The sequence below is a fragment of the Pelmatolapia mariae genome, linkage group LG23, assembly GCF_036321145.2.
Source record: "Pelmatolapia mariae isolate MD_Pm_ZW linkage group LG23, Pm_UMD_F_2, whole genome shotgun sequence".
Classification (NCBI taxonomy): domain Eukaryota; kingdom Metazoa; phylum Chordata; class Actinopteri; order Cichliformes; family Cichlidae; genus Pelmatolapia; species Pelmatolapia mariae.
The window spans coordinates 30,639,767-30,761,662 of record NC_086246.1 but is presented as its reverse complement, the minus strand read 5'-3'; the positions used below and the strand labels follow the sequence as shown (position 1 = coordinate 30,761,662).

The 121,896-nt window shown below is 39.7% G+C and overlaps 2 protein-coding genes and 1 pseudogene across 4 annotated transcripts; 2 read left to right on the top strand and 1 right to left on the bottom strand.

Annotated features, from left to right (window-relative positions):
- The first annotated feature begins 501 nt into the window (after window positions 1-501).
- LOC134620319 (NLR family CARD domain-containing protein 3-like) lies at window positions 502-10,975 on the top strand. 3 transcript variants are annotated; one of them, XM_063466431.2, is made up of 13 exons: window positions 502-877; window positions 1,973-2,110; window positions 2,195-2,293; window positions 2,993-3,094; window positions 3,468-3,584; window positions 4,627-4,705; window positions 4,849-5,062; window positions 5,200-7,009; window positions 7,092-7,265; window positions 7,625-7,798; window positions 8,350-8,505; window positions 9,903-9,952; window positions 10,128-10,975. In XM_063466431.2, the coding sequence occupies exons 2-13, from the start codon at window positions 2,022-2,024 to the stop codon at window positions 10,661-10,663; spliced, it is 3,600 nt and encodes a 1,199-aa protein (XP_063322501.1). In that variant the 5' UTR covers window positions 502-877; window positions 1,973-2,021; the 3' UTR covers window positions 10,664-10,975. The 3 variants fall into 3 exon arrangements, with proteins under 3 accessions (XP_063322501.1, XP_063322503.1, XP_063322502.1); XM_063466433.1 differs by lacking the exon at window positions 7,092-7,265 and having other exon boundaries at window positions 503-877; XM_063466432.1 differs by lacking the exon at window positions 502-877 and having other exon boundaries at window positions 1,843-2,110.
- Window positions 10,976-14,127: 3,152 nt separating this feature from the next.
- On the top strand, window positions 14,128-76,933 carry LOC134620343 (NLR family CARD domain-containing protein 3-like). The gene is made up of 11 exons (XM_063466472.1): window positions 14,128-14,207; window positions 14,746-14,877; window positions 14,962-15,060; window positions 15,215-15,319; window positions 17,167-17,245; window positions 22,106-22,334; window positions 22,473-24,240; window positions 24,334-24,507; window positions 25,062-25,217; window positions 27,751-27,803; window positions 76,880-76,933. Coding segments are annotated over exons 2-11 (2,754 nt in total). The 5' UTR covers window positions 14,128-14,207; window positions 14,746-14,788; the 3' UTR covers window positions 76,882-76,933.
- LOC134620369 (E3 ubiquitin-protein ligase TRIM11-like) lies at window positions 48,491-50,134 on the bottom strand (annotated as a pseudogene).
- Window positions 76,934-121,896: the final 44,963 nt, after the last annotated feature.

Genomic DNA, 121,896 nt, shown 5'->3' with positions numbered 1-121,896 from the left:
GGTCAAGTGGTAAAAGGCCAAAGCCGAGTCTACAGTGGGTCAAAACTAAGTCTTGGAGGTAATTTAGAAAACACAGAGGACACTATGTCAGCAAAGCAAATGCTAAGACAAAGACGGAGCAGTATATGCACAGACTGAGGGCTGACTGGGAATTGGAAACAGGAGAAGAAAATAGAAATCTGAAAATACATTAAACCTAAAAAGCCCAAAGTGACCTGAAATAACGTGGACGGAAACTTAAGAATAAAATACTGTGAAAAATCATGAGAGCGAACACGAACACATAAGAGTCTTTCATGTTTATCATTTGAAGCCATCTTTTCAAAAACTCCTCGGTCACTAAAATCCAGTTTGTTCAGTTTGTTTCCCGTTACTCCCAGTCGGCTCATTTCCTCGTCCGCCAGAGCAACATTTCCCTGAACTTTCGTAACTTCCTGAGATGCTTTGTAAATTGTAGATATAAACAAACTTTCATTTAATGTTGAATTCAAAATACTAGAAACAACAATATCAAGATCAGTGATTGGCCTGAGGGTTTCAACTTTGCCCTCAATGTTTCCTGTAGAGGTGAAATGCTCAACATTTGATGTGTAAATGTTACTAGTTGTCAGGAATGAGGAGGTTTATTTGTTCTCAGCTTTGTTTAGGGTGTTCCAGTCAGAGCATGAAGTTATTGCAAGTTAATTATTGAAGCCATATTACAATGTATCAGCTGATTTTCGACCTATGAGCTACAGCTTAAGACTTGTTTGAAGTGTTTAATGAGTCTGTAGAGGGATAACAGAGATGATTCGGGGATTTTCTTTTTTTCTTGACACAGACGTCGTGAAGACACCAGAGAGCTGAATAACGAAGAAGCTAATGGGAGAAACGCAGAGTGAGTAGAACTTTGATTTATTTGAGCCTCCCAGGTTTTTCTCTCCATCACAAAGCAGCTGCTTTTATCTTTGTTTGTTAGCTTATGTGGTGAACATTTGAAGACTCTAATCTCTGAGGTCTTGAATTGGCTAAAGACTCCAAACCCCCAACAACGAAGTCTCCAGCATTCGGCTCAGAGCCTTTCAAACAGAATGAGCAGGTAGAGATTTGTTCATCAGATCCTTTTAAACACAGAAAGCCTGACTGTGATGTTATGTTTACTAAGACTCAGGTGTTCTTGATGTGCACCCTGAACGGTTTCATAATCAAACTATAAAACTGAAGTGCTGTTGCTAAGCTCTAGTTTGACTCTGAGGCTGTTTTATTGTTGTTTTATGAAGGAACAAAGTGCATTACTGGAATGGGTGAGTTCTTCCTGCTGGGTTCCTGTAAGTACCATTGTTGGGATGGATTTATGGAGGATCTGTGGAATTCACAGCAGTTCAATTGTAGTTAATCCCTCACACCTGTGTAACTACAGTTAATATTTAAATTTTGAGTTCAGTGTTATCGCTTCAGAAATTCAAATACATTTCTTCCTTTATCAATTATATTTAACCTTCTATTTCCAGATGTATTAAAATAGAAGGCATCAGCAGTAAACACTGAAATCGCAGCATGACTTTTCCTCAAACTCTTCAAAACACAGAGTCACACTGCTTAAGTTCAATATTTGTATCCAAATCTGCACCAAGACAGAGTCGACACAATAGATTTTTTCAGTTAATGCTAATAATATTTCAAATGTCGTGTGTGACAAGTGGAGAAGCACAGAGAGATTGTGAGTACCAAAATAACCTAAAATAGAGTTAAGCACTTATCCTCTAACTAACCACCATCAGTGTGTTTTAATAGTAGTAATGATGCCAACAGAAACTTGTCACTGATGTTTTCTGTTCAGCAATAAGCCAGTGGCAGGTTTAAGCTTATTAGTTCTTCTAAAAGTAAGTCTAGCAGTTTGGCAGCCATCCTGAAATACATCAGCTGATGGCAGCTTCTTCTGCGTCACACTGCCGTCTGACTGCCACATGAATGATTTGTGTTTCCTCTGCAGGTGAAGGTAGAAAGTGTGTGTGAGCTGATGTGGATGTGAATTCAGCAGCATGGATCAGTGTGAGGACAGAGAGGAGGGAGTCCCTCCCTCTAAAACCACTCTGTGTGGGGAACATGAGAGCCAGACCAAAGCTCAGAGGTGAGATGACCATCTCTAACTGTCCATGACTCTTCTCCATGTCACAGCTCAGCACTCATATCACTGCTCCATCATTATTCACAGGAACCGACCTGGACCTGAACCCAGCTGTGTGTCCTTAAAGAGTGACGGGTCAAAAAATCGCCTCATTTATTTTAAAGGACAAAAATCATCTGCAGAGAGGTGAGCTGTTAGTAATATGAACTTTTTGATAGTTATCATTTTGGTGCCTGTTGAAAGTAGGAACACGGGTAGTCCTGTAAAGGCCAAATTAAAGTGTTTATGTCTGGGTGAGACCATTCTCATTCCCGATGCATAACATACTGATGATTTGTCATGTCCTGAGGTGTCACATAGGAACCGGAAATGTAACCTTCTGCGCCCCTATGATGCGTGCCGGGTTGTGGATAGAATCCAATAGAATGACTCTCCCGGTGGTAACACACGTTCCAGCCGTGTATTCCAGCCCTAACCCTAAACTTAATCCTAACCCTAACCATAACCTTATCCCTACTCTTAACCACAATCCTAATTGTATTAGATAGTGTTTTCCAAAGCAATTCATAATGAGAAAGTAAAATAAATGTACATGTGTAGATTCAGTCCAAACAGTTCTCGTGCTTCCTCCTGTTTCTGAACGGGTAACATAGAGATGTGTTGGGTGGCCAAAAGCATAACATACCGATGATTTGTCACATTAAACATATTATGCTTTGGGATGAGAACGTTTGTCTGGGTGGTGCTCTGTTCTTACAGTGACTGTTTGGAGTTTCTTTATGCTGATTTACAGTCTGAAAAACAAGGTTGTATTTGGGATGATGGAGAGGTCTTCATCTGTTTTTGTTGCTGGAAATGAAAAAAAAAATCTGCTCTGTCTAACAGGACCTATGGGAGACCTGAACCAAGCAGTGTATCTTTAAAGAGTGATGGGTCAAAAAATCGCCTCATTTATTTCAAAGGACAAAAATCATCTCCTGCAGAGAGGTGAGCTATTAGTAACAATGACGCTGTTAGCTGTCAGTTTGGCATCTGATTTAAATGAATTGCTTTTTGTTGTTTCATGGCCCTAAACGGCATTTAAAAATATAAGGAACTGAGCAAGGAATACCTTTATTCTATAACATATATACAAGATGTACATTTAACCTTCTGCAGCTTATTGTGGGACCATCAATAGTCCTGCATAGTGTAAATGACTGTTTAACTTTGGGTGGTAAATCACAAACACTAGTCTGGAGTTTCCTTCTGCTGGTGCATGGCCTGCAAACCAGGTTCTCTTATGGATGACAAAAGTATTCTAAGTCTTCATCAAATTCTTTTGCTGGAAATGAAAAACCAATTTTCTTCTGTCTAACAGGATCTATCGGAAACCTGCAGAACTTAGATCTGACACAAGCAGGGTATCTTTAAAAAGTGACGAGTCTAAAGATCGCCTTATTTATTTTAAAGGACAAAAATCATCTCCTGCAGAAAGGTGAGCTGTTACTAACACTGATGCTATGTTAGCCATCAGTTTGGTGTCTGACTTAAATTAACTGGAATACTAAGGTATTAAGGAATTCCTTTATTATATAATATATACACAGATGTATATTTAAACGTCTGCAGCTTATTGTAGGACCATCCATAGTCCTGCATAGTGTAAATGGCTGAGGGTCACATCATGAAGACCACGAAATACTTAATTACCATTTAAATCCAAATCATATTTACCTCATTGATTGCAACTTAAACTAAAGTTGATTCACATTCTTTGAAATCTAGATTTACAGAAAACAACGGCAGATTATTGTGCAACAGTTCTTTATGTTGAAGAATGTACGTACCCATTCAGACACAATGAACTCAAGGACTCATTTTACCTGGAAATACCAAGATTACATCATCACCAGTGTTCACAATCTGACAGTGAAAACGGGACAATAGTAGAAAGTGACAGAGAAGGATCTTAACACTATCAAAGGAGATTTTGAAAGAATGTCAAACAGTTACTGAATCCTCTGAATGTGTGAATATTTTTGAAATTATTAGAATATAAGAAATAAGAAATATCAAATGAAAGGAGGATCTGTTGTGAAAATATAATATTGTTGTCATTGTTCCTGATAGACAATAAATTGATGCAGTCTATTAAGTGTATGGAAAATCCATTGATACTGATGCTGGTTGGTTTTAGAAAGAAAACATTCTGAATAAAAAAAAAAACCCACAACAAAAAAGTGACTGCATTAAATTTGCACACATATGCTAAAGTTATTTGACAAACATAATAGAAGGTGTCAGGTTGAATTTACACAATGACTTTTCATGGAATTAACACATAACTGTTTATCAGATGTAAAATGTTGAAAAAATGCTAAGCTGAGCAGCTGAGTATCAATGAGATCGGCAAGAGTGGCAAACTTTTACAACTACATGGAGTCATATATAATCTAAACACCTTAGTTTTTTTTTTCAGATGTCACTTACGTTGTCTTTCCCCTGTGCATGAACTAATATTCATGAGTCCTCCACAGACTGGACCAGGACAATTCAGAGGTTTCTAGTGGTCATTTTGTCCAGCAGGATCAAAAACAGCTGGACTCCATATTTATGGTGCGTACATACAGTATATAACAACCACTCTTACATCTATTATGTTCATTCATCTCCATGTTGCTCTTTGTAGACCAGTGGATGGACATGATGTCAGCATTATTTTGTCATTGACATAATATTCATATAATATTTTGTTCCAGCTGTTAGAGGACAACATCATCACGTTTGTGAAGAATGAACTGAAGAAGATGCATGAGATTTTGAGTCCAGATTATTTAGAGATGGAAGAAGATGATATGTCGAAGGATGACAATAAAAATCAGAGGAGTAAAAGCAGAGAGGCATTTGTGACAATTGTGTTACACTTTTTGAAGAGAATAAAGCAGGAAGAGCTGGCTGACCATCTGCAGAGCAGTAAGGGGATTTCTCAAGACGTTTAAGCTGCAGCATGAATTTAAAATTTAAAAATGTCTCAAGACTTACTGAATTGAAATTTTGGGATATTTTCTGCAAACCAAATTAATGTAATGTATTTATTTTTGTGTTTTCAGAAATGTTTGCTCCACTTTGTCAATGTAAACTTAAATCTACTTTGAACAAAAAGTTCCAGTCTGTGTTTGAGGGGATCGCTAAAGCAGGAAACTCAACACTTCTGAATCAGATCTACACAGAGCTCTACATCACAGAGGGAGGGACTGCAGAGGTCAATGATGAACATGAAGTCAGACAGATTGAAACAACATCCAGGAAAGCAGACAAACCAAACACAACAATCAGACTAGACAACATCTTCAAAACTTCACCTGGAATAGATGAACCAATCAGAACAGTGCTGACAAAGGGAGTGGCTGGCATTGGGAAAACAGTCCTAACACAGAAGTTCACTCTTGACTGGGCTGAAGAAAAATCCAACCAGGACATCCAGTTCATATTTCCATTTACTTTCAAGGAGTTGAATGTGCTGAAAGAGGAAAAGTTCAGCTTGGTGGAACTTGTTCATCACTTCTTTACTGAAACCAAAGAATCAGGAATCTGCAGCTTTGAAGACTTCCAGGTTTTGTTCATCTTTGATGGTCTGGATGAATGTCGACTTCCTCTGGACTTCCACAAAACTAAAATACTAACTGACTCCAGAAAATCCACCTCAGTGGATGTGCTGCTGACAAACCTCATCAAGGGGAACCTGCTTCCCTCTGCTCACATCTGGATAACCACGCGACCTGCAGCAGCCAATCAGATCCCTCCTGAGTGTGTTGACATGGTGACAGAGGTCAGAGGGTTCACTGACCCACAGAAGGAGGAGTACTTCAGGAAGAGATTCAGAGACAAGAAGCAGGCTTCTAGGATCATCTCTCACATCAAAACATCACGAAGCCTCCACATCATGTGCCACATCCCAATCTTCTGCTGGATCAATGCTACGGTTCTGGAGGATGTTCTGAAAACAAAAGAACATAGAGACATGCCCCTAACCTTGACTGAGTTGTACATCCACTTCCTGGTGGTTCAGGCCAAAGTGAAGAAGGTCAAGTATGATGGAGGAGCTGAGACAGATCAACACTGGAGTCCAGAGAGCAGGAAGATGGTTGAGTGTCTAGGAAAACTAGCTTTTGAACAGCTGCAGAAAGGAAACCTGATCTTCTATGAATCAGACCTGACAGAGTGTGGCATCGATGTCAGAGCAGCATCAGTGTACTCAGGAGTGTTCACAGAGATCTTTAAAGAGGAGAGAGGACTGTACCAGGACAAGGTGTTCTGCTTTGTCCATCTGAGCATTCAGGAGTTTCTGGCTGCTCTTTATGTCCACCTGACGTTCTTCAACTTCTGTGTCAATCTGCTAGAAGGAGAAACCTCTGCATGGTCTAAAGCATTTCATAAACTCAAACTCCAAAACTGTGGTGGACAATTTCTTCACAAGAGTGCTGTGGACAAGGCCTTAGAGAGTCCAAATGGACACCTGGATTTGTTCCTCCGTTTCCTCCTGGGTCTTTCATTGCAGTCCAATCAAACCCTTCTACGAGGTCTACTGACACAGACAGGAATGAGCTCAGAGACCAATCAACAGACAGTCCAGTACATCAAGAAAAAGATCAATGAGAATCTGTCTGTAGAGAAAAGCATCAACCTGTTCCACTGCCTGAATGAACTACATGATCGTGCTCTAGTTGGGGAGCTCCAACAGTCTCTGAGTATGGGAAGTCTTTCCACAGAGAAACTGTCTCCTGCTCAGTGGTCAGCTCTGGTCTTCATCTTATTGACATCAGAAAAAGATCTGGATGTTCTTGATCTGAAGAAATATTCTGCTTCAGAGGACGCTCTTCTGAGGCTGCTGCCTGTGCTCAAAGCATCTAAGAAAGCTCTGTATGTTACCATAAAGTTTTTAAGATCTATTCACAAGGAAGATAAAGACTGAATTTGCTGTTTTCTGTGTATTTTCTCTTAGGCTGAATAACTGTAACTTGACAGAGAGAAGCTGTGAAGCTCTTTCTCTGTCTCTTAAAGTAGAAGGCTGTGAGCTGAGAACTCTGGACCTGAGCAATAACAATCTGCAGGATTCAGGCGTAAATCTGTTGATAGCTGGAATGGAGAGTATGCACTGTAAATTAGAGAAACTCAGGTCAGATACATTGTTTGTGGTTTAATGTGAGAGCTGTTTGTTAATTCGAACCTTCACTGAATGTAGACAATAACATGCACTCCTGAATTTCTTAAAGCATTTAAAGTTTTCCAGTTTCATATTGAGATTTACACATTTATTTAGTAGTTTGTGGAAAACTTTGGAATTGTCTAAATTAGCAATTTATTTATTGATTTATTTTTTTACAATTTGTTTATCTTCAATAAGTATCAAGAATCTTTTTTTTTAGGCTTTAGCAGGTGCAGGGATTATATGTTATATATATCACGTGTGATTAAAAGTTTAAATTAGACATTTTAAAAATGCTTTTTTTTTCTTCTAAATTACTGTCTCTTCAGACTGAGCACTTGTAACCTTTCAGAGAAAAGCTGTGGAACTATGTCGTCAGTTCTCAGTCTCCAGTTCTCTAGTCTGAGAGAGATGGACCTGAGCAACAACAACCTGAGGGATACTGGAGTAAAGGCTTTGTCGGCTGGACTAAGAAGTCCACACTGTAAATTGGAAACACTCAGGTCAGAAATCATCAATTGTTTAGTTGATGAACATTTTGAAATCTGGATTGCATAAGTAACCCAAGCAGGGGTTAGTTACTTATGGAAGTTTGAGGGGTTTTCTTTAACATTTCCATTTTTTTTCTTCTTTAATTCTTGCCCACTGATAAAATGAAGATTTCTCCTTTGTTTGATTTTTGAACTTTGAGTTTTAAATCTGGACTAAATGTTTCTGATCAAAAAGTGAAAAACATACAAAAGTACAGTTTAGTGGAATGTAATGGTCAACACAGATATCCTGATTCAGGCTCAGTCATCAAGCTAAGTAAATCCCAAAAGGTTGATTCTGTTCATCTGGATGTAATGATGAACAGAATCAACCTTTCAGGATTTCAACACAGACTAGAAATTAAATTGGTTCGTATTATAACCAGAATGAATTATAATTTCAAAATCAATCTAACTTTTAATTTATAGTTATTATTTCATTAAAATTGTAATTTGTCCTGTACTTTTTTTGTGCTAATTAGCTGCTGTTCTCTAATAGCATCTGTAATGATTATTATGTGCAGGCTGTCGGGCTGTCTGATAACAGAAGAAGGTTGTACTTTTCTGGCCTCAGATCTGAGGTCTAATTCCTCCTGTCTCAGAGAGCTGGACCTGAGCTACAATCATCCAGGGGAGACAGGCATGAATCTGTTGAAGCAGCTGAGACTTGGCACTCTCAGGTACAGAGAATGTCTCATAGCATCACACACATTTGAACACCGACGACTTATCAGAAGAAAGAGTATGTGACGCAGGAGCTTTTATTTATTGTAATCAAAAAGTAAAGTTATGTGTTTAGTTTGTGGAGAGCAGATTGCTGTGTTAAGACAAGATTTTTGATTTTCAACATAATCACAAAAACACAGTAAGTCATTCTCTGATGGGGGAATTTAACACAGTGTTTAGTAGGTTCTGCCATGATAATATGCCCTGAGCTGGTATGTGTTCTGAGCCCTGCATGATGAGAGCAATTCCAAAATAGTTTAGAATGAAATGCACATGATTTCATTTCCCTTAACTTGCATTGTAGGGAAATGCTCCAATGATGTTCAGATTGAACTAATTGATATGCAGTCTGATTCAATACTGTCAGTCTGATTCAACTAGTATCACTGCTGGGATGGTATTTTTCCCTCAAAGAGGAGAACCTTCCACATATAGGTAGACCTGCTCAGAAGATGTTGGTTCTCTATGGATCTACATTTATATGTCAACAAACAAACACAGGAATGAAATTTAACAAATCCAAGTACAGATTCTCTGTCAGTGATGATCACCTGTCTGCTGTCCTTCACATTTCCACCTCAGATATTGGACCTGACTTTAATGGACAAACAAACTAGACTTCTCTCACTGAAAAAGAAAAAAGAACCAAAAAACTGAAGAAAATAACTAAAGTAATTAGTTTAATTGCTTAGTAATTAGTAAAATTAAACCACATTGAAATTGTGTAAAAACATGCATGTTTCATTCTCACTGATTTGGGAGTATTGATGAAATAGCTTTTAGTATGCTGTGACTTAAGGTGACTGTAGCTCAGGAGGTAGCACAGGCCAACTACTGATAAGAAGAGTAGGTGATTTGATCCCTGGCTGCTCCTGTCTGCATGCTTTCAATCTTTTTGTTGGACTACACTGTTTTTTTTTTTGTTTTTTTTTTACATGTAGCTGTAAGGTTTGGCTCTCTGCGCACCTGTGGAGGCATACAAGTGCACCGGTGAACCCCTTTTAACCTTAGCTTCATTGTCTTTTTAATTAGGAAGTCTCCTGTGAAAAGAAATGTTTTTTAAACTACATAACTGCGTGATGTTTAAGCTAATGAATGATCATTTTGACAAATAGAGATTACAATGATGATCCACATAATTTTAATTATGAATTCTGCTATAATAAAACAGACTAACTAGATCATGACAACCACTGGACAAGACTTCAGAAGCATTTTCTTCAAGTGTATTTGTGAAAATGTTGGACTGTTCCTTTATCAGTGTCTAAGAGCATGTGTATGAGAGCGATGTAATGTCCATGTGTGCATGCTGAAAGAGACTGTGCTGGTCTAATCCCCCTCCTCCTTTCAGGGTGGAGCCTGCTGGAGTCCGATGGCTGAAACCAGGAAGTCTGAGGAAGTGTAAGTGTGTTTTTAATGTGATTCATGAAAACAAAGCAGCACACATTCAACCATCTTCAAACTGTCACATCACTCACTCACACCTCTGATGTCAGGAGTCATCATCAAAGTGTCAATCAATGAACAGATGATGGATCAATAATTGCAGCTGGATTGTGTTTGTTCTCTCCATCAGATTCCTGTCAACTCACAATCGACACAAACACAGTACACAGAAAACTCAAACTGTCTGACAACAGGAAGGTGAGACAAGCAAAGGAAGTTCATTCATATCCTGATCATCCAGACAGATTTGAACGGCCTCAGCTGCTGTGTAAAGATGGTCTGACTGGCTGTTGTTACTGGGAGGTCGAGTGGAACGGAAAAGTTGAGATATCAGTGAGTTACAGAGGAATCACAAGGAGACGAGACAATGACTGTTTGTTTGGATGGAGTGATCAGTCCTGGAGTCTGAGCTGCTGTGATGATGGCCGCTACTCCGCCTGGCACAATAAGAAATCAACATCTATCTCTGCCGCCTCCTCCTCCTCCTCTGTCTCTAACAAAGTAGCAGTGTATGTGGACTGTCCTGCTGGCACTCTGTCCTTCTACAGAGTCTCCTCTGACACTTTGATCCACCTCCACACCTTCAACACCACATTCACTGAACCTCTTTATCCTGGGTTTGGAATCTGGTCCTCTGGTTCCTCAGTGACTCTGTGTGTAGTTTAGCATAATAGTGTCCTAACAGATAGTTTAGTCTGTACATGTCGGTCTCTTTCATTTTGAAACATGTTTTCAGATTTATGGATTCAGCTGATGTTTTAAACTGTTCTAAATGATTTTTTGTAAACTTCTTTCCTGGCTTTGTAAGTTTGTTGAGCAGCCAGGGTTCATCTTGATATTTATTTTTACTTTTGTTAGTGTAGTAGATTTTAACGTGTCTGTGGTCAAATTTGGAGAATTAAATGGTCCTTTAGAACCTAGATATACAGTTAGTCAGTTACCAATACTGAACATTGTTTTACTCTGTTGTGGTAAAGACTCAAATAAAACAGTGACAAAAAGACTGTAAATCATTCATTTACCTGTCCAGATGACCTCTTGTGTTATAATATAAGAAGATGTGCTCTATTTATCCATACCATGTATCTGGTCACATGGTCCAGCTTTACAGAATATTATATCTAAGTTGTGCTCTTCTTTTGGCTCCCTGGCCCTCAAATTTCTCTGTCATCATAACTGGGAGAGGCTCAAATGCGAGGATGAGGTTCAAGTGAAGCATGCAAGGAGGTACATTACCAAAAGAAAAAACAACCAGAGTGTTGATGTTCAACAGAAGTGAACGTAAGTAAAGGTGCAATAATAATGCATTAAGTGAGCAGCGCCCTCCAGTGGCAACAGAGAAGAACTGATCATCAGCACTGGTGAGCTCATGCCATTGTAAAGGATCCTCTGTCAGTCCATCTTGCCACAATTCACAAGGCTCTCTACTACTGCTAAAGTATTGGTCAAATTTTATTGAAACTTGCCCACCCTGATGACCTGATGTGTGTACATTACATACATACATGTGTGTATATGTCATTTTGTTTAATTATTGATATTGAAACAGGTCTGATCAGGTCGGGTTAGGATAGTTGCACTGCATGTGGCAATTAAAAACAACACACAGTAGCAGTGGCTCATGGTCAAAGTAGTCAATCATTTTACCTGAACCCTTGAATCTCTCCCTTGCTTATTATGTCCCCCCATCTATTTTCTTACTGCGGTAATTTCACCTTCCTCCATCTCTTCCTCACTCTGTTGTTGGGACTGCTGTCCCTCCTACAGCGTCCTGTGACTGTAAAGCCTGGTGATTAGTCGCTAGTCACTTTTGATGGTGCAGCAGCAGCATCACAGCAGCCCTCGCAGCTAACATGTCTGTTAATCTGACAAATTTTGCTGCACTTTATTTTTTTTTCTCTCCTCCACATTCCACATTAAATGCTGTACTATAAGGTGCATGAGCACACAGAAAATGTAGGGGAGGTCCCAGTTGCTTTAAGAGATTTGACTGGCTAATCCAATGTCACTAATGGAAAGTCTGGAATTTTAAAATATGTTTACAGGTTGATTTTTCAAAATGAGATTGTTGAGAAATTACTGTCAGAGTCACAGCTGTGAAAACATTTAATTCAACCTAGGTCAAAATAAATACAGTATCACAAAGTAAAACTGCTGAGAAAGTGCTCTTTTAAGTGAAAAACAGGTATGAATGATTATTTCTCTGTGTGTTACCCTGTGGTAATGTGTTTGGGTGTACACCCAGGATCATATTATGACTTTGACATATTATGACTTTAATTGATATCACTGTTTGTGTCATGGTGTGTGTATGGTTATCAGCAGTCATCTGTACAATTATCAGAGGTTGATTTAAAAACACTTCATGTCATCTACGTTCATTAAACTGACTCCATGCAGTTCATCTTCTCACCGGCAGAGGGACATAACTCAACATCTCACCAGAGTTAAAAGAGACATTGGTGACATTAGTGCTGTACATACTGATCTGATTAATATGGAACTTCATGTTTCTTTTATTATATCAATTTTTAAAACAAGCTATTTTTTTTTAAATAAAAAGGAACACGTGAGGCTGAATGTCATTAATATTTATACACTGGGTGTACAGTAATTGGATGTATAGTAAAACAGTCATATAGCACCGCCCACAATGTAGTTTTCATTATTTGGGAACAAATCAAAGCAAATACCTAAATGTAACCTCACTGTGAAATTTTACTCCTACTGAGACCTTCCCTTCTGGGCAGCTTCCAAAAAGGACTCAGTAAGTAAGAGCATGTGGATAGACTGGAAGAAAGGTTGGGGGGAAACTATCATGTGACTCGTCCATTTAGACTCAAACTGATGTGAGTAGTTTATATGCAGGGCAGGTTTGGCGCAACAGTGCTGCGTGACTTCATTGTACCGATGCAAGTCAGACTACATGTGGGAAAAAAATGAATTGTTTGTTCAGTGCTTAATCAAACTGCATGACACTGACAGTCACTTGAGCACAGGGAAGTGTGACACAAACAGACTGACACTCTGGGTTATTTCAGTAAGTCTACAAACATACATCAGTGTGACTGTGAAACCACAAAGCATCACATCTGAGGTTTAGGGAAAAAGCTCCCACTTTTCTATTAAACAAAGAGAAAGCATGGATCCGTTATTGATACCATATCTGACCTGCTGAAGGTTTTCTTTGCCTCACTCTCATTTTGTTCTCTGACTCCTCTGTCATGTGAGCCTGAAGCAGCTGTCTGTTACTCATTTCCTCATTCATATAGCTGTTGTCAAAGCTCATATCAGAACACATTAATCTACAGTTGATTAAAAACATTGAAATCCCACTTAGAGATTAGCTTGCTCCCTGCAGACTCTTTAAAGTGAGTGCTATTATCTTCCATCTATCATCAGTGTAAAGACAGTGATCTGTGGACACAGTGGATTCAAAACTTTATTTAAAACTGTGACTCTTGTTCAGTGATACTTTAACATGCAGACTAGAGGAGGATCCAGGGATTGAACACCAACCACAGCAGCCTCATGTTCCATGATCGTCTTTGACTCATGTGTCTGCTGACATGTTTAAAAATGTTGTTCAGATGTGTTGAATTGGCCGAAAACAATGAACTGAATCTTAAACTCAAAATGACACATTGTCAGCGAATGTATCTGCACACATTTCCTTCTTAAAATTTGATTAAGGAAACAGCTCAAATTAAACTACAGTGTTTTCTTTAATATGCAGTGACACCAGTGTGAATTCAGTGTCAGATTACAATATAAACAGATCATTTTGGAGGTTAAGTTGATTAACAGGAAAGTTGTGTTTTTTTTTTAGTTTTATCTATTTATTTTTAAACAATAAAACTCTGATCAGACATTTCCAGATAATCAAAAACAGATCAGTTCAGTTTTTGGACAAGTCCTGTGTCAGCTCCTTTCTGGGTGTTTCTTTCCTTTTTACAGTTTCACTTCATTTTCCTGAACTTGGGATCACATTACTGCCTCAGTCTGAAGCTCTGTAACACAGTAAGGAATCTTTAATTTTTTTCCCTTCAGAAACAGCAAAAATTTGCTTCATAGTTCAAACTAACAGAGAAAAATCTGGAATTGGGAAGATGTGAATAAAGGAAGCTGACCAACAATCCATCTGACATCTTGTGTTAAGTGTGAACAGAAAGTCAGAATATGAACTCATACTATGGTCAAGATATTAGAGGTATTAACTAATTTATTTTGAAACAATTACTAAAATGTTATATTCTGTAACTTTCTCCTGTATGTTTCTAGTGCTGTCTTGAAGTATGTTTTTCAGTACTTCCTCATTTCACAGTTACTTCACCTACTTACAAACTCAGTTAATGCGTTCAATATTTATGTTTGAATGCTTAAATGTTCTTAAACGTCAAGTTCTTCCCCACTTTTAACTCTGCTGATCCTCTTTGAATTATGGATCAGCTGAAATGTTTGAAAATGTTCAGACCTGTTGAACTGACTGAATGTAAATGGGCTGAAGCTTCCAGTCAGAGTGAATCAGTTTGAATGAATGCATCGTTTGTGCTTCATGGCTCCATCTAGTGGACTGATAGTAGAAGTAGAGCAGCTGATGGCAGCTTCCTCTGCCTCACACTGCTGTCTGACTGCATTCAGCTGACACTGAGATGAAGCAGAAAAGAAGCAGCTGATATTTGGACACATATGATGGAAAGGAGAATTTCAGTTGATGTGCACATGCATGATTTGTGTTTCCTCTGCAGGTGAAGGTAGAAAGTGTGTGTGAGCTGACGTGAATTCAGCAGCATGGATCAGTGTGAGGACAGAGAGGAGAGAGTCCCTCCCTCTAAAACCACTCTGTGTGGGGAACATGAGAGCCAGACCAAAGCTCAGAGGTGAGATGACCATCTCTAACTGTCCATGACTCTTCTCCATGTCACAGCTCAGCACTCACATCACTGCTCCATCATTATTCACAGGAACCAACCTGGACCTGAACCCAGCTGTGTGTCCTTAAAGAGTGATGGATCAAAAGCGAATATTTTAGATTTTCAAAAAGCAGCATCAAATAATGCAGAGTAAGTGCTTCTCATTGTTTAGATTGGACTGAAAAATATCCCAGGGGACAAATTGTAATTCAGTTAAATTAAACTATAATTAATCAATTGAAGAAAATGTTAACTTTTTTTTTTTAACTTTTATTTTCTCTTTTTCTGTCGGGCTCCATTGCAGACCAGATTTTTTTGGAGCTGAACCCAGCTGTGTGTCCTTAAAAAGTGACTCGTCAATGTATGTCCCTGTAGGTTTTAAGGAAGGACACCATTCTGTTGCAGAAAGGTAATCTGTATCTAAATGTTGGAACTGACTTTATTTATTTAAACAGTTTGACTGAATAGTCTCTGACATGTTTAATGTCAGGTCAGATCTGTTTCACACACATTTCTATATTCATGTTTAAAGTGGTGTGTGATGGAGTTTGTTTCAAAAACACAGCAGTTAAAGTGTAAGGAACCAATGCTGTAGCAGAAGATGGTGGTGTTCAAACTACAATATTCAATTTAATATTTCAAAGTTCAACAATACTATGTACAATATAAACAAGTCATAATGAGGAGTTATAAAGTCTGATGGACACATATAGGAATGATTTCCTGTAGCATTCACTGGTGGAATGAGCCTTTTCCTGAATGTGCTCCTATGGCTTTCCAACATGAAATGGAAAGGATGTGAAAGACTGTCAATTACTCCCATTTGTGTCATCCTTTGTGAAATGCCTGCCAGAGAGTCAAGCTCCACACCCACGTTAGTGACCTTGTGGATCAGTTTATTGTCTTTTGCCATCCACTAACCCCCGTCTACAGCCCCAGCACACAGCAGAATAGAGACTGGCACTGGCCACAACAGACTCATAAGAAATCCTGAGCATCACCTAGCAAATGTTAAAGGACCTCAGTAATCTCAGAAAATAGAGAGAGCTTTGGCCCTTCTTGAAGAGTGTTTCTGTGTTTTTTTTTGTTTTTTTAATGAAGTTCAGTTTATTGTCAGTCTGAACATGGCACTTGCCATCTTCCAATGACTGCACACAGACCCCATAGAAATAGTTCTCATTGGTTCTTCTGTTCCTCCTCATGTCCACACCCAGTTATTTAGTCTTTGCATTGAGTTGCAGATGGTTCTGCTCAGATCACATAAGTAAGTTGCCCAGCTTCAAAAACAGTTTTAATGCTGAAGTCTTTCAAACAAAATACAAAAACAACACAGGGCTGGCAACAGGAATGCAAAAACTCTGAGTCACAAGGAAACCAGAAACCAAAGGAACACACAGCATGATGGGGGGCAAACGAGGGTTTAAAGGGTTTTAGGGGTTTAAAGGTTTAAATACATAAGAGAAGATGAGACCATATTGGAGACACCTGGGAAGAAACATACAACTGAACTAAATCTGAAAGAAGACAGATTGCCAAAATAAAACAGGAAGTAACAGTATACAGAACACAGAAATGCAGACTTTACACAGGGAATGAAAAGTAAACTAAAACAAACAATACAAATAAACTAGGATAATAAATTGAACCCAGATAATTTTAACCACTTTAAAGATCGCCTGAGGAAATAAAAACAACAAGGAACCATTTCAAAAATGTACAAAACTTAAAAATACCACAAACTCACCAAGATAAATTCAGATTTATCTTGGGTGACTGGAAAATGTTTGACAGTAATAGCTAAAACAAATGTAGAAGGGAATTAGATCACGAGGAGACAAAGTTGTATGTTGAAAATATACATTAGACAGAAATATGCCTCTTCAAGACATTTATAACATGTTTAGAACATATTTAGAAGAAATGGTACAATACTTGACTACAAACATAGACATTTTCTGAGAACTGGAAGGTGACCTGTGAAACCAGTTATACATACAGATAGAGAAGGACTTTTATCTTACCTGAAACTAATGGAAAGCTGTCGGGACAAAACCAAACTAAGCTAACATTTTCAAACAGCTGCAGGCTGAGCTGCTGATTATCAATGGGATTATCAGGACTAGTAAAAATTTACGGCTAAAGGGAATCATCTGATTCACTGCTCACATTCAGACCTCACTTCATGAGCGTTTAGCTTGTGGTTGACTCTGTATGAACAGACCTGATGTAAACTAATTCTTCATGATTCCTCCACAGAGTGGACCAGGAAAGCTCAGAGGTTGCCAGAGATCAGTCTGACCGGCAGAATCACGCACATCTGGACTCCATATTTAGGGTCTGTACAGGGTGTGAGGGTTACTCAGACCATGGCTCAGATTGGTGGGTGGATGGGATGTGGGGATGTGCCTGTGAAGGTTCTCAGTCATCCAGGTCATCTTAGTCTAAGGAGCTTGGAAAGAAAAGTGTCTGGACTTCTTTAAGCTGCTTGAAGATGTTTCACTTCTCATCCGAGAAGCTTTTTCAGCTCTAGGGTCAAATGGTGGAGATTCCCAGATCTAAGCCCTCAAAAGAGTGAACTCTTTCCAGTGTTCACATTTTGGACAGAGAAGACAGATGGTTTGAAAGCGGAGTGGAAGAAGTCATCTTTGTCCACTGTGAACAACCATCTTCGAACAGAGGCGGTCGCATATGACACCAACTGTCTGCCATCTATAATTCAGTTTTGAGATCTCTTCCCATACGCCTTAACGCCCACTCACATCCTGGGCCATCTGACCTCAAGAATCACTTGGTAGGGTGGGGCTGGTTTCACAATGAGCTCACCCAAAAATTTGGCTGATCGTGACTACACCCATTTTCACACCTTGACTCATGTGATTAGGTAGAGGATAATTAGGGGGTCCATTGTCCCTCTTGAGGGGATTCTCCCACAGGGCTTAAATCTGGGATTCTTCACCATTTGACCCTAGAACTGAAGGAGCTTCTTGGATGAGAGGTGAAACGTCTTCAAGCAACTTAAAGAAGTCCAGAGACTTTTTGTCTTTGGTGGCCAGATTGGAGGGCACTATGATAAAATCCATTGAAGACTTTTGGCATTGGTTTTAAAAACACAGCAGACTTTATATGCCTTGTTCTTATACACACAAGGTGTCTCTGTTCACTTTAGCAAAATCCAGCACCAGTGTTGGGAAGGTTACTTTTAAAATGTATTCCACTACAGATTACAGAATACATGTCCCAAAATGTATTTTGTAACGTATTCCGTTACATTACTCAATGAGAGTAACGTATTCTGAATACTTTGGATTACTTAATATAGTATCATGCTTTTTACAACTACATGAATGTACTATTGCTGTGTGATTTATTACTTTTACTGAAGGTTATTCGCCATATCAATTCCAACTAGACTATATAATAGCTTACTTACAACTGTGCTCGTTAGGCCCTCTTTTTGGCTGCAGTCGTTATTATTGTATTTATATGCTTCCATCTCCTGTTTCTGGTCGGTGACAACTCGTACTTTTTGACTCTCCTTTTTCTCCCTCCCTCGCGCTCACAGACACGTAAGCGGTATGGCAGTCCATTCTCCCTGTAGCACGGACTACACTGCCCATGAGGCTACATTCTTTAGGGCTATGCCTGTAACACTCACAAAATAAAGAAGGTATAGCCTAACATAAGAAACAGGAAAAGACCGTTGTGTAATCCATTTATTTTGACAAAGTAACTATATTCTGAATACCACCTTTTTAAACGGTAACTGTAACGGAATACAGTTACTCATATTTTGCATTTTAAATACAGTGGCTTGCAAAAGTATTCGGTCCCCTTGAACTTTCCCACATTTTGTCACATTACAGCCACAAACATGAATCAGTTTTATTGGAATTCCACGTGAAAGACCAATACAAAGTGGTGTAAACGTGAGAAGTGGAACAAAAATCATACATGATTCCAAACATTTTTTACAAATAAATAACTGCAAAGTGGGGTGTGCGTAATTATTCAGTCCCCTTTGGTCTGAGTGCAGTCAGTTGCCCATAGACATTGCCTGATGAGCGCTAATGACTAAATAGAGTGCACCTGTGTGTAATCTAATGTCAGTACAGCTGCTCTGTGACGGCCTCAGAGGTTGTCTAAGAGAATATTGGGAGCAACAACACCATGAAGTCCAAAGAACACACCAGACAGGTCAGGGATAAAGTTAGTGAGAAATTTAAAGCAGGCTTAGGCTACAAAAAGATTTCCCAAGCCTTGAACATCCTACGGACCACTGTTCAAGCGATCATTCAGAAATGGAAGGAGTATGGCACAACTGTAAACCTACCAAGACAAGGCCGTCCACCCAAACTCACAGGCCGAACAAGGAGAGCGCTGATCAGAAATGCAGCCAAGAGGCCCATGGTGACTCTGGACGAGCTGCAGAGATCTACAGCTCAGGTGGGGGAATCTGTCCATAGGACAACTATTAGTCGTGCACTGCACAAAGTTGGCCTTTATGGAAGAGTGGCAAGAAGAAAACCATTGTTAACAGAAAACCATAAGAAGTCCCGTTTGCAGTTTGCCACAAGCCATGTGGGGGACACAGCAAACATGTGGAAGAAGGTGCTCTGGTCAGATGAGACCAAAATGGAACTTTTTGGCCAAAATGCAAAACGCTATGTGTGGCGTAAAACTAACACTGTACATCACTCTGAACACACCATCCCCACTGTCAAATATGGTGGTGGCAGCATCATGGTCTGGGGGTGCTTCTCCTCAGCAGGGACAGGGAAGCTGGTCAGAGTTGATGGCAAGATGGATGGAGCCAAATACAGGGCAATCTTGGAAGAAAACCTCTTGGAGTCTGCAAAAGACTTGAGACTGGGGCGGAGGTTTACCTTCTAGCAGGACAATGACCCTAAACATAAAGCCAGGGCAACAATGGAATGGTTTAAAACAAAACATATCCATGTGTTAGAATGGCCCAGTCAAAGTCCAGATCTAAATCCAATCGAGAATCTGTGGCAAGATCTGAAAACTACTGTTCACAAACGCTGTCCATCTAATCTGACTGAGCTGGAGCTGTTTTGCAAAGAAGAATGGGCAAGGATTTCAGTCTCTAGATGTGCAAAGCTGGTAGAGACATACCCTAAAAGACTGGCAGCTGTAATTGCAGCAAAAGGTGGTTCTACAAAGTATTGACTCAGGGGGCTGAATAATTATGCACACCCCACTTTTCAGTTATTTATTTGTAAAAAATGTTTGGAATCATGTATGATTTTCGTTCCACTTCTCACGTGTACACCACTTTGTATTGGTCTTTCACGTGGAATTCCAATAAAATTGATTCATGTTTGTGGCTGTAATGTGACAAAATGTGGGAAAGTTCAAGGGGGCCGAATACTTTTGCAAGCCACTGTACGTGACGCTGGTACATGTATTCCGTTACTCCCCAATACTGTCCAGCACTGGCATTAGTACAGGAAAGTTATTCCACCTCAGTTCACAAAACAAATTTAATGAATTTATTTAGAGCCCAGCATGTCTGAGTTAGAGAAACGTGAAATTCAGCAGTTACTCAGAATATTCTGAGATGTAGTTGTGTTGCTTTAATTGCTTGTCTTCACGTCTGGTTATGGATTTGTCCACAACCATACTTAAGATTGTAGGACACTGTGGCAATGAAGGACCTGACGACAGCAGCATTGCAGCTTTAAACATCTTTCATTGTCTAGTTTTCCAGTGCAGCTTTCCAGCTGCTCTGCTTCTGTAGCACACACAACCCCCTCCTCAGGTCCCGAGAACATCTTAAACAGGGGAGACATGATTATATGATGGGGTTTGGTGTGTGAGACAGCCTCCACTGACACTATACCCTGAACCCACCACTCTACCTTTCCCCTGCAGCTAGCCACAAACCAGAAGTGTCGGGTGGTGTAGCAGTGACCAGCGACGGGGAAACTGCCCGTTGGTGCTGGGAATACCAAGTGGCAAGAGTCTCTAGGAAGGCCACAGAATCCTCTTTGCCTGGGCCATCCATGCCAAACAGTTCAAACTTGAAGGTCGCTCTTAAATCCTTAATAATGCGAACCAGCTCCCTGACATCCAGGAAGTTCTGAGGAAAAACAGTGGAAGACAGGAAGGCATCCAAGAAGACGACTTGAATGGGTTTCTTTGGAGTGTCCGAGGCGTGGATGACTGCCTGGCAGTAATCCCATAGCTGTGTGAGCAATTTTCTCCTCTGTGAAAGAGCCTGAGTCTGCTGGGTCCAGACTCAGGTTGGTTTGTATTGTCACGGCTGCCGGGTGGTGTTTGTGGAAAAGGATCCAAAATGCAGTCTAAGGCTGTGATGCAAGTGACTGTTTTTTTACAGAGTGACATAAACAGAAAATGATGAGCAAAAACTTTCAAAAACCTAGACTGGGGAAAACTAATGACAAACCCAAAATACATGACACATTTGGGTTTGTCGCAGACCACCAACTAACACAGACAAACCCACACCGAGCACAGACCGACACCCACTATATATACACACACAAGGTAATTAGGAAATGACACACAGGACGGAAGCATAGCTGATCCTAATTCATATGACGCATATAAACGCAAGCTGAACACAGTGATATCACATATGGATCTACAAAATAAAACAGGAAGTTCCCAGGCAGTTTAACAGAATACAAAATCAGAATGAAACTAGAACATGAGAAAATAATAATAATCATAATCATAATCACAAAACGCTGGGTCCTTGACCCAGGACCATGACAATTAGTATTTCACTGGTGTGACTTCTGAAAGTCACAGCATTTTTCAACAGCAAAGGAAAGGAAATGGAAACATTTGAGGGTATTTTAATTTGTTGATTTTTAAAAATATTACTTAAGAGATTTCCTACTACTAGGATGTAAAGTCAAATTATGAGAAAGAGTAGTGATCATGAAGGGAAATTCTGATTGCATTTTATATGTTGTACAGTTCATATTATATTATAGTTTTAGTTAGCAACCTGTTGTCTTAGAATGGAGTAGTATATAATGAAACCAACACCCCATCATTTAGGCATTATTTTTAGTTTGAGAGACACCAAAATATGATATTTGTATTGGAAACATTCTGGCTGAAGTCCAGTGTATCCAACATGAATCTGATGTTTCACTTCATGATTTCACACTGATTGAATCATTCATATTGTATTCTATTCCAGCTGCTGGAGGAAAACATTGTTAATTTTGTAAAGAATGAGCTGAAGAAGATTCTGAACATTCTGGGTCCAGATTACCCAGAATGCTTAGAGAGTCATGGGGAGGATGAAGAGTTGTTGGAGGCTGAGAATGAAAAGCAGATGAACAGCAGCAGAGAAGCATTTGTGACGCTCACTCTGCACTTCCTGAGGATGATGAAGCAAGCGGAGCTGGCTGATCATCTGGAGAGCAGTAAGAGGGTTACTCTAAATATTTAAAATGGTAGTAGAATAACATTACATTTGCGATCTGATATTATATATCTACTTCTGAAAGCAGAACTTGCTGATGTTTTTATTTTAAGGCTATATCCTCTCTGTGTTCTTTAAGAAATTCCCAGCATATGCCGGAATAAACTTAAATGTGCTTTAAAGAAGAAGGTCCAGTGTGTGTTTGAGGGGATCGCTAAAGCAGGAAACCCAACACTTCTGAATCAGATCTACACAGAGCTCTACATCACAGAGGGAGGGACTGCAGAGGTCAATGAACATGAGGTCAGACAGATTGAAACAGCATTCAGGAAACCAGACAGACCAGAAACAACAATCAGACAAGAAGACATCTTTAATGCCTCACCTGGAAGAGATGAACCAATAAGAACAGTGCTGACAAAAGGAGTGGCTGGCATTGGGAAAACAGTCTTAACACAGAAGTTCACTCTGGACTGGGCTGAAGGCAAAGCCAATCAGGACATCCAGTTCATATTTCCATTCACTTTCAGAGAGCTGAATGTACTGAAAGAGAAAAAGTTCAGCTTGGTGGAACTTGTTCATCACTTCTTTATTGAAACCAAACAAGCAGGAATCTGCAGCTTTGAAGAGTTTAAAGTTGTGTTCATCTTTGATGGTCTGGATGAGTGTCGACTTCCTCTGGACTTCCGCAAAACTAGAATCCTAACTGATCCTAGAAAGTCCACCTCAGTGGATGTGCTGTTGATTAACCTCATCAAGGGGAAACTGCTTCCTTCTTCTCGCCTCTGGATAACCACACGACCTGCAGCAGCCAGTCAGATCCCTGCTGAGTGTATTGACATGGTGACAGAGGTCAGAGGGTTCACTGACCCACAGAAGGAGGAGTACTTCAGGAAGAGATTCAGTGATAAGAAACTAGCTAGCAAAATAATCTCCCACATCGAGACATCACGAAGCCTCCACATCATGTGCCACATCCCAATCTTCTGCTGGATCACTACTACAGTTCTGGAGGATGTTCTAAAAACCACAGAGGGAGGAGAGCTGCCCAAGACCCTGACTGAGATGTACATCCACTTCCTGGTGGTTCAGGCCAAAGTGAAGAAGGTCAAGTATGACGAAGGAGTTGAGACAGATCCACACTGGAATCCAGAGAGCAGGCAGATGATTGAGTCTCTGGGAAAACTAGCTATTGATCAGCTGCAGAAAGGAAACCTGATCTTCTATGAATCAGATCTGACAGAGTGTGGCATCGATATCACAGCAGCCTCAGTGTACTCAGGAGTGTTCACACAGATCTTTAAAGAGGAGAGAGGACTGTACCAGGACAAGGTGTTCTGCTTTGTCCATCTGAGTGTTCAGGAGTTTCTGGCTGCTCTTCATGTCCATCTGACCTTCATCAATTCTGGAGTCAATCTGCTGGAAGAACAACAAAAAAACACCCAGACAGAGAATCACTTCTATCAGTGCGCTGTGACCAAGGCCTTGCAAAGCACAAAAGGACACCTGGATTTATTTCTGTGTTTCCTCCTGGGTCTTTCAGTGCAGACAAATCAGAATCTCCTACAAGGTTTCCTGAAACAGATAAGAATTAGTCCCCAGACAAATCAGGAAACAATTAATTACATCAAGAAGAAGCTCAGTGAGAGTCTGTCTGCAGAGCAAACGATTAACCTGTTCCACTGTTTACATGAACTGAATGATCGTTCTCTAGTGGAGGAGATCCAAAGGTCCCTGAATTCAGGAAGTCTCTCTACAAATGAATTGTCTCCTGCTCAATGGTCAGCTCTGGTTTTTATCCTACTGTCATCTGATGACCTGGAAGTGTTTGACCTGAAGAAATACTCTGCTTCAGAGGATGCTCTTTTGAGGCTGCTGCCCGTCGTCAAAGCTTCTGAAAAAGCTCTGTAAGTTTTAAACTCTTTTGCTTTAAATACACTGCTATATATTCACTAGCAAAGAAAAAAAAATATCCCAAGATTCTTTTGATGTCTCACCAGACTTAGTGGCTGCAACCTCTCAGAGAGAAGCTGTAAAGCTCTTTGCTCAGTACTCAGCTCCCAGTCCTCTAGTCTGATAGATCTGGACCTGAGTAACAATGACTTGAAGGATTCAGGAATGGAAGTGCTGTGCCGAGGACTGGAATCGCCACACTGTGAACTGGAAACACTCCGGTCAGGGTTCTAAAATGTTTTAATTATGGTGATTTAAAATCTGGTTTGCATTGAGTCAGGCTATGAGGGAATGTGTCTACTGGAATTTATCAAAGTATCTATTATTATTACTTCTGTAAAGTAGAACCTTCTGTGTTTTTATTATTATTATTATTATTATTATTATTATTATTATTAATAATAATAATAATAATTTATTTTCATTTTTTAAATTTTATTTTCACTACTTTGCTTTGGCTTAAAATGTTTCAAAGATTAGATGTTTTGTGGGCAAATTTGCTCCAAATTTTTATAAATCCTTGGATTGAATAATGATTTAAATAATCTTGTAAATTAACTTAGTGTCTTCATGTGGTCAACATTCTATTCTTTGCATAAATGTATTTATGACCCAATGCCTGTAAACTAATAACACTCCCACTAGCCTTAGTTCTACTTTATGTAGGTTTTGCTCACTGTAGACTTTAGTTTTTAAGTGCTAAATCCTACTTCATTACAAAATAATGTTAGTCAACTGCACCACACTTCTTTATGAGTATGTCATGTTTCTGCAGCCTGTCAGGATGTATGATCACAGAAGAAGGTTGCTCTTTGCTGACAAAAGCTCTGAGCTCCCCTTCCTCACGTCTTAAAGAGCTGAACCTGAGCTACAATCATCCTGGAGATGCAGGAGTGACTCTGCTTGAGAAATTGAGTCAGGAAACTCTCAGGTATGGAGAGACTTGTTTGTAGCCAAAGATTATGTCTAATAGAGGAGAATTTTTTTTCTTTGCTAAATCTCTCTCTCTCTATATCTATCTATCTATCTATCTATCTATCTATCTATCTATCTATCTATCTATCTATCTATCTATCTATCTATCTATCTATCTATCTATCTATCTATCTATCTATCTATCTATCTATCTATCTATCTATGTTTCCTTTAATTATACTTTAAGTGTTTAAGTAATTGGTTAGTCTGTATTGTTGTTCACAATCCGTATTGCTCTCTTTCCTTTGTTTTGCTTAACTCCTGTTTCTCCGTTTGGTCTTTCCTTTCTTTCTCCACAGTCAGTCTTGTTCCATGTCTGTTTCTCCCAGTGTCATACCTTTGTGTCTTAGTGTTTGTGTTCATAGTTACAGTTTTTCTCAGTCGCTTTGGTGCGTTTCTCAGATCAGAATTGAAATTCTCATAACTATTAGTTCAACCTCCACAACACTCAGTCATTTGTGCACATCATAGTAGCAATTTCTCCCCTCTCTGAGCAAACTGCAAATGATCTTGGACATGAATCAGTTGAGTAAGTACAAATATCTAAAGAATGGTCACTATCTCCTTGCTTTCATCATGAATGTCACAATTATTTATACTTGTACCGGCTGAATAGTCATTGTCCATACAACTAATAGTCTTCATTTCATTGCTTGTGTCAGTGCACTCAAAATTGTTGAACATCTTGTCAAACAATTTGTACACCCATTTTGAAAACCCTATTTTCAAGGAGTTTCCATGAAAATCTCCATAAATTACTTTTCTCAGGTGAACCTTATCTCACACTAATGAAAATTGGTGTGTGTTACTGTTACTTACAACCAATGAAAAGCCTCTGCTATCCAGTCACACGTGAATCGCGTTACAGTATCCCCTACCCTACAAGTATATATATAATGTAAACCAACAGACAGGATTGGCATGAGGTGCATACTGAATCTACAAAACTGGACGCTCTTTATAGGGATCTAATCCCACAAAATGAAAGGGATGATCCTGGTGACAATCGGACAATGTATGTAGTGGTTTGGGATAATGTTAGCTTCCATCACTCTGCTGTAGTCAGGCAGTGGTTTGCAGCACACGACAGGATGCTTATGGAGTTTCTTCCTCCTCACACTCCATTCCTAAATCCAATTGAGGAGTTTTTCTCTTCCTGGAGGTGGAAGGTATATGACAGGCATCCACATACCCAAATGACCCTGCTAGCAGCTATGGATGCAGCTTGTGATGACATCACAGCAGAGTCCTGCAGAGGGTAGATTCGACACTCCAGAAGATACTTTCCCCGATGCATCGATAGAGCTGACATTCGCTGTGATGTTGATGCAAATATGTGGGCAGACAGACGGGAGCGTCTAATATCAATGGTTGATATGCAGCAGTGTCTGTTTTTCATTTTTCTTTTTGTTTCATAACTACTGCAGTAAGGTTTACTGTCTAAGTGAGTTTATGTTTGCTGTAAAATGTTTGATTTACTGTATTTCCCCAGTTGCACAATGCTGTGCACAGTTTCAATCGAATATTATCAAGAGTGCATATGAAGTGTCTTGATTTTCCTTTACAATTTATGGTTTTCAACATGCCATGCATGCTGTCCAGACTTGACATGTCATTGGGAAGCACCTCCAAAGAAATCCGTCACAATGAGAACATGTTTAAACCATTTGATTTTGTGACCAAAGGTGCTGGTGTAATGACTTGTAATTGTGACAGCCCTGACACTTGGATTGATATAAGTACTTGCTTTTGATGAATATATTATCTGTTTTGATGAAGGGACTCACTTTTGCAAGTTATCCACCATGTTTTGCAGTTTGCACTAATTGTTTTGAGAAAAGCCTTAGTAGTGGTGCAGAGATCAATTCTGTTGTGAGAAATGCACCAAAGCAACTGAGAAAAACTGTATCATACTTCCTGTTTTATTTTGACTGTTTATTTTTGTTTCACCTGTTCTGTTGTTCCAGCTGTGTTCTCCCCTGTTTTCCATCTGCTATCCTCTGTGTACTTATGTCCTCTGTCTTCCTCTGCTTGGTGTCACGTTGGCCCCATTGCTCTGTATTTCCATGTCCTTCTTGTTTCCCTCTTTTGATTTTATCTCCTAAACTCAGAAAAAGAGCACTATTGAACACTAACTTTATTTTGGCTGATATCAGAAAGCCAAAGTTCATTACACGCAGTGAGAAAAAAGCAAATGTGGAAAATATTATAGGCGGGAGTTTTCTTCTAACATGTGATACTAATAAATGGCACATGTGGATTATTCCTGCTGACTGAAGCACCTCCCTAAAAGTAATGAGTCGGGGAACTAAAGGGTCATACAAATTTATCTTTACATGAAATGCTCTTCAATACACATATGGATTAAAGTGTATATCTGAAAATCTTGGCTCTTCCTTTATCAGTGTCTAACAGCATGAGAGCGATGTAATGTTCATGTGTGCATGCTGAAAGAGACTGTGCTGGTCTGACCCCCCTCCTCCTTTCAGGGTCATTCTGGAGCCTGCTGGAGAACAATGGTTGAGACCAGGTCTGAGGAAGTGTAAGTGTGTTTTTAATGTGATTCATGAAAACAAAGCAGCACACATTCAACCATCTTCAAACTGTCACATCACTCATTCACATCTGTCACCATCAAAGTGTCAATCAATGAACAGATGATGGATCAGTAACTGCAGCTGGATTGTGTTTGTTCTCGCCATCAGATTCCTGTCAACTCACAATCGACAAAAACACAGTAAACAGAAAACTCAAACTGTCTGACAACAACAGGGGGGTGACACGTGTGGAGGAGGATCAGTCATATCCTGATCATCCACACAGATTTGATGGTGATTGTCAGCTTCTATGTAAAGATGGTCTTACCAGTTGCTGTTATTGGGAGGTTGAGTGGAAAGGAGAGGTTTATATATCGGTGAGTTACAGAAGAATTTCAAAAAACGGAGACAGCAATGCCTTTGTCTTTGGAAGGAATGATCAGTCCTGGTGTCTGTTCTGCTCTGATGTTAAGGGTTACTCTGTCTTACACAGCAACACAGAAACATATCTGCAATCCTCCTCCTCTGTCTCTAACAGAGTAGCAGTGTATATGGATCATCCTGCTGGCACTCTGTCCTTCTACAGAGTTATCTCTGACACTCTGATTCACCTCCACACCTTCAACACCACATTCACTGAACCTCTTTATCCTGGGTTTACAGTCTGGTTTCCTGGTTCCTCAGTGTGTCTGCGCCAAGTTGAGTGTACAGAGTGTCCTCCTGTTAGAGAAACACTCTGACTGTTAAACAGATAGTTCAGTCTGTACATGTCTGTCTCTTTCAGTCAGAAACACAGTTTCAGATAATCAGTCAGTTGTAAATATTCTAAATGATTCCTTGTAAACATCTTCCTCTTCAGCCCTTTAAAGGTGGAAGCTACAATTATTTTAGGATCCACATGTTTTTTTTTCTGTTTTTTTACACTCAAAGCTTCACATTGAATTTTGGTATGTTGTTATTGGTAGGTTTACGACACCAACTGTCTGCCATCTATAATCCAGTTTTGAGCCCGCTCAAATCCTGGGCCATCTGACCTCAGGAAATGTGTTTTGAGTTATGTTCAAAAAAGATCTGGAATTAAAACAGGACTACAATAGTTAATTCATAGTAAATTCAGGACTACTTTAGGCCACCAATTCCCACCAATTTACTCAGAACCAGAATCTTTTTTTCAAATTGTAAAACATCAAATCAGACTAAATGTTTATTTTTTTGATTGAAAAATATAAAAAAAACGTATTTGTTAAATTTAAGAGTAAAGAGAGAAATTGTATGTATTTCGTAATTGCAAATGGCACCAAATTGTATTCAAAATTGAGCCACACTTACAGAGGTCCACAATTCTTTACCTGGTGTTTTGGTTCATATCTCTTGATTTTCCCATGACAAAGAAACAGGCTCCGTGTTTTGGGAGTGCCTTATATGGATCCACAGGTGTGCCACCAATTTAATCACATGGCTTCTACTAACCTATCAGAAGCTTCTTAAACTCTTATTAACTCTTATTAATTAACAATAAACTTAGTGTATATGTACTCCTAAAGTTGATGAAAGTGATAAAAAATAGACAGCCCTCTCTTTTTATTCTGACATTGAACTAATTCAAAAGATGCTTCAATATTTATTTATCTAAAACAAAATAAGTTTACTCTAAATTGATGTTTAACAGTTTTTCCCTAAAGTGTATGTAAATATCTGGTTTCAACTGTGAGCATACTGCTGTGTATTGAAATTCCTCTTGTTTTGCATAGAAATATAGAAATATTGAACAACATACAAAGCATAATATATAAAATAACATCTACCTGAGTTTTTTCTTTGAAAAAAGCCCCTTATGTCCATTGTTGTGTTCATCAGTACATAACTGAAACCGATTTAGAGTGCTTTATTTAGCTGGGGAGGGTAACAACTGAAAATATGAAATAAACACACATGTCAGCTAAGACCAGTGTTGGGTGTAATGCGTTACTAAGTAACGCGTTACTGTAATTAAATTACTTTTCCACTGAAAAAGTAGAGTAACTAATTACTGTTCATTTTTAGGTATTTTAATTACAGTTACTTACAATGTACTTGCGTTACATTGTAAAATAATTAAACTCGCTGAATATCATTATTTAATTTCAATAATTTATCTTCTAAACGTAGAAGTAAACTCTGCCGCTTTAACATCGCTGTAGTGCAGCTGCACGTCATTTCGCGCCAGTTTGCTGCATAGTCGTATTCTAAAGCGGAAGATGTCGGACTCGCCTGAAGCGAGTGGTTGTTTTATGAAATGGATATATTCCTGTCTCTTCACTTTTCTGAAACAAGCAGACAAGAATATTACAGCAATATGTAAGCTATGTGCTGGGGAGAAAAAACTATCGGCTGCTGTTAATAGCACGAGTAATCTACTGAAGCGCCTGACACGAGAGCATAGACGAACACTTCTGAGTGATCCTTGTTCATCATCCATGGATAACACCGCGGCAACTCCTGCTAAGCAGGCAAAACTTGATTTTACTTCAGCAGCACAGAAAGCGTCTGAAGGTGAGCTTAAAAAATGATTGCAGGCTACATTGTGGAAGACATGCTACCACTGCGTACTGTAGAGTCTCCAAATTATTTATTATTTAAAGAGTTTAATTTCTATTGTTTGCCCACTCAAGGTTTATAGTGATTTTAAGAAGTATTTCGTTAAATTACTTATTTAGTAATTAAGTTACTTTTCTGACACAGTAATTAGATAAGTATTTTAAATACAATATTGACTAAGTAATTAGTAATTAGTAATTAATTACTTTTTTAAAGTAACTTACCCAACACTGGCTAAGACTCTCTAAAAAAACAGCATTGTTGTTGTTCGGCTTTTCATTTCGCCATTTGTTGATTCACTCGAAGAGCAAGTAGCTTAATATGGGTCAAGTAACCAGTTTGATATCAATCTTTTGTGATACACCGTCATATTTACATTGTAAAAGTACGAATGATTTGCTTTGGTACTTGGTCAAACTTAAGCTCTCCTCTGTCTGCCTGGCTGCACTTCTCCTACAGCAAACTCGCAGGCAGCAGCTTCTCCCCCCTCCCTCACATGCGTAAGTGCTGTGCTCAGTCACCTAGTGCCTGAGCTCGGATCATACCAAAATTAGGGGGAATTTACGACTGTGCGCTATGTGCTTCGAATATTGTGTGTAGGTTTTGTTTTATACAGTTGTCAGTCAGGCATCTAACTATGAAACAAATTACACTCCAAAAGACCCCGGGCTTCTGAAAAAACAACCCTGGCTTAAGCCCAGTAAGTCATCCTCCCGCTCCGCTGATGGCTTCATTAAATATACTTCTTTATTTTCTGTGATATATAATTGATTTGATGGGTAATTGTGATGTTAAATATTTAGATACTGTTAACTTTGGAGTTATGTTGGGAAAATATCATATACCTGTAAGTGGAAGGAATGAACTCCTTGCGTTTATGTAACATTTGGTCTTTATTTATTTCAAGCCACTGAAAACTGTGGAAACAGTAAATAAAAGTCTGAACGACATTCATGTTTTAAATCTTTGCTTTGCATTTCTGTCATTGTTAAAGAAGCTATACTCTTCTGTTCCCATCTCATTTCAAAGCATTACTTGTGTTCATAAGATAAACTACATGATGTCAGTGTAGCCAGATGGGCTACTCTCCATCCCTGGCTCACTCACTCTCTTTCGCTCTCTTTCTCCCTCTCTCCCTCTCCCTCTTCCTCTCTCTCTCACTGCTAGTCAGGTTGTGTTGAGTGGAAACACACCTATAGTTTAATTGCATTCTTGGCGTTCTCGACAAAATACACACTTAAAGTAGAAATTTTAATTGAAATTAAATGTTAATAGTACACTTATCATGAACAACCAAAACCAGTGGCAAGTGAACTCCATTGCAGAATCCAAACACAAACCACAGAGAATGGAAATATTTATTTTCACACTTAGAGGATTTATGTTGAAGCAGGGAAACACAGGGGATTTGAGTAATTGCACAGAAAAAGGAGAGGAGCAGTCTAAGAGGGGAGAGATCACAAAATAATTGACCTGTGACCTAGGATGTCCTGTTGCAATGTGCACTCATGGACATCCTTAATTTTGAACACAGTGTTCATTATGGACAAATTTTGATTTGCACAGAAGTCCAGTAATAGAATCAAATGTCTCAGTAGTTAGCAGATGGAACCCACCTGAGCACAATGACAATCAGAACTCATTCTACAAGCTGAAGATGCAGGGAAGAAACACCTGCCTGCCACCTCCTACCGACAAAACTCAAACATTAGAATAAACTAGCTCACTGGCCATTATGGTGTCTTAATTTAATATTTTTACTCTCTCTTGGCTGACTAAACCATGTAAGTCCTACAATGGCCACGATAGCAAAGATGTACTAGCGATGTAGCAAGGACAGGCACTTGAATTAGGAGGCCTACAAAAAACAGAATTCATTTGACAGCAATCTGTAATCTATTGACATCTCATGGTGAGAGTTCACAGACTGTACAATAAAATAATTCGATCAGCAACAAAAGCTCCTTTAAAGCCCAAATGGGCAAAAGATGGCCTGATGCCCAGAAATGGCTCAGGGACTATTTCAATCCAACTAAATACAATTCCAAATAACACGGAAAATTATATCATAGCACCTGTTAGAGCTTCCACATTTGCTATATTCACAGTTCAGTAACGTGGAACCTGTTTGAGTAGCAAAAGCTTCACTGAATAAAGCTGCTACTTAAATTCTGGGCTTTAGTAAAATGTTAACACTTTTAAAGTATTTGTATTTTACTTCAGAATCAGCAATACCCACTTCAGCTACAGTAGCAGTTAAGTTACAGAAAGCTTGATCTGGATTAAATATGAATCACATGTATTTCCAGAAATCTTTCCCTGACTGCACACAATAAGGCAGTCAAAAGGCTGTTTTGTGTCAGTGCTGAAATTGCAGCTCTATTGTCCACTAGAGACAGGCTCCATAAGTGAGTCAGTCCTTTGGGATTACTTAACTAAAATGTGCAGAATTACAGCAGAAGAAAACATGTTTATAACTTGATACAAAAACAGTCTTGGTCTTTAACACTAACTTCTCCCTCCGTAATAGCTGTAAGGTGGGTGAATCTTTTTGCAACTCACCTGCTTGGATTTTATTAAAGCTTAAAGTTGGGGCTGTGGTCACTTCAATTAACAGGTGTGCTGACAGTACTCAGGATCATGAACTAAATATTTTTAGGGATTTTGACTGTTGAAGATGTAACATTAGTCTGTTGGAATGCATAGCAAGCATTTTGTCCACCATTGTCTGCCAGTTTCTAAGTCACACACACGAAGGTAAACTCCTCTGAATCTTGAGATGTAGCTGTGCTCTCCGGTTGCTCTGGAACCATGGAACTTTCTGCATCTATCTGAATCTGATCAACATTTCTACGCCAGACTAAGTTGGCTCCAACATTTATGATGTATGTCAGCGGTCTGGTCCATGACAGAATCATGCCAGACTGCCGTTTCTGACTTGGGTCTCTGTAGTCTCTGGCAAGTGTTAAATATCAACACTTCACCGAGTTCTTTTGATTCCTCATAGGCATCTGATGGAAGACAACACACTGCTCAGTAGACCATTTCACACTTTTATTACTTCCAGAAGGGAGATGCGTCCTGCATGACACGCTGCAGCGAATCTCGAATTGGCGGTGTCCACTTAACAGTTTTGTTACAGGGTGTCCCACTCTAGTCTAAACAACAGTGCTACACAAGCATTCAGTAGTCACGTTGCATAGTGTACTCATAGGTTATTGTCTATTAGCTGCAAAACATCTTTACTCAGCTCCAGGGAGGCTGCGACCTTGCCCTACTCCATTCTAGTACATTTCCACTGGCAGATGGTTCCCTGTTATTAATTTCTGCATACAAGCGTGGGTGAGAGTCTCCTGCAAACTTACTTGTAAGACAATGACACGCTGTAAGAGCCTTTATTGTTCAGGGCCGTGTCTTCTTTAGTGTTCTGAACTATACGGTTATATGACATTTGTTAATATAAAGCAAACCATTGAGGCACTTCAAATAATTTCATTTTCACATTTCACACAAGAAATTTTTGTCCAACATTGAAGAATCTGGTTTTGTTTCTTGTTGTTTCCACCATGGAAGACTGTTTACCTTGGATATCCTTGCGAATGTCTGGTTTCAGCAAATCTAGACGCGATCTCAGATTCCGTCCCATGAAGAGCATTGCAGGTGTGTGTCCAGTTGTTGCATCGGTGGTGTTCCCGTAAGCCAGTAAGAAATTGTCGATTTTCTGTTGTAGCGGCTTACCCTTTGTCCGACTGGCTTTCATTGACTGCTTGAAGGACTGGATGAACCATTCAGCGTGTCCATTTGTTGCAGGATGATGGAGGGCTGAAGTGATATATCGTACTCCGTTACTCCTAAGGAAACGCTGGAACTCCTCTCCAGTTAACTGACAACCATTTTCACTTACGATCTGTTGTGGCAGACCTGTGCATGCAAACACTGACCGAAGTCTATTGATCGTGCTGGCAGCCGTTGCTTGCTTTACGGGGATGATTTCTGGCCACTATGAGTGAGCATCAACCACAACCAGGAACATTTGGTCCATAAATGGGCCAGCATAGTCTGTATCAGGAGTCAGCAACCTTTAACACCCAAAGAGCCATTTGGAACCGGTTTCCACACAAAAGAAAAAGTAGAACAAACAATCAAATATACTTCTTAACATATTCATGCACATACAAGTATTTTTATATACATTTATTTCACTATAAACCTGTAAAATAGTGATCTTTATCTTACCTCCTAATGGAGATGTCTCTCATGTAGCACAGCTTGCAGAAACTCATCATTTCATTGGACAGAGATGGGCCTGATAGCATTATTTGAAAAAAAACCTTTTTTTTTTTTTTTGAAGGGCCAGTGTGAGACATGAAAATGTGGTTTGTTGCCTCAGGGCAACGCTATGCAGTAGAGGGTTAAATGAATTTAAAAGCTGAACTTAAATGATCCATTTAGCAAACAAAAACTGTTGTGAGCCGCTACCCTCATATCGCCTTTGGGCTTTTGGAGCGTAGCAGAGCCTTGACCTGAATTTTAAAAAATAATTGGAAAAAAAGCACTATGCTACTAAAAAATGAATATGCATAAATATTTATTTTACCTGGTTAATGTGTGTACCGGGGCGTGGTCTGCAGTACCGCTGCAGAGGAGGCAGACGCACCTGAGGCATTCGCAATCACGCCTTGCCACCTTTAAGTCTGTGCTATCTATGCTGTTGTGTTGGTATGTGTCAGGCCGTGAGCTGAAAAGCTACAGCCGGCTGCATGCGTTCAGCAACCGTGTGTGAAAAGTGGTCAATAAAGACCACGGTCTGCCGTGGTATGTTTACAATGGAACTTCTGTTCCTGAACCTCTGCACACAGCGTCTGCAAATCGGGGCTGTGCGAACTCATTTTCATCTTTACGCTGGACTGTAAGCTATCGTCTGTGAGGTGAGCGGTGTTTGTTTTTAACATAGTTCATGGTGGAGAATAGCTGCTGACATAATGTGGATCCGAAGATCCATACTTGGCCTACTTGGTGAAAAAAATTTAATATAATTTATTTTTATATTTCAAGATCACTCCATTCCATTACAGATTACAGAATACATGCCCCAAAATGTATTCTGTAACGTATTCCGTTACGTTACTCAATGAGAGTAACGTATTCTGAATACTTTGGATTACTTAATGTAACCCTGGTTAACATAGCTGCCAATAAATAAAAGCCTGTTAGTAAAAACAGTCATAAGAAATATATTACAGGTGATAAATAGTCAATAAATAGATCATAATGGTTAGAAAATTCATTAAAAACATCAGCAATGATATAATTCATGGTATAGGATTTCATTTGTGTTTACAAACATGTTAAAAGGGTAAAAACTTGCTAATTCATGGTGTTTTTTTTTAATTCAGGTAAAATCGCTAAAATATGTGTTCAGACTCTTATTGTGAAAGGGCACGCTGCAGCGTGACTCCTGTGATCAGCCACACCCAATCGGGTTGTTCCTTCTTCTTGATGGTGGAGAGGGAGAAATGCAGACAGTCCTTGCGGAGCTGCTGCCTAAACGAGTGAAAAAATATTAAAAAAACAAGCCAGAAGTCTACTTTTAAAGCCATTTTTGTACTCTGGAGAATATATTTTCGTTTTTCCGACCTGTCCTTGCCTTGGTGACATTGTGAACATAACCGAACGGGACTTGGTGAGTTCAGAAATTGTATTTTATTTCATGCAAGAAATGTTTTGTTGTATTATATTGCTCATTTCATGCAAATGGAGAGCCAAGGTAGCAGATTTATGTTGTTTTATGTTAAAAACAGTGGATTGGTGCTTAACTGACACACAGGCTGCAGTTCAAAGGCCTTTGACGGTGTTTCAGCGCGCCATATTACCCGTGCGTTATTTTCAAATGTTTATGCACTTTATTTTGTTGTTATGGTAGGCCATTAAGGTTTGGATCGGGAAATGCCGAGCTAGAATCGGAGTTTGATCCGCTGAGCGAGAAACAAGATGGCGAGCCACCCACGGACCCATTGAACTGTACCGAGCAGGAAAAGGGAAAACGCCCCCTGCTGGACGTTGAGCTCTTTCGCTAAAAGACTGGTAGGATTAATCCATACACCTCTTCAAAAGGACAGTGGACTTTCAAAGCACTGGATAACCATTGAGAGCAATTCCAGGTATAGCGGCAACCTTCGGTCCTTCTTTGCCGCTTCTGCAGGACGTAAAGTTCCTGACTCGTGCTCTTGTTAAATCGCTTGGATGCCTTCCGGTAGCAAAAACGAGGCGAAGAAAAAGGGGTCAAAACATTTATTCTCCATACAAACCGAAAAGTACAAAACAAATGCCTCTGGTGGGAGCTCCGTTTACATTCCCTTTATGTTACAACAAAAAATAACATTAAAACGGCGACGGTCAGAAAACTGTTGCTCCACGTCCTGCTTACTTGCCTAACCTGACTTCCCCCCCCACATGCGGGCAAAATACACACCCCCTTTACGACATCTATCAACACTTTACAACAACACAAAAGATTAACAAGCAGGATTAATTTATGGAGCACAGTATACTACATTATAACATAAAATAATGAAGATTATAACTAGAAACTCAAAGATCATGACAAATACTTAAATATGGCATGATGTAACTAAGTAAAATATTGGCCTGAACTGTCTAAGCTCCAACATCCTGGCCCCTAATTGTTCTTGTAAGCCACAAAACAATTACTCTTATACATATATATTGTTCAGAACACCAAACTTTCCAGATAATGAACAGGCAAATATACAAAGTACTTGAACTGCCCATATGGCACATTAATGTCCTTATTCCAACAGAAACTTCGCTCTGCCTTGTTACAGCAGGAACTCTTCTTAAGCTGGAACATATCTTTATGGATGCGTGTATGTGTGTGCGTGTTGGGGAGATTAGGGAATGGAGTCAGAGGTTCAAGCACATGACTCACCGTAGGAGACCAGCCTTTACCGCTGTCTCTTGAGTAATATGTAGAAGGGGCGCTACATATCACACTCTAGCAGCACACAAAGCTTCGTCACAGGTCGTAGGAGAACGTTTTTGCTGGTTTTCACCTTGGCCTGACGAACCCGACCTTTGGCATCCTCAAACGTCTGAATCACTCGACCCATTACCCATGAATTTCTTGGAGCGGAATCATCCACGATGAGGACAATATCACCTTGACTGATATTCCTTTGTGGCTGGGCCCACTTTTGTCTCCTTTGCAAGTCTGGCAGATACTCCTTAATCCACCGTCTGCAAAACAAATCCGCCAAGTACTGGACTTGACGCCATCTACGCCTCGAGTACAAGTCGCTCCTGCTGAATACTCCAGGAGGTAGCGGAGTTCTGGCTTTCATCAAAAGCAAATGGTTTGGCGCCAAGGCCTCCAGGTCATTCGGATCGGTAGAGACTCTTGAGATAGGGCGGCTATTGATAATCGCCTCTACCTCACACAGCAGCGTGTGCAGACCCTCCTCATCAAGGATCTGCTGCTCCACAACAGAGCTGAGCACTTTGCGTATTGACCGTATCTGCCGTTCCCAAACTCCTCCAAAATGCGAGGCAGCTGGGGGGTTGAATATCCATGTGATGCCTTTAACTAACAAGGCTTCTTGAATCTTTGCATTATCCAAAGCACGCACTGCTTCCCGCAGCTCCCTCTCTGCACTTACAAAGTTTGTTCCATTGTCAAAACGCATCAACTGAACCTGTCCCCTCCTAGCAATGAACCTCCGCAATGCATGAATACAAGAGTCCGTGTCCAATGAATTTGCCAGTTCAATATGCACAGCCCTCACTGTCAAGCAGGTAAAAACTACGCCATACCTTTTGATCATGGACCTACCCCTTTTGACTTCAAAGGGACCGAAATAGTCCACACCGACACTCGTGAACGGTGGCTCATTGGGCGTGAGCCTTTCAGTAGGAAGATCTGCCATGATCTGACTTGCCGCTTTCCCATGATGCCGTCTGCAGACAACACACTGGGACAAAATCTTCCGGACAGCAGCATGGGATCTTAGTATCCAGTACTTCTGCCGTACCTTTGATAGGACATGATTCCTGCCACAATGTCCAAGATCCTCGTGTGTAGATCTGAGAATGAGAGTGGCTATATGCTGATCCTTAGCCAAGATTGCAGGGTGTTTTAACTCCTCTTGCATGCCAGATCTGCTCAATCTGCCGCCCACTCTCAGAATGCCATCTTGTACAACTGGCGACAACTGACAAAGAGGGCTATCCTTTGACACTGTCTTTCCTTGTTGCAGCTTGGCAATCTCTTCGCCAAACCGCTGCCCTTGACTGAAGCGCACGACCTCCACTTCCGCCTCAGCCATGTCACTCACAGAAAGTGGCAAGATGGGAAGGTTAGCTTTGAAGTGTGTCATTTGCTTCTCCTGCTCCAACCTTCGACTTCCTACCTCCAACCTTCCATCATAGAGATTAGCTTTTAAATCCTTCCTCTTTTGAGCGAGAAGCTTCAGCACACCTTTTAATCTCAGGACCCATGCAACGGCTCTTTTAACCTCTCTTAACGCCAGCTTGAGTAATGATGAATGAGCTGAGAGGTGGCATCTGCAACTTCTTCAACCATAAGAGCATATACTGATGCTTCTTTGACTTCTGGGTCATTACAGATTGGCTGGCATACACGGTCTGGCATTTCTGGCCACTCCATTTCTGGTTTCGTAATGAAATCTGGACCCGTGATCCATGTCTTTACCTTGAGAGAGGCACCAACACTGAGCCCTCTGGAAGCAAAGTCTGCAGGATTGGCCGAGGTGTTCACATATCTCCACTGAGAGACAGCTGATCTATCCTTAATGGCAGCAACTCGATTGGCAACAAACGTACGAAACCTCGCTGTTTCATTCTTGAGGTACTTAATCACCGACGTGCTGTCCGTCCAAAAGACAGACTCCTCCAGCTCCAACTCCAGTTCGGCTCTTACCATCCTGTCCATCTTTGCTGCCACCAGTGCAGCAGTAAGCTCGAGTCGTGGTATGGTAACTGGCTTCAATGGTGTAACCCTGGCTTTACCAATAATGAAAGCACTATGTGGCTGGTTCAGATTGTTTTTTGAAACCAGGTATGTGGCTATGCCATACCCCCTTTCACTTGCGTCGGCAAAGTGGTGAAGTCGAGCTGAAGTGATCTTGCCAAGGTTGACTGGTCTCACACATCTGTCTACCTCAAACCTAGCTAAGTGGTGCAAACTGCCGACCCACTGTTGCCACTGCAGAGACAGGGCTTCTGGCATGATATCATCCCATGCATGCTTTGTTCTGCTTAGCTCTTGCAGGATGTGCTTCACTGGCAAGATCAGAGGGGATAAAATCCCAAGTGGATCATATATAGTGCTTACCATCGAAAGCAGTCCTCTCCTTGTGAGCGGTTTGCTCTCAACCAGAACTCTGAATTTCAGCGTGTCAGACTCCACGCACCACTGAACCCCTAAAGCTCTTTCAATAGGGAGGCAGTCCTTTTCAAGATCGAGCTCCTTGACTTCTTTGGCCCTGTCATCCTCAGGTATAGACGCAAGCACTGCTCTGCTGTTGGAAATCCACTTAGTGAGCTTGAAACCTCCTGCAGCGCACAAAGCCCTGAGGTCCCAAATCAGTGAGACTGCCTGCTCTTCAGTGCCAACAGATTTCAGGCAATCATCCACATAAAAGTTCCTTAGAACAGTGTTCGTTGCAATATGGTTGAACCTCGCCTGATTGTCCTCAGCACACCTTTGCAGCGCGTAGCATGCACAGCTTGGTGAAGAAGTTGCACCGAACAAGTGAACTAACATTCTGTATTCCTTGAGGCCTTTACCAAGATCTCCCTGTGGCCACCACAAGAATCTCAACAGATCAGCATCTTCAGCGGGAACCCTAACTTGATGAAACATGCCTTCAATGTCAGACATGAAGGCAACTGGCTCCTGCCTGAACCTGATCAAAACACCTATAAGGGAATTGGTTAAGTCTGGCCCCTGCAACAGCTGTGAGTTCAGTGACATGCCTTGATACGTGGATGCACAGTCAAATACCACTCTCAACTTGTGCTTGGTTGGGTGGTAGACCCCATGATGTGGGAGATAACATATTCTGCTACCACTTTTACAAGTTTCTGCCACGGGAACTTCTTCGGCATAGCCCCTTTCCAGTGTCTCTGTCATGAACTTTGTGTACTCTTGATGAAACTCACTGTCTCTTAACAGCCTCCGTTTCAGGCCGTCTGCTCTTTGTACCGCCACAACACGGTTGTTTGGAAATGCAGCCCCCTTGTTCTTTAAAGGAAGGCCAATGGTGTAGTGACCGTGAACCTGCTTCACTGACAGTGACACAGACTCCATAAATTGTCTGTCTCTGGCTGACATTTCCATTTTCTCTGACAACTCATGCTCAGGGAAGTCATATTTCATTTGCTGCTGCGAGAGCTCCTCTAGCTTTGTCACCGATATCCTGTTCACCATCACCGGTGGCCACTCAACAGCTCCTTGAGCAATACCCTCTTCTCTTAGCAGAGGTCCATTAATCGTCCAGCCTAGTGCAGTTTTTACAGCATATGGGCCGTTGCCCTCACTGTTGATAACCTTCCAGGGCTCAAGCGCCTTTGGTACATTCGTCCCTATTAACATACCAATTTTTCCATCAATCTGCTTGAGCTGAACCTCCTTCAAATAAGGCCATCTGTCCACATCGCTCTGTTGTGGAATGTTCTCCTTTGTTACAGGAATCTCTGCCTGTGTGAAAACCTGGGGAATTTTCAAAAAGTTGTCCTCATCCAAACCACTGACCTCGAGACCCTTAACGACATGAGTACTGATTGTTGCTTCCTTTCCCATGGTGCGGAGCAGAATGTTGGACTTTTTTCCTGTGACCAGTAAATCCCTCATCAGCTCATCTGTACAAAAGGTTCCAGTGCTTCCTGGGTCTAAGAACGCGTATGATTCAACTGTTGTGTTGCTCCTTGAACATCTGACCTTCACAGGCACAATTGAAAGCGCACAGACTGCTTCGCCAGCCCCGGTACAACCGCATGTTTCACTGCCTGCTGCTGGAGAAAAACTTGCTGCTGATCCTCTGATACTTTTACCGTCACTATCAGGAGAAGAGTACTGCTCCTTATGCAGAATGGTGGGATGTTTCCGAGAACAAGTCTCACACGTGTGTCTTTGCTGGCAGCCTTTGCTCAGATGCCCCTGTGACAGGCAACCAAAACACAAGCTCTTTGATTTGAGGAAATCAAGCCTTTCTCTGTGCGGCTTTTGCTTGAGGAGTCTGCAGGTACTGAGGTTATGTCCTCCCTTATGACAGAAAAGACACTGTCTTCCACCTGTAGAGCCTACATTTTCCCTTTCCCTTTTTGTCTGCTCCGCACTGTTTGACACAGGTGCCGTATTAGTAGCAAAGATGCTTTCCCTCTCCTTGAATTTCAGAGCATTCTCTTTGCATACCTTTGCTTTGCCCTTGTCTCTTGACAAAGAGGTGTCCTGAATGTTACCAAACAATGGGTGAGAAGCGATCTTTGCCTGCTTCTCTACAAAACTGACCAGATCAGCGAATCTAGCTCTCATTGCTGTATGTTCTTGAACGTCACAGGCGAAACCCCTCCACCTTTCCCTTAATTTAAAAGGAAGCTTGGAGATGACTGTTCTCATATTAGTAGGGCTATCCATCTCCTCAATGTACTCCATGCTGTCTACTGTGTTACAGCAACTAGTGAGGAACATAGCAAACTCCGTCAGTGCATCACCATCCTCTGGCTTGATTACAGGCCATTTTAGAGCTCTTTCAATGTAGGCTGAGGCAATAGTATATTCATCCCCAAAATGCTTGCGCAGAAGCCTCTTGGCTTCAGCGTAGCCCCTGTCAGGATGCATGTGCGAACAGCTATGAACAAGAACCTTGGGTCTCCCTTGGGTGAACTGCTCCAGGAAGCGCAACCTATCTCTATTGCTGTCTGTCCTTTCCTCAATCCCATGCTCGAATGCTTTCATAAAAAACCCAAACTCCAGTGGATCCCCACTGAATACTGGAACATCCAAAGGAGGGAGAGTGGATGCTTTTTGTTGTTTTACTAGGAGCTCTGTAATTTCGTTTTGTCGCTTCATGACATTCAACAAGTCTTTAACATCAGCCATCCTGCCGTGACTAGTAATAGACTGGCTATTATCCTTCTTATTCAATGGATGATGAAGCCTGCTACTCCTTTCTGAGCCCTGCATTACCTCTGACTCACATTCTCGACCGACATCTCCATGTTCTGGCTGAACCAAACCAAAACTGGCCCCAATATTTTGGCGCGGTGCTCTTTGGCGGCCAGCCATTTCATTGACCAAGTCAGCAGAAGTGTTATGGGCTGGCTCCTTCACAGTCAGCACCTTTTAACCATCTCTCGACTTTCTCCACAAAACTTCTCAAAAAGCTAGCCTTTGGCTCATACCACTGTGTCTGATCATGAAGAAGTTCTGACTCAGTCAAGTGATTTTTAACTGCATCGGTGTTTTCACAAAACTCAATATACATTTTTGAGAAGTCAGTGGCTAATTTAATAGACACTTCCTCAAAATTGCCGTCATCTTCCATAAGCTCCTCAATCTCTCTTATCTTTCTAGTAAGATAACCCAACTTGGTTTTCCTTGTCACTTTAAGATGCTGAAGCTTTTCCTCTTGTGCTTTAAAGGTTGGCTTGGAAACTCTCTTTTCCTGCTGCTCCATATTAATTGCGCTGCCTCAAACCTTTCAATGCAATTAATCCTTTACACAGGCCATGTACGACTTAACCATATAGGAATTTTCACAAACCGTAAAGCAGGCGCAGCCTCTTACTTTTCAGACGCGGGGTTTTCTTACTGCCGACAGGATCTGGGAAACACAGGAAGACTGAAGCGTCATCCTCTTTCACGTCCTCCAAGGTAAAGCACTTTTTCCCGTTTTCCCTTGCCGCGCCGCGGGGCGATTAAGTCCGTGCGCTGGTGACGTGTGCGTAATCCTCTCAATTTCGGAGCAGTTTTCTGACTAATATAGCGGCAACCTTCGGTCCTTCTTTGCCGCTTCTGCAGGACGTAAAGTTCCTGACTCGTGCTCTTGTTAAATCGCTTGGATGCCTTCCGGTAGCAAAAACGAGGCGAAGAAAAAGGGGTCAAAACATTTATTCTCCATACAAACCGAAAAGTACAAAACAAATGCCTCTGGTGGGAGCTCCGTTTACATTCCCTTTATGTTACAACAAAAAATAACATTAAAACGGCGACGGTCAGAAAACTGTTGCTCCACGTCCTGCTTACTTGCCTAACCTGACTTCCCCCCCCCCCATATGCGGGCAAAATACACACCCCCTTTACGACATCTATCAACACTTTACAACAACACAAAAGATTAACAAAGCAGGATTAATTTATGGAGCACAGTATACTACATTATAACATAAAATAATGAAGATTATAACTAGAAACTCAAAGATCATGACAAATACTTAAATATGGCATGATGTAACTAAGTAAAATATTGGCCTGAACTGTCTAAGCTCCAACACCAGGATTAATAGTTAAAGGACACAGAGACAACTTTCTTTTGTTTGTTTGTTTAAGGGATTCATTCAGCCTTTTGCTGAATTGTTTTCAGTTTTTACATGTTTTTTGTAATTTATTTTGGTCAACCTTACATTTTAATGCTGTAATGGTGTTAATGGAAATGTAAATAACTTTGTTGGGTTAAAACAAAATAAGAACTGGTTGAAATTTAAAGGTGAACCTAGACCAAGATTAAATTAAATCTTGGGCTTAAAGGAACTAAACTTGATTTAAAATAACACAGTGTTAACTCAAATAGATCAAAGGATAAACTTGAACTTAGAACTTGAAATAAATAGGACAATAACCTAGGTTGAAAATAACATCCTTCTAAAGCCAAATAAAAGGTTTTGAGATAAATAGGATAAACTAACAGAACATACTGAACAAAAAGGGGAAAGAAAATATCTTGTTTTCCTTAAATGTGTGATGTTGAATGTTTTATGTAATGTGTGTTAACTGTCTATTCTCTGTCTTCACAAAATAACAAGCCGGCAATTTAAACTTATTTTCTGGTCTGTGGTCTTTATTACACGCTACACTCATTACTGCTCTAGTAGTCGAACCTAACTGGTCCTAGTATACTGTAACGACTCCAGAAGTGTTACATTAACATATTATCATGCTTTTTACAACTACGTGAATGTACTATTGCTGTGTGATTTATTACTGTTACTGAAGGTCCGCGGCTCCGAACCGTAGTAAAGGGACCTCAGACCAATACGGGTTCCGTGTCGGGCTCGTAGCCGACAAATAGCTTTACTTTGTTGTCTGGGTCAACTTTGCTTGCGAGAGACAAAGAGAGGCGTTGAAAGGCTGCTCCAACAGAATTTATTGTTTCAGAGGAAAACACGAACAGAGTGTACAATCGAGTCTTAATAGCTTACTTACAACTGGGCTCGTCAGGCACTCTTCTTGGCTGCAGTGGTTATTATTATATTTACATGCTTCCAGCTCCCGTTTCTGCTTGATGACAGCTCGTACTTTTCCACACGCCTTTTTCTCCCTCCTCGCACTCACAGACACATAACGAGTATGGCAGTCCATTCTCCCTGCAGCTCGGACTACACTGCCCATGATGCTACATTCTTTAGAGCTATACCTGTAGCATTCTGCCTATTAGCTTAGCACAACAACAACAACAAAAAGGCGCTCTCTCACCCAGGAAACATGCAGAGAGAGAGAGAGTGTCACCTTGTAACCATGGCAACCGTAACGCTGCCGCCTGGAACAACAGAACATAGCTGTCAAACAAACCCAAACAGTCCTGACCCGCGACAATATGAAACAGGAAAGTACCGCCGTGTAATCCATTTATTTCAACAAAGTAACTGTATTCTAAATACCACCTTTTTAAACGGTAACTGTAACGGAATACAGTTGCTCATATTTTGTATTTTAAATACGTAACGGCGGTACATGTATTCCGTTACTCCGCAACACTGTCTATGCGGAGAACTGGGTTCACTGAAACCTTAAAATCACCACAGTTCCACACACTATCACTTGCTTTCTGGCTTACTGATACTATTGGTGTAGCTCAATCTGACCATTCCACCTTGGTGAGTATTCTTTGCTCTTCCAAGCGTTGGAGCTCTGCTTCGACTTTGGGTCGTAAAGCACAAGGTACAGGACGTACCTTGTGAAATCTTGGTTTTGCATTTTAATCCAGTATGATCTGTGCTTTAATATTTTTCAGGGTGCCGATTCCATCTTTTAACACCTGTTCATGGTTATTAAGTATCTGATTCAGTCTTTTATCCACAGAATCTGCACTCAGGCCTCGTGCCAGTCTCATTGACTTTATTTCTTTCCAGTTGAGGTGGATCTGTTTCAACCAGTCATGCACAAATAATGGCACACCTCCATTTTTCAGAACATAAAGTTCCAGGTTGCATTTATTTTTCTCATATTTTACTTTCACTTTAGTTTTTCCAGAGGAGCTATTCTTTCACTGTGTGTTTTCAGTTTCACAGAGGTGTGTTTTAGTTTCAGATTGGGGAATTTGTCTCTGTAATCTTCATATGAGATCAGTGAGAGGGCAGACCCAGTGTCCAGTTCCATCTGTAACTCAACCGCTTGTATTTTTGGTGTGAGCCATATTGCATCATTATCTTTCTCTTGTATTGTGTACAGCTCTAGGCATGCCAAATCCTCCTGAGAATCATTTGAGTCTGTCTCATTTACTTCATGCAGCCTTCTGTCACTTTTCCACATTTTGTTTTTCTTTTTATCACACTGCCTTGATTTGCACATTTTCTGTATATGCCCCTTTTTGTTACATTGCAGGCATTCTTTATCTTTAAACCAGCAATTAGCAGCGTCATGTGACTTTTTGCCGCATCTGAAGCACTTCTGTAATTTATCATTGCGCTGCGGGTACATTTTATTTACAGAACATGGCTCCTTGCATTTTCTCTGGAGCTCTCCTGCATCTTTTGCCGCTGTCTCCATAGATATAGCATATCTCTAATCCATGGTGAAACCTAAGTTTATTATCTGTGAGGAGTCGTTTCTGTGTGCTTTCATTGTGCATGCCGCAAATGAAGCAGTCTCTCAGCGCATCTGACAGCCCCTCCCCGAACTGACAGCACTCCAACAGCCACCGGAGTTCCGCGATGTACTCCGATGTGGCTCAGTCTTTAGTTGATTTCGTTTATGAAATCGGAACTGTTCAGCTATAACCAGTGGCTTCGATTGGAAATGTTTTTGGAGCACTTCTGTGATCTCCTTGAAACTTTTGTCAGCTGGTTTGCTGGTGTGATGAGGCTGCGCAACTCTCTGTAATACAGCAACTTTCCTCTCATTCTCTCATCCTCTACTTTGTTAGCCGGACAATATGGTTCAACTCTCTCTACATATGTTGTCCAATCCTCTCTGCTGTTATCGAAAATGTACATTTGTCCAACAACACCTGACATTTTCTCGGTGCCTTTAAGCGTCCCTCACGTAAAAGAATTGATGTTACTCACGTCCTCTCTGCAGCTCACTAGCTAGGCAGGTGAGTTAGCATCCACATGGAGGGTTAGTTGTTTTTTTTCGTATCCTTTTTCGTATCTTTTGGCCACTTTCACAAGGATTTCCCCCTCTTTGTCACCCAGTGCACATCCGGGATCCGTTTTAACCTCGTCGCCAGTCTGTTATGTTCTCTCTTATAACTTAACTGGCAAGGTAACAACACGTTTTTTGTGGAAAGGAACTTACTGTATTTAACATGTTGTGGAAGGGGCACACACCACACTTGGTGTTCTTTCGCGTATAACAGAAAGTAGTACCACTAAACAATATATTGCTTTTACTAAATACATAACAAAGCTGTATCTTGGTTCAAAACTGACTGCTTCCAAGCTTTAAATCCTGCCACAAGCAGCACTTATGTGTGATAAAATAGTCTTTCGTTGTGTTTTATGCATTCCAGAATATATAAAAAACCATGTTCAGTTCCTTCTAAGGCTCTCTTCTTATTCAGCTGGATTTTGTGCTCTTGTGTTTCTCTTAATTGTGTGAAACTCAGAGTCTTTTTAAATGATAAATCCTTCTTGAAGCTACATATTAGTGTTATACTTGAAATTAGTGATGATATGATAAATGATGATAAATGTTTTGTCTAAATGAAAGTAGTGTAATAAAAGCAGATACTGCACAGAGTGTAGTGATATAATTTATGAGAGTTTAAAATTAATGTGGACATATTGTTTTCATTTGCAGTTCCATATTTTTATTCTTGAATTTTCCTAAATTGACTTTGCATGATTCACATTTCAAAATAATCCTTCTTGACCTCAGACTGAGCTTCGGTGCTGCTCTTCAGTTTATAACTAATTGTTCTAACTCCTCCCTTTGACATAGTCTGTTTTCTATGCTCTTTGTTTGGCCCTCATAAACACAAAATGTTGGAAGTATTTGAATTTTCTACTAAGTTTTATTGTGATTCTTCCTGATTTTTTTTCTTGTACATTGCTTTCTGACTATTCTTGTGTAAATAAACTTTAATTTCGCGGTTTCATAAAGAAAGGTGAGTAGTTGAAAGTTTTCTTTCAACTTTTCTTTAAATTGTGGCAAAAAGAAAAATATACAAATGGAGCAGATGCAGGCAAAAGTCAAATTGAACAGCTTTGTTCAATGAAACCATCACAGGAGATGATAAAAGTTCATATTTTTAATCATTTCATGTTAAAACAACAAAACAGTTTATCAATCCTAGTTTTTGATATTTACCAGGTGAATAAAAATAATGAAATATTAACATTTGTGCAGTTTATGCTTTAATGTCTGTGCCTTTAAAAACTGAGAAAAGTAAAGGAGAGTTTGTATTTTCTCAGACTCTTCTCACTTCCTCAAAGAAATCTTTTTCTTCAACTTGAAAACAGTTTAATAAATATCAACTGAAAGGTGAGCTCACTAGTTTGTTCTGAAGCTTCTGACCGTATCTCATGGTTTTTATCAACAGGTGCAGTTTGTTCAGTTCTGTTTTTAGGACTTCTTCTCTGTGTTGTTAAAATGTTGAGAATAATGTAATTAATATAGTTTCTGGATCGAAAAAGTTCAGACTGACTGATTGACAGGACAGATGATCAGAGGTGCAGAGTTTTTACCATTATCAATGACACCGGGACAGAAGAATGGGTAGAGTTTGTCAGTGAAGGAGCAGCCAGTAAAGGAGTAGATAAGAGCTGCATCATCTACATCATGAAAGGAGACCAGACCCTCTTCATAATCCACAAACACTCCCACCTTCTCTGGACAAAACTGAGGAGAGAGACGGACCTGGGAGTCCTCAAAAGCTACACATACATTTCCATTTACTACTGCTACAGTCCAGTAACCATCCTCAGGACTGTGTGTGATTTCTTCCTTTCTGTTGACTGACTCTCTGACCATTCCTAAAATCCAGTCTCTCTTTTCTTTAACCCGAACCTCAAAGTAAAATCTGCCTGAAGAGAGACTCTGCTTTCCTAAAACACAAACACCTTTAGAAAATCTCTCTGGGTTGTCTGGAAGATTCTTCTTCTCATCATCATGGTGTACTTGTCTTTCATCATCAGACAGGATGAGTTTCGGATGTGCTGTATCAGGATCAAGAGTCACATCCACTGCATACTGCTGGACCCTCTTCAGCTCAGCCTTAAACAGCTTCTTCATCTCTTTACTGAGTGTCTCCTTCAGCCGACATACAGCTCTCACCACAGTCCCCTCATATGATGGTGGATGGATACTGACCTCTGTCCAGTCCTTGGTGGTTGGAGCAGCTTTCAGGGATAAGAGTCTTTGGAGAAGGCGGAGGTGATCTTTAGAGTGTGAGAGCTGCTCCACCTCAGAGCTTCTCTTCATCAGCTCCGAGATTTCCTGTTCCAGATCTTTGATGAAATCTTCAGCCTGTTTCTCTGTTGTTTCCTGTTTGTCTTCAATCTCCTTTATGAGCTCGTTCAGACTTTTCCTGAGAGACTTCGTTAGAGCAGTGAAAACTTGAACACCTTCTGCTTTCTCTCTGTCTGCAGCATCTTTACTCATCTTCACCGACTGTTTGATCTCCTGAATCTTCAGTTGTCTCTTCGTGATCATCTGTTGAATTTCAGCCTCAGTCTTCCCCAGTTCGGCCTTCTTTTCTTCATATTCTTCTCTCAAAGGAACAAACTCGTGAGTCTTGTGGTCTATAACAGAGCAGAGCATGCAGATACATGTTTGGTCGGTCTTACAGAACACTTCCAGAGGTTTATCATGCTTCATACACATCCAGCCTTCCAGGTTCTCCTCAGGATCAATCAGCTGATGTCTTTTCAGACGTGAAGCTGTCAGATGAGGCTGCAGGTGAGTCTGACAGTAGGAGGCCAGACACACCAGGCAGGACTTCAGGGCCTTTAGTTTGCTTTCAGTGCAGATGTCACAGGGAACTTCTCCTGGTTTGGCAGCTTGTTGCTCTGAGATGCTGGTGCTGGTTTATTGCTGAGCTTCACGTCTGAACTGAGCAACCATCTCAGAGATGAAAGTGTTGATGTACAGCTTGGGTCTGGTCTCAAACACCTTTTTACACATGGGACACTGACACCTCTCACTGATATCCCAGTGTTGACTGATGCAGTTTTTGCAGAAGTTGTGTCCACATGGTGTGGAGACTGGATCAGTTAAGATATCCAGACAGATGGAGCACTGAAACTGATCACGAGATAGAAGACAGCTGGCAGCAGACATGTCTGCACTCTGAAAGAGAAAGAAACGAAACTGATTTTATTTAAAATTCAGTTTTCATTCTGTTTAATGTGGTTCTATTCTGATTTTTCCTCTTTCCTGTCACATATGTCTCCTGTTCCAGGCTACCTGTGGAGAATCAGTTTCAAGATTTTTTTTCTGTTCTCTTAGTTCTGTTTGATGACAATCCCAGCCATGTGTGTCAGGCTGGATCATAGGGAGAGTATAGGGAACAGGGAACAGAGGTGATGAGAATTACCTCTGTTCCCTCTGTGTTGGATATAGGGAGAGAAATGCAGAATAACAGTTGAGGATATCGTAAAGAGGATGGAAATAACTGTAGTGAAAACATACTTAAGGTAGAGGATTGGAGACAAAGAAAGTCAGCATGAAATGAATAAAGTGAATTGAAGACTTGCACTGAAACATGAATGTGATCAACTAGACTCACCACTGCTTGTAGAGACTCTGCTGTGTTGTTGAAGATAACCTGATGGACTCTGTTAAATCCCCACCTCTCTCCAGGTGTGTCAGGCACCAAGTAGTAATCTCAGACCTTGAGATTAGGGATGAAAGTCTTGATGCATGCTCAGTCATCCAGGTATGTAAATCCCAAAAGGTGGATTCTGTTCATCTGGACGTAGGGTTTTCAGTGGAAGAAACGTTTCTCCCACTGAAAACCCTATGTCCAGATGAACAGAATCCACCTTTTGGGAGTTAGGGATGAAAGGTTTTAACTCTCTGTCCAACAAATGGTGAAGATCAGTCCTGCTGTTAAATAAACTCTTATTTCATCCTTTTGAAAAATCTAAAAAACACATCAGCTCTAGCAGCGTTAAATTTACATATACTAACAGAGAGAGGAAGATCCACATTTTGCTCGGACTTTTAAATTGTGTGATCACGATCATCTGTACTCACCAGTGTTGGACAAAACCTCTGCTGTGCTGTTGAGAATGGCTGTATGAGCTCAGTTTCATGTTCCTTTAAAGGGAAACAGATAGTATAACAGATTGTATCAGTATTTAACTGAAAGTCTGCTGTGACATAAACATTTACTTTCATCTAGTAAATGCTGGAATGTCACCTATCCAGATTTTTGTCCCATCTCATTCTCGTCAGACTGGATTCCTCAGACACAGGAGGACTGGACTTTATGGATTTAATGTTAAAAATCAGCAAAAAGAAAATCAGAACCTCAACCCATTTTTACCCTTTCCTCTTTTGGTTGTTAAATGCTTCAGTGACCAAAGAACAAAAGATGTTTGTCACTTTTCACAGCTCAAGATTGAGAGTTACTCTTATTTAAAATGAGAGGACTCATTTTTTTTAATGATCATCTCTACTCACCAGTGTTGGACAGAAGCTCTACTCTGTTGTTGAGGATGGCTGGATAATCCAGTTCAAATATCTTTGAAAGAGAGAGAAATATTTTATAGTTCTTACTTTAGGTTTCACTTCTTCCTAAAACGCTTGTCTTTTGGGTTTTGCTCCGCCACTATAAGACTGTAAAATGATCTACAGTGTCCACCAAATCCATCGACCTGAGCTGAAAAATGACTCACAAAGTGCTGAATTACATTGTCCAATATCCAGAGCTTCCGGATTTGTTGCATCCATTGTAACTACATAGCTGGTGGAAAGTTCAATTATACAGTGTTATTTAGGATTATTGAAAAAGTTGGACCTGTTCAAGCTTATCTTTTCAAGTTTTTGTGGACCTCGGGTGACTCCCAAAAACCTCTCTGAATGATGCTAAAACTGATCACATTGACTTCAATTCTGTGCTTCAGTGTAGTTTTAAAGTACTTGTAATTTACTTCAGAATCAGCATATCAGGACCTTTCGCATCCTCTAATACAATCTAGGATGTGCTACTGCTTGACAGCTTGCTCTACCTTTTTCAAAAAGAGTGTGACCAAAATGTATAAATTTGACCCAAATCAATCACAAAGAGTGTGTTGCAATCAAAAACCACCTTGTGATTTTTTTGGTTGCTAGCAGATAGGAGAAGTTTGTATCGAAGACATTAACTTGTCTGTAAACAGTCACCATTTACTCTCTGAACTGTAGTGAAACACTAGTGAAAAAATGTGATGCTCTTACTTTGAAGGCAAACCTTCTACACCTCTTCCCTTGTGACAACTGGTTGTCAGATAGTTGCGGACTTGTCTCTAGGCCTGTGTATCTGAGGTTTCATTCTCTTGAGCCTATGATGTCATAGACTCCAAAAAAGGAGACAAGTTAACGTTATGTGGTTAGCGGTCATGTCACTGCAATCTCAGCTATCATCATCTGGTGGCCTTTACATAGAGTGCACGTTTAAGGCACTTAAACCGTGGCTTTTTTCAGACCCGGAAGATGAGTCCGTTAGGGCTGGGTATCGTCACTGATTTCTAGAATCGATTCAATTCCGATTCACAAGTGCCCGAATCGATTTGATCCACGATTCGATTCAATTCAATTCAATTCGATTTGAATCGGGGAAATTTTGCCTCAGACAGTCAGAAATATTATAATTCAGATCATGCATCAGTACATTTCCATATTTTTATATCTATAAAAAGAAAGCTGACACTTGCGAGACTTTATCAAAGGTGTAAGCATCACAGCAGATGTCTTTGTTTCAAAGTAACTGAGGATAAAACACAGAAAAACATGAAGGTGATTTTCCTGGCCTGGGATTTATAAAAATATTCTGCAGTAGATCAAAAACGAAAGAAAACTATTAATCAACATATGAACATTACCTGATGCTGCTGAAGTGAAACAGAGCAAAGTTACAGAGGTTTTATTAGAGACACAGCCAAGCGTTTTGCAATTTTGCATAATTTTAAAAAGTTTAAATTTGCTCAGTAGCCTTTTGAACAACAAAAATGAGGCTCTCTTTTCGGAAGTAAGTAAAAGGAAAAAACCAGCGGCCGACAGCGCTGTAAACAACGATAGACTTGTGCGTGACAAGCAAGCGAATAATGCAGAAAACAGATTTTTAGACGGGAAACTGTTCTTGAAGTACACTGAGGGAGAGAGAGAGAGAGAGAGAGAGAGAGAGCTGTGCATGAAGTCTGATTTTATCGTGGTGGAAGCAAAACAGCAAGAGTAAAAAGCTGCGACATCCTGGACTTTGTCCGGCAAAGGAACCACACCGTCAGTGGAGATGTGGTGTCCCAAGAAATCCAGGACCGGCAAACCAAACTGGCACTTGGATGGGTTAATGATCAGGCCGTGCTCTGCTAAACACTGGAAAGCCTGGCGTAGATGTGATTCGTGCTGGCCCGCAGAGCTGCTGGCCACCAATATATCGTCCAGGTAGACGAAAACGAAAGCCAGCCCGTGAGTCCAGAAGTCGCTGAAAGGTCTGAGCAGCACCTTTCAACCCAAACGGCATGCGCAGAAACTCGAACAATCCAAAGGGAGTGATGACGGCGGTTTTAGGAACATCCGTAGTGCGTACTGGCACTTTGTGATACCCCCGCACCAAATAGATTTTGGAAAAAATCGAGGTCCCGGTGAGATGGGCGGAAAAATCCTGGATGTGGGGAATCGGGTAACGGTCATTCTCCGTAACGTTATTTAAACGCCGAAAATCCGCACACGGTCGCCACCGGCCATCCGACTTGGGGACCATGTGAAGTGGAGAGGCCCAGGCACTGTTCGAGTGCTGCACAATGCCCAGGTTATCCATGGCCTTGAACTTCTCCCAGGCGATGGACAGTTTCGCGGGGTCGAGGCGACACGTGGACGCAAACACCGGGGGGCTGACCGTGGGGATATAATGCTCAACCCCATGTTTTGCTGCTGCACTGGAGAAATTAGGAGTTGACAGCAACGGAAACTCTAACAGCAAATGCTGAAACACGTCCCTGGAGGCTACCAAATTGGCCCGGATGAGGGGGTCGGCGGCCTGGGTAAAACAGGGCAGAAAAGAATGACAGAGCATTGATCAAATGTTTGTAAGCAACACTGACTAACAGCCCATGAGCACAAAGAAAATTGGTGCCTAAGATAGGCACAGAGCTGGCAGCAACAACAAAGTTCCACTGGAAGACCCAGCCAGGGAAACTAACAGTCACTAACTTTTCCCCTGCTGCTAAACTGTCTGCAGCGGTGGGCGGGACGAGGCTCTTCTGGGAGTCCACCAGAAAACAACGCCCGGAGCATGAGTCTTCAATGAAGAGCAGCCTTTTCATATCGTCAGTGACCGCGGCCGCTACGGCGCGGTGGCAGCCCAGTTTCCCTGAGCCGGAAAAGGGCAGGCTGGCTGGCAGCGACGCGCTCTGGCGCCAAAACGGTGGTAGAAACAGTCTTTTCCCACAGTAGCGGTTCCTGCCGTCAGCGCCAGCAAGTCCGCTCCGGAGAAGGCAGGTGGGGGTGCTGCCGGCGGGTCCACAGCCAGGGCGTGCACTCTAAACGTCCGGGAAGCCAGCAGGATGCGATCAACTTCTTCAGCCAGGGAGTGGCATTCCTGCGCTGCTAGAAACAGGGAGTTGGCGTGGCCGGTCCTCACAGCTGCAGGCAGTTGCCTGAGAAAGAAATGGGTGATAAGGAATCCCCCGTTGAACCGAGCAAGGACAACATGTTCTCCATGAGCTCAAGAGCCGTGCCTCCGCCCAGGCCGGAGAGGGAGAGAAGCTTCACGGCGCACTGGAGAGGGTGTATTGCCGCAGTAGGTCCTTAAGGGACACATATTTCCCGTGCACAGGCGGGTCCTGGAGGAGACCTATCGCACGGCGGGTGGCTAGCGGGTCGAGCGTTGCAACCACATGATGAAATTTCGTGTCGTCAGCCAAGATGCCGTGGAGAGCAAACTGAGCCTTCACGTGGAAAAACCATGACGAGGGGTTGTGGAGTCAGAAGTCCGGCAACTGGAGTGCCATGGCAAACGTAGCCGCAGCAGGAGGCAGAGAGCTGGCGGTTGCTGGCGTGTCCAGGGCGATCTCCATGGTTCGCCACGTGTTCAAAGTAGGGTCACCAATATGGAGGCATGGAACACACGACACAGGAGCTCTAGTTCTCCACTCCAACTTTATTCACCTCCATGCATCAACTGAGCATATCGCGCCCAAACACGACAGAACCCTTCCTCCAAGCTTGGGTGTGAGTAGAGCCCTGTAGTGAGTCGCCACAAGTCCATAAAAACACAGATTCACCATCGGCTCACTAGGCAAATGCCCAGTATGCCTGATGGCCAGTCCAGCTGTGGTGCTTGGTAGATATGGTCTTAAGGAGAGAAATGAGGAAGGACAAATGGTGGTGAATTTTGCGAAAAGGGTGGAAATGGCTGTAGTTCAAGAAGAGGTTTGTTGACAGTGGCACAGACAAAAAGAGAAGAGGCAAAGTTGGAGATGCTAAGATTTTCATTGTGAATGACCAGAATGGACAAGATTAGAAATGAGTATATCAGAGGGACAGCTCATGTTGAGCCATTTGGAGACAAAGGTGGAGAGGCAAGGCTGAGATGGTTTGGACATGTGCAGAGGAGGGATAGTGGATATACTGTACTGGACAAAGCCGCTGGAGAGAGTTGGTGTGAATGAGCCCTCTATTTAAGTTGCCTTCAAATGTGGAGGAAATAAGACAGCTTGTTTCAGTTAGAGAGGAACTGAGGAGCTGCACCAAGGCCCAATATCAGATAAAGAAGTATCATTTTAAACTGAATCATGCAAAACTACTCTAGGAGAGTCCAAGAATAAAAATATGGAGCTGGAAACAAGCACACTGTAAGCCCAAATACTCACAGTAATTAAATAAGTTATGGCAGTTATACGACAGTAATCTTTAGAAGGTTTTTATTCCTGGGTCAATTTTACCCCAAACATAAAAGAGCTTAGTCTGATTGATTTAGATTCTGAGAAAAGAGTAAAAGAGAGTAAAAGTGAAATGTCCTTTTATTAATTTCTCAAACAGTGTTGCACTTAAACTATACACAAAACTTCGTTTTTGGTGGTGAGTGGGTTGGTTTTATTTCTTTTGAAACATTACATAAACACGTTAAACATAATAATAATTTAAAAAAAAAAAACCCAAATCAAATTTCTCAAAAAAGCAGGACCCAAACGCATGACTACCAAATGAAGACAGTGAATTTATTTACAGTGAATAACAAGACGGTGAAAACACAATACATGTGATCTTTTCAACAGTGATCTCCTGGTGCAGTAGAGCCCAAATTTCTTCTTCCACAGCAATATTTACAAAGCGCACACTTGACTCCCTTCACATGCTTTCCCACAGTTTCCTGAACATAAGACCAAAAAGAGCCATTAGTTTCTTACTTGCTGAGACACAATAACATTGCCCAAGCTGGGGTTCACTGACTGCTGCCACATAATGATCCAGCGTTGACTGCAGCTCAGCCACACTGTTAAATAGCGCTCAGGTAATGGGCTTATCAGCAGCAGGTGCGAGTTATCATTGTCAGGTGTTGCTGGTTTATGGAGGAACAAATACCGCTGTATGGAGAAGAGCCATAACTATCACTTCATCATAGTTTAATTAATTTTGAACTAAATGGTTTTGCTGTATTGCACATTTTTGGAATGTTGTACACCAAACTTACTGCCAATTTATTCAACCAATAACTTTATTTAAATAGAAGGCTCCCACAACAGGTAAGGCAGCACAGGTTTGACTGAAATTTAAAACTTTCAACAGGAAGAGATTGACACCATTACCATGAATGAAAGTTATTTCTTTCTATGCACTTGAGAGTGATGTGTCAGTCTTTTTTTGTTTATTGGTATTCATTGTTGGTGAATTTGGAACCAACCTCATAGAGAGCAGCTGCATGTTGTGGAGAAAGAAACGTGACAGATGTACAACAACGTGTAGGATGACAACTGTTAATACCAAATAATAAGTGCACATTACCTTGTTGAATGCAGAGTTTGCTATTGAATTAAGCACTTTGAAGGTATCTGGAGGAAAATACTAATGAGATTTGTTTTTAACTTTTTGTATTAAATTCAAGGTATTATAATGCTAATAGCATATTAGCAATGTAAGCAGATGTACCACCTGTAGCTGTGCATATTACTATGTTAATGTATTACTGTGTGATGATGGTGTAAGTCAAGTGACCGTGAAATGATTTTAAAAGACTAATTAGACTATTAGGTAAATGGACTGAGAAACATTTCTATATGCTCACTAAAGTGTAGGACAAGGAGGCTATCCTTAGAATTCTATTTTTCTGGTAGAGCATTCACAAACCCATATGTCCACTTTCTCCAGTGGGATTTGTGTTGCTGTCGCTGTACCCTATCAGCATTCTCTTTGATGGCCTCCTCCTGGTGTCCATCACAGATTCACTACGAGGCAGGTTGTAAAACTATGTGCTGACTTTTTTCCCCTGCTTGCTTTGCAAGTGAAAGAGTCGCATTGTTTCAGACCACAACTCACATAAGCATCAACACAGGCCTGCAATGTTTTATCTTATTTTATTTTAACTAAAAGGATTCTGATTTTGGGTTGAAGTACATGGGTGTGGGTGTGTATGTGAGTATTTAGGTTTCTGAGATGCTAATAGATTTGGGATTTAGAGTTACTGTTTCCTTAAGTAATTGGGATTATGTTGGTTAATAAGTGTTGTGTGTTAATTATATCTCGCTTCAGGTGTTGATGGTTTGAGTCACTAGAAGAATTGCTTCAGTGAGGCTTAACAGCAAATTCTTATAAGGACTACATGAAATGATGATTTGCAGAATCCTCTGTGCCAAAAGGTCAAAACCGCCTTTCTGAAGACGATGACGATGATGAATTGGAGAGATCATTTGTTATAATCATCTTGTAATTTAGTGGATATGTTTGTCATCACTCTCTCTCATTCATTTAGCACAAGTCTGATGGCCGTTGTTAAATTAATCCATGACAAGGAGCCAGTTCATTGAAGGACTTTCACAGGCTGTTAAAATGACTTTGTGGAGAGAAGCACCACCACCTAGAGGACACCGAAGACACCACACACTCATAGATGGAGAGCAGCAGGAAGCAGGGACTCGGACCTGAGTCTGTCGATGCTTGGCAAATCCATAATAGTAATAACAAAAAATAAAAAATAGTCCAAAAGAAGTTAACGCTGCAAACAAATCTAAAAGTTTGCTTTAAAATACAACTTTAAAAAAGTAGCTGAGGAAGTAGCCTTACCTGATTTTCCTCCCACACTTTGTGGTTGAATGTTGAAAACATGAAGTTCTTTTGACAGACTTGCCCCTCCCTTCCTTCCCTCCCCATCCCCAACTGCCTCCCTCTTCCTGCTCCACCACACCGATCCACACATGCAGGGCCTTGGGGTGCAGGTGTGTCACCAGGGTGCAGGGAAGGCATCCCCCCCGTCCCCCCCCCCGTCCCCTTCTGACCATCTGTGCCTCAATTTTAGTCACAGTCTCATAATACATACATGTAGGGCCTTCAGGGTGGGCACGTTATATGGCGTCCAGAGGATGGTCTGTGTATTTAACCTCACCCCTGTTGGCCGTCCGATTGGGGTCTGGGATGCGAGGCTTCAGTGCTGCTGTGGAGCCGGGGGCGGTCTGCTTGTCTCCACCCCAGGGAAAAGGGTAACATCTCCTGGGTCTAGGTGCGATTTCCGCCTCTGGGAGCGGGGGTACCTGGACCTGGGGTATAGAGTATGTTTGGGGAGTGTGATTGTGTGTACAATGTCCATTTGTGTCTGTCTTTACGTTGGGTGAGTGCTGAGTATTTGTATATGTGTGCACGAGGGTGGGAATGCATGTTTGTGTCTGTGTGTGCCTGATTGTCTGTGTTTATATGTCAAGTCAGGTCTTAGACTCGACCTCTCTGGGAACATCTCAGGCCCTCCAATGTATGGAGGCGTATCTCCCCTCACGACACTCCCTACCGGTGGCTGATGCCCTCAGGCGTCGGTGCGTTGGTGGTTCTTGGTGTCTGGGGCTGGGCACTCAGGTATGTACCGGTGGCTGCTTGGTGGGGCCTGGCACCCGTGGCTCGGTCGGGCCTCTTCCGGGGGGTGGGGGGGCCCTCAGCCCTCCGGCCTCTGGGCCTGTGGCTCGGTTCACTCTGGCACAGCTGACTGCCAGCAGAGCCCACGGGCACACCACTGCAGGCCCCTCTGGCTTCTGCTCCGTGGCTGCTGGGTGACCCCTCATCTGGGCTCTCCTCAGCTCTTCCCAGGAGGGTGGCATGGATGCCCCTCCAGTGGTCCTCCTTGAGCTAACACAGGGAACTCTGGGGCCTCTGGATGTCTGGGGCCTGGATCTCCTCCTTGCCTACTTCATGCCCTGGGGGACAGGGCTATGGCTCCCTACACCCTCTAGCAGATCGTTAAATATAGAAACGTTTTTAATACAAGTGCGCTGATCCACACAGGTGTACACACGGGTGTTCACTGTTCATAGACACAAACTACACCGTTCTTGGCTGCTACCTCAAAGCACATTGTGCGCTGTTGGTCCTGCGCACTTCACAACAGTATTCAGTACTAGTATTACTGTTAATAGTATTTACTGTTATTTACACTTAGCTAATTTAATAGTTGTGTTAATTGTTTTTATTATGTTGCTCCCTTTTTTTTTTGCTTGTTTTCTCTTTTTTTCTGTTTTTTTCTGTTTTTTTTTCTCTCAACAGGAACCAAACGGGACCAAAAAAAAAAAAAAAAAATAAGGTGTGAAACTGCTTTCAGCTGGACTGAAGGAGCCACTTTGTAGACTGGAAACACTCAGGTACAGAGAGAATACCTAATGGGGGAGGATGAGTGTTTTTACCTTCAGTATTAAAAAAAGAAAGTGCTGCAGCATGAATATACAAACATCTAAGAGGTAGACTCTTTAAACAAGATGCCCCTTTTATTCAGAAAGTTACTTAAAATGATCAACTTTATGATCAAACTTTCTGCCTTTCAGTATTTGTGTTTGTTAATATATCCTGTCATATTGCACCACAGTGTGACATTAATCAAAAGTAGCTCTAAATATATATTTTAACCCTCTGGGCTCTATGGTGGCCATTCGTGGCCACTTCACTTTTCTTTTTTTCAACCATTTTCACTGTGTTAATGCAAATGGAATGAAACCTCCCAATTTTTACTTCAGCTCCTTAAATATATCAATAATATACACTATACATCAAATTGTTCCTCTTGGCTCTATCGTGGCCACCCATTCGTAAAACCCATTATAACCACCTTTTTTTGATTCCTTGTTATTGACAGTACACAATTACGCAATTTAGGTAAAATCATTTTCATTCTAAACTCAACACATGAAAATTGTAGTTTTTAATGTTTTTTTTTTTTTTTCTTTCTTTTTTTTTTTTTTTACCAAATTACAACATTTACCCATTTTTGGCCAAACAAGCAATTTCATGTGATAGTCTTAGTTTCCAATAAGGGCGTTTGGTGGCTTACCACACTCCAATGGACCAAAAGGATGACACAATTTTGACATAGATTTGATCTTAAGGATCTAATAGGTTGTTTTCATGCATGACATTGCAGCACAAACATGTATTTGCAAGATAGACTGGAATAAATTGTGACGCATGAATTTCTGTTGATTCAGCTTATTGAGCTTTGAGGTTCCCAGTCAAACTTAGCTTTGAAGCACATGCTAAAAGCACTTCTACTCTTGTATTTTCATAAAAAGTTACCATACCCAAACTATTAACTCTCAAAAAGAAAGTCACAGGACATTTTGCAGAATTCAAACCTGCAGCTGCAGCTCCTGGAGTTTATGCAGGTGGAGTCAGTGCTACTTCTGTAAGTAATCCTAAGAACTTCCAGGTCATTTATTCTGGCAGTATGGCAAGAAGGTCATCACAGCTTCAAGCACTGTCTATATGATCTGGTCAGAGAGCAAGGACAGCAAGCAGTCCTTTGCCCTTGAAGAAAAGACATCTGCCCAAGATGAAGAAACTTGCCTGAATCCTCTTCTTTGATTGGGGGGGGATACGGAGGTGGAGGCTGAGCAGCTGATGGAAAAGATTGTAGGAGCATTTTCTGAGAACGAGGAGCCGGCGACTGTACTGTATAGCCTGTATAATAAATAAATATGTAGCCCAATAAGTATAAAATCCAGAAAGCTACACAACTACACCTGCCGTTTTTTTTTTTTGTTTTTTTTTTTCATTTTGAACAACCATTTAAAAAATATTACTAAAACTAAAATGAGAGAAAAATAAGGTTTCGCAATAAGATGCCACACAAATGATGTGTGCCACTAAAAAAAAAGTTTGTCCACCAAAACACAGAGGAGAAGAGCATAGGGATAAACCTGCAGGCCTGATAACAGGAGGTGTATCACTCCGCTGGTTTTCTACTTAGTGACAGTGTTTACGTTGCAAATGTGCCTTAGTGACATTCATTAGTGCCCTCACTGACACACAAAACAAAACGACTACACAACAGAACAGCTACACAAGACAACACAATACACTAAGTATACACTCACTAAACGTCACAAACAGTGTTGGTCAAGTTACTTGAAAAAAGTAATCAGTAACTAATTACTGATTACTTCCCCAAAAAAAGTAATCCCGTTAATTCATCCAATATGCACAAATTTGCTTTTTGAACAGGTTTGTGCCTACCTTTAAATCTTTTTAGACCGGTCTTCTGTTCGCCTCATATCAGATCCAACCTTCGGCCACATTTGTTCTCTCTGTTGCAAGGAGAACCGGGCGGAAACACCAAATATTAACCCCGATTCTTTTGTCCCCATGATAGAACAGAGAAAACCCGACTCATAGTGGTCAAAACATTTTATATTTCTTTTTATTCAATCATCTTCCGGAAGAGAGAGACCCCTGCACAGCCCAAACACCAGTTGCAGGATCTCTAACATGTGACACTCAACATGTGTCTTATATGGTGTTATTTCTGTACTTCAGACGTTACGTTTCCCATTACGTCGTAGCGCACTCGGTGCTTGTTTAGGGGTTTTTTTTTCGCTGTAAAAAGAAGTTTTCTTCCCACGCACAATGGACGTTAATGTTTTTGTCACTTTTTTTTTGGAATCAAACTCAAAGTAAGGTCAGTACTTCCACGCTTTAAACGCTGCATGCTCATACTCTCTCCCGCACTCGATATATTATCCATTGTTGATCTGCACACAGCTGTTGTCACGAACGTCGCACTCGCTTACGTCACTGTCATGAGACATTCTCGCAAAAAAATCACAGTTTTAGTAACGCAGTAACGCAGCGTTCCTACGGGAAAGTAACGGTAATCTAATTACCGTTTTTGCAATAGTAATCCCTTACTTTACAGATGTTACAGTAACGCGTTACTTGTAACATGTTACTGCCCATCTCTGGTCACAAATCTCCCACATCTAAAAACTCTCTCTCTCTCTCGCTCGCTCTGTCTTGCTGCCGTTACCGTCACTCCCCAAACTTTTCCCTCTTCCTAAACAACCAAATCCCACATGTTGACTTTTTTTTTAATTGGTCGACATGGTGCATTTTTCCACCGATAGGAAAGAGGTGGCTTTTTTCCCTTTCTTTACCATTTTCGCGCTGTCCTTAGAAAACGCTTAAAACACACACACACACAAAAACGTGACGACAGTATTTAGAAAAAAGCGTGGCTTATATATATATTATCACAACTCTGGGTTTACTGGCCTGTAATTAAAATTTAAAAACTTGAAGTCCAAACTTTCAATGTGGGCTGAAATAGAGAGTCGGCGTGGCTGCAGCTTGTTGCTATGTCAGCTTAAAATAGTCATGTGATTTGGAGGTGCAGCGTGTCCGTGGACCACAGAGGGTTAATAACACTCACCTTCCTTCCATTTCCACAGTGTAACATCCAACCACCTGTGTAAAATCCGAAATTCCCATGGTGTTGTTCAAAATGTGCTCTGGCACAATCATAAGCATCACTTGCTACTGAAAAAAAGAAAAAAGCCGGTCCTGCTATGGGCTGAACCATTTGTTAATGGTGCAGGGGGGGAACACTATCCAATATATTCAGTTTTAGCATTTATATTCACTGTTGACTGTAACTACGCTCAAACTGTTAATGCTATCTTATTTTAATAAACAACACTGTCATATGCAAAACTGGGGTGGCACTTGGGGTGGCAAGGGATCATTTTAGGGTGGCACTTGCCACCCCATGCCACCCTTCTAGATCCGCCCCTGGCTGTGCAGCCTTACAAACCTGCACAGGAGGCCAACGTGTGATGATTGGAGGGTTATAGATGAATAGGAAATGTGAGCCTACACCAGAATAAAGCAATACATAGCATGTTGGATGACAAAACTGGAAGTTCTCAGGAAGTAAAAAAGGGAAAGGGGTTCAGACTCCAACTGACAGAGGAGCTCCAAGGACAACGTCTTTACTTTGGTCACCTTAGCAGAGGAACTCCTCAGATGAAAACTGGCACAGGGGACACAACCCAGAGCTTCCTCCCCAGCTCCTCCAGTTGCAACAGAGGAAGAGTTTGTTGTCTGTCTTTGGCTTCACCATAACTACCATGGCGATATCCCACAAGCCAAAGCAACGGAGGAATGTGCTTCATTTGACAGCAACACACAAGGAACCAGCAGTCAGTGATGGGGAATAGAGGAAGCCTGGAAGCAAGAAGCAGTCCTGGACTACAAAAAGCATAAATACAGCTTGGATAACCTGGAGAGGATGTTGGCACCTCGAATTGTTGAAGGAAAGCTAACTGATGGCTGCTGGCTCTTTTCTCCAATGTCCTGGATGTCTTGGGATACAATGCCTTTGTCCCATCGGAAACAACTTGCTCTACAACCTACAAATGAAGAGTGATCCTGAAAGAGCTGGGGCACATGCTGGTGACCTCAACAACTGCAAGACGGCCTTGTCCCCGATTCTCAGCCACTTCTGCCATTGATCTCAAGATACAGTAGTCTGAACCAGAGTGTGACCCACACCCCACCAACCAAATGAGAAGAAGGTGGAAAAGGCGCACCTCCAGGATTGGAACAGCAGCCCTTTGCACCAGGTGTAGAAAGTGTGCCTTCAAAAACCACTCTACTGTGGTTAGTACAGTGGCTTGCAGAAGTATTCGGCCCCCTTGAACTTTCCCACATTTTGTCACATTACAGCCACAAACATGAATCAATTTTATTGGAATTCCACGTGAAAGACCAATACAAAGTGGTGTACACGTGAGAAGTGGAACAAAATTCATACATGACTCCAAACATTTTTTACAAATAAATAACTGCAAAGTGGGGTGTGCATAATTATTCAGCCCCCTGAGTCAATACTTTGTAGAACCACCTTTTGCTGCAATTACAGCTGCCAGTCTTTTAGGGTATGTCTCTACCAGCTTTGCACATCTACAGACTGAAATCCTTGCCCATTCTTCTTTGCAAAACAGCTCCAGCTCAGTCAGATTAGATGGACAGCGTTTGTGAACAGCAGTTTTCAGATCTTGCCACAGATTCTCGATTGGATTTAGATCTGGACCTTGACTGGGCCATTCTAACACATGGATATGTTTTGTTTTAAACCATTCCATTGTTGCCCTGGCTTTATGTTTAGGGTCGTTGTCCTGCTGGAAGGTGAACCTCCGCCCCAGTCTCAAGTCTTTTGCAGACTCCAAGAGGTTTTCTTCCAAGATTGCCCTGTATTTGGCTCCATCCATCTTGCCATCAACTCTGACCAGCTTCCCTGTCCCTGCTGAGGAGAAGCACCCCCAGACCATGATGCTGCCACCACCATATTTGACAGTGGGGATGGTGTGTTCAGAGTGATGTACAGTGTTAGTTTTACACCACACATAGCATTTTGCATTTTGGCCAAAAAGTTCCATTTTGGTCTCATCTGACCAGAGCACCTTCTTCCACATGTTTGCTGTGTCCCCCACATGGCTTGTGGCAAACTGCAAACGGGACTTCTTATGGTTTTCTGTTAACAATGGCTTTCTTCTTGCCACTCTTCCATAAAGGCCAACTTTGTGCAGTGCACGACTAATAGTTGTCCTATGGACAGATTCCCCCACCTGAGCTGTAGATCTCTGCAGCTCGTCCAGAGTCACCATGGGCCTCTTGGCTGCATTTCTGATCAGCGCTCTCCTTGTTCGGCCTGTGAGTTTGGGTGGACGGCCTTGTCTTGGTAGGTTTACAGTTGTGCCATACTCCTTCCATTTCTGAATGATCGCTTGAACAGTGGTCCGTAGGATGTTCAAGGCTTGGGAAATCTTTTTGTAGCCTAAGCCTGCTTTAAATTTCTCACTAACTTTATCCCTGACCTGTCTGGTGTGTTCTTTGGACTTCATGGTGTTGTTGCTCCCAATATTCTCTTAGACAACCTCTGAGGCCGTCACAGAGCAGCTGTATTTGTACTAACATTAGATTACACACAGGTGCACTCTATTTAGTCATTAGCACTCATCAGGCAATGTCTATGGGCAACTGACTGCACTCAGACAAAAGGGGGCTGAATAATTACGCACACCCCACTTTGCAGTTATTTATTTGTAAAAAATGTTTGGAATCATGTATGATTTTTGTTCCACTTCTCACGTTTACACCACTTTGTATTGGTCTTTCACGTGGAATTCCAATAAAACTGATTCATGTTTGTGGCTGTAATGTGACAAAATGTGGGAAAGTTCAAGGGGGCCAAATACTTTTGCAAGCCACTGTATATCTTGCTGCTAATGAGAATGCATACAGAAGCACACACACTAAAATATACTTTTGATCATTTTAGTGATCATTTCAGTGGTTATTTGGTCATTAAATGGCCTTTCTGGCCACTAACACACCATGTGTGATTTTCGTTTTGGCCATTCATTCCCCCAAAATAAAAAAAAGTAAAAATATATCATTTTTACTGTTACTGGTACTGACCTGCAATGATGATTAAAAAAAATTAGGTTTCATCATTCATACGCTGAAAAAATTTGAACTTTATTACTATTTCCCCCCCAAAACTTAGTAATAATACATAATCTGACTGATATTCAAAGGGTATAATTTCTGAATTTGAATTATATTTTGGTTTTGAAGCCAACAGGACCACATCATCTGCAAAAAGCAAAGATGAGATCCTCTCTCTCTCTCTCTCTCTCTCTCTCTCTCTGTCTCTGTCTGTCTGTCTCTCTCTCAGCAGCACTGTCACCTTAAGGCTTCCCATTGCTGTTGTAAGTAGACTCATCCTACGGACCCAAATCCCCAAAGTGAGTTGGTGTTGCGTGAGATACCCTACCATCAGATGGTGTCCTAGTGATTCATTATGCTGAGGGTGGCACACAAAGGAAAAAACAACAACAAAAAACCCCACAAACCATGTGACAATATTCAGTGCTCCCATTGGTCAGATGTGTCTGTGACGGGAGCAAGAAAAGTAAATACAGGAAGTAAAGTAAGGGGCAGACACTTTTTTCACACCAGCGTAACAGCATTGATGAGATAACTGACCTCTGTGGGTTTAGAGTGTAGGTAGCTGCACTGTGGAGTATCAGATGTTCTGGGGGGTTTTCATGTTAGGGACAAGGGTAAAAGTCAGGCTTTATGGTCTATGGTTAAGCTCAAGTGGAGGATTGCTGCCAGCCCCCCTCCTCGGCATATTCTTCAAGGACAGTTAATATGATTCATGAGTGTTGATTAATTTAAAATAACATAATCATCCTGCTGTAACCAGGTTTCTGTAAGACAGAATAAATCAATCAAGAGGAGAGTCAAAAATAAAAGATCAGAACTCAGTCATATCTGAACACTTAAACATTAAACACACATTTTTAGATTCAGTGCGATTTGATATTACCATCTCTTATTTCCATCCAGAATCATTACTGAATGCTTAAAATCCAACAACTTGTCTTTGATTGGATTGAGCATAAAAATAACACAGTAATACAACAATAATACAACAGTAAAACTACCTACCTTCAGAAAGTTTGACTAAAACCAGTTGAACCAGCCACGCCGCTTTCAGTGCAAACACTGATGTTTAGTTTATGTTTTCTATTTGTGCAGAGACACAGAGTGAAAGCAAAGCCTGTTTAGTGTACTCATGGTTGTATCATTCAGAGCTCAGACAAAGCTTTTTTATGTTAAGATGTGCCTACTTCCTGACCATGTTAGTTTGATGGAAATCAAAGGGCAGATTTAATGCAAAGGAAACAGTAAAGAAAGAGTAGAAATGTTATTGTGTCCCCTGTGAGAGTGGAATTTAGAGAACTTTCAAACAATACTTTGAAAGGGAAGGAATGAGGAAAAGGGGGAAGCTTTACTTTTCACATGAAAGTCTAGTGTTCAGAAACTTCACCTTGAAGGATGTACTTCAGTGTCATAGGCTGCTCCTCCTGCTGAGCCCCTCCCACCTGTCCTGCCTCAGGTGGAGTCTTCCCTCCTTCCAGGAAAAAGCTCAGTAGTGTTTAGTGCCCAGTGGAGTTTGGGTGGAGATTATTCTTCTGCACAGTTTGAAGAAACTACAAGTTTGCTTTGTTTCCTCCTTTAACAATTTGTCTTCAGAAATGTTGCTGTCTGTTTCTGCTCTGTAATGTTGAGGGAAGATGAACTCTGTCATTGTTACTGTGGATCCACTTCATAATGACTGAAGGCAGCTTTTCCTGCCTCCATCAGTCTGTGGAGGAAGCAGAGAGGAGTCACTTCTCTCCCACTCATGGAGCAAATAAATGTGACGTGAGCTCAGTTGGAGGAGTAATTATACACTGACGGACAGGAGGTCACCGAGGACTTTGTGAATTGTTATTTAGTATAGATCTATTGAAGTTTACATATAGATTCAACATGTAGGCCTCTGGTTACAAAATATTGTGCCACTATCTGTTGGCTCACCTCCAGGAAATAATATTAACTGTTTTACCTTCAGAGGACTCATGTTATTCAGAAACTGATGAGGTTAGAATGACCAAAAGTTATCATATTAAACTTACATCTGTCCATCAGTCACTCTGACCATTTAAAGACAATTACATCTCAAAACACATTTTTATTTCTTCACTCTCTGAGTTTCCCTCTGACTCCTTCACTCCACCTGAGTCTGAAGCAGCTGTCAGTGACTTCCTAATAGATATATTGATGTCAGAGCTCATATCAGAGCACATTTAAATCACAGTTAAATGACATATGGCTCCCCAGAGACTGTCTTTAACATCATTGGTCAATGATTAATTAAAAAACATCATCATAAAGACAGAGCCAGTGATCTGTCTGAGCTTTACATCATTATAATTGCTGACTACCTTACCAGTAGACCCCAGTATGTGAGGCTGCAGGACTGTGTGTCTGAGGTGCAGTAAATTCAAATAAACTCTTCTGAGTTTCTGTTTTTACCTCTGACCAGACACAACTTTCACACCGATCTTTTAAATTTCCTTGTACTGAACAGCACACTGTGTTCATGTGCTAAACAGGAATCATTTCCTTGTTACTAAAACACATACTGAAGTACGATTTCACTAACTCAGAGTTCAAAAACTGTGGCAGTTTGTCTTAAAATAACAACTGTAATCTCTAGATTTCCACTTTTGGCTCAAAATACATTTTCGACTTTATCCTAAAATGGTTGATAATTATTCTTTTTCTTAATGTGGCCCTAATACTCCTTTATTGATTTCAGTCATGCAGTAACTGTTAAGTTTAACCATAAAAGGCTTGTTAGAAACTATGAAACTCTGAAAGGCTCAGTTCAACAGGTATGAAATCACCACCTGTGACCAATTCATTCTCTAGAAAATGGCTAATAGCGGGGTCTGCCTATAAAGTCTTTTTTTCTGTCATGAACATCAGTAATATGGTCATAACTTTATTTTTTCTTTTTTAACTGCAAACAGGAATATTTACCATTTAAGTGGTTATATTGTCGGGGAACATGTTTTATATAAACAGTGTGTAAAGCCTACTGTACTAAAACCACTGAATGAAGAGCAAACTGTTTGTGCATGTTTTCGTTTAGTAATGAAAGTTGTTCTACTTGATTCTTATCTGCTGCCGAGTCTCTTTTATGATGACCGAAATGCAGATAACACAGAGCACACACCAATAATACCGGTTTAACCATCTCACATTCATTCCATTTTGATACGCGACAAACTGAAGTGTTCATCTCATCCTTTCTACAACAGTGTTGCGTTAGACTATATTTTAAATATTGACGCATGGATTAGTTTGATGCTGACAGCACCACTTTAATGTGACTGCATCACTTTGTTAATCAGTATGCAAAATGTCATGACCATTGATCAATGTCCATGAATACCATTCACTTAGAAATTAGCCTTAGAAATTCATCTCATGTAAACAATAACGTGGCGCACAGGGTGACGTACAAGAAAGGCACATACCTTTGACGTTGCATGACGAACTCTGTATTCCTCGTCCACAAGTAAAAGGCACTTTGAATCACCAAAAATTGAGATTTTTTAAAACTCAGTTTTTGCATTTACTCTTTATTGAACAAAAAACACAAAGTTCAGATAATTTCATTTTTATTCTACTAATAATCACCTGTCACATAAAGACTCCTAAAACCTCTAACAGACAGCTGGTGTTTAGATTACAGTTGAATAACAATTGAAAAAGCTGATACTTGAATCATTTCTGGAGCAGACTGGACATCAGTCTTCAGTATCTATCAACATGCTGTGGTGAAAATGCCCTTTCCATTAGTTTTAATTCAAACACAAGTAGCAAGTATACAACATGTGAACATCAGGAAATAAAGAAGTATATAGAAGTAAATTAAGTCCGGGGTTCTGTCAATGGGGGTTATCCAGCTGTGTGTTGTCGGTGGTATACAAGCTTGACAGATAAAATATATTCAAGAATACAGCTGCAGGGCCAAGAGTGCCAATATGACTTAATTACATATGTCATTTAATGATTAATTTAATGTGTCATTAATAATTTAAATTAGAAATAAATATAGCTCAGGCGTGTCAAACATAAGGCATAAGATTTCATAAAATTTTCAGTTTTTGAAAACAAAATGAGCAGCATCTGACTGCATTTCAATGATACTGCAGACTGCAAAGCTAAGTGCAGAATTTAGCAAAAACTGATTGGCTAAATTGATACCTGTTTGTATTTTCAGCCATTTTCCTACTGACAAAACCTCCTTTATGGACATTCATACTACACAAAGTAATTAGCCAATAAACAATTAAATGGCAGAAAGGTTTCTATCTTTTCATTTTTACTAAAGAAATTTTATTTTTTTTCACAATTACAGCTAAAAAAAAGTTGAGAGTCTTGGTAATTTTACACATTTCTTATAACTTAAAAATGAGTTGTGCTGACAGATTTCTTTCTCTATCACAGCAGCTTTTTTCTTCATCATGTAGAAAAACAGATAAATATGTGATTTCTTTACACTGACTGAAAGGAGAGTTTCACTGGTCCGGCATGTTTAAGATCAAAGTGGGCTGTCTGCAGCTCTATTGATGTAAAATGAGTTTGAGGCTTGTAGTAGACTGCTACTCCTGCTGAGCCCCGCCCACCCGCTTCAAGTCCTGCCCCTTTCAGGTTAAACTGAAACTCAAACTGAAAAGCTTAACAGCTCAACTGTCTGTCTGTGTTTAGTGTCAGGTGTATGGGCTCAAAATGTGGTCATAAATATTTTGTACTTGTAAATCAGTTTTGTATGTGTAAAAAGAATTTGTGTGTGCGTAAAAAAGATTTGTATGTGTAAAAAAGATTTGTGTGTGCGTAAAAAAGATTTGTATGTGTAAAAAAGATTTGTGTGTGTGTAAAAAAGATTTGTGTGTGCGTAAAAAAGATTTGTGTGTGCGTAAAAAAGATTTGTGTGTGCGTAAAAAAGATTTGTGTGTGCGTAAAAAAGATTTGTGTGTGTGTAAAAAAGATTTGTGTGTGGACTTTGCCAAAAAACCCCTGCAAGTTACAAGTACGGATTTTGACCCTATTTTTCTTCCTTTCATCTGATTGGTCAATGTCATGTCAATCACAAATGTAACAATCCAATCAGAGAACAGATGGGTTTGGCTGTCGGAGGGGCACTTTTTTGAACTGCAGGTCCTTGAAGGGTGATACAGTTTGAAGCTGGAGGATCTCTATATAAATATCCGATAGCAGCTAGGTCCCCTAACTTTCAGCAGCTGTTGAAAGGATAAAGTTGTGGTATGTCAGTGGTTAGAAATACCATCATTACTTTAGGATTAGTTTAACACAAAGTCAGGGCTGACCCGGGACCATTGCTGTGAGTCACAGTGCGCAGCATAAAAGTCCTTTCACATCGGACACAGGATGTGCTGCTAATGCTAACTGCTAACTAAAAGCAAAGGATCCAGAATTTGTTGCGCTGGCTGCTGGGCTCTGTGGGTTTTTGCAGCAGCTCTACCTGTACTAGATGCACCTGCTCCTTGTCGTTTCTATCTCTGACTTTATGTCCTCTACAAGAGTTTCGGGGGGGGGGGGGGGGGGGGGGGGGGTTTGCTAGTTCTTCAAATGTTCAATAAAAACATGTATGCTAATTCATAACGAAGAAAGCTTTGTAATGAAGACTGTCATTTCCAAAACACTGCCCCCCCCCCCCCCCCCCCCCCGCGGTCCGCAGCGCTGTTGAAAAGGCTGTGGAAGTCCCTGTATTAAGCACATAGACCTGTGACACAAAAATCACCAAACTCAGACCACAGACTGTTTTCCTTCGTGGTGATAAAGGAAAACGCTGAGTTGGCATGTAAAAGGGCATTTATTCCCTTCAAAGACCTGCAGTTCAAAAAAAGTGCCCCTCCGACAGCCAAACCCATCTGTTCTCTGATTGGATTGTTACATTTGTGATTGACATGACATTGACCAATCAGATGAAAGGAAGAAAAATAGGGTCAAAATCCGTACTTGTAACTTGCAGGGGTTTTTTGGCAAAGTCCACACACAAATCTTTTTTACACACACACAAATCTTTTTTACACATACAAATCTTTTTTACACATACAAATCTTTTTTACGCACACACAAATTCTTTTTCCACATACAAAACTGATTTACAAGTACAAAATATTTATGACCACATTTTGAGCCCATACAGGTGTGGAGTGGAAATTCTTCGTGCTGAAGAAACTGTAAGTTCGCTTTGTTTCCTCATTTAATCGTTAGTCTTTAGAAACTTAACTGTTTGTTTCTTCTCTGTAATGTCTGTACAAAATGTTCAGCTCTAGTTTCAGGATAAGCTGATTTCCAACATTTCTATAGTTTTTAATGTATTTACTTATTGTGAAGGTAAATAGGCTTCAGTAAACAGGCTGTACAAAGAGGTTAAATGTATAATAAAGAAATGTTCTGTTATTGTACCTAAAGTTAAATCAATCCAGTACCTTACAAAACTGTTGTTATATTTGTTGTAAATTCTGCTGCCCTCTTGGTCTGGTCACTCTTTAAAAAAGATATTTTTAATGTCACTGAGACTTTTTACCTGGATAAATGTAATATATAGAAAAGTCACATTTCCAAAAACTGATACTGAAACTTCTACCTTAGGACAGGAATGCTGTTTGTTGCTCAGGTATGATGTCATTCGTGAGGGATACATTTCACGTTTCACATATTACAGACCAAAAAGCTACTTCTAATAATTTAAATAAAATTACTTCTTGGCACAAAACCTGGAAAAGTTTTTCGAGGTAACAACATAAATTATTATTTAACATAGATTTATCCTCCAAACATATTCAGCATGTAGTTTCTGTTTAAAAAAAATTACTACGACACAAACAGTTGGCTCTCCTCTAACAGAAAGTAATGTTGACTATTTACACACAGACAGAGAAGTCACTTAGAGACTAGATTAAATTACACCCAACAAAATTTATAGTAAACTTCATGGTTCGTACGGGTGCTTGAAATCCTTGAAAATGCTTGAATTTTAATGTTGTCTTTTCAAAGTTTGAAAAGTGCTTGAATTTCAGATGTGGTGCTTAAAAGTGCTTGAAAGTGTAACATATCTGTAGGCTGCTGTTTTAATGAGTGTTTGATGGAAAATGACAATGGCGGAGTTTGCGCTCTCTAGTCGCATGATAGGTGAGTCCTAGTAAATAATTTTCCAGTACGTGTACGTTACACATGCTATTTTTTTTAAAATTCTGATTATTATTTTGCTGGCTACCAAACTCGCTGGAGAAATGATTGAAATGCACTGAGTGTGAGGCAGTATGGCAGCGCTATTATGGAATATGCTGTGAACTTAGCTAACATTACTTAGCATTAATATGAGTTAATTTACTCAAGTGAAAGCTTTAAACATTAGCCTGATACATAACTAGCCAACTTAAGGCTTTCTGATTAACCTTCTGGGGTCGACAGACCCAGAGTTTCCATTTCAACTTGGGTCGAATGTGCGGACTTCAAAACTAAATACCAGTTTTTAATTTGTGTTGATAGGTCACGTAAAACCGAGGTGTTTTTTTTTCTTTTCGGAATACAACAGTGGCGTTTTCTCCTGGAAGAAACGGTAAAAACGGTGTTTTCTAAGGACCGCGCTAGCAAACACGCTTTGCTTGTGAGTGAAAAAATAAAAGGAAAAAAACACTCCTTCCCTATTGGTGGAAAAATGTACCATGTCGACCAATCAAAAAATGATATGGCAACATGTGGCATTTGGTTGTTTGGGAAGAGGGGGGAAGTTTTAGAGTGACCGGCGAGAGTGAGCGAAAGAGAGGGAGAGTTTTGATATGTGAGAGATTTGTGACGTTTACCATGTTTGGAGTCTCAAGTTAGTGTGTTGTCTTGTGTAGTTAGTGTGTGGTGTAGTCGTTGTGTTGTTTTGTGTGTCAGTTCTACTAGTGAATGTCACAGTTCCTGCAAAAAAGCCACCAAAGGCAGATTGCAGTGTAAACGCTGTCCCCACATGGAAAACAGGAGTGACACACCTGCTGTCAGACCTGCAGGATTTACCATACCATATAACTTTGTTGTTTGCAAAACTTGTGGATATTTTTTAAAAATGTACAATTTCTATCTGCATTTCAAGTTATGAAAATGATTCGTTAAACATGCTTGTGGTTTTTACAGTCAAAAATATCACTTTCTACTCGTATTTTAAATTTTGTCTGAATTTAGATAAATTGTGCTGACACATTATGTCAAAATGAGTAAATAACAGATTGGCAAGATAAACAGTTTTTAAAGGTGAAATATAGAGGCCAAATCAAAAGTAGTCAAAAACGGCCCATTATACCCTGGACACCAGCGGGTTAAAGGCTAAAAGCAAAGTTGTCACCAAGTACTATTTATATTTGTGTGTATTGCTGCAGCTTTTTTGAGTATTAACTTGGTGCCTTTGGGTGAAATAATGGTAATATGAGGGACCGATCCATATGGTCACAAAGAATAGCCACTTGTTTCTGTGCTACCAAAGTTCCCCGGCTTTCATTCAAAATGTGTTTATGGTCAGCACCTACACATTAAACTACTTAAACATTATAAATGTCTTCAAGCTCACACTGAGACCTGTGGGGCACTATCAGCCACTGAGACAGTACACACATTTATATGTGTATTTGTATATGAATATTTCATACTTTAAGGCTGCCTGTTTATTTAAGGGAGATGAACAAAATACATTGGAATTGTACATAATAATATCACAGATGATAAATTAAATAGATTTTAAGTAGATGCTTGTGCATTCTTAAAGTCTTATGTTGAATTGAACTATGTGATCTGTTCAAAGCCTCTCCCAGTCAGTGCTGTTCTCCAGTCTGACTGTACATGATGTTATTAGCACAAACACTTTAAAGGTGATCATTTAGGACTTCAGCAATAATACAGACAGCAATGTAGTTAGCAATAAAACAGTTAGTTTTATTGGGAATTAACTTAAAAAACAAACACCTGTCTCCTATTTTTTGTCACACAGGAAAGAAGCATCAATATCTGATGAGAAGACTTATTTATTTCTTTTTTGGGGGGTTTTTTCAACAGGAGAAGAATATCTCTAACAAGTTGATTTGTTCACATTTTCACATCTTAATTTTTAAGTGAAATGTGCATTTTGAGTTTATACACTATGTATATAAGGCGACCGTTTCCTTTTGCAGTATGTTTGTGTTGTGCGTTTTTCTATGTCTTAACAAAAGGTGAACAAAGGTGTTCAAGTTCACCTAGGATGATTTGTTTTCATTTTCACATGGTCTTACTGAGGTGATGCGAATTGAAACATGCATTCTTTGTTTTTTGGCAGGGAGGGATGTGCTGGAAAAGCTTGAAAAGGGACCTTGAAAGTGCTTAAAAAGTGCTTGAATTTGACCCTGAAAAAGGCGTATGAACCCTGAAACTTGTATCTTTGTTTTTATTACCCAAACCATTTAAAGATAAATCCATATCAGTCACAAATTTTATTTCATCACAGTAGGAGTTTCTTTGACTCTGTCCCTCCTGCTGAGCTTGAAGGAGCTGTGTCTCATTTCCTCATTCATACAGTTGATGATAAAGATTGTATCTCAGTGCTTTAAGCTTACTTGTCCACTGAATTTTGTCTTTGAAATCCAAGCATTGACATCCTAGTTAATTGCCTCCTCTAAGACCGTCTTTAAGATGAGCACTGTTACCATCAGTCTGTCAAAACAAACAATAAAAATCTGCGTCTGATTCCTGTTTGTCGGTCTGGTGAACCACAGGTGCACCAGACTCAAACAAGCTCTCCTCCATACTGTCACCATTCATGAAGTGCTATATAAAGCCTAAGGTCCCAGATAGTTCTGTGAATAGTTAGCTAACATAAACCAATGGAAGTATGTTAAGAGCAATCAAGCAACTTACTTGGTGATATCACATCCTGTCCTACCACAAGATAAATTGTAAAGTTGTAAAAACTTTAAATTTAAGGTAGAAGGTTCTTTATTTGCTATGTGTGCATAAACCAGCAGTCAAGGCACGTTGCAATTCTTGTGCAGAGCTCTGTCAGTCAAAGTAAGACAGGAAAATAGACAGAAATAAACAAGACAGTACAACACTAATATGAATTCTAAATAATAAATCATAAATTCTACCCCCTTTACAAGCGGGGTGGCAGTATATACATAAGAGTCCAATTATATTGCAAATATTACACAGGACTTCTGGCAAGTAAAGTGGGGTAGTGTGGGGTTATTATTGCACATTGTTCACTGGCTTTTGTTTGCCATCAGTCTGACTGTGGCGGGGAAGACGCTATTGAAAAGCATTGTTCTGTGAGTGATGATGCTGTCCGCTTTCTGTCTTACATTGTATGTGCAGTTCTTGTGTCTGAGCAGAGAGTGAGCTGGATGGAGTGAGTCCCTGTTAGTTCCCTCTGCTCTTTCTGGCAGCGCTGTGTGTACATAGAGTCCATAAATGGAAGGTTTTTAACAGGGATTTCTTTAATTCATCAACATGGAAAAATCTGACTATTTTTCAGAACAGGGCTCCATAATGTTCATTATTCTGTATATATAATGTTTTACATCCTCTTTTAAGCATGACCCTATTTGAATACTGCAAAATAAATTCAAATGTGTCGAGAATATTGTGTGCTCACAGTCAGCTGTTTTACTGGTTGGTGGGTTCATTGAGCCACGTCTGTACATTAAAAAAACGTCTCTGCTGTTTGTCACCAGCAATCTAAGACAGATCATTATTATTATCACTTTCTTTTTATAACCATAGCTACATTTTACTTTTCTGAGTGTGTATCTATGCATGTATGACTGAAATTATGCACAACGTGTGTGTGTGTGTGAGAGAGAGAGCTTTATAACATATATATGGTTGAAAATTGTAATCCTGGAGCTGTGAGGAGAAATAATGTGGCAGAAATAATCAGCTGTAGTTTATCTGTTGGCTCATTTTTTGCAGAGAGACGCTGCAGACAGAGAAACAGTCCATCCTGGTCCTCCTGTTACTCACAACTTGTCAAGAGTCCTTCTGGAACACGTCTTCTGACCGAGGCCAGTACTACGCATCAGGTTTGATCTCATTCAGGTAATTTTGTTGTTAACCCTGGGATTTCTGTACTGCAAAGACAGATTACCTCTCACCAGGCTTCGTACCTCGCTAAGTAAGTTAGCCGGATTTGAATGTTGACGATTTCGCGTGATCTTGGATCGTTCGGTTCTCCGAAGCTCATCTGGGACTTGCTGTCATAGCAACAGATCCGTAAGCGTAAACCTGCTCGGGAGCAGGTTTACTTTATGTAAACAGGATTAGATCGCGGCCACTCAGGTATGTCCGCTGCAGTTACATGAAAGCAACAGCGATATTTCTCCACTGTTTTACCATAAATAAATATTATCAATGTAACTAAATATAATGCAGCATTTGATGCTTTTATTGATTTCATACAGATACATACAGGTCATTTCCGAAAAAAAGGGAAATGTACTATTAATCATTCTATTACATGTATTTGATTATTTCAGATGTAATTCATATTTTAGAGTAGTAATAGTAAATGACTTTGTGTAATCAAGATGAGAGACCACGGCTATAAAAGCGAAGGTGGATTTGGGAAGTCTGTCGCAGCCATGTCCTGTCCGTTTGTACGCGAGCAACCCATTGCGGAAGGTGCAAGATTGATAAGGAGAGTTTTCAGAATTCAGCGTATATTGCGGGATAGACAGGATCCTTTAGCTCAGAGCGACAGTGTGCTCATAGAGAGATATCGATTTTCCCGTGAGGGTATTATTTACTTAACCAACTTGTTGGATCCCTATGTTAAGAGTTCCACTCACCGTAGTCGGGCATTAACAACTGCACAAACTGTGTGCATTGCCTTGCGTTTCTTTGCGAGTGGCACGTTTCAGGAACAGGTAAAAGTGATGGAGTGTTATGTGAAACTACACACAAAAAACCCACAATGCCAATAAATTACACAGTACAAAAAGCATTTTAATTAAGGCAACAACCAAATATTTTACATTGTACAAATAGAATTATGAGCTCATTTACCAGTTATGAAGGTGCTGCTGCTACTGCACCCCGGCTGCTGGTCTAAGGAAGAGCTGCCCCCAGGGATGCCCTCCACAATGGGTCTGGTGGCATTCAACCCTAGGGCCAGCTCCTCTGCCGGGGTGTGACGAGGGGGTGCAGGACCACCACCTGTCTTTATTTGCTCTGCCCTTTTCTTGGTTGCTGTTATAAACAAACAAACAGATTATTTCAGGGTCTCTTTTCAAGAGACTAAAAGCAATATAAGTGATAAATATTACCATTCTGTAGAATATTCTTATATTTCACTTTTACTTGTTCCCATGTTCTAGTGGGTCCTGTTGTGGCTCTAATGTGGAAGAGGATATAATGTAATACTAGAAAGCGAAAATTTCAGAAGAAATTTTAAGTGTGCCTATGCCGCTGCTAATCAGCACAGACTACGCCCGAGAGGCGTGATTGCAGGTGCCGCTCAGGTGGGTCCACCTCCACTGCAGCGGCACTGCAGACCACGCCCCGCCACACACATCAAACACGTAAAATAAATATTTATGCACTTTTGCATTCACTTTTTGTTTTTTATTATTTTTTACAGTGTTCTGAATGATTAACAATGGTCTACAGCCAATCTTGTGTATTATTATACAAACTTTGGTTGTAAGATGCAGATAACTATTTAATAAAAAGCTAAATATTTTATATGAGAGTAAGAAAGAAAAGTATATCTTTGTGTCCCCCTTTCCCTGTTAATGCCCTACCTGGCCCCCTGGCAAAAGCTTTGCTAGATCCGCCCCTGCACAGTTACCAGCTGTCAGCTACACAAAAACAGGAGCTTGGTGTTTATTTGTCTCTCAGAAACAGTTCATAACTTCCCTTCAACTAATTCATGTCACCTAAAGGGTAAACCTGCTTCTCCATCACCAGTTCAGCTCACATCAAACGCGTAAAATAAATATTTATGCACTTTTGCATTCACTTTTTGTTTTTTGTTATTTTTACACAGTGTTCTGAATGATTAACAATGGTCTACAGCCAATCTTGTGTATTATTATACAAACTTTGGTTGTAAGATGCCCTACCTGGCCCCCTGGCAAAAGCTTTGCTAGATCCGCCCCTGCACAGTTACCAGCTGTCAGCTAAATAAAAAAGGAGCTTGGTGTTTATTTCTCTCAGAAACAGTTCATAACTTCCCTTCAACTCATTCATGTCACCTAAAAAAAAGGTAAACCTGTTTCTCCATCACCAGTTCAGCTCTGATGATTCAGTAAGGTCATCTCCTGGTTTCCACCAGCCGCTTCTACAGCTGTGGCTCCAGCAAACATCAGCTGATACTAGAAATTAAAATCAAATGAATTCTAACAACAGCTGATCAAGCTTAAACGTGCTGCTGTTGTTTAGCGCGATAAACAAACAAGAGAGAAAAGCCGATCATTGATCAGTTTCATGACTGAAGTTTGAACAGGCGAGAGAATGACAGGGGAGGCTGTCATAAAGTTCAACATCAGTAACTTAGCGCGCACACAGCTGTATAGAAACTCCGTCGTGCTAGCTAGCACGCAGTACGAGTTATTATAACTGATTGTAAAAAGTCAGCACAACGAAAATAAACTACACCTAAACTCGGTTTATATCTGACCCAAATAGAGTGCAGTTCATAACTTCTTACCTGAAATTCAGTTCACCTCACGCTCCGACCGGCAGCCGCCTGCTTCTCCTGCCTTCGGTTTCCCTGATCCACGATCTACCACCGGTCGATCGGCGGTCGCCTCGTCTCGTTCCCCGCATGTCTTTGTAACACACACCGGTGGATAGCTGCCCTCGGTTGTAGCTCCGCGTCAGCGACTACCAAACAACTCAGTTATTTTTTCCACATCGACCAGCATCTGGACAATCCACCGCCTTTCACTGTTTGTACCGTTACTAAAATGAATAAATAAATAAGTCATCAGTCCATATAAACGAAAAATAAGTCCAGCTGTGACCACGAGATATTGCGAAGGACCGGGGGTGAAACGATAGTAAGCCGCCCTCACTGTCATCCAGGCCGGCTGTAGCTTGTTAGCAAAGCCGCGCTAGCTAGCTAGCCAGCTAGCCTCAGGCAGAAACGACATCGTCAGAACACGGTTGCTAATATGGGATGTTTTGACAAAACGAGCAGATATTTGAAGTTTACACACCTATATTCTCGCCTGAAAATATCTTAAAAGTTTATTTTGTGACCTAGAAACAGTATTAAGAGGAAAATAAAAACTAAGTGATGGCCGCCATTGTTTGACTCGGCAGAGGCGTGCTATGAATTGTGGGATATTGAGTTTTCCACCAAGCATTACCGTAACTTTTGAATGATTTGCGCAACCTTAAAAATTCCAATGGCTCCTGAAAGCAGCGACGCTGTGCGCACCGTTGATATTGTCATCATTACGGTAATCCAAATAAGGGTAGACAGGCCGTACTACTCCCGGCAGACCACTAGAGAGAGCCAACACACCACAAATGAAGTTTGAAATTTGTATCAGTGGAACCAAAAGATGGAGCCAACACACCACAAATGAAGTCTGTTTCTATGGCGCCAAAAGAAGAATCTTTCTAAATTTGCACTAAAATATTAATATTTAAAAAACTATAAAAGTCATAAACACCAAAAGTGTATACCATACTAGTCCAGCTCCAGCCGCACAAAATGATCTAACATATGTAACCCTATTGTCAAAACTGTTTGGCAGAGAAGCGCGGGAAAATTTTCACTAAAATATTAATATTTAAAAAACTATAATAGTCATAAACACCAAAAGTCATAGCACACCATTCCTGATCCAGCCGCACAAAATGAGGTAACATATATGAAGCTTGTCTCAAAACTGCGAGGCGAGATTCACTGCAAAATTTCAGGCGGAAACTGAAGAATAATAATAACTAGAAAAATTTGCATTTCCTGCGAAAATGCTGTGTGGATGCCTTAACGCTGAAGCTGTCTGCTGAAAAGCTGAAAAAGATGAAAAGTTGCAAAAAGTTGGTGGTGAAAAAAAAAATGTTGCCCTGAGCAGGATTCGAACCTGGCCCTCCTAGTCTCAAGGCAGCCACTCAGCTCACTGAGCCAAACTCATTCTCACAAAGAGGAGGTGGAGAGATGGACAATTCTGCTGAAATGAGCAGAAGCTGCTGAGAATTGTGCTGATAAGAGGCAAAAAGGATGACAATTTTGCAGAAAAGAGGTGAATCAGCAGAATTTCTGCTGAAAAGAGGTAAAGAAGCAGAAAGTTGCGCTGAAAAGAGATGAATCAGCAGAATTTCTGCTCAAAAGAGTTTTTCCTGAGAACAGCTGAGATTTGTGCTAATAAGAGGTGAAAAGGCTGAAAATTTTGCAGAAGAGGTGAATAAGCAGAATTTGGGCTGAAAAGAGTTCTGCACAACTTTTGAGCTGAAGCTGGCTCAGGCTGAAGGTAAAGAAGCAGAAAGTTGCGCTGAAAAGAGGTGAATGAGCAGAATTTCTGCTGAAAAGAGGCAGAAGGTGCTGTATGTAGAAAAAGAAACACTGTTGAACCATGTGTGAAATAAATAAAGAAATGAAATGAAAGAACAACCTGGTTCTGCTCAAATTCACCAATCAGAGGTACTGCCTCTGTCTGCTTCATCAGGCTGTGTACTTGTTTCTGCCATGGAGCGTTAACAAGAATCTGAGGTCCATATTAGAAAAGCTGCTAAAATCATAAAACTTTGCAGAATTGTAATAAATTAGCAAAATAAATTACAGGTCTGTGATAGTGTATAAATTTGTAGTGAAAAAAAAATGATGAACAAGGTGGGATTGAACCCACGACCTTTGAGCTGCAGAGCCGTGTCATTACTGATTGCGCCACCTGGAAAGGAGGCGGGCGGCTGAAAGAAAGAGACTTGGGTAGTCAGAAAATAGATCGCGGTGAGCGGCGAAAAACGCCGTTTTTTGGAGTTACAAAACGTCGTGTAACTCAAAAACTAGGAGGGCTAGCAGCATAATTCTTGTACTGGGTGAATCAGCGGACTTTGGTGTATTTTGACTGCGATTTTCATAGCTCTTTGTACCTCCGTCGCGGAGATATGACGAGAGAAGAAACGGCTTCATTTCCACAGTTTGAAGACTGAGAGAAGGACAGATTTCCACCCCTCAAACAAACGTAATTCATTGCTCAACGGTAAGATAATTGTAAAAACTGATTCCACTGTGAGTGTCAGCAGTGTCTGAAGATATATTGGCACAAGCCTCATGTCCTAACTTTGTTTTGTTAAAGAGATGTGACGATTTGAAAATCCCTCTCATTAGAGAATTTCAGCTCTGAATTTCAAAACCTCCACATAGGCTTTGAATGGGGATTTGTCACACCTTGTGTCACTTCGAGGCAAATTGCGAAAAAACGGTAAATCTCACAATAAAGATAGTAACATTGTCTGAAAGCCAGCAAAAATACCTACGTTTTGATGTATAATTTGTGGAGGTTGAGTGGAAATTGAGCGAGTAGCAAGAAGTTGTTCAGACATGAAGAGAAAATTCAGAACAGACCAGCACACACTCTGAGTTAATTGCATAGCAACCATAGCAACGCATGTATTTTCTGAAAAATCACAATTTTGCAACTGAAAACTTAAAGAGGTATAAAATGAAAACCGTAGAAGATCTGAAAAAGCTGAATCACACAGGAATAGCCCAATAATCTGAGAACATTTTAAAATTCGAATGGAGTTTCTAGGTGAAAGTATGAGGAAGCAGTTAAGTTTCAAAACCAATCAAGTTTTAGCAGAACTGTGGAGGTTTTCCATTCATTTCAATGGGACAAATTAAAGGAAAAAAGTGTAATATTTTAAAAAGTATAATAGTAATAAACACCAAAAGTCATAGCAGTCGTTAGCAGAAAGAGCAGAACAGTTTAGAGTTTGAACTGAGAAAATCGGCTGAAAACTGAGGGAGTAGTTAAGTGCCGAAAAACGTACGGAAGCAACTTTAAGAATATTAAAGAATAAAGAGAAACAGGAACTCAATAGTGTGGATGCCTTTGAAGGCATCCACACAACTAGAAAGCGAAAATTTCAGAAGAAATTTTAAGTGTGCCTATGCCGCTGCTAATCAGCACAGACTACGCCCGAGAGGCGTGATTGCAGGTGCCGCTCAGGTGGGTCCACCTCCACTGCAGCGGCACTGCAGACCACGCCCCGCCACACACATCAAACACGTAAAATAAATATTTATGCACTTTTGCATTCACTTTTTGTTTTTTATTATTTTTTACAGTGTTCTGAATGATTAACAATGGTCTACAGCCAATCTTGTGTATTATTATACAAACTTTGGTTGTAAGATGCAGATAACTATTTAATAAAAAGCTAAATATTTTATATGAGAGTAAGAAAGAAAAGTATATCTTTGTGTCCCCCTTTCCCTGTTAATGCCCTACCTGGCCCCCTGGCAAAAGCTTTGCTAGATCCGCCCCTGCACAGTTACCAGCTGTCAGCTACACAAAAACAGGAGCTTGGTGTTTATTTGTCTCTCAGAAACAGTTCATAACTTCCCTTCAACTAATTCATGTCACCTAAAGGGTAAACCTGCTTCTCCATCACCAGTTCAGCTCACATCAAACACGTAAAATAAATATTTATGCACTTTTGCATTCACTTTTTGTTTTTTGTTATTTTTACACAGTGTTCTGAATGATTAACAATGGTCTACAGCCAATCTTGTGTATTATTATACAAACTTTGGTTGTAAGATGCCCTACCTGGCCCCCTGGCAAAAGCTTTGCTAGATCCGCCCCTGCACAGTTACCAGCTGTCAGCTAAATAAAAAAGGAGCTTGGTGTTTATTTCTCTCAGAAACAGTTCATAACTTCCCTTCAACTCATTCATGTCACCTAAAAAAAAGGTAAACCTGTTTCTCCATCACCAGTTCAGCTCTGATGATTCAGTAAGGTCATCTCCTGGTTTCCACCAGCCGCTTCTACAGCTGTGGCTCCAGCAAACATCAGCTGATACTAGAAATTAAAATCAAATGAATTCTAACAACAGCTGATCAAGCTTAAACGTGCTGCTGTTGTTTAGCGCGATAAACAAACAAGAGAGAAAAGCCGATCATTGATCAGTTTCATGACTGAAGTTTGAACAGGCGAGAGAATGACAGGGGAGGCTGTCATAAAGTTCAACATCAGTAACTTAGCGCGCACACAGCTGTATAGAAACTCCGTCGTGCTAGCTAGCACGCAGTACGAGTTATTATAACTGATTGTAAAAAGTCAGCACAACGAAAATAAACTACACCTAAACTCGGTTTATATCTGACCCAAATAGAGTGCAGTTCATAACTTCTTACCTGAAATTCAGTTCACCTCACGCTCCGACCGGCAGCCGCCTGCTTCTCCTGCCTTCGGTTTCCCTGATCCACGATCTACCACCGGTCGATCGGCGGTCGCCTCGCCGCCTCGTATGTCTCGTTCCCCGCATGTCTTTGTAACACACACCGGTGGATAGCTGCCCTCGGTTGTAGCTCCGCGTCAGCGACTACCAAACAACTCAGTTATTTTTTCCACATCGACCAGCATCTGGACAATCCACCGCCTTTCACTGTTTGTACCGTTACTAAAATGAATAAATAAATAAGTCATCAGTCCATATAAACGAAAAATAAGTCCAGCTGTGACCACGAGATATTGCGAAGGACCGGGGCTGAAACGATAGTAAGCCGCCCTCACTGTCATCCAGGCCGGCTGTAGCTTGTTAGCAAAGCCGCGCTAGCTAGCTAGCCAGCTAGCCTCAGGCAGAAACGACATCGTCAGAACACGGTTGCTAATATGGGATGTTTTGACAAAACGAGCAGATATTTGAAGTTTACACACCTATATTCTCGCCTGAAAATATCTTAAAAGTTTATTTTGTGACCTAGAAACAGTATTAAGAGGAAAATAAAAACTAAGTGATGGCCGCCATTGTTTGACTCGGCAGAGGCGTGCTATGAATTGTGGGATATTGAGTTTTCCACCAAGCATTACCGTAACTTTTGAATGATTTGCGCAACCTTAAAAATTCCAATGGCTCCTGAAAGCAGCGACGCTGTGCGCACCGTTGATATTGTCATCATTACGGTAATCCAAATAAGGGTAGACAGGCCGTACTACTCCCGGCAGACCACTAGAGAGAGCCAACACACCACAAATGAAGTTTGAAATTTGTATCAGTGGGACCAAAAGATGGAGCCAACACACCACAAATGAAGTCTGTTTCTATGGCGCCAAAAGAAGAATCTTTCTAAATTTGCACTAAAATATTAATATTTAAAAAACTATAAAAGTCATAAACACCAAAAGTGTATACCATACTAGTCCAGCTCCAGCCGCACAAAATGATCTAACATATGTAACCCTATTGTCAAAACTGTTTGGCAGAGAAGCGCGGGAAAATTTTCACTAAAATATTAATATTTAAAAAACTATAATAGTCATAAACACCAAAAGTCATAGCACACCATTCCTGATCCAGCCGCACAAAATGAGGTAACATATATGAAGCTTGTCTCAAAACTGCGAGGCGAGATTCACTGCAAAATTTCAGGCGGAAACTGAAGAATAACTAGAAAAAATTGCATTTCCTGCGAAAATGCTGTGTGGATGCCTTAACGCCGAAGCTGTCTGCTGAAAATAGCTGAAAAAGATGAAAAGTTGCAAAAAATTGTATGGTGGTGAAGAACTGAAAATTCTGCTGAAAACAGGTGAAGAAGCACAAATTTTTGCTGAAAAGTGGTGAAAAGCCAAATGTTCTACTGAAAAGGGGTAAAGACGGAGAAATTTTTGCTGAAAAGTGGTAAAAAGAAATTTTGCCATGAGCAGGATTTGAACCTGGCCTTCCTGGTCTCAAGGTAGCTACTCATCTCTCTGAGCCAAACTGATTCTCTCAAGGAAGAGGTGGATAGACTGACAATTCTGCTGAAATGAGCAGAAGCTGCTGAGAATTGTGCTCATAAGAGGCGAAAAGGATGAAAATTTTGCAGAAAAGAGGTGAATCAGCAGAGTTTCTGCTGAAAAGAGTTTTTTTTTCTGAAAACAGCCCAAAAAAGCTGGAATTTGTGCTGAAAAGGGGTGAAAAAAATGAAAATTTTGATGAAAAGGAGTGAAGAAGCTAAAGTATACCAAATCAAAGTATTTGTGCCAAAACATAGTATTTCTGCCATATTGTGGTATTTGTGCCACAAAAGTTACTACATTACAACATGAATACGGATTAAAGGTGAAAGAAACTGGCAACGAATTCCTCCACTACAAACCAGTCTGATACCACTTCTTTGCAGTGTTCACGTTTACTAAGGCACTACCCAAAAGGCGCCACAAGAGGGCACTCCAACACAAGAGATGACCTATGTACACTGATGCACTTAGTAACAGTCAGCCTCCTACTTAGCCACTAGATAATACAGCGATATTACAGTGTACAAATTCACATAAATTTGTAGGGAAAACAAACAAAGCAGGAACAAGCCCAAAGCAATCAAATAACTGGGCTGCCATAGCTATCGCTAACTAGCACATACGCTAAAGGTAACTAAAACCAATACACACAAGTAGCAGGGTAAACATCTTAAGCATGGAACATTAACTCACGTTTATGTGACACACCATCCCCAACAAATACAGGATGGGCTATTTGCTCCCCTTCCCAGCAGCTCTCTCCTCAATCGTTAGCCCAGGAACGAAGGAAGACCATCTAGATCAAAAGTCCCATGAATTCCCTCACTGCTCAGAGGCTGCTGGGTAATGTAGCTCACAATAACACAGGTTTTTCTACAAGCACAAATACTATAACATAGCAGAAGTACTGTGATTTTGTTGAAATACTATGCTTTAGGACAAATACTATGATTTGGCAGAAATACTATGTTTTAGGACATATACTATGATTTGGCTCAAATACTATGATATAGCAGCAATACTATGTTTTGGCACAAATACTATAATTGAGTGCAAGTAATTTAAGATAACAGAAATACTACGATTTAGCAGAAATACAATGTTTTTGCAGAAACACTGTAATTTCACTCAAATACTTTGAAATAGCCGTAATACTATGATTTGGCAGAACATAACAGAAATTCTACGACTTAGTAGTAATACTATAACATAACAGAAATATTAATTGGGCACAAATACTATAATTTGGCACAAGTACCATGTTTTGACAAAATCCCATAATTTGGCACAAATACTATGATTTGGCAGACACTATGATTTAGCAGAGATAATATGATTTGGCAGAAAAATACTAAACTTTGGCACAAATACTATAATTGAGTACTTTAAGATGAGAGAAATACTATGATTTAGCAGAATTACAATGTTTTTGCAGAAACACTGTAATTTCACTCAAATACTATGAAATAGCAGTAATACTATGATTTGGCAGAAATACTATGTTTGGGTACAAATACTATGAATTGGCAGAAATACTATGACTTAGAAGTAATACTATAACATAACAGATATACTGTGATTTAGCAGACATAGTATGTTTTTGCACAAATACTACGATTTCACTCAAATACTGTGAAATTGCAGTAATACTATGATTTTGAAGGAATACTATGATTTGGTAGAAATACTATGCCTTAGTAGTAATACTATAACATAACAGATATACTGTGATTTTGCAGACAGTCTATGTTTTTGCACAAATAGCACAATGTGGCAAAAATACTATGATTTGGCACAAGTACTATGATTTAGTAGAAATACTCTTATTGGCACAAATACTATGTTTCAGTACAAATACTATGATTTGGCAATAATACTGCGTTTCAGCACAACTACTAAGATTTGATTGAAATAGTATGATTTAGAAGAAATACTATGACTTCGTACAAATACTACTATGTTTTGGTTCGAATACTATGATTTGCAAAAAATACTATGATTTGGCACAAGTACCATGATTTAGTACAAATACTACGAATTGGCAGAAATACTGTGACTTACTAGTAATACTTTAACATAACAGATATACTGTGATTTAGCAGACATAGTATGTTTTTGCACATATACTACGATTCTGCTCAAATACTATGAAATTGCAGTAATACTATGATTTTGAAGGAATACTATCATTTGGTAGAAATACTATGATTTGGTAGAAATACCGTGCCTTAGTACTAATACTATAACATAACATATACTGTGATTTTGCAGACATAATATGTTTTTGCACAAATACTACAATTTGGCAAGAAATACTATGTTTGGGCACAAATACTATGATTTGGCACATATACTATAATCAGCAGATATACTATAACATAACAGAAATTCTACGACTTAGTAGTAATACTATAACATAACAGAAATTTTAATTGGGCACAAATAACATGATCTGGCACAAATACCATGATTTGGCAAAAAAATACCATGATTTGGCACAAATACAATGATATGGCAGAAATACTATGATTGGGTACAAATACTATGATTTGGCACAAGTACTATGACTTAGTACAAATACTATGATTTGGCAGAAATACTATGATTTAGCAGAAATACTATGCTTTAACATAAATAATATCTTTTGACAGAAATTTCTGCTAAAAGGTACTATTTCTGCTTTTTAGCAGAAATACTGCAATTTTGCATAAATACTATGATTTGGGATAAATACTATGATTTGGCAGATATACTATAATCAGCATATATACTATAACATAACAGAAATACCTCCACCTACTAGTAATACTATAACATATCAGAAATGTCATGATTTGACACAAAAACCATGATTTGGCACAAATACCATGATTTGGCAAAAATACTATGATTACCCAGAATTACTATGATTGAGCAGAAGTACTAAGATGTAGTAGAAGTACTTTGATTTAGCACAAATACTATTATGGAGGAGTAATACTTTAACATGGGAGAAATATTGATACACGCAAACATACACATACACAGAGCCTAAAGGGAGCAGTGGCTGTTAAGAGTCTGGGCTTGGTATATCTAGGTCAGCTAAATTGGCTGCACCTGCTGTAATCAGCCCTGACACACACAGACACAGAGAGAAGTATGAGTCTTCTTCAGTGTATTTCTCACATTCAGGACTCCCCTCGAACAAATGGCCATAATTTCCTAACCGTAGGGGCTAGAATGCTCATTCTGACACCGTTTTGTTCAGAAGAGATGGGGGAATCTGCAGGTCTTCATAATTCAGAGATAAAATATAAAGTATTGAAGATATATGACGCGTAATACACTGTAACTGAGTAGAGACAAAGCAAAACTGCCTTGACTTGCCCTCAAACAACGTTTTGTAACTCTAAATCTATATGGAGCATCAAAATCATTCTTTCACCGTAAGAAACAGCAGGCTTTGGTGAACAGTCATGGAAATTTTCAGGTCTCTGTGGAAATTCATCAAAAAGATTTGACGAGAGAAAAAAGTGCCGCATTTCCAGAGTTTGAAATCTGAACAGATCTGAGCGAATGATGAATTTTCTACCCTCAAACAAGTGTAACTCATCTCAGAACGGTAATAGGTGAGAAATAACGTCTTGAATTGTGAGCATCAGGAGTGTCTGAAGATATATTTGCACAAGCCTCATGTCTCAATTTTGTTTCGTTAAGGAGATATGACGATTTGAAAATGCCTCTCATTACAGAAATCCAGCGCTGATTTTGAACAAACTCTCCATTGACTCTCTAAGGAGACTTTACAGACTTTGTGTTGCTCTGAGGAGATTTGCCAAAATTCTGTAACTCCCACAACAATAACAGTGACAATTTCTGAAAGCCAGCAAAAATACCTACGTTTTGATGTATAATTTGTGGGGGTTGAGTGGAAATTGAGCGAGTAGCAAGAAGTTGTTCACACATGAAGAGAAAATTCAGAAAGGACAAGTGCACACTCTGAGTTAATTGCATAGCAACCATAACAACGCATGTATTTTCTGAAAAATCACAATTTTGCAACTGAAAACTTCAAGAGGTATAAAATTAAAACGGTAGAAGATCTGAAAAAGCTGAATCATACAGGAATATCCCAATAATCTGAGAACATTTTAAAGTTTGAATGGAGTTTCTAGGTGAAAGTATGAGGAAGTAGTTAAGTTTCAAAAACAAGCAAGTTTTAGCAGAATTTCTGAAGAATTTTAGAACTTTCCCATTCATTTCAATGGGACAAAAAATTGCATAAAAAGCTTAATATTTTAAAAAGTATAATAGTTAAAAGTACAAAAAGATATAGCACAAATGAGCACAAATAGCTGAATATTGTGAAATTTGAACTGAGAAAATAGCACAAAAACTGCGGAAGTAGTTAAGCGGCGAAGAACGGAGCAACTTGAAGAATAAAGTATAAAGAACTAGAAAAATTTGCATTTCCTGCGAAAATGCAGTGTGGATGCTTTAAAGCTGAAGCTATCTGCTAAAAATAGCTGAAATAGCTGAATTAATTAAAGTCAGTGTTTAAAAAGTTGTTGAAATTTTAGTAACTTTGCAGAACGACATCAAGTTAACAAAAATGTAATAACTAAGCAGAAATGCAATAACTTAGAAGAAACATAACAATTCAGCAGAAATATTGTAATTTACCAGAAACTGCAACTTAGCAGAAATGTAATAATGTAGAATAACATAACTTAGCAGAAATTATATAAGTTAGTAGAATATTTTGCAGAAATGTAATAATTAGGCAAAACTGTCAACAGATAACAGCTGAAAATGCTGAAGTAACCTCAAAGTTACTTGTTTAACTGTAAAAAATTACGAGAAACATTAGAAAAGGAAGAAAACCAATTCAATTCAATTTTATTTATATAGTGCCAAATCACAACAAAAGTTGCCTTAAGGTGCTTCATAGATACAGAGAAAAACCCAACAATCATATGACCCCCTATGAGCAAGCACTTTGGCGACAGTGGGAAGGAAAAACTCCCTTTTAACAGGAAGAAACCTCCGGCAGAACCAGGCTCAGGGAGGGGCGGCCATCTGCTGCGACCGGTTGGGGTGAGAGAAGGAAAAGAGGAATACCAGGCAGCAAATAAACTAATGTGGAACAAAACCAAGGTAAAATTGCAGAGTTTACACAGCTGGTGAAATGTAAAAATTGCAAAAAAAAAAACAACAACAAAAAACCCAAACAAACAAAAAAGAAAACCCACAAACAACATTTAGGTCGAAATGAAGTCCACATTGTGATATATTTCAGGTGTGGAGAGTCACACAGCTGAACAATCGATGTGCATATTTAAAGTATCAAATAAAGAACATTGTTGTGGAATAAATTACAGTGAAAAATAATCACTACCCTGCGTTAGAGAGTGACTTATGATAAGGTATTAATTGGCTTAACTTTACCTCTAACAGCTTTTCACATAGTGCTGTGACCAGAGTGAAATCCATCATAAAGTAACTGTAAACAGTAGAACCATTAGCATGAATGTTATGGTTCTACTCTGATCAAAACTCAAGTCAGGTGTGTGACCTGATATAAAATGATAAAGAGGAACATATATAAATGGATGTGACCTTTAAGAACTTTTCAAAATGACTTTATATGTCTGACCCATTATCTATATATATGAGAGCAGATGTGGAAAACCACGGTTAGATCGACTCTATACTAACACAAACACAGTCAAAAATTCATTGCTAGTGTGACATGTGGTCCCTTTTGCCTTTGACCAATGATATGCTGGTTACTTGGACCAGTTTAGTATTTGCTGTCACAGAGGATTGTTAACCATAAATCCAAAAGACAAAACAGGAAAAATATGTTAATTGCAAACATGTTTTTGCTTAGTAAAAAGATTGAAATAACATGGAAACTGTCACCTTAAAGCCTCATTGTAAATATCATCACAAACAGATGTTTTCCACACAGTTAACAAAGCTCCACCACATCCAATCACTGCATATAAATCTAAAAGAAAACAACAACAAATAAAATGTAATTAACACAAGGGCAGTCTAATGAGCTTGGAAAGAAAAGCGTCTGGACTTCTTTGAGTTGCTTGAAGACGTTTCACCTCTCATCCGAGAAGCTTCTTCAGTTCTAAGGATCAATGGTGGAGAGTCCCAGATTTAAACCCAGTGAGAGTTTCCCCCCCAAAGAGGGACAAAGGACTCCCTGATGATCCTCTACCTAATCACATGAGTCAAGGTGTGAAAGTGGGTGTGGGTCCCAATCAGCCAGGGTTTCGGGTGAGCTCATTGTGAAACCTGGCCCCACCCAATCATGTGATTTCCTGAGGTCAGATGGCCCAGGATGTGAGTGGGTGTTAAGGTGACTCGGAAGGGATCTCAAAACTGGATTATAGATGGCAGACAGTTGGTGTCGTAAAACAATGTTGTTGCATCTGTCTTTCTTATCCTCCTTCGCCGGTGTCTGATCTTCTTTTCTGTGCATCTTTGCTGACTTTATAAACGCCCAGTTAGGATAACCACATGTTTTAAGTGTGTGTGTTCCTTCTTTTTCCCTTCAGGCTTAGAGGGAACATGTTCTGCCCGGTGGTTTAGGGTCCTAATTACTCCAAGTTTGTGTTCCAGAGGGTGATGGGAGTCAAAGAGGAGGTACTGGTCCGTGTGTGTGGGCTTCTGGTACACTTCAATGTTGAGGTTGCCATGTTCTTCAATGTGCACAGCGCAGTCCAGGAAAGGCAAGCAGTTGTCCTTTGTGTCTTCCCTGGTGAACTTGATGTTTTTATCCACGGCGTTAATGTGCGCAGTTAAGGATTCCACTTCTTGTGTTTTGATTTTGACCCAGATGTCGTCTACATATCTGTACCAGTGGCTGGGTACTCTCCCTTTTAAAGAGCCAAGAGCCTTCCTTTCCACTTCCTCCATGAAAAGGTTGGCTACAATAGGTGACACGGGGGAGCCCGTGGCGCAGCCATGTTTTTGTCTGTAGAAACCCTCGTTGTATTTGAAATATGTAGTGGTAAGGCAGAGGGTTTTAAGTTGGTCCTGTCCTCCAAGGCGCTGTCTTCTTGTAGTCGTTTTCTAACTGTCTCCACTGCCTCCGTAGTGGGTATGCAAGTGAAGAGTGAGAGTAGATCAAAGGACACCATGAGAAGCTTTACAGACATAATACAAGGGAAGACTTTTGATTTAATAACTAAGCTTAAAATAAGTGTTACCTTTGAATATTTGTGGGAAAAATCTGATGCTACCCCAAGAATTCAAAGCCACACTGGAAATGATCACAGGCTTGCAGCCCTCTGTCTTCCTGGAGTGAGGTGCCTGATCAGTAGCAGTGAGTTGACAGAAGTCGGTGTCTGTAAGAGTGGCCAAACACTGATACTCTGTCCACTTGCGTAGAGTCTAAGAAGCTGGAATGCAGGCACACTGGATGAGCTTGTTCTAAAAAATACCGAAAAAGGAACAATTTATTTGTGTAAAGGCCTAAAAACTACAAATAAGTTATACAATGAACAATGTTGAAATACCTTATAGGTGCTGCAGGCCACATAACCAGAATCCAGAGCAATCTCACACTCACATGATGGTGAGGAAAGACATGAGCTCTGCAATGAGGTTTGAATGTCTCAGTTGGGACACTGAAGAACTCAGAAGACAGCAGTACCTGCACAGAGAGACAGAGTAGAAAAAGCATAGATTTGTAATCCATAATGTGAATTAAAACTCAAAAAGTGTCAACAAGTATAATCATTTGAGTGTGAAATTATTTGTGCAATAAACAGGATTTAAATTAATTAATTGAATTAAAAGCACTGACATTTTTAAAATCAAAGATAAAGAATCATACCTCTCTCTGCTCTGAGGATCACTGAGCATCTCTGACAGGAAATACAGTTTCCTCAGTATGAGTCATCCTTGATGGTCTCAGAGGTGTGTAGTGTGGCAGCATGATGATGGTCTCCAGATCAGGCAGGTCAGGTGATGGGTGTGTCATCTTCTCCATTGAAGACACACTGGTATGGCAGTTCATAACACAGCAGTCTCCTTGTGGCATGTAGTTATCTGTGCAGTCCAGCACTGATGGATCAGGTTTGGCTCAGCAGTTCATGAAGATGGTGTTAAGATGTTGTTGTTTCAGCTGAGGATGGTGACGTTTGAAGGTTTTGCCACAAAGAAGACTGTGCCCTGTCTGAAAAAATACATCTACAAAACGCGTGCTTATAACACCACCCACCCAGCTCAGCCCCCAAGTGTCTATGTAATGCTGGTATGGGGTGTCGGTTACTAAGTCTAATTAGTGCATCAGAAAGCGGGGGCTACACCTAAAGCCCAAACTTTCTGATGTCTTTGTTTATTAGCAGCTTTTTCCAGCTGCTCAGAGAATTCTGACTTGGCCTTTATCCACCCAAACCCAAACCCACCCGGATAAAGGCCAAGTCAGAGCTGACACCCCATACCAGCATTACATAGACACTTAGGAGCTGAGCTGGGTGGGTGGTGTTAAACTGTAGTCGGGAACATTCAGAAAACTATCCATTTACTTCTAAATTAGTTTTTATACATGTTCTGTAAGCTGTAAAAATGTTTTTCTCTACATAATGTATCATTATAGACATCTCTGGTAGCCTAAAGATAGTTTAAAACTTTTGACATTTTATACCTGTACAACATGATAAGCAAAAACTCATTCATCACAAAAACTTTTGATTATACAAAATCTACTATAATCAAGAAAATATAATTGTCTGTATTTATTCATGTGCCCCATAATAAATACCTGCATTTATCTGGAATTTATTTATTTACTATTTCATATTTTAAAGCCCTTGGAGGGGAAGATCTCGTTTGTTGAGCTACATACGTCACAGTAAAAAGATTTAGTCATTTAAAACATGAGAATAAAAAAAATGATGTTGGTTTAACAAATGTTGCAGCACATTTCAGATCAGAGGTGCATGATAGCAGATGTTCCATGCTCTTCATGAAGTTCAGCCATGATTTGGTGAAATGATTAATAACATTGCAATAAGAAGGGGTCTTCTGACAGACAGAGAAGGGAAAACACTTTTTCATACTCTACAATCAGTAAACTCTGTAACAAACATGATCTGTAATTATTTCAAAACTCACCAGGCGACTTCATGATTGGCTCAAGGACAGGACACAAAACACAGGGTTGTGATAACTGTAATATGTTCTCAGGACACCTGAATGTAGACTGTGCTGTGGTTGAGAAATAAAAATGAGGTCAAGCAGGGTGTTCTTGTCTGTAGTGGCAGAGGTAATCAGCTGTGAATACCCTCTCGACTGAAACTGCTCCAGAATCTGTTTTCTTCCACTCTGTAACTGGTTCTCATTAAAATCTCCACACACAATTATTGGGTGACAGTCCATTATTTCAAGTGAATCTAAAAGACTTACCAGGTTTTGCATGAATGGTGTCAAACTGTAGTCAGGGGGTCTGTACACAACAGCAATGAGCGCAGGGAATGGAGCCTGAACCTTCAACACTAAAAACTCAAGATCAGTGACATTATGCAGATACTGTTTTACCTGAACCTGAAAATGATTCCTCAAATACACAACAACTCCCCCACCACTTCTGCTGGCCATGTGAGGAAAGTTTGTGTAGGACACATGTCTGTTGCGTTTGAACATGGTGTAGCCGTCCAAATGAAGACTGTCTGCAACAAAGGAGCCTTGGAGGTGAGACTCAGTGAGACACAAAACATCTGCTAAACACATTTCGTGATGACTCTTGATGTCACTGATGTGAGATGGTAAACCCTCCGTATTGTGATGGATCAGTGTAAGTGTGTCAGGTCTGCTGGCTGTTTCTCTGAGCTGAAGAAGAGGCATCATTTCCTCAACACTGGCTTGTCTCATGGTTTGGAGCGCTGCAGTTACCTCGGGATTGGCGTAAATCTTTTTCTCATCCAAGTCCTGTAAATAGAGTCCACTGAGAGACGTCACCCTGCTGAGAGCAACATAAGCCATACCTGGTTCAAAAATGTTCTTCATTGAAACTACAGCTGTCTGTGTTGTAAGACCCTGGGTTTTGTGGATTGTGCAGGCGAATGCAAGCTTTACAGGAAACTGTCTGCGTACCGCTCCTTTAAACTTCAGACTCTCCTCTGCTCTCTCAATGTAAACCAAATCATCAGATGCTGCATTAGAACTGCGGTTGTGTCTCATAGGCTGCCGGTTGTCCATTCTGAGCCCCAGTTTAATTATGTGGCCATCATTTTCTGATCTCACCACCTTTATCAGTATACCAAAAGCACCGTTAACCAAACCGTTTAGTGTGTCCAAGTTTCTGGTAAGCATGACTCGAGCTCCTTCAGCAATGTTCAGAGTGTCAGGTAAATCATTTCGCCCACCTGTAAATGGTTTGTCTCTTCGTGCCATTCTGCCTGTGCATTTATCCTTCTGGAAATCGTCTGCATTGATGATTATAATGTTTGAATGAAGCTTCTTGAGCGTATCTGTGTTGTGGGATTCCACATTCTTGTTGGTGGCATAAATGTGTAAGACCTCGATTGGACATTCTTCTGGTGCAGTCACAGCCTGTGACAACAAATCTCTGTCGCACTGAGAAAGCTCATCTGTCTTTTCTTTGACTCTAATCCTGTTCAACATCTCTGCAAAGGCCACATCATCTTTCTGACGCATGATCTCGGTTAGAGTGATCATCTGAAAATGTTCCCGCCATAGGTCAATCTGTTCTGGATCGTAAACACAGAGAGGTTTAGACTGTCGCACTGGTGGCAGCTGGTAAAAATCTCCAACAGCTAAAACTGACATTCCACCAAAAGGTCTCTGAGTGCCTTTGATTTGTTTCAGTCTTGCATCCACGTAGGCAAAAAGGGGTTTTGAAACCATTGAAATCTCATCAATAACAATAATTTCAGCATTTATCAGTTCAGATCTGACTTCATCCAGTTGGTTACCAAGTCCTTGAATGGGTGGTTTCAGACTCCTGGGTAGTTTCAGTAGAGAATGTAATGTAGAGCCATTGATAGAAAAAGCTGCTGTCCCAGTAAATGACGTCAGTAAAACAGTTGGATTTGATATGTCAGCTTCTTCTGCATTAGAAGGCAGTCTGCTCAGGATCTTTGATGCTTCAGAGTGAATACATTTAATCAGATGTGACTTTCCAGTTCCTGCACCACCGTTGATATAGAAGAAAAATGGATCTGGGTTCAAACCACAAACTCGCTGAATACACCAGTCTCTTATGGCATAGAACACGCAGGCCTGCTTCTGGTTCAGATTCTGATACATTACACGTACCACAGCTGGATCGACTGCAGGTTGTTCTCTGATGGCTCTGATCTCTGTTACAGCATCAGACTGACGACTGTAGTCGGGAACATTCTCCTGTTCGTTCTCATCATCAGAATGTCTCTCAGGAATATTCTCATCACATTGTAGCCTCACAACTTCAGATTCAGGAGCAAGATTACACCATTCATCAATCACAACATCCCTATTTTGTTCAAACTCTTCCAGTGCACTCTCAATATCCTCAGAGTTCTTCTCATACTTGTCTTTATTTCTCTTCACAACCCTTTTCACAGACTCACTGTGGTCTGAACATGGAAGTCGTACAAAACCTGAGTTGTAGAAGGACTGATAGGTTTGGAACCCTTGTGGTTTCAGTTCCTGCTCTGATCTGTGTGGAAGGTAAAGTCTCAACAGTCGACCATAATATTGCTCAGGATCTTTTTCCTCTGAACAGTGGTAATATCTGATTATAGCTGGTTTATCATTCTTTCGCCTTTGTACAAATCCAAGCTGGTTTAGAAGAGGAAACACATCTTTTCCTTCATTTGGACCACTCACCAACCGGCACAAGGCAGCAAAATCAGCCAGTGACATTTCCTCATATTCTGGTGTCTCAGGTCTGCATTTGTATTTATCACTCAAACTTGTCATCCAAATATTACAACTGTCGTGTGTTGTGGTTTCCAGGTAGCTCATGGGGCGACTCATTTTTACTGGGTTATCATCTGTTGGTACAAATACAACACTGCGGGAACATTTTTTCATTTTTAGGCCACAGACTCGAGTCACACACTCCTGTGCACTGATTTCTCTCTTTTTTGAGTAAGCCTGCATCACAGCTCTCATTTCATCACATTCATTGACCGTGTTCTTATCAGAGTTGTCAATAACTGTCTTCAGGTATTCAGAGAGGCCAGATTCTTTCTTCGTTATATATTTACAGAGGTATTCTATACATGAATAGGCATTCAAAATTAATGAGACATCTAAATTAGAGTTCCAGGCTTCAAGCAGGTCTGGGTTGTAATTGTTGATCCAACAGTCCTTTGGGTCACGCTTCAGAATCAGTGCTGTTTTCTTGTTTATGTCTTGGAGGCATTGCTCATACTCATTCATTGTCAAGTTGCATCGTGACAGAATCTGCTCTATGGTGAGAGAAGCAGCTTCAGGTTCCTTCAGCAGGTTCAACAAAGGTCTGAGTTTGGCTTTTGCAGCTTCAGTGTCTGAATCCTCATCCTGTCTCACAATCATTGTTCTTGTGGCTGGTGGCTTTGGAAACCCAAATCTACAACCAGAGTTCACACTCTTAAAGCATGTTTTTGTGTGGTTTTTGCTGTGCTTTTGTAGTTCAGCGACTTTTTTGTGCAGTTCAGGCTGTTTTTCTGGATCAGGGAGTTGAGCTGAGATGTATCTGTCTACAAAGTCACAGACAGTTTGGTCATCATCCACATCTACTTCCACCTTTTCTTGAATCCACAGCAACATGTGTATATGGGGACTACCTCTGTGCTGGAACTCAACTCTGTAAAAGTAATCAATGATTTCACCAAGGGGCTGTGCAGGAGAAAAAAGCAAATCTCTGAACAAAGCCTCAACACGCTTATCAAACATTCGCATGGTGGTTACTGGATTTGATCTTAGAATTTCACACTTTTCTGACCAGTCCAGGGCTTCAAAATCAACCTCTTCACCTTGCTGTCTCTTTATTGCTTGAATCACTTCAGGCCATCTCATCTCAGCAGCAGAGAAAGTGACAAAGAACTGAGGTGTTCCTATTTGACGAACCATACTGAATAGATCTTTGGTGGTTTTCTGCCAGTAAGCTGGAGTTCCTCTGAGTGGCTGCATAAATCTGATTGCATCTTTATTTCTTACCAGCTTCTCAACTTCTGTCTTACTTTGTAACATTCCTGATGTGATTTTGCGTCCATCTTTCGTCATAGTTTTACCTTTCCTTAGCTGTATTGTCATGCTGGAATTAGCCAGGTGTATTTCAGTGACAAACTGTGAGAAAAACAGGTAATTTGTATCTTTAGCAAATCTTGCATCAATGTTGAAAAGCCTCGACTTGAAGTAAGCACTTGGTGTGAGTTTAAGACGTCTCTTTTCATCCAGTGTATTCTGACCAGTAGGAAACTGCACAGGAAATGCCATGGCTTCCAAATGAGGAGTTCTGAAGAAGCTAACAGGATTGTTTCTTTCTGCAGGAGCCACACAATATGTGTTATCACTGAAAGAGAGAATCTCTTCTGAAATGTCTACAGGCTGCAGGCAACTTTCTAGAGCAAAACCTCCATTGTTCAAATCACTTTCTGGTTCGTCTGGATTGATTTCCTCTGGTTGTTCATCACAGGATTGCATATTAACATCTTGTTCACTTTCAGACTCACTTTCACACAAAAGGGCATCTTTTTCATAGTTGTCAATTTCCATTAAATCTGCTTCATTATAATCATCACTTGCCATACTGGCTTCATCACTGCTGTCATCATCAGGTAACGTTGGATCACAAAGCAATGCATCGTCTCTGATAATAATATCTGTGTACTGTGGATGAATCTGTTTGAGTTTGCGCAGGGCTTGGATCAGTTTAGACCAGGTGACAGTCTGGAACAGCTGATGGCCTTTGTAGCACAGTCGTCTTTTCAGCTTGATCCTCATTATCTGTGATTGGCTTCTGAGCCGAGGTAAACAGTCAACTGTTTGTTGGACTTCAGATGGTACACACACCACATTGCCACGTATGAGTCTTTGTCTGCCCTTTGGAAGTGGAATAATCTTAGCAAATGGGATGCATTTGGCAATCAGATGTCTCTCCAGAATGTTAAGATCACACAGTTCAGCTGGAATATCCTGAAGTTCTAAACCATTAACAGCAGCAAGCCTTGGCATGCGTCCACTTTTGAGAGAACTGTGACATGTGTGACAGATATACTCCTTTTTTCTCTCAACAGGAAAACTGCAGTGATCATTACATGCTTCATCACACACGTGAACAAATTTACCAGTTAGACACTGCTGAGCTACAGTTTGGTGTTTTGAGTAATTTTCTCTTTTGCAGATTTTCACCTGATTAGGAAAAGAAGCTTTCAGACAAACAGTACATACATAAGATGGTGCTGATTTAATGTTTGATCTGAAACAACATATGGCCTCATTCATTAAACTGTTATCCGGATGACACTGTAAACTTTCAGCTGGTCGATGCATCTGACGATATTTTCTTTTTATTTTCATTGCACACCTGAAATTATGCATCTGTCTAAAAGAAAAACCGTTCCAATATTTTACTCTCATTCGTTCTCTCATATTGTCCTTGTGTTGCAGCTGAAATTGTTTCTCTTCTCCATAACGTTTAGTGACGTAAGATCGTTTTTTCTGTCTAAATTCTTCACTTTCTTTATATAGGTTAGAAACATATGACCTCATGTAAGCTTTATGTTTCTCTCTGAATTCAGCACAAGTTCTGTATGTTCTTCTAATACATTCCTTCTGCTTTTCTCGGAACATGGGAGATTCTCTGTATGTTCTTCTAATACGTTCCTTATGCTTTTCTCGGAACATGGGAGATTCTCTGTATGTTCTTCTTATTCTTTCCTTCTGCTTTTCTTTGAACATAGGAGATTGTCTATAAGATTCTTTATATGTTTTTCTCATACGTTCCTTCTGCTTTTCTCGGAAAATGGGAGATTCTCTATATGTTCTTGTCATACGTTCCTTCTGCTTTTCTCGGAATAAAGAATCTTCTTTATACATCCTTATGACACGTTCTCTTTTTCTCTCTCTAATTTTAGCACTATCTCTATAGATTTTTCTCAAATGTTCTCTCTGTTTCTCTCTATATGTAGCATTGAGTTTATACAGATTATTTTTGTACACACTCTTTTTCTTACTGTGATCAGAATCATGAGACTTTCTACTAGAATCTTTTTTCTTTGCCTTAAAGCTTTCATCAAAAGTGTACGTCTGTCTTTCTTTCTTTTTCTCATTTTCCTTTCTCTGTGGTAGTTTTTCTTGGACCAATAGTCGTCTCTTAATCTTTCTCCTTTGCTCTTTATTATGCTTCAACAGTTTATGTGAGAGTTCCTCTGTTGTCTTAGTTAAACAGGAGGCAGTGTTTAAATCATTCTGAGGAACAGATTCTTTTGTTACCGGAGTGTCTCTTACAGAAGATGCAGAGGTTTCTATTTCTAAATAATCAGAAGGACAATTGTTCAGCTCAGCAGCTGGCTCATTTGAATAATCCACTCTGGATGACATCACTTCAGTGGCTAAAGTGTCGATCACAGTTTTCTGTGTCTGCTCAGTGGATTTTGGGGTTTCAAATTCAGGTTCATGCAAAGCTGGTGCTGGAACAGTTGTAGCTGTTTGTCTGTTTTCATCAGCATCTCTTTGGTCAGCTGCGTTTGCACTCTGAAACTCGACAGGCTGTAGCTCATAAGTGCAGGTTGGTGCAGTGCTAAGCATTCGGTACAAGCATTTGATCCTGTCAATCATGTCGTTAAGACGTGTGAATTTTAACATAACTGCAGTTCCACCACTTACAGCTAGCGACAATGGCATTCCTGTAGACTTACGTGGGTGAGGATCAAAATATGCATATTCACCTGAAGTCAGCCTGCAAACTGCGATGACTGTTCCTCCTATGACTAGCAAAGCGTAGCGAACCACTGAAGCCAAACACTGTAGTCCCTGTTCAAGGCTCGGAAGATGATCTGTACCATCAAATGTGCCATAATGAGCTAACAGAGACATATCCACTTGATACTCATGTCTGCGGCTGGTGACCACTGTGGGAAGCTCATCGGAGGCTAGAAACACGCTGTTCACAAACCTCTTTCTGGCATCTGAATACATGGCATGGCCTTTGTCCAAAACACGGTTAAGATCTGCTCTGGTAATGAATTCATCCTCATGTAAGAATGACAGGAAAACCAAACTGTTAGCCATGCATTGATGATTCCTGTACTTTCCATACTTAGGAGAAGCCTGGCTTCGGGACGCACAGATGCTACTCACTCGTGGACGAGTTTCACTGTTTGTAACTTGTACATGAGACTGTTCTGGAGCTTGTTCATCATGCTGTGTTTGCACAGTTATCTGGGGTTCAGTCTGTATTACCTGCTGTACTTTAGCATCTGGCACACATGCTGAGCGAACACCTCTCTTTACCACATCTGCATAAGACACTGCAGCTGTCTGAGCACTGATCTGCACTTCTGGACTGGGAGCAGTTGTAACAGACACCTTTACCTGCTCACTGCTCTGAGAAACATTTACCTGTTCTTTCTGCTTTTGCCATCTAAGCTTCTGGGACTGTGACCTTTGACTTTTTCTTGGCATTTTGTTGAAGTACAAACTGGACCTTATATGTATTTATACACAAATGTAAACAAAAGTCAACCTGTAAACACTGAAAAACTAATGACTTTAATAACTATTAAATCAGAGATTTATCAGAATTGATGTAAAAGGCTGACTTAAATACAAACTCAATATAAAAGTTATTTAAAGTTCTTTGAAAACACTTTGGTCTGTTTTATTGTAACTTTTTCAAAAACTGTATATTATTACTTTTATTTTTTTTAACCAGACTGGATAACAAATAGGTCTATACTTCTGTAAAGTAATATGCAGAATAAATCTCAACAATCAATCAACAGGCTATGATAAAACTCTTAGCTTTTAAGTAGACTTTGTGTAAATCTTTAAGATATTTAAAATTTAAAGCAAATATAAGGACCTGTGATGGTGTGGGGATCAGATGACAGTCGATGGGGATTCTTCAGCTGGATGTTCTGCAGCAGTCAGGAAACAGGAAGTCTGGGTTCTCAGGGCAGCCTCTAGATGACAACTGTAACTGAAAACTTACACTGAGTGACAAAAAAGGCTTTGTCCTTCAATAATAATAGTATAAACTTAGTCAAATGTTATAGCCAATGAAACAGACTTGAAAAATGTATTTGAATCAAAATATTTATGTGAATATAGCCCTCTGAATATATTACAGAACAGTCAGATTATTTTATTACAAATAAACCTTATAAAAGATGTATATTTTATATAATGTATCAAAGTAATTGCACCAGTAAGCCAAACTATCAGTGTTTATTCCAAAGTGTAATGCCAAGTTAAAACTACAAATGTAGGGCTGTATAAGTATTTTCTACTATAAGTTCAACTGTACTGCAATTCTACTACTGTATATTCAACTTTCTAATTGCAATTTCCAGCAAAATGACTGAATGTGAGAGGGTTTAATGACAGGAAAGAAGGAGCAGTGAGAGCAGAGATCTCTCAGAATTCTGTAACAGATAGATCAAGTACTGGTACTTGGATTTCTGAAAACTTGGATTTCTGAAAACTTGGATTTCTGAAAACTTGGATTTCTGAAATTAGATAGAGCGCTTGGGATAGAGGGATACAAGATAGAATGGCTGTCAAATTAGATAGAGCAGTAGAGGATAGAGGGATACAAGATGGAATTGCTGTCAAATTAGAGCAGTAGAGGATAGAGGGATACAAGATGGAATTGCTGTCAAATTAGATAGAGCAGTAGAGGATAGAGGGATACAAGATGGAATTGCTGTCAAATTAGATAGAGCAGTAGAGGATAGAGGGATACAAGATGGAATTGCTGTCAAATTAGATAGAGCAGTAGAGGATAGAGGGATACAAGATGGAATTGCTGTCAAATTAGATAGAGCAGTAGAGGATAGAGGGATACAAGATAGAATGGCTGTCAAATTAGGTAGAGTTGGGAGAGTGATAGGATAGAGAGAATTGCTTATAATGATAGAGAGAGAGGATCTTCTGCAGCAGGTCACCTGTAAGACACAGAAGGCCTGGAATTAGTCGCATTTCCAATATGCTTGGATTTACCATATTCTTCAGACTATATGGCACACCTAAAATCCTGTCATTTTCTCAAAAACATACAATGTGCCTAATGTATCGATTCTGGTTATGCTTACTGACCTCGAACGGGATTTCTGTGGTACACAGCGCTCAAAATTCTGTCAAATATTTTAGTAAGACTTCGGTAAGCTACAAAGCTGCGCTGCTTGATGTATTGTCAGAGCATTATGGCTACCATAGTCAGGACCCTCGCAGAGTAATTTGTACGGTGCTTCAACATAACATTATGGTTTGTGTACAAGGACCTAGCACGTGCTAAGAGACATGCTTATGAAGCAGATTTCAAATTGATCAACCCACGAAGAGTTTGATGGATTTGTGGATGAGGAATGAACTGAAAAAGTGAGTGTATTGTTCTGTATTTTATGTGTTACAACTGAACAGTGTTCAGAGTTGTTTGTGAATGACTTGAATAAAGCTTGACTTATCTGACTGTTTCGTTTGGCTTAATCTGCCTTAAAAACAGACTTGTTTATTGACATTATGCCTTATAATCTCAAAAATACAGTACATGTAGGGCTTTAAATACTAAAGAGTTCTACAGTAAATTATTGGACTGAACAGAATGACAATGTTTAACAAATGATGGTGGAAAGATGTTTCTATTAAAACAACAACTTACTGTAAATATCATATGGTCCAACAAAACCCACACACTGAGGTTAGAGCAGACAGTTTCAGGCCACCTACTTAAAATTCATGCCACATCACATGTTCCTTAATCCCCAAAGTTCTCAAATCCCTGTTTCTGTGTGTACTTACCTGGGACAACAGTACATCATAATATCTGGGTACACAGAAACAGGTATTTGAGATCCGTTAACATAAAAGTAAACAATACTTTACTCAGTATGACTTTTGGCAAAATGAGAAATTTGGAGATGGATGGTTCCTACAAAGCAGTTTCTACATATTTCAATCACATTTGGGGTATGTTTAATACACAGCCATAAGCACTCCACTAAATCCAGGACATACTTATAATGGCCGATTTAAAGGTCTAATTAAAAAATGTAGTATGATGATAATTTCTTTGTAAATCATTTAATCATAAAATACCGAAATGAGTGCTGTATCTGTGCTTTAGACGTTTTCCAGTCATCAACAAAATCTTTAATTAAAAGACTAATTCAAAGAGCAGATTTCAGACAGTCACTTAATTATTGAGGGGAAAGAAGCTTTTGAAATCCACAAGGCCCTACTTGAAGACTTAATTGTACCTAAACTGCTGTCCATGAGCTGCTCTAATGTGAAACAATATGTGCTGCTACAATAACCTAAAGACCTCTGTAGGTCTGGAAATGTTTACACAGACTTTTCTAGGATTTGATGACTTTTGATGATCATCAATAGCTGTGCTGACTCACAGCACTACACTGAATCTCCTATGATGAGAAACATTTCCCAGCATTGCACCTCAGAATAACCTTTACTTACCAGACTTGAGACGATCAGATCAGCAGTCTAGAGAAAGGAAACAATTCATCAGATCACTGTTTGATGATTCAGACTGTTGAGCCTCTTCACACACAATCCAATTTACTGTGACACAAATTAACTAGTAAAACCCTCAATTACTTTAAGCTTTTTTTTAGTCTAAAGAGGAGATAATTGAACTGCAGGGTCTCACATGGCTATAGCAAGTGTAATAAAAGCATTATTACTACAGAAATGCAAAGAACAGGCACCAATATTTGTTGGCACAAGTGCAGGATACACCAAATATTTCCTACAGAGAAGCCTTGTGGCTCCAACATTTTCTACAACAGGTCAGTGCTAATAAAGTGTGAAAAACCAAAACGTAATGTCCTTTTAGGTTAAAACATTAAGTACAAAGTAATTCTTTAAATCAGAAGCAAAAGAAAACCTCATCATGTTTTGGTTAGTCTGATATGAATATGTAAATCCTAAAATACATGTAAATATTGACATGTTACAATAACAGAGGTGCAGAATGCTTTGTGATTAAAAGGAAATGTCTTAAAATATTACACTGAAAATTCATTTCATTGTACCTGTTGCTAGGAATATTTATGTATTTTGCAATGTCCCTTTTTGGCAACATTTCTATTTAAATTTAAAACACATTATATTCACTAAATAAGTAATAAACTAATTAGACACACTGGCTGTAATGTACCTAACAATGTCCACTCACACCTCTGGTTCTCTTCGTTTTTATTATTGCTTAACTGTTAAAGCTATTACTTATACCGAGTCAGGCAAAATACTTCTACAGTGTTCTGACTTTAATGTAATACATCAGCACAATTTGACAGACAATATAAATCAATACCTGTGCAGCTCTTAAGTGTTTGAGCAACCACTTATACTGACTCTCCTAAAACACTTTCATTGTTTTGTCTGCTACTTAAATCCACAAACATAAGTACAAAATGAACACCTGGATAAAGACATCTGACATTTAACTGTTTGGATTCAATAAACCATAAGAAATTTAAATCATACATAAATGGGCTATTAAACTTCAGGGACATTTTCAGGGACAGTCAGAGGCCCTGTGTGGGGGCTTTGCTGCTACAGGTCACAAATCCTGTGTTTTTGCCAATCAGTAAATGGAAACATATCACAAAAAGTCAAACTACTGTATGTAAGTCGTCAAATGTGCTATGCAATGCCAGGTTCATACTGCTTCAGTTACAATCACTGTTTACTTACCAGCAAAGGCAAAACCAAAGATCTCTTTCACTCTGTGTAACAAAAGACAAAGCACAAAAATACAAAATGAGACGACTCAGATCAGCATCAGAGTGAATACTACATCACTCTGCGTAGTCCCAAAGATTCAGTACACTTCTTTGTTTACCACAGCTGGAATATAAACAAAAATACTTCTTTTTTTTCTACACCTTATTAAAGATTACTGTCTTCATTAAGGTAATATGTGGTTTCATCCATTTGTAATAAGCCACACAAGTTTCTCAGTTATGTGATAGCTCTATTAGATTGGTGCTATTAGATAACACAGTAGATTTCATAAGCAATGATTTGCTACACCTAGCACTGCACACTTTATCAAATTCTCACATCACAATTTCAAAGCATGAACAATCATAAATGAAAGCTTGGATGATATATTTGTAGGCTTCAACATTTGAGTTGGTCTGCATTCAAATTCTGGTCCCTAAAAATATTATCACCTGCACACAGTATCATTTAGTATCATTTAATATGCTGTTGTTTTAAATATCTACATATCATACTAATAATATTAATGGCGCACTGCTGCATTTTATTTATTTGAAGGCGGCCTTTTTTATATTTCATTAATTTTTCAAAAAGTGAGATGTTAAACAGAGCTGCAGGTGTAGGTTTTATTTAAAAAAACAACCTGCACAAACAAGTGTTTGTTAAACAGTTCTTAAAAATTTACTAAAAAACTCAAATTAATTGTTAAGAGATGTTAATATTCTTATATTTTGTGTTTTATCCTCACTCTCTCTCCCTTCTGTTAATTAACCCACAACACAGACACACTGGCACAGGCACGTGACTCTTTTTCTCCCGGTGTTCTGGGAATCCATCCTACCGTTGTTTCTGCGCGCACAACATGAAATTCAGTGGCAAACCGTCCTACCTTTGTGAATATTAGCTAGAAAAATACTCTGACCGGTAACATTCACTGCCAAACCATCCTACCTTTGTGAATGTCACCTACAAGCATACTTAAACAGCTATAATTTAATGGCAAATCGTCCTACTTTTGTTAATCTGAGCTACAAGCATACTTTCATAGCTACATTTAAGTGGCCTTCAGTCAGAGGCGGTAAAATGTCTCCTTTGAAGTTGCCGACCCTGCTGCTTCAGTAGCTAATCAGTGATTCTATGGTGGCTCATTACCTTACAAACTAAAGAATGAAGCCGTTTTAACTGACTGATTTGTGAAGAGGAGAAAGACAGCTTCCCTAAGAGACTCAGAAACACTAACACACCAATGGAACCAAATAAAACAACACAATAACTGTATTATACAATCAAATGAACCATATTCATTTCACACTGGGCCTATAGAAAACGCTAGGCGTTAGCGCTTAGGTTGTTAGGGCTAGCTTAGCAATACTTGTTTAAATACTAAAATTACAACGTTTCACTAAAAAAAAGCAGCCACTGTGTTACTTTGATATGACTTATACTTCGACTAGCTTTAAAGGCACAAACAACAACTGGGTAAATCACTCAAACAGCTTATAGACATTTAATTTCAGAGAAGAGAAGCAGAGCAGCAATTCTTACCGGCAGGGATCGAGCAGAGAGTGGGCGGAGATGCAGGAGTGAGCCGGAGACATGAAAAAGAGGCATTCACAGGTAGTGGGAAACTCCGGTATTACAAAAAATTGGCATTGAAAACGTGAAAGATATATATGTAAATTTAAATATTATTATACTAGATTTCTTTGCAACAGAAAACAACTAGCAGAAATTTAATTCTATAAGTTTAATAAATATTTCAAACAGGATTATTTGAATTTGAAATAATGGTTAAAAGTCATAAAAAAATATAAGGTAATTATGTTAAAATGTAGTGTATTATGATAAATTTACTTAACTGGCTGGAGTAATAAGAACTGTCTTCTCCTGAACAACAACACCAAGGGGCTGGTGCTGATGTTCACCTGAGCATACTCACAGGACAGTAGGAGCTGCAGAGGCTCACCTCACTGCACTGCAGGAATCAGAGGTTCAAGAGATCCTTTAACCCCACTGCCATGAGACTTTTTAACAGTGACTCCTGACATGTTCATTGCACATTTATTTATTTTATTCTAATACGTATTGGTTGTAATCATATGAATTCTGACCTAAATGGACTTGCACCCACTTCTTCACCCCTGCCGCAGTGAGGTAAAGGTGCGGCTGTCTCCAGCAAGACTCTTCAGTGAGGGTTTTAAAGACAATCATCTAAACCAGGGGTCAGCAACATTTAAGACAAAAGAGCCATTTGGACCTGGTTTGCACGGAAAAGAAAACACTGGGAGCCACAAATACTTTTTGACATCTAAAATGAAGATAACACTGCACACATTGTTTTTTACCTTTATGCTTTGTATAAACAACTATAGTGTGTTGCGTATGATATCCATGAAATGCTACAAAGTAAATGAAATTTTATCCGTGTAATGGACATTTTGAACTCTTGAAAAAAATAAATAAATAAAAGCATCCAGTTGAAGGTCTCTCTTAAAAGAATTAAAAAGCTGAACTTAAATTATCCATGTATCAAACAAAAACTGATCCTTATGTCACCTTTGGGCTTTCGGGGCATATAGAACCTTGACCTGAATTTAAAGAAATAATTGGAAAAAAGCACTATGCTCTTAAAAATGAATAATAAATATTCGCAAAATATCTACATAAATATTTTGTGTGGCCTGCAGTGCCGCTGCAAGAGATGTGGTTGCACCTGACGTCATCTGCAATCACGCCTCACCACCTTAAAGTCTGTGCTCTCTCTGCTGTTGTGTTATGTGTCGGACTGTGTGCTGTGTGTACATTTCCTAACCGTAGGGGCTAGAACTGTCATTCTTAGACTGTTTTGTTGAGAAGAGATGGGTGAATCTTCAAGTGTTGTTTATATTTAAAATATGAATTATTAAACATATATAACTTAGACAATTGGCTGGCTGGGAAGTCGTGCAGGCCCGGATATGCGACTTGAATGTTCCAGTCCTCATAGATGATTGGCTGCCTGGGGACTTGGCAGCCGATTTAGTAGGAATGTGTAACTTAGCAGGAATATTGGAAAATCAATATTACCAGCTGAAAATAAGTTAACCGCTGGTAAACTTTGCTCAAAAGTATTTGTTGCTCTACTAAGGCAAATTGGCAAAAAGTTTAGAAAAACAAGAAAGAACAGCACAAAATCAGAAACATACACACACACGCAAACTTAAGAAGAAACATAATACGTTTGTAAAAATACTGTATCTGTTAATAAAATGTCAAATATAATGTCAGTATTAGCTTTTAATTATATAGGTTTACTTATGGTAGAATGTGCATGTAATCATTAGTGTTTAGAAGTATGTAGTTGATAGTATCCTGAAAGAATGTCTCATCCTAAGAAGCTTGTTTGATTCCAGAGTGTTCTGGTTTTCCCACCCACATCCTGGGAGTATGGGAGAGGTCGTACCTTCTTTTATTGTTTTATGGCAGGATAAACGTATCTATGTCTGTTTTACTCTAAGTGCATTTTGTTTAGATGAACTGCTGGACGTTCATGCCAGCAGGTTAGGAAGTTGGTTATGGACACACACACACACACACACACACACCTAAACATCCACATTCCAATGTAAGGAACAAACACCCACTGATGTATAAATAAAGACCAGGGCAGTGGCACGGCGCGAGTCTCAGAGCCCGCACTTCTGTGTGAGTTCTGTGGCTGCCCTTGCTTGCAAGTAACTAACTGCAGTGTGTGTTTCTCCTCTCTGATTCTCAACTGAAGAAGTGTTTTAGAATAAATCTCCTGACAGTATCAAAGGAGAATTTAGCAGAAATATTATAACTCAGCAGAAAAATAGTAACTTGGCAGAAATAGAAAATAGAAATAGAAAAGTACAACGTGGCAGAAGTGTTGTAATACAGCAGAAATGTTCATATGTAGCACAAACCTAGAAAAGATTATTTGTTGTTCAACTGTGAAAAATTAGCAGAAATTTTAGAAAGTTACAAAGGAACTACCAGCAGATACACAAAGCTAAGGCAAAAATGACTGCCTAGCAATGTTTACAAATAGGGACACACACGCGCGCGCGCGCACACACACACACAGACACATAACCCATGTTCAGAAAACAATGTGTACAAACATAGATGCAAGCATAAACACACAGACACACAAACATACACACACAAGGGCACACAGAGACAAACAGAGCATGAAGTGTCCTGTGTGTTTCTATGCCAGTCAATCAGTCTGAATCTGGTCAAGTTGAATCCACTAATGGATGCTGGTCACCAACAAATAAAAATTGAGTCACACAAGCACACACACAGACACAGACATGCTTCTGTAAAGTTATTAGAAGTTCAAAAACTTTTTCAAACACTGACATCGGCTTACTCAGTTTTTTTTTTTTCAGCTTTATATTTTATGCTGTATCTATGAGAGTCAAAAAGCCTGGATCTGCTCATTTTGAATCCACCAATCAGAGCTGCCACTTCTGTCTGTTTCATCAGGCTATATAGTTGTTCCTGTCAATGCAGCTGCATCCCTTGCTCACACCGACAGAGACGTGGGATTTCTGTAATGTATTTCAGACATGGAGCAGTAACATAACATCTTTGCAAAAAAATTGTGACTTAAGAGAAACATAATAACTTAGCATAAATACTATTATTTGGAAGAAATAATAATATTTGGCAGAAATACTGTCTTTAGCACAAATACTAAAAAGTAGCAGAAATACTATGATTTAGCAGAAATGCTGTATTTAGCACAAATCTTATAAAATAGCAGAAATAGTATGATTTAGCAGAAATGCTGTATTTGGCACAAATCTTATAAAATAGCAGAAATAGTATGATTTAGCAGAAATGCTGTATTTAGCACAAATCTTATAAAATAGCAGAAATAGTATGATTTAGCAGAAATGCTGTATTTAGCACAAATCTTATAAAATAGCAGAAATAGTATGATTTAGCAGAAATGCTGTATTTAGCACAAATCTCATAAAAAAGCAGAAAAAGTATGATTTAGCAGAAATGCTGTATTTAGCACAAATCTCATAAAAAAGCAGAAATAGTATGATTTAGCAGAAATGCTGTATTTAGAAGAAATGCTGAAAAGCAGCAGAAATGCTATGACTTAGCACAATAGTATTAACTTAAATAGATAAAATTGGAAAAGCAAAATGGAAAGCTGAAAAAATCCTGAATATGCTAAGGGTCCCTTAAAAGTAATTGTTAAAGGAAAGAAAATCAGTAAAAAAAGGTATAACAGTCACACAATCACAAATATGGAAACACCCAAGCACAGAGAGACACACACAGGACAAAATTCAGTCAACCAGTCTAAATATATTGAATTAAAATCATACAATAAGATGCTCCCATAAAAAGGCTCTCTCTCTCTCTCTCTCTCACACACACACACACACACACACACACACACACACACACACACACACACACACAGACAGCAGCAGCAAGTGGAGAGGGGCTGTTAACAGCATGTTTCTAGGTCAGTCAAACAGCTGTGACCTTCTCAATTTGAATCCACCAATCAGAGAGGCTGTGTGCTTTTTCCAGCCAAAACCGGTGCTCCAAGTGCAGGCTTTTGCACATGCAGCACAGAGAGAGACTGGATTTCTGTAGTCTATTTCTCATAGTGAAGACACCCCTCAAACAAATGGCTATAATTTCCTAACCGTAGGGGATAGAACGGTCATTCTTACACTGTTTTGTTCAGAAGAGATCAGGGAATCTTCAAGTGTTGACGATTTATCATTAAAATATGAATTATTGAAGATATTTGACTTGTAATGCACCATAACTGAGTAGAGGCGAAGCGAAAACTGCCTTGACTTGCCCTCAAACAACGCTTTCTAACTCTAAATCTATTTGGAGTCTCTATATCATTCTTTCACCGTAAGACACAGCAGGCTTTAGTGAACAGTCAGGAAAATTTCAGGTCTCAGGTCTAACATTTTTTTGTTCAGAAGAGATGGGGGAATCGTCAAGTGTTTTCTTTTTTAAAAAAAAAAAAAGAATAATTAATAACAATAATAATATTAATAATGCATTGGATTTATATAGCGCTTTTCAAGGCACCCAAAGCGCTTTACAATGACATTATTCATTCATGCTCACATTCATACACTGGTGGAGGCAAGCTACGGTTGTAGCCACAGCTGCCCTGGGGCAGACTGACAGAAGCGAGGCTGCCATATCGCGCCATCGGCCGCTCTGGCCAACACCAGTAGGCGGCAGGGTAAAGAGTCTTGCCCAAGGACACAACGACCAGGACAGAGAGGCCGGGGATCGAACCGGCAACCTTCCGGTTACAGGTGCCCTATGATTTAGCAGAAATGCTGTATTTAGCACAAATCTCATAAAAAAGCAGAAAAAGCATGATTTAGCAGAAATGCTGTATTTAGCACAAATCTCATAAAAAAGCAGAAAATAGTATGATTTAGCAGAAATGCTGTATTTAGCACAACTCTCATAAAAAAGCAGAAAAAGTATGATTTAGCAGAAATGCTGTATTTAGCACAACTCTCATAAAAAAGCAGAAAAAGTATGATTTAGCAGAAATGCTGTATTTAGCACAAATCTCATAAAAAAGCAGAAAAAAGTATGATTTAGCAGAAATGCTGTATTTAGCACAAATCTCATAAAAAAGCAGAAATAGTATGATTTAGCAGAAATGCTGTATTTAGCACAAATCTCATAAAAAAGCAGAAATAGTATGATTTAGCAGAAATGCTGTATTTAGCACAAATCTCATAAAATAGCAGAAAAAGTATGATTTAGCAGAAATGCTGTATTTAGCACAAATCTCATAAAAAAGCAGAAATAGTATGATTTAGCAGAAATGCTGTATTTAGCACAAATCTCATAAAATAGCAGAAAAAGTATGATTTAGCAGAAATGCTGTATTTAGCACAAATGCTGAAAAGTAGCAGCAATGCTATGACTTAGCACAATAGTAATAAGTTAAATAGAAAAATTGGAAAAGCAAAATGGACAGCTGAACAAATGCTGAACATGCTAAGGGTCCCTCAAATGTAATTGTTAAATTAAACAAAATCTGTAAAAAAGGTATAACAGTAATACAATCACAAAGATGGACAAATATAGAAACACACAAGCACAGAGAGACACACACAGGATCAAATTCAGTCAACCAGTCTAAATATATTGAATTAAAATCATACAATAAGATGCTCCCATAAAAAGGCTCTCTCTTTCTCTGTGTCTCACACACACACAGGGAGAGAAAACCAAGTTTCTAGGTCAGACAAGCAGCCTGGGAGCTGCTAAATTTGAATCCACCAATCAGAGAGGCTGTGTGCTTTTTCCCGCCAAAACAGGTGCACCTGTTTTTACACACACGCAGCACAGAGACAGGATTTCTGCAGTCTATTTCTCATAGTCAGGACTCCCCTCAAACAAATGGCCATAATTTCCTAACCATAGGGGCTAGAACAGTCATTCTTACACTGTTTTGTTCAGAAGAGATGGGGGAATCTTTCAGTGTTGACAATTTATCATTAAAACATGAATTATTAAAGATATTTGACTTGTAATGCACATAACTGAGTAGAGACGAAGAGAAAACTGCCCTGACTTGCCCTCGAACAAAGCTTTGTAACTCTAAATCTCTTTGGAGTATCGATATCATTCTTTCACCGTAAGAGACAGCAGGCTTTGGTGAACATGCATGGAAATTTTCAGGTCTCTGTGGAAATCCAACAAAAAGTTATGACGAGAGAAAAAAGTGGTTCATTTCCAGAGTTTGAAATCTGAAGAAATCTAAGCGAAGGACGAATTTCCTACCCTCAAACAAGTCTAACTCATTTCAAAACGGTAATAGGTGAGAAACAAATTCTTGAATTGTGAGCATCAGGAGTGTCTGAAGATATACTGGGACAAGCCTCATGTTTTAACTTCGCTTTGTTAAGGAGATATGACGATTCGAATATGCCTCTCATGACAGAAATCAAGCGGTGATTTTGAACAAACTCTCCATTGACTTTGTATGGAGACTTTTCCGACCTTGTGTTGGTCTGAGGGGATTTGGCAAAATCCTATAAATCCCACAACAATGACAGTGACATTTTCTGAAAGCCAGCAAAAATACCTACGTTTTGATGTATAATTTGTGTGAGTTGAGTGAAAATTGAGCGAGTAGCAAGAAGTTGTTCGGACATGAAGAGAAGACTGCAAAACCTTCAGTGGCACACTGGAAGCCAAGACCATAGCAACCATAACAACGCATGTATTTTGTGAAAAATCACAAAAATGAAACTCAAAACTTTAAGAGGCATAAAAGTAAAACGGTAAAAGATTTGAAAAAGCTGACTTATACCTGAATAGCCCAATAATTTGAGAACATTTTAAAGTTTGAATGGTTGTTCTACGTGTAAATATGAGGAAGTAGTTAAGTTTCAAAAACAAGCAAATTTTAGCAGAATTGCGGAAGTTTCCCATTCATTTCAATGGGACAAATTAAAGGAAAAAAGCTTAATATTTTAAAAAGTATAATAGCAAAAAATACCAAAAGTCATAGCACACATTAGCAGAAATAGCAGAATAGTTTAAAATTTGAACGGTGAAAATCGGCTGAAAATTGTGGAAGTAGAAAAGTGCCAAAAAAAGTGCAAAAGTGGCAACTAGAATAATAAAGTAGAACTAGAAAATTTGCATTTCCTGCGAAAATGCTGTGTGGATGCCTTAACGCTGAAGCTGTCTGCTGAAAAGCTGAAAAAGATGAAAAGTTGCAAAAAGTTTATGGTGGTGTGAAAAAAAATGCCTCCCTGAGGAGGATTCGAACCTGGCCCTCCTGGGCTCAAGGCAGAGACTCATCTCACTGTGCCAAACTCACTCTCACAAGGAAAGAGATGGAAAGACTGACAATTATGGTGGAATGAGCAGAAGCGGCTGAGAATTGTGTTGATAAGAGGTGAAAAGGCTGAAAATTTTGCAGAAAAGAGGTGAATCAGCAGAATTTCTGCATAAAAGAGGCAAAGAAGCAGAAACTTGCGCTGAAAAGAGATCAATCAGCAGAGTTTCTGCTGAAAAGAGTTTTTTTTTCTGAAAACAGCCAAAAAAGCTGGAATTTGTGCTGAAAAGGGGTGAAGAAGCTAAAGTATACCAAATCAAAGTATTTGTGCCAAAACATAGTGTTTCTGCCATATTGTGGTACTACTACATTACAACATGAATACGGATTAAAGATGAAAGAAACTGGCAACAAATTCCTCCACTACAAACCAGTCTGATACCACTTCTTTGCAGTGTTTACATTTTCACATTTAGTAAGGCACTACCCAAAAGGCGCCACAAGAGGGCACTCCAACACAAGAGATGACCTATGTACACTGATGCACTTAGTAACAGTCAGCCTCCTACTTTGCCACTACGTAATACAGCGGAAATACAGTAGCAGAAATACAATGTTTTTGCAGAAACACTGTAATTTCACTCAAATACTATGAAATAGCAGTAATACTATGATTTGGCAGAAATACAATGTTTCAGTACAAATACTATGACAAAGCAGAAATACTATGACTTAGAAGTAATACTATAACAAAAGGGATTCCTCAAAATACTATGAAATTGCAGTAATTCTATGATTTGGCAGAAATACTGTACATCGTACAAATAAAATGCTTTGGTAAAAATACTGTATTTTGATTTGAACTCTATGATTTGAAAAAGATGAAAGCATTGAAAAAGGTGAAAAGGCTGAAAATTTTGCAGAAAAGAGATGAATCAGCAGAATTTCTGCAGAAAAGAGGCAAAGAAGCAGAACGTTGCGCTGAAAAGAGGTGAATGAGCAGAATTTCTGCTGAAAAGAGGCAAAGAAGCAGAACGTTGCGCTGAAAAGAGGTGAATGAGCAGAATTTCTGCTGAAAAGAGGCAGAATTTGTGCTGAAAAGAGGCAGAAGGTTCTGTATGTAGAAAAAGAAACACGATGAACCATGTGTGAAATAAATAAAGAAATGAAATAAAAGAACAACCTGATTCTGCTCAAATTCACCAATCAGAGCTACTGCCTCTGTCTGCTTCATTAGGCTGGGTACTTGTATGTATTTCGGTCTATATTAGAAAAGCTGCTAAAATGATAAAACTTTGCAGAATTGTAATAAATGATCAATATAAATGACAGGTCTGTGATAGTGTTTAAATTTGTAATGAAAAAAAAATGTTGAAGCAAGGTGGGATTGAACCCACGACCTTTGAGGTGCAGAGCCGTGTCATTACTGATTGCGCCACCTGGCAAGGGGGTGGGCGGCTGAAAAACAAATAGATCAGCAATCAGAAATAGATCGCGGTGAGAGGCGAAAAGCGCCGTTTTTTGGAGTTACAAAACGTCGTGTAACTCAAAAACTAGGAGGGCTAGCAGAATAATTCTTGTACTGGGTGAATCAGCGGACTTTGGTGTATTTTGACTGCAATTTTCATAGCTCTTTCTACCTCCGTCGCGGAGATATGACGAGAGAAGAAACGGCTTCATTTTCAGAGTGTGAGAACTGAGAGGAGGACAGATTTCCACCCCTCAAACAAACGTAATTTATGGCTCAACGGTAAGATGAATGTAAAAACTGCTTCCACTGTGAGTGTCAGGAGTGTCTGAAGATATATTGGCACAAGCCTCATGTCCTAACTTTGCTTTGTTAAAGAGATATGGCAATTTTAAAATGCCTCCCGTTACAGAATTTCAGCTCTGAATTTCAAAACCTCCCCATACACTTTGAATGGGAAGTAACCAGACTATGTGTCCCTTCGAGGCAAATTGCGAAAAAACGGTAAATCTCACAATAAAGATAATAACATTGTCTGAAAGCCAGCAAAAATACCTACGTTTTGATGTATAATTTGTGGAGGTTGAGTGGAAATTGAGCGAGTAGCAAGAAGTTGTTCAGACATGAAGAGAAAATTCAGAAAAGACCAGCACACACTCTGAGTTAATTGCATAGCAACCATAGCAACGCATGTATTTTCTGAAAAATCACAATTTAGCAACTGAAAACTTAAAGAGGTATAAGATTAAAACGGTAGAAGATCTGAAAAAGCTGAATCACACAGGAATAGCCCAATAATCTGAGAACATTTTAAAATTTGAATGGAGTTTCTAGGTGAAAGTATGAGGAAGCAGTTAAGTTTCAAAACCAAGCAAGTTTTAGCAGAATTGTGGAGGTTTTCCATTCATTTCAATGGGACAAATTAAAGGAAAAAAGTGTAATATTTTAAAAAGTATAATAGTAATAAACACCAAAAGTCATAGCAGTCGTTAGCAGAAAGAGCAGAACAGTTTAGAGTTTGAACTGAGAAAATCGGCTGAAAACTGAGGGAGTAGTTAAGTGCCGAAAAACGTACGGAAGCAACTTTAAGAATACTAGAAAAATTTGCATTTCCTGTGAAAATGCTGTGTGGATGCCTTAATGCTAAAGCTGTCTGCTGAAAAGCTGAAAAAGATGAAAAGTTGCAAAAAATTGTATGGTGTGAAGAACTGAAAATTCTGCTGAAAAGAGGTGAAGAAGCACAAATTTTTGCTGAAAAGTGGTGAAAAGCCAAATATTCTACTGAAAAGGGGTAAAGACTGAGAAATTTTTGCTGAAAAGTGGTTTAAAAGAAATTTTGCGATGAGCAGGATTTGAACCTGGCACTCCTGGTCTTAAGGCAGCTAATCATCTAACTGAGCCAAACTCATTCTTTCAAAGACCAGGTGGATAGACTGCTGAAATTATCAGAAGCTGCTGAGAATTGTGCTGATAAGAGGTGAAAAGGATGGAAATTTTGCAGAAAAGAGGTGAATCAGCAGAATTTCTGCAGAAAAGAGGCAAAGAAGCAGAACGTTGCGCTGAAAAGAGGTGAATCAGCAGAGTGTCTGCTGAAAAGAGTTTTTTTTTCTGAAAACAGCCAGAAAAGCTGGAATTTGTGCTGAAAAGGGGTGAAAAAAATGAACATTTTGCTGAAAGGGGGTGAAGAAGCTAAAGAATAGCAAATCAAAGTATTTGTGGCAAAACATAGTATTTCTGCCATATTGTGGTATTTGTGCCACAAAAGTTACTACATTACAACATGAATACAGATTAAAGATGAAAGAAACTGGCACCAAATTCCTCCACTACAAACCAGTCTGATACCACTTCTTTGCAGTGTTCATGTTTACTAAGGCACTACCCAAAAGGCGCCACAAGAGGGCACTCCAACACAACAGATGACCTATGTACACTGATGCACTTAGTAACAGTCAGCCTCCTTGAATTGGCAGAAATACTGTGATTTAGTAGTAATACTATAACATAACAGATATACTGTGATGTTGCAGACATAGTATGTTTTTGCACTACTCATTTGTAGTGAAAAAAATTAGCAATATCAATTACAGGTCTGTGATAGTGTATAAATTTGTAGTGAAAAAAAAATGGTGACCAAGGTGGGATTGAACCCATGACCTTTGAGCTGCAAAGCCGTGTCATTACTGATTGCGCCACCTGGGAAGGGGGTGGGCGGCTGAAAAACAAAGACATCAGCAATCAGAAATAGATAGAGGCGAAAAATGCCGTTTTTTGGAGTTACAAAACTTCGTGTAACTCAAAAACTAGGAGGGTTAGCAGCATAATTCTTATACTGGGTGAATCAGCGGACTTTGGTGTATTTTGACTGCGATTTTCATAGCTCTTTGTAAATCCGTCGCGGAGATATGACGAGAGAGATGCAGTGTTCATGTTTACTAAGGCACTACCCAAAAGGCGACACAAGAGGGCACTCCAACACAAGAGATGACCTATGTACACTGATGCAGTAACAGTCAGCCTCCTACTTAGCCACTATGTAATACAGCGATATTGCAGTGTACAAATTCACATAAATTTGCAGGGGGAACAAACAAAGCAGGAACAAGCACAAAACAATAAAATAACTGGGCTGCCATAGCTATCGCTAACTAGCACATACGCTAAAGGTAACTAAAACCAATACACACAAGTAGCAGGGTAAACATCTTAAGCATGGAACATTAACTCACGTTTATGTGACACACACCATCCCCAACAAATACAGGATGGGCTATTTGCTCCCCTTCCCAGCAGCTCTCTCCTCAATCGTTAGCCCAGGAACGAAGGAAGACCATCTAGCTCAGAAATCCCATGAATTGCCTCACTGACAGAGGCTGCTGGGTAATGTAGCTCACACTAACACAGGTTTTTCTACAAGCACAAATACTATAACATAGCAGAAATACTGTGATTTTGTTGAAATACTAAGCTTTAGGACAAATGCTATGATTTGGCAGAAATACTATGTTTTAGGACATATACTATGATTTGGCTCAAATACTATGATATAGCAGCAATACTATGTTTTGGTACAAATGCTGCGCTTAGGCACAAATATTATGATTTGGCAGACATTATGATTTAGCAGAGATAATATGATTTGGCAGAAATACTAAACGTTGGCGCAAATACTATAATTGAGTGCTTTAATATAACAGAAATACTATGATTTAGCAGAAATACAATGTTTTTGCAGAAACACTGTAATTTCACTCAAATACTATGAAATAGCAGTAATACTATGATTTGGCAGAAATACTATGTTTCAGTACAAATACTATGACAAAGCTAAAATACTATGACTTAGAAGTAATACTATAACGAAAGGGATTCCTCAAAATACTATGAAATTGCAGTAATTCTATCATTTGGCAGAAATACTGTACTTCGTACAAATACAATGCTTTGGTACAAATACTATATTTTGATTTGAATACTATGATTTGCAACAAATACTATGATTTGGCACAAGTATTATGATTTAGTACAAATACTACGAATTGGCACAAATACTGTGACTTAGTAGTAATACTATAACATAACAGATGTACTGTGATGTTGCAGACATATTATGTTTTTGCACATATGCTACAATTTCGCTCAAATACTATGAAATTGCCGTAATACTATGGTTTTGAAGGAATACTATGATTTGGTAGAAATAGTATGCCTTAGTACTAATACTATAACATAGCAGTTATAATGTGATTTTGCAGACATAGTATGTTTTTGCACAAATACTCCAATTTGGCAGAAATACTATGTTTGGGCACAAATACTATGATTTGCTATAAATGCTATGATATGGCACATATACTATAATCAGCAGATATACTATAACATAACAGAAATTCTACGACTTAGTAGTAATACTATAACATAACAGAAATTTTAATTGCTCACAAATAACATGATTTGGCACAAATACCATGATTTGGCAAAAAAATACCATGATTTGGCACAGATACGATGATATTGCAGAAATACTATGATTGGGTACAAATACTATGATTTGGCACAAGTACTATGAATAAGTACAAATACTATGATTTGGCAGAAATACTATGATTTAGCAGAAATACTATGTTTTAATATAAATAATATCTTTTGACAGAAATTTCTGCTAAAAGGTACTATTTCTGCTTTTTAGCAGAAATACTGTAATTCTGCATAAATACTATGATAAGGGATAAATACTATGATTTGGCAGATATACTATATTCAGCACATATACTATAACATAACAGACATTCCTCCACTTAGTAGTAATCTCATCACATAAAATAAATATTATGATTTGGCCCCAAAACCATGATTTGGCACAAATACCATGATTTTTCAAAAATACTATGATTGAGCAGAAGTACTAAGATGTAGTAGAAGTACTTTGATTTAGCAGAAATACTATTATGAATGAGTAATACTTTAATATGGGAGAAATATTGATACACACACACATACACAGAGCCTAAAGGGAACAGTGGCTATTAAGAGCCTGGGCTTGTTATATCTAGGTCAGCTAAATTGGCTGCACCTGCTGTAATCAGCACTTACACACACAGACACAGAGAGAAGTATGAGTTTTCTTCAGTGTATTTCTTACATTCAGGATTCCCCTCGAACAAATGGCCATAATTTCCTAACCATAGGGGCTAGAACACTCATTCTGACACCGTTTTGTTCAGAAGAGATGGGGGAATCTGCAGGTCTTCATAATTCAGAGATAAAATATAAATTATTGAAGATATATGACGTGTAATACACTGTAAGTGAGTAGAGGCAAAGCAAAACTGCCTTG

Coding starts and splice junctions, on each gene's coding strand:
- LOC134620319 (XM_063466431.2), top strand. CDS start 2,022: ATGGATCAGTGTGAGGACAGAGAGGAGGGAGTCCCTCCCTCTAAAACC. Junction 2,111..2,194: donor AGCCAGACCAAAGCTCAGAG/GTGAGATGACCA, acceptor CATTATTCACAG/GAACCGACCTGGACCTGAAC. Junction 8,506..9,902: donor CTGAGACTTGGCACTCTCAG/GTACAGAGAATG, acceptor TCCTCCTTTCAG/GGTGGAGCCTGCTGGAGTCC.
- LOC134620343 (XM_063466472.1), top strand. CDS start 14,789: ATGGATCAGTGTGAGGACAGAGAGGAGAGAGTCCCTCCCTCTAAAACC. Junction 22,335..22,472: donor GGCTGATCATCTGGAGAGCA/GTAAGAGGGTTA, acceptor GTGTTCTTTAAG/AAATTCCCAGCATATGCCGG. Junction 25,218..27,750: donor TTGAGTCAGGAAACTCTCAG/GTATGGAGAGAC, acceptor TCCTCCTTTCAG/GGTCATTCTGGAGCCTGCTG.